The following is a 107,480-nucleotide window of genomic DNA, read 5'->3' as shown; positions in this document are numbered from 1 at the left end:
TATAAAGGCAGGGATATTCTTTCTATTTGCAGATAATCTTTATCTGCTCGAATAAATGTTTAATACAGTTAAATTAAGGACAATTAACTTTTTTAGATCAGTTTTTGAGTGTATTTGTTTTAAGTTAATGTTTTGTTTTTTGAAACTTTAGTGGGGTTTTTTAATATATTGCTGTCATTATTATTATTATTCAATGTTTTTTATTAATAGCTATGTTTAGTGATTTGTTCATGTGGTTTACACTTCAGGGCCTCCATAAAAAAGTTTTAAGGCATATTCTAATGCTCTCTGAAAGTTAGACATTGCCTCATATACCGGTAGTTAAGATTTCTGAACAGATTGCACTACTAACAGGTAGAACTACATAAAACATTCCTAGATAAATCAACAGTTTATGGGAAGGGAAATCAGTCATATATTTCTGCAGGAATTTCTGGACAGCAAATTCACCAAATGCCCTTAAAATCAATCTGGATCTATTTTTGGTTATTCTGAGTTTTTCAGAAAAGTTGGCATAGTTGAAAGTGTCAGAACATCGTCTATTGGACTCCTCTGTGCAAAGAAGCTCATCTTCTCGCTCTGGAAAAAGACTTTAAAAGCCCTGCATCTCGGAGAGGACTCTGAATCAGTGGTGAACTGGAAGAGGTTGAAATAACATGGAGCCACACAGTGAACAGTAATCCTGCTTCACTCAGGTATCAATGCTTAGAGGGGTTGGTTAGTGGGAGGGATAATATTGATTTAATAGTTATTCATTAAGTGATGTTTTTTTATTTAATCTGTTCATTTGTCTTATGTTTATTCCTGAAATGAGGAGAGTTGCTCTTTAATCACAAATGTTGTATTATTGTACTTTGGCCTTTCAATAAAAAACATTTTAAGACAGAAGAAAGTGTGAAAACAGGTAAAACAGGTAATTCTCAAACCTGATGCACTAGAAGCAGAACAGTCTCACTGAAAACATTCAGCTTCATGTTGTGCTTTTTTAAGAAAATCTAAGATTCATCCTCAATGATCCAATAGTTTCAGTTCTTCCACAGGGGATCTAATTAATGAAAACAAAACAGTCACAACTTCTAAATCACCTCCTCTTATTCTTTAACATTTAAGTGACAACAGAAAGGATCCAAAGTAAAACACCCAAATGATACAAAGAAGCAAAAACACAAATTCAATCAGAGGTTTTCAGAGCCGTTTATCAACTTTTCCCTCATTTCACCACAGTATATATTTTTAGATTACCGTAATTGAAAAAGAATAATGATTTAGTATTAAATATTGACAGGTTCATTATAGTAGGAGATTTTAACATTCATGTTAAAATTGAAGCTGAAAGCTTAAATGCAGCCTATTAACGTCATCATATGGTGCGTTCACACAAAATGGTATTCAAATGCCCAAAGCAAACAATTTTTATAGCCCCAATTACACTATCCTTTTGAAACTGTGCCAAAATTGGTCCGAGTATGGTAACCATGAAAAATGTTGAGTGTAAATGGCACGCACAACTGAACCGGATCGTGCCAGACTCAACCGAACCGTATTAAACTGGTTCTAGTTCAACAGTAGTTCAGTTGTGGCTCTGTTCTAAGATAACAAAGAGCACATGAGCAGACTGTATCTCCTATTTACAGTCAGCTTCCAGTAGATGGCGGTAGGTGGAGGGTCCTCAGCAGAATGATGGCTGGAAACTGAGTCCTCAGCAGATTGCTAGGTGGAGGCTGGCTCCTCAGCAGATTGATAAGTCGAGGCTGGTTTGCTGGTTTTGATAATATCTAACTATCCTTTTTTAAAGGTAAATACTCATTCCACTAGCAGATTATCTTGTTAGCTCATATTAGTATGGCAATATCTTCACAAATTGCATCAGTGAATTGAAAGCCTGGTTCACCAACAACTTCCTTCAATTAAACAGTAGTAAAACTGAGGTGCTCCTCATTGGCACCAAATCAACTCTTTCCAAAACTGACAGCTTCCAATTTACTATTGATAGTTCCTCCATCTCCCCATCCCCCCAAGTTAAGAGTCTGGGTGTCATCCTCGATAGCACACTATCTTTCCAATCCCATATAAATAACATTACCCGGTCTACCTATTTCCACTTAAGAAACATCAACCGCCTCTGTCCCTCCCTCACCCCACACACTACTGCCATACTTGTGCACCTCCCGATTAGATTACTGCAACTACCTCCTCTTTGTACTTCCTCAGAAATCACTCCACAAACTACAACTGGTCCAGAACTCAGCTGCTCGCATCATAACAACAACTCCCCCTATCGAACGGTCCTCCGACAGCTGCACTGGCTCCCCGTACAGTTCCGCATTCACTATAAAATTATCATGGTGACATTCAAAGCACTTCACCACCTTGCCCCCCCCCCCCCCCCATATCTGTCAGGCCTCCTGCATGTTCCCACCCCCTCCCATGCCCTTAGATCCTCATCTGCTTTACACCTGTCTGTCCCTTCCGCCCGTCTCACCACCATGGGGAGCAGAGCATTCAGCCGCTCTGCCCCCCAACTCTGGAACTCTCTACCACCCCAACTTAGAAACACGGACTCAATTCTCCATTTTAAAATCCAACTCAAAACCCATCTGTTTAAGATTGCGTATTCTCTTTAAATATCAATTTCATTGTCACAGCCTCTGTATTTTTTAAATGTTTTTATTTTGATTCTGACACTGTTTTATACTTTGACACCTTGAGTGTCCAGAAAGGTGCCTTTTTAAATAAAATGTATTATTATTTTTATTAGTAGCAAATGCATTCATATAAGAAATCTTTACTCATTTTATACCAGTTTTTGCAATTGTCAGACAGGTTGCTTTGATTTTTTTATTCTTTAATTTATTTAGTTTGGTTCTGCATTACTGATAATTAGGTCTATGTGTGGCTAATAAAACTGACTTTTTTTGTGGAGAGGGGACTTAGTGTAGGTTCCCATGGCAATGTGCTAAACCATATATATACTGAAGTCTTCTGGCTCTTCTATTTGCAATGCCAATGTGCTAATGAGCCAGACAGAATATTTTGGGGATTTGTGATTTGCCTTCGACATTGTGCAATATGGTGGATCATAAACTTAAAAGTGGTTCACTGTGCTCCCTGTTGCACAACATAATTACGAAAGAATGTGAAATTTGTCTGCTTGACTCTTTCTGCATTGTACGCTTAATTGCTGTTCACTAGTGAGAGTCAACAAGGCATACATTTAAGTTTGAATCCAGAATACTGTCATGTTTTAGGTCTACTTATTTCTTTTTTTTTATGTAGTCGGTGCAAATTTTCCATATTTCCCTATATGAAAATATAGATTCCAAGTTTTCATGTACTATTAGTCTATATAAAGGTGCGGTTATAGGTGTGTATTCATTCTTGAGCGGATTGACTAATGAAAGGGACAGGCCTTGACTGGAATAGTTAAACAAGTGGGTGTGTCCATGCAGGATGGTAAACTTTGTCCAAACCTGTTCACATTGTCTGCTTCTTCAAGCTTACATACCTCCAGACAGGATACTGCAGCGTTCTCAGTGTTTTTCTTTACAAAAACTTGTTTCTATCTATATTGGAAAATAACTTTTAAAATGGCAGAAAAGACTGTGAGTGTTTACATGGCCAGTGTGAGCGGTTCCCTGGAGGTACAGTATGACTTTATTTCCTCTTGTATTTTGCAGCTACATGCAGAAAATACAGCGAAGCAAAGCATTTTGGTCAATGTATTATGTAAGTGTGGACCGCGGCCGGAGAGTCAGACGTATTTCTAGAAAAAAATAATCACGTTGATTAATAAAAAACGTTTTTCTTGCAGATGAAGAAAAGTCAAGACAGAATATTTTCTGTTCTCTCTTCAAAGAAGATCCCCTTCAAAGCTGTGGATATTACCCAAGACTCTGAATACAAAGATTTAATGAGGAAAATCGCTGGCAATCCTACAGCACTTCCCCCACAAATATGCAATGGGGAGCAATACTGTGGAGTAAGTTTAATTCCTCTTGAAACAGTGATACGAATGAGAAAAAAAATTAGATTCAACTCCTAGGATTAATAAACAGCTATATTTAACATGAAGAGTTTATTACACATGCTCGTACCTAAGACCGCCTTGCAGTAGAGTAGGGCGATGACACATTGATTAAATAATTATGTTTTATACAAACCACATTTTTGTGGATCCACAGACACTGCTGAGATTCTTAGCAATAATCTCCAAAAAAGGAAACAATTCCCTTTTTAAAGATCTAAAATTGTGTTTGCCATATTTTTTTTACTCCTCCCTTGTTCAACACACCTACATCAAATATCTGAATTATTGCCTGTAGAATGTAAGTTAGTTCTTAAGACTCCTCCTAATGACCTAATGTACATAAGACATATATAACTTGTGGGAAACAGGCCAATAAGGTGTTTGAGAACCCTAATATTGCATGATACTGTAGCTCTGACTGCTAACTGTTGCTTTCCAACTAAACTTACTGGATCTACCGGTATTTAACTACAACTAGTCCCAAGTATTTAGCTCCATCCACTTCATATAAATTTACATTTCAGGAGCAAGATGATTCCATCTACCCTGTTTTATTAAGGGGATTTTTGGATTTTGGATTTTATGATTATGATCAATGTTAGTCTTATCAGACTTGTTTTGTTATGCATTTAAGAAAACTCCAAGAAAGGGCATGCAATCTGATGTTTTAATAAGTTTAATAAACAACAAAAATGTCCATAGAATAACTAAATCCACAGAAGTCATGAATAGTGCTTACTTCAATGACATGCCCTTGGTGGGCTTCTCCTTCGGTCGCCCGCATTACCACAGTGCAGTTTGTGAAAACATGATTGTTAAAGATTGTAATGTAGCACTTGTGCATGACTTATAGACCTATACACAGTGAAAAGTAGTGTCAGTAATAGGAAAAATTGAAAATGCATTAATGAACTAAATCTAAGAGAGAATTGATAATAGAATGTGAAGCATGTAGGACTAATTGAAATTGTACAACTAACATACAGAGCATACATAGATAAGGAGGAAGCTAAAAAAAATGACTGAGCTCTGTTAGAATTGTTTCCGAGTTGCAAAACACAGAAACAGGTTTGACAAGGCAAACAGAAAAGACATCAAACCCCAGCGGGCAACAAAAATAAAACAGGACCTCCCAGTCAGAACAGATCTCAACTAATATGTGTAAACTCAAATGTGCAAAACCTATTTAGTTATTTGTTTGTTTATTTATTATCAATCAAAATAGGTAGATAAGACTCTTCAGCAGTACAAACTCCTGGGGCTTCAATTTTTTTTTTTTTTTACCACACTATCATAAGGCTCAAACCCAATTGTTTTAATATCATGTTGGGGGACTGTTGGCCTAGTAGGTTAGAGCAATTGAAAGGTTCCAAGGTTGAGAAGGTTGCAAGTACCCGGTTCGATCCACACAGCCTCTAGTCTGTGTTCCTGAGCAAGATCCTTAACCCCACACTGCTCCCTGAGCGCCCAAAATGGGAGCCCACTGTTCCCCAAGGGGATAGGTTAAATGCAGAGAGTGAATTTCTAAAATGTAAGATCAATAAAGTTCAATTTTTTTTATGTTAACCACACTTTTTTCTTGTTTTTCAGGACTTTGATGCATTCGAGAACGCAATTGAGTTGAATCAACTTGAGCAGTTCCTCAAGCTTTAAAAGAAATACCAAGGAGCAATGTGGGAGATCTGAAAATACCATTGTTGAGCTAATTGCACAGTTATAAAGGAATATAATGTTGAATGCATATGTGCTTGTGATGTGTTATTAATATTACTTAAATACTACCAAGTAATGTTTCCGTCAAATGTGAGGAATAAGTGGGTTTTTTGGTGTAACAGTACATTTTTAAAGTTTGTAGAACTGAAATAAAATGTCTTTAAACTTTTCAATGTATATCTTATGCTCACTTATTTCTGTAGTTGTATTTTTTTTATAGTTTTCTTACTACAGCCCACACTGTTTTATTTAACATTAAAAAGCCAATTTTAAAGACTATCTATCTATCTATCTATCTATCTATCTATCTATCTATCTATCTATCTATCTATCTATCTATCTATCTATCTATCTATCTATCTATCTATCTATCTATCTATCTATCTATCTATCTATCTATCTATCTATCTATCTATCTATCTATCTATCTATCTATCACGCTCCACTCCTCTCCCTACATCATGCGGCAATGATGTGTGTTAATGTCTTCAGTAATCATCATGTTCAAGATCAAAGTGGCATACGGGCTGTTTTTTTGTGTTTTATTTCCTTTTTTGTTTCTACCCTTCAAATAGCCTTCTCTGTGAACATTCAACACTATAACTATACCAAAATGTATTTCAAACAGCATAAATTCTAGGTTGAAGCATATAGATTGATTTAGGAAACATTCTATAGGCCTGTATTGGATGAATCCATGAGATAGGAAAATTCATGAATCTTGTAATTTAACAAATGCATATATATGGACACATAACTAGATGTCAAAACGCGACTTTTAAGACGGGTTTAAGGATTGAGAGAAAATATATGAACTGTTAAATTATGTTCAAATGCTAAAAGGAGGAAAGATCAATGTTGAAGAGCCCAGCCACAGGAAGCGGATCACAAAACGAAGTCGAAATTCCCATCTCCGCCTTCTCGGTATTAAAGCAATGTCGCAGCCTTATGACGTCCTCTTTACCCGCTACCCCAGAGGAGGAAAGGGTGCGTTTCTACAGTTGCCGACACAATCCACGCAAATAATCAAGCATCCTAAGTTATTCTTTTGCCTCGCATACTTTTTTATGATGATTAATAACTCTAAGATCATGTGTCTTTTATATTGCAGAACTTTAAGTTCGCCATCCATCGAAAATCTACAATGGCCGAGGAAGGGTAAGCATGACGCTTGTTGCAGCTATAGCTACATTAGCAGTGCGGTGGGAGATAAAAAAAAATACCATGCTGGACTAAAAAAAGAAATTAATGAACTTAAAAGTGATCCGTAGAGCTATGGTAAAAGCTGCGTTTAAGGTGGTACGTTTAAAAACACGATAAAGGACTAGGGAAGCTGAGATTAGGTATACGTTTAAAATTAAATTCAAGTCTGATTAGATCTTTACCTACATATAGGAAGGAATTTTTCGTACAAGCTTGGGGAAGGGTTTTTTTAACCTGCTAAACTTGCTTCTCATTTAAAAAAAAAAAAATAATAATTATCTCCGTATAAACACGCATCATAAATTGGAGGAACTTAGAAAGGTGGTCGTTCGGTTATTTTTAGTAAATGGTTTACTTTGCTAGCGCATAGCAGTAGGGGTCCTTGGCTGTTATTCTGGTTAATGGATTGTTGGGATGCAGTGTTTCCAATTTTTTTTTAGGTTAAGGGGTTTTTAATTTGTAAATTGAAAGGTATACATGTCTCTTACATGAGGCGACAGCAATTATTTGTTTACTAAATCCTTTTCGCTCTATAGTTGTGACAAAATACTGATCTTATGTTGTGTCAAGTTTCTATTTGTGAGCTGAAAGAAAAACACTGGAAATGTTTGTGCCATTCCACCATAACTGGTCACACATCTTTAGAGGAGGCCATATTAAGTCAATGAGATGTAACTCCTGTTTAATCATATCCTTCCCTGTAAAAAGTCTTGTAAATGTATCAAAGTTATACCACTCAGTATCTTTCTACCCCTGTATGCTTCATTTGGAACACCAAACTGATGTTCAGTGTAACTTAGTGACTAGAAGTTGCTTCATGAATCCTATGAGGAGAAATGGAATATTTCTAAAAGGGAAATTAAAATGAAAAGTATTCAATAGGATGCCATAACATAAACAAACAACATAAACTCCCCACTGCTTTCTTGTTTTGAGCTCTGCATAAATGATGATTCACTTCTTTGTCGGATACCCCTTCACTCTACAATGAGTGAGATCCTCCTTCTGATGAGCCAGAAGCTCAGCAATGCACTGCTCTTTCAACCTTTGAGGATAAAATGTTAATCTTTGAAATACCTTCTTGTTTGATAGCACTGCTGCCGGAGGTGTGATGGATGTCAACACCGCTCTCCCTGAAGTGCTTAAGACCGCACTCATCCACGATGGCCTTGCACGTGGTATCCGTGAGGCTGCAAAGGCCCTGGACAAGTATGTTTGTTACACCTCAACATTGCATTCATGAATCACTGTATAGAAATTACTTATTACCAATGTCCTAATGATGGGTAAGGCAGGGAAGTTGAAGGTGGACAGAAAATAATAGATTCCGCTTTTGGTTCTTTTAGTAAAAATCCTCAGGAAAAATGCTCTGATTGCCAAGAATGAAAATGTATCCAATATTTTTATTTGATATCCCAGTCAGAATAATTAATGAATGAAATGCAAGTGATTGAATCATTCTGAAGTAGGATTATTTAATTGATCAACTATTAATTGATGTGGGCATTTTCTTTCAAGCCTGGTATCAAAGGGATCTTTTCATAACATGATGGGCAGAAAATAACTTTTATAATAATCTGACTTAAAAATATATATATTTACGATTTATCGCACCACCTGTCTAAAATGACTAAACAAATGTAATTAAACTTATAAGATGTATTGTAACATTTATAGAGCTGGATAATATAGCCGAAGCATGATACTTCTCTTAATTTAGGTCAATATGATATAATTTCAATATTGATTTGTAAAAAATAAAGCCTCAAGTGCTGCTAAAACTGCCGTTTAAAAACACTCTGGTAAAAGTTAAAGTATCAACTTGACCTCTTTAAGTAAAAGTGAAAAAGTATGTGCTCCAAAAACTATTTAAAGTATAAAGTAACCTTAAAATAAATAAAAAAAATCGGCCAGATGCCACTATGAATTAAAAGCTTAATTTTTTCGACAATTTATAAAATTCTTTGATATAGGGCCAAGGATTAGAGACGTCATGTTGGTCTCAGTCTCCCGATACGCTCTTGCCTGTGTTCGACCTTTCAGACATTTCAACATCTTTTCCTGAATCCAACATTGTAGCATGGCATAGACAATTCACGTTAGCAGTTTGAAGAACACCTGCTTGCTTCTGATGATTTCCATTGGCTAACCAGAGTGTTTGCGTTATGACTCATCTAATTACACTAGTTTTCACTAGATGTGGATGCCGTACATGACGTGAAATAAATATTTATAAACATTAATCCGAAGCAAAGAGTAACAAGTAGCATTTGTATTAAAAGTACAGATACTTGTGTGAAAATGTAATGAGTGGAAGTCAGAAGTAGGAAGGAGTAAAGTATAGATTCCTAAAAAGTGCACTTAAGTACAGTAACTAAGTATTTGTACTTTGTTACTTGACACCTGTGAGTGTATCATCTGGGATGTAATATCCCACTGCCTCCTATTTATTGTGCTGTACAATAAGGCAGTCTCAGAAAACCAGGCTTGTATAAATATAAAAGTCAGGATTGGGTTTCTCAGAGCCTGAACAGCATTATTCTGACCATTAGATATCCAAAGGGTCTTTATTTCCAAAGTGTTTTTATTTGCTGAGATGTTAAACGAGTGGTGTTGATTTACAGATTAGCAATGTGACCTGTGCTGCTGTATCGATGATATTTAGGCTCCCTCTACTGAACACTGTGAGGAGATCGCCTCTGTTACACAAATTATGTCTGAGATACTGTCCAGCACACTGACTGTAGTTGGTCTTTTAACTTTTAAACTTATCTTTGCAAGATTTGCCTGCATGATAGTGTGTATATTAGGAAATATCAGTTAGAAAATTAGTCTATATTCAGACTGAGGAATAAAAATGGCTGATGTTCAGAATTAAGGGTATTTGCTCAAATACTTTCTTGGATATCTCCTGATGTTGTTGTGCTGATTTAAATTCAATCTGATTTACTTAAACAAATTAGATCCTGGGTGTTTAGCTCTGCAGGGTTTGGCTCCTCTTTCTCAATCAGTGGAATCTGGTGGTGCAGTTCAGGAGTCGTCTTCCAAAAGTGTTAGAAGTGCATAGAAGGAAAAAATAACTGCAATTTTTGGTGAATTTTATTTTATACATGAGTTAATTTTATTTTCTGCAGGCGTCAGGCCCATCTCTGCGTCCTGGCTGCCAACTGTGACGAGCCCATGTACGTCAAGCTGGTAGAGGCCCTCTGCGCCGAGCATCAGATCAACCTGATCAAGGTTGGAGTTGAGTTTGCATTTGGAGTCTTAGCTGTTGGTGTTTCAATGCTGAGCTCTGTTGCTGTTTTAAAAAGTTGTGAAATGTACTGCTGTATCAGTGATGACAAACTGGCTCCCTCTACTGAACTCTGTGAGGAAATGGCCTCTGTTACCCAATTGTGTCTGAGATACAATTCAGTATAAAATGTATATAGTTGCCTCATTACTACGTATTAAAGCTCGACTAAATTAATTAATTTTGCAGGTTGATGACAACAAAAAGCTCGGCGAGTGGGTCGGTCTGTGCAAGATCGATCGCGAAGGAAAACCCCGTAAGGTGGTGGGCTGCAGCTGTGTTGTTGTCAAGGTAAAATTTGGCTGTCTAGATGAGTCATTGTTTTTGGCTTTCACTTGTTGAGATGGAAGCATAAAGATTTGGCTCGTACGGCCAGGCAAGTCCAGGTGTTGTGCATTGTGCCACGCAGCTGTCTAATTCCTGGCTAGATAACAGCCACAGTACGAGCCTCATCATCCAACTGTGATATCTGGGGTCCCTGGAAATGGCTACATGCATTAATGCAGTAGTATTTTCTGTCAAGTGACTTCAAGAAGAAGTTCTGAAGACTTCAAAGAATGACTTAAACTTGAAAAGTAGACACTTCTAAATGTAGTCCAAGTTTTGCTAAATCACTAAGGTTTATCCTGATGTCTGCCTACAGCTGTTTGAGCTCCTTCAGTGCATCATGCAGACTAATCTTGTTTTCTTTGCAGGATTATGGCAAAGAGTCTCAAGCCAAGGATGTCATTGAGGAATACTTTAAAGCTAAGAAATGAGATGTTAATAAAACGTGGAAATTAATTTTGCCTCGTGTGTTTGTTTTTTTTTTGTGATTTGAGCTCTGATTTTGAAATCCTGGTCATCTTCTACATGCTGTGTTCATGTCCATTTAATGTCATATGCTTTGATCAATGACCAAATTGCAAAATGTTCTACAATATGCTGGGAAAGCGCTCAGTAATTTGTAATACTGTTTTATATCCTAACTGGAGAAAGACCTTCAGATGCATGACTTAAAAAAAAATAAAAAAAAAATAAAGCCACAGGTAAAGATCAAATCCTTACAATTTAATTTGACAAAACCCATAACATCCATTGTTCTGAAATTTATTGGAAATAATTTACAGAAGTTTTTACCACAGATAGCAATTTATTACAAGTTTTCTGCCAGGAAGAAAACCTTAGAAAAACATGTACCCCAGTATACATGACAGAATCTACAGAAGTTTCTTAGGATTATTAGTTTGGAGGCGACCATCCATTCCATGTGAGGCAGCGTCCTTTATGCCAGAGCGCTGATCAAAGGCAGGTTTTCAACCAAAACATCCCGGAAAGTTCATCCTTGGGTTCTCTATCAAGATGCATAAACCACTTTTCAAATAAAGAGCCAGAGCAGGAGGGCTTCCTTTTCAATTATCCCTTACCCCCACCAACTTAAGACTGTTAAGAGTTCATCAATCCAGACGTTCAAAATAAAAAGGGATCAAACCATTGCAGTCTAACGTTTGTTCTTAAATAGTTGTACAAAAGAGGGCTGCTTGTTTTCGTCAACATTTCATGAGTTCATATTGCTGTGGTGGTTACAGGTATTCGAACTCCAATGCTTGGTGTAATGCCAGCAGGTCAGAGTGACTTGATATCCTCCAGAAAGGCATGTTGTGCTGTAAAACAGACATAAGGGTTAAAACCAGAAGCTGTTGCTCTGCAGCTTACCACCACCACTACAGTGCACTATGTACAGCAGCTGGAACTGAAGACTATGCTAAAGCACCACAAACAAAACATGCAGCACTAACAATTAGTGGGGAATGTGCTCATCACCTTCTGCTCTGGGAGTTAACTCAAACCACATTCAACAGGTATCGATATTCAGAAAAGTTGCACATGAGATTTATTAAAACTAATACAAGTGATAAAGGTATGTCCTTTTTTATAGAGCAGTTCATGAAATTCTAACTGCTTTGTGACATTAAGATCTTGATAGCCAGTCTGCACAACTAGACTAAACTACATTGATGACAAATGTACTAAAAAGCATTTATATACATTTTTAATTCGTATTTGCTAATAAAATGTCAATTTACAACTTTATATAAATGTCTTATATTGTTAATGACAAATCATACTAAGCTGTGTTCTCAAGTTCAGTGAAATCCACCAAAAAGTGTTTTTTTAATGGTATTTAATAAATCTATATGCATAGCTCTACATGAAAGTATGCTCAGATTCATTTTTTTCAACCTGAAGCAATTAAGTTGTAAGTAAATCTTTCCTGCACACAACTTCAGGTGATCAGCTGGTTTGTATTTTCGACATTCTCAGAATGTTTTTAAAATCTTCAAATTGCTATTTCATGTGGAAAACAGCAAAACTAGCTACCTGTTATTTGTGTCAGCACACAGAAACTTGGACGTTTATTTTTATTTTATTTTTTTCTGGCTCACAAAAAAGAAAGGGACAAGAACATTTCCCCATCTTAAAAACAAAAATCCCAATTCCAAGCATCAAAAATAAAAACCCCAACTGGAAAGTATTCAGAACGAAATTCTCTGTCCAACTATGGTAAAGAAAAACTTTTTTAAAAGCTGCATTTCCCTTTTGTATTCAACTGTAGCAGAAATTAGAAAAAGGAGTGACATCACCGGATCAAAAGCAGCATATAGCTCTAAACACATTCAAAGCTTGGCTGTTGAGTACACTTTGGCAGGCTGTCACTTAAACTGAGCAGAAACATGCTCCAGATGCTGGTTTAAAAAAAAAAAACATCTGTAGTGCGCATAAGCCTTTAAAAAACCATATTAAAATACCAGTTTCACACTACAAGCATGATATAAATGGCTAAATTTTAAAGAATGAACATTAATTTCTACTGATTCAGTAGAAAATTTTATTCCCAGTCCTAAACAGTTATTTCAAAATATTTGATAACTAATTGTGTCAAATAGATCCCACTCTGCTGAGAAAAACAGAGAAGCTGATATTTGATTTATTCCATCGTATTAAATTCACCTCACATCTGGTAATAACTAAATACTGGATTTGACTTTTAATTTTAAGATCGAAAATCTGGGAGTTCTGCTAATATTTTATTGCTAACTCCTGTCATCAACACATGGCACTATAAATTATTTCCTTCAAACACAAAGGGAACATAATGACGAAATAAATTTTATTAACAGCTAATAGTTTTCTTTCACTTTGATGAAATATACTCCTTGGTAAATCGCACTGTGATGTGCTTGTTTTTTTGAGCTTGAAAGATCTGACTTACAATCTTGTCATGGCTTTCCAACTGTAGTTTTAAAATTAGGTCTAAATGAAATATATCTAGCTTTTACAGTATGACTGTGTTTTGCATAGAAATTTTTTCCATCTAGTAATCAAGGAAAAGCTAAAACCCTTCTGCCATTTTAGTCTAAGTACACAGAGCAAGAGAAAATCTCACCCTCAAGTTTTTTAAAGTCTAAACTTTTGTAAACTGATATATAGATTCTGTTCCCTTGCCAACTTTTTTTAGATTGAATTGCCAAAGCATACTCAATTTTTCAAGCTTTATTCTTCAGTATTCATTGTAATGGTTGCAGCGAAGTTATCCCAGCACACTGTAAAAAAAAAAGAAGCCAGTAGTCCAGAGAAAGTCAAAGACCAACACAAAAACTGCTGCAGCAAAGAAAGGCAGTTGTTGTCCACTCAGAGCTCACGCTGTGCAGACTTGGGCGGATTGGAGGGATGTCACAGTAAGGTTGTGGGTCCGTTACCTTTTTGGCTGCCTGTTCCTCTTCTACACCGTCCCCAATAACAACATACACTACTTTCCTGCCAAACCTTTGCATTATGCGCTCAAAGCAACTCTCTTTTCCTGCAAAAAAGAAATGAACAGGGGGGAAGGAAGGAGGGTAACATGGTCAGAGGGCTCAAAGCTCGGAAGCTGTTTGATTACCTGGCTGGCGGCATGCTCTTCATCCTTCCCATCGCCAATCACAACATATGTAATGTTAGTGCCAAAGCGGGAGACTATACGCTCAAAACAGCTCTCTTTGCCTGGAGACAAACACACGGCTTTCACAGATTTATCACTTTTTTTAGATGGATATAAAACACAGGAGGGATGCATAAAAATTATTTCCTGATAAAAGATGCAAAGGATTCTTTAACGCCTCCATAGCATTCAATCAAGTGTATTAAGTTACACTTAATATGTGCAAATAAACGATAAGAATGATATTGCCTTCTTTGCGCAGCTTATCTTTTACAGTCGTATTGTTACATCCCTGCTGCTTTTTTAACTACATGCATTTCTATTCTTTTTACATCTACCTTTTTTAAATTAGCAGTGAAGCCTAAGAGCTTAATCTAAAGGTTTGTGTTTTTAAAAATATGTGCAAAACTTGACAGTGCATGCAGAACTGCTCTGCTTTTGTCATGAGTGAAGCAGCAAGTCCAATCAGTTTGCCTTACTTAATATGCAGAAGAACATAAGATGATTATCTGAACACCCAAAAGAATGGGAGGAAAATATGCAAATATAATCATTTTGCATCTGCATGTTGCTTTAACAAGAATGGAACTGATTGCAGTTGCTGTTTTTGCATCTATATTTAGCACATTTCACAAGCAGGTGCAGAAGTGATGAAGAAATGCCTGGTCTTTTCAGAGAGAAGGGGCATAGGTGCAACGATAGACAATGAAAGTAAATAATCTGTGCATCTAAAACAGTCAGAAATAAACTTGGAAAAGATATCGTCGACTCAACAATGCCATGTTTGAATTGTGGATGACCTAGGGGGCTAACTGGGAACCAGACACAAATAAAAACCACTATCTATTGAAAATGGTAGCGCTAACACTGCACTATGTCTGGATTGATCAATCCCGTGCATCCATGCAGTTAGTGTTGTGCTGTCCACAGGTACCAATACATTCTAGAGGCCAGGGGGCCTTTCGGGTGTTCATAACCTTGTATGTGTCCATGCATACCTTCACGATCATCAGATCAATTGGAAAACTAGTTTGCACTAATTATCTTTGGAAATAGATACAATTTATAAAAAGAACTGCAGCTCTGCTGTGAATATGAAGGTGCTGCTTATCCACAAAGAAATGGGCCTTTCTCTGTATCAATTAATGGTAAAATCATTCATTGAAAACCAAAGAACAATGCATATTTAATCATTGCTAACCCTTTATAGTGAGCTCAGGGAAAACTTCAGGGAAAACTTCAAGACTAGAGTTTCAATGAAATCCAGGACAAGACCTTATTACCTTTGTAACATAAAAAAACATATATTTGTATGGCAAAAATGTATGTCAATGTGATAACAAGTAATGCCCACTTGCCCTAATATAATAAGAAAAATAACAAAAGTTCAGAAGAATAATGAAAAAGTGCAGATAAAAAAACTAAGTGAAATAAATTTTTTTTGTGACATCATAACCTTAGAGCTTTAATCCTGATACAGTAACATTTAACTTTTTTAACTTAGCTTATTAACTTCACTTTTTAACTTTTCAATTAGCTTGTTTACTTTTTCACTTAGTTTTTTACCTGTCAATCAAGGGCTCATCTAATTGGCCTAAAATAACTTATAGAGCCATGTAGCAGTATCTTAGCTTAATGGCTGGATATGAATTTTGTGCCTCTGGACCTCACTGAGGGATGGGAGGACTCATTTATTTGGAGTATGCAAGTGATTAAAAATAGTAACTTGTCCTATAAAGGATTAAGAAGCAGTGATTGAGCAGTCTTGGTCAAGTTTTAGGAGCAGATACAAGGCCTCTCTGTTGTATGAAAGAGAAGTTGCAGGAAAACAAGGCTGTTACTTTGTTAACAAACAAACAAAACTATTTCAGCAATGTAAGATTTAGTTTAAATGAATCTTAGTTTTAGTAAGTCTGACTCGCTTCTGGTCAGGGTTGGACTCCGCCAAGGTTGCCCTTTGTCACCGATTCTGTTCATAACTTTTATGGACATCTATGGTCATGAGCTTTGGGTCCTAACTGAAAGAATGAGATCCCTGATAGAAGCGGCTGAAATGAGTTTTCTCCGTAGTGTGTCTGGGCTCTTCCTTAGAGATATGGTGCGGAGCTCAGTCATCCGGGGAGGCTGCTGCTCCTCCACATCGAGAGGAGCCAGTTGAGGTGGCTCGGGCATTTGATTTGGATGCCTCCTGGACGTCTCCCTGGTGAGGTGTTTCAGGCACGTCCCACCAGGAGGAGGCCTGGGGGAAGACCCAGGACCCGCTGGTGGGACTATGTTTCTTGGCTGGCCTTGGAGTGACTTGGGATTCCCCCGGAGGAGCTGGCCCAAGTGGCTGGGGAGAGGGACGTCTGGGCCTCCCTACTGAAGCTGCTACCCCCGCGACCCGACCCCAGATAAGTGGGAGAAGATGGATGGATGGATGGATGGATGGATGGATGGATGGATGGATGGATGGATGGATGGATGGATGGATGGATGGATGGATGGATGGATGGATGGATGGATGGATGGATGGATGGATGGATTAATCTTAGTTTTTTGCAACATGTTTGTTCTGACTGGAAGCAATTCATGTTTTAAAATTGTATATCAAGTATCCTGATTTCAATCTTGCAGAAAATATGCTGGGTTATCGAAAAGAAATAGCAGAAGAAATGTTCAAAATACTTGGTCAGCATTTGGACACTCCATATTTTCATGTGAATAAAAATAGATAAATTATTTTTTGTAGTTTTGTTTATTCATCTCTTCAGGGTCACCAGCCCCAAAATCATATTCAAAAATCTTCCTGTTTGGAGAAATCAATATAAAAAATGAAACACTGCCCAGGGTATGAATGATTTTAGCCACATAAGACAATCCAATTGTTATTTTCTGAAGAGATTGGCTCTGGGGTTTTAGAAATGCCAACGTTTCCAATTCAACTTTCTATGAAAGACAGAAGCCGAAAGCTTGCAAGAATTAGTCAGAGCCACATTGCTGTGCTCCATACAACCTTTCTGTTATCTACTAAAAATCTTGCTCTTTTCCTTTCCTTCTTACTTTTCAAACTAAAAGAGACTTGAAGTACCTTTTCTAAATCTTGATCACTCAGTAATAGTGCCAATTATCGATGTCTTTTACTGGATAGGACCCCACCTATTTGCAGGTGTCATTGCTGTACATTAAGTCAAGCCAATAAAAAAAAACCTTTTTTAAAGCTGAAATTTTACATCATGGGACTCTTATGTCTTAATTGCTTTTAAAAAATGGCCCAAATTAAAGCTTAGGGGAAAAAAACCATAGAAAATTGTACGCTGGGCAAAATACTACAAAATTTAGGCTCTGAATTAGTTAAAAATGATGTCATTTACGCCTTAAAATAAAGGAAAACATTAGAGATTTTCTATATTTATGCCTAAGATTCTGACATTCAACAATTATTATGTTTGTGTCTTACCTATTTTTGTTGCACTGTAAATGTTTTCAATGGGGAAAACAGATCCAAGACTATACAGAAGAACTTTAGCCAGCGCCGGTATGAGCTGTGTTGTTGTTACCAACACATTTACACAGTTATTCCTGAAGGCGAGATGGACAAAAAAGACAAACAAACAAAAAAAGCACTTTATGTATAGCTTGACTTGAAAATGAAGTAATATGATTATTATTTTTTAAATAATTAAATTTTCTATCTCTTTGGCTCAGATGCAATCTATTGATCATCCTCAGAGAAGAAAAAAACGAGGCTTTACAGAAAGTGAGTGACAGAGTGAGTTGGGAAATAAGTGGGAACCTTGAGCTGATGATGGACAGGGACTTGAGTGCGTGGGTGAGCCAGGAATCAGTCAGAGCCTCCACTTCTGCTCTGAGCTGCAACCAGGCATCTCTTTTAGCAGGGCCAAGCAGACCTTTAACACAGAACAAATTAAGTCAAGAGCTTTTAAAAAATGTTTAAGATCTAAAAGTCCTTAAAAAAATGTCTGAAAACCAATGTCCTGATTTTATTATCAAAATTTAAAATACAATTTTTATGCAGGCTAACGCCACTGCACGAAAATGTGCATACAACGATGCAATGAGAATCTTTTTAGGGATATCCAGAAGGGGAAGCGTTAGCCACATGTTTGTATCTGTGGAGGCTTCACTTTTAAACCTTTAAAACCAATTGTATCATATTTGATACAGGAGGTTTTGAGACTTCTGCATCATCAGTGTGATCTTGTTGATCTTAAAAACGCTGACTTACACAATCAGACACATGTAGTGAACAGAAAACGTATATAATATTCTACAGAAATGCCCAATGAATCAAAATTGATGCAAATAAATGATTTAATTGTATATATTCTTTTCTTTCATTTTACAGATAGTTCAATAAAAAGTCTAAATAAAAAAAATGGATGTTGCTGTCAATTATTTCATGGTCCAGGATTTAAATGGTTAGAGCACTGTAAAGAAGATTGTTCACTTCTGATGACCTTATAACTTTTACACTCATCCATTAGTAAATAGGTCTTGTAACTCATCCAGTCTTTGTCTTTTATTGGAATATATATGTAAAATTTGCTGATAAATATATATTGTCATTAATAAAGCTTAGCAAAGGTGTCAATCAATAAAGGTACAGGCTCAAATAAATAATTTTCCTTGTAATTGTGCTCAAAGTTCATCTTTATAAATGTTTTGCCCCATCAAACTATGTTTAGAAGTTTACATCTGACCACATGTTCACAATCAACATAAATGTCCTTATCTGAGCATGACATTTAAACGTTTCTATTTCCACGACTGCACTTTCTAACCATTGATACTACAAGGATTTGGTTAGACACAAGGCTTAACTAGAATTGGATTTCTAGTTAAAGAAATGCTCAATTTAATGGAGCCTAGGCGGAACTGAAGAAACTGATTGCTCTCCTACATCCACCTGCGACACAGCCAATCAGCTTTGAGCCACACCTCCACGAAAGCCAATCAGCATCCAAAGTTCATCTTAAAAGGCCTCCGATCCACCTGCCTTCTCCTGTGCGCAGGTGGCGGATGCGCTGTGACTTTAATCAGGTGACACCGTTTCAACCCACCTCCAGCCCCTCCTCCATCGTAGCTAAAACTTCATCAGTGTGTCATTCCTCCCGGACTCTTACTGCTTTCCATGTCTCATCTCAACTGGTCCGGCAGAAGACCACCTTGTTGAGCCTGGTTCTGCCAAAGGTTTCTTCCCAACAGGGAGTTTTTCCTCTCCACTGTCGCTTCATGCTTGCTCACCATGGACAGGTTCTCTCAACCTGTGTTTTCCAAGCTGGACTTCCATCTTCCAGGTCCCTAAGTAAAGCTCCAGTGGACAGCTTACGCAGTCTTCTCATAAAGCTCAGCATACCGTGTCGCTAACCACCGTTTACAGAGAGACCAACTTCATCTATCTCTACCCCACCAACAGTTTCAGGCCTGGAGGTGAAACAGCCCTATTCTTTGCTCCTGTTCATACATATCTATCAAAATGAAGTGCTATGTTTCCTGCCGAGGTCTAAACGCCGAAGACCAAGTAATTGTACCAATAAATTTCTCCTAATTTTCTTTTCTCTGAGTGAAATTTTCAGATTGAAATACAGGCTTATAAATATAAAGGCTTTAACAAACAAAAACATTCTAGTTTTTCCACAAGTGGTGCTAGAGTTCACTAGACAAGATCGGAGCCCACTACATTTTGTTTGGCAATTATTTTTTATTTTGTATTTATTTATTTCTTTTAACCAGCCTCAAAAGATTTTTTTAACATGATTATTTAAACAAACTGTTTAAAAATTCTTTAGATAAGACTTTTCTCTGCCATTGTCTAAAGAAGACCTTAGCTCTCGGCCTTTAAATTAAAGAAAAGTGGTTTACAGGTGCTGGTCATAAAATTAGAATATCATGAAAAAGTAGATTGATTTCAGTAATTCCATTTAAAAAGTGAAACTTGTATATTATATTCATACATTACATACAAACTCATATATTTCGGATGTTTATTTTGTTTAATTTTGATGATTACAAATGACAACAAATGAAAATCTCAAATTCATCATATCAGAAAATTAGAATATTGTGAAAAGGTTCAAAATTGATGGCCCCTGGTGCCACACTCTAATCAGCTAATTAACTCAAACCACCTGCAAAAGCCTTTAAATGGTCTTTCAGTCTAGTTCTATAGGCTACACAATCATGGGGAAGACTGCTGACTTGACAGTTGTCCAAAAGACGACCATCGACACCTTGCACAAGGAGGGCAAGACACAAAAGGTCATCGCTAAAGAGGCTGGCTGTTCACAGAGCTCAGTGTCCAAGCACATTAATAGAGAGGCGAAGGGAAGGAAAAGATGTGGTCGAAAAAAGTGTACAAGCAAGAGAGATAACCGCACCCTGGAGAGGATTGTGAAACAAAACCCATTCAAAAATGTGGGGGAGATTCACAAAGAGTGGACTGCAGCTGGAGTGAGTGCTTCAAGAACCACCACACACAGACGTATGAAAGACATGGGTTTCTGCTGTCGCATTCCTTGTGTCAAGCCACTCTTGAACCACAGACAGCGTCAGAAGCGTCTTGCCTGGGCTAAAGAGAAACAGGACTGGACTGCTGGTGAGTGGTCCAAAGTCATGTTCTCTGATGAAAGTAAATTTTGCATTTCCTTTGGAAATCAAGGTCCCAGAGTCTGGAGGAAAAGAAGAGAGGCACTTCATCCACGTTGCTTGAAGTCCAGTGTAAAGTTTCCACAGTCAGTGATGGTTTGGGGTGCCATGTCATCTGCTGGTGTTGGTCCATTGTGTTTTCTGAGGTCCAGGGTCAACGCAGCCACATACCAGGAAGTTTTAGAGCACTTCATGCTTCCTGCAGCTGACCAACTTTTTGGAGATGCAGATTTCATTTTCCAACAGGACTTGGCACCTGCACACAGTGCCAAAGCTACCAGTACCTGGTTGAAGGACCATGGTATCCCTGTTCTTAATTGGCCAGCAAACTCTCCTGACCTTAACCCCATAGAAAATCTATGGGATATTGTGAAGAAGAAGATGCAATACACCAGACCCAACAATTCAGAAGAGCTAAAAGCCACTATTAGAGCAACCTGGGCTATCATAACACCTGAGCAGTGCCACAGACTGATCGACTCCATGCCACGCCGCATTGCTGCAGTAATACAGGCCAAAGGAGGCCCAACTAAATACTGAGTGCTGTACATGCTCATACTTTTCATGTTCATACATTTCAGTTGGCCAACATTTCTATAAATCCTTTGTTTTTATTGGTCTTCAGTAATATTCTAATTTTCTGATATGATGAATTTGAGATTTTCATTTGTTGTCATTTGTAATCATCAAAATTAAACAAAATAAACATCTGAAATATATGAGTTTGTATGTAATGTATGAATATAATATACAAGTTTCACTTTTTAAATGGAATTACTGAAATCAATCTACTTTTTCATGATATTCTAATTTTATGACCAGCACCTGTATGTAAATCAGGGAAAACATGGCCACCAATCCTGCCAGAATACCAGCGTTCAAAGTGAAAGTCCAAAGGATGATACTCCTGCTCCAAAATTCCAAACCTTTAAGCTCTGGTCAAATGTGCAGGCAACCAACCATTGTTATAGTTTGGGAATGTTTGGCTGCCGGTGGCACTTGTGTTTTCCACACAGAGGGTAAAAATTTAATGAGGAGGACTTTCTTCAAGTACTGCACTTCAAATTAACAGCAAGATGATTAAACTAGGACCCAGTTGAGTGTTTTGACATGATGGTTCCCAAACACTACTGTTAACTAATGTGGAATGCATAAAGCAGGCCAACATTAACTTTTGAAATGGCATTCCAAAAAGCCCTGGAGAAATCCATGATGGATTGAAGGTTATTAGGCCAGTTTCTGTTTAAAACAAAACAAAACTGCTCTAAATAATATCATAGACTAAAACATTTATGTCAATTGTGAGTACATGTAAAGTTGGGAACAAAACTGTGCTTTGATAGTTACTTTTCTACTCCTTTCATTTATTTTATCTCACCTTACATTTCCCTATAGCTAAAAAAAACTAGACCCATTTTGAACACTGTCTCCTTTTAACTGGCAACCAAGAGATTCCAGATTAGCTGGCTTACCCCCTACATTGTTTTTGTATGTGCTATACAACTCTTTGACCCGTCGGTAGCGGAAGGCCAGCTTCCTCATCCAGTCGACCCCACCACGGACCCCCGTAGCCAGGCACAGGTTGGCGCTGGTTGCAGCTGCATGGAAGCCATCAGTTGCAAAACTGTAAGTACTGTCAATAATAATGATATGTTTTATTTAAAAACTCTGTTCTGTTAGAAAGAAACGTAATTATCATGAGTCGTCATGAAATGTTATTGGTATGAAAGCAGTTCAAAACAACTCTTACAGTACAGTACATTACGGATAAAGGATAAATAATCACCTTAAGTCTTGGCCGTTGTCATCTGATGACACATCATCAATATGTACCTGATCACATTCCTGCATTCCCAAATAAAGACATACATTGGACAGTTATACCACTTTAGAATGGTAATATTCAAAATATTTAATGTATTTTACTGACATTCTTATTATAGAGCAACATAAGCAGTAAATCACTGTAAAAGTTAGATAGACTGGACCTCTATAAGCTGTCTGCTCTAGAAATATGGCATTATTAGAGAAGGTTTATACGAGACAGAGAGACTTAATTTCATAGCTTCCCTTTAGCAAAATACGAAACATGAAACAATCCCCAAAATGCTGTCACTGCAGAGCAAAATGTTCTGCCTGTGAAATATAGTGGTGGAAGCATCATGCTGTGGGGACCTCTTCAAAAGACTTGAGAATGAGGTTTAGGTTAACCTTTCAACAGGATTTCAAAGTCATAGCTAGAATTAGCTGCAGATATTATTTTTTTTCGTATTTTGAACCAATCCAGATCTAGATCAAATTAAGAATATGGGGCAACATTTGAAAATTACTCTTCATAGACGCTGCCAATCTGTTCTGATTGAGCTTGAGCTATATAGCAAAGAAGAATGGGTAACACTTTCCGATTCAACAAACCTTTTAGATTCTCATTCCCAAAAATGCAAAAAATATCATTTCCTTTACACCTCATAATTACATTCAAATTTGTGTTGCTTTTTTTTTTTTTTAGATTATATCCCACTAAAGCACATGGAAGTTCGAGGTTGATTGTTAAAAATGTGGAAGAAATTCAAGTAGTATTGTTTGTTGTTCAGAACCCTGTAGATATATGTGAACAAGGTCAAACCCATAGGGTGTTATTTTTTTTTTTTTACCACTAGAGGGCAGTAGTAGTGCATTAATAGATAAACAAAAAAACCTGATGTTGGTATGTATACTAAAACTCTAGGCTGCTTGTCTTCTTAATGTTATGTGTTTTATTTATTGATTACCTCCAGGTCATTAAAGAATAAGTGTGTGTCAGCCAAGTTGAAGATCATCTCTTCCATCCTCAGGCCCAGTGTTACTGCCATTGGAGGGTCCTAGAAGAACAAAAATTACAATAAAATTATAATTATAAACCATTTTAATCCACTGAAATTGAGTTAAATGAGCTTAGGGTTAGTCTAGCTAGAAGAAATATCTTGCAATCAACACATTTCGCCAATTTCCCTATACACCCATATTAATGGAATGTACCAACCCTAGTGGAGTTGGTATATTCTGCTCATCACAGCAAGACACTGTCAGACAAGCAGCACTTGCCCTGTCCCATCAACATTCCTGAAACTTGCGAGGAGGGGTAGGGTCAGTATGAAGTGTGTTGTCCCCTCCTGTGCGTACTGCAGAGAGTCGGTACCCTCGGAGGCAGATGCTTCAGTTTATTTGGTATGGGAATCGTTTGCGTGTCTGTGTGTGTGTGTTTGGGAGAACACAGCCCTCCCTGCCAGCCAGGGGCTCAGCTGCAAAAACCATCATGTGTGATGGGTCACAGAGGGTCGACAGCTTTCTGCACAATTCGCTGACACAATCAGACGACTAGAATAGAAAGAAACTAGCAGGAGGGTGAGTCAAAGTCAAAAACGGGGACTCATGCACTTTGATTTTTGAGCATACGAAAATGTAAAAAAAGAATAAAAGTTTATAGATTACTAATTTTCCTGTCAGTTAACTATTGGAATAGAAGATGACTTAGCAAACACTTTGGGTTCTCGGTTAAGAATCTGTCCATTTTTCTTTTTTGTTAAATTGATTAATAATCGGATATCTTAAAGAAGATTTTTTTAACCAAATTAAACCAGGTGAAATAAAAATGTGTCCATTTGAGTTCTGGATAGAGCATATTGACGGATGAAAACGGTTTTTTTTTTTATCTGAAATACACAATATCAATATATATTTTTACAATTTTGGTATAACCATTGCTCTTAAGTGGGTTTCTCTCTGAGCTAAAGGCATATTTTAAAGTCTCTAGACTCCATTAATTATTCATCTATTACTAAATTAGTTGACGATTTTAATAATTGATTAATAGAGATAAATCCAATTAATTGTTGCACCCCTACACTGGAAAAACGAAAAAGTTAGTTCAACTCAAAATTTCAAGGCAACCGGCTGCACAGAATTTTTGAATTGAAGGCATCAACTTAATTTTTTAAGTTTTGTAGAACTACACTTATTAAGTTGTGTCAGCTAAGTTTTTCAAGTTCTGCTAACTAAGTTTTTTAAATTCAAGTTACTGGAAATTTCAAGTCTGTAAAAACTTATTATTTTAAGTTCAGATTACCATCCCCTGTAATAACTTACATTTTTGAGTTTAAATCCCCCCACCCATCAGTGGATGATGGGTGGGGGGATTTATCATCATCCACTGACAGTAAACCATCCATCCATTTTCTTACACACTTGTCCCAAGTGGGGCAGGGTACACCCTGGACAGGTCGCCAGACACACAGTACTAACAACCATTCATGCACACACTCACACCTAAGGTGAATTTGCCATGTTTTTGGACTGCCATGTTTTTGGACTGCAGGAGGAAGCCAGAGTACCCACACATGCTCCGGGAGAACATGCAAACTCCATGCATAAAGGCTGATGCAAACTTTAGAAGGGAGCTCCTGGGAAAATCCATGGAAACCCTGTAGCAGCCGGTTGCCATGACAAATTTGAAATGAGCATGCACAGATAAGTTGACCTCGCTCGGACTGGGTGTCAACTACAACTTCTAAGTAAACTCAACTTAATTTATAGAATAAGATGAACTTTTCATCAGAAACTTATGAAAGTGAGTTCAACTGGCTCAAAACAGACAGTTCAAGTTCCAACTGGCAATTTTATTGTCAGTGAATGCAAAAATCTTAGTAAGGTGAACAATTTTGAGTTGTCATTTTTACAGTGTAATATCTAAGGAAATTTTGGAGGTAATCAAAGCTGCTGCAAGTTTCTTATGGCTTTTTGCATTCATAATCGAGAATCCAAAAAGTTAATAAAACAAATCAAAATACATCAAGGAAATCTCATTTCCAGATTGTAGATCTAAAGCTAAAACCTCTCTTAATTGTTTCTCCACAATAAGTACGGCAGAATCCAAGCTGGATAAACCTCCAAATCCACATGTTTCCATGTCTCACCCACACACACACGCCACTTCACAACTCATCAGGACATCTCCCATACCCATTAAATCCAATTTTTTAACATTAAAAGGGAGGGGGGAAAAAAAACAGAACACCCTGCTCTAATAGGAAACACTCCAGTGCCCACAAACTGTATCTGTAAAAACTCTGCAGAGCCACAGTTCTCTGCAAATCTAGCTTCAAACGGTGCCAGTGCTCTGCCATTTTTTTTCTACCTCCAGCACTATCAGGATGGGACAGGTTTGATATTTGTGCACACAGGAACAACGTTGCCCAGTAAATACATGTAGCCCTGGCCACTGAGCATAACCCAAGATCCGAGCCAGGAGCTATTAAAATAAAGGGAAGTATAAACAGTGTGTGATAAAATGAGACCACCAAAAAAGTTTAGAGGATATTGGAATAAGCATTACTCAGAGTAAGAAATTAGCACATCATTTTCATTGGTTGTGATTAAACTAATGAACATATTGACAGTTATTAATAGCTCTGTTTAAAGACCTATTTTTCTGTGTATGTGATCATAAATTGACCAGAACATTCCCGGAGCAGTTAATGTAACATAAGCAATCTACTGAGAGAAATAAAGGCACATAGAGGGTTCGTTCTGTTATTTTTGAGTACATTTGGTGTAATCTTGGAGTTGAATTTTCCGTCAAACTACTTCCAAGGCTAAGCAGGACCAGGTGCTTACTTAGCACTAGTTCTGTTTCCACTTCCAAGAAAAGCAGTCCTATCTTAGCGTTTACTTCTGAGATACAAAATGAGCTTCAGAATGAATTTAAAAGCAATTAAAAGTTTGCGTCACCAGTGGAATAACAAACTACACAGATACATGCACCTCGGCATATTAGAGCTGCATTCACAATCAAGGTTTTCAACTGAATTATACAAAATTCAACTCTATATAAACAGGGTCTGTCCAGCTGTTAAATAAATCCTGATTAAAACATGAAAAACTTGTTTATAAATCTAAATCAGCTAATAAATTAGACTGTTGATAATAAAACTACTACTGTGAAATAAGACATGTTGTTTATGTTTACACTTTAGATTAGATTAGATTAGATGAGCTTTATTGATCTCACAGCGGAGAAATTCACTGGTCACATATTGGCATAGTAATTAAAGAAGGTGCAAACAAGGAGGAAAAAGGTGCATTAAAAACAAACAATATATATACAGTATATCAAGGTATATACAGTATATCAAGATAAATAAGGATTAAGGTGCAAGTGTACATGTATCACACACAATGAAACACAAAATAAAAATAATAAATAAAAAAAATACAAGGGAGGAACACAGAGATTTGAGGTGTCATATTTAACACTTAAAACATTTAAAACTCAAATGTTATTGTGTTTTGTTAGTATTTTAATCAGTATAAATAAAACGTATCCCTTAAATGTAAAGTTGAAGAAACCTTAGGAAGTGGATAAGAATATGAAAACGTGGAACATATAGATTGAAAATATTTTTTTTATTTTTAGAGCCATATACAGCTGATATGTCCACACAAATCTTTTTCATCCTCTAAAAATATTTTTTCTAATTCTGCCTAGTATTTAGCTTCACCCTACTATTAACCCTGACCCCCTTGTGTCCGCTAAAGTAAAGCATTGCCACAGCATGATGCTGCTGCCTCCATGGAGATATTATCATGGTGGCCTAGTATTATTTTTTTTTAAACCTACATTCGACCAAGAAATAAAAATCTGGCATCATCTGACCAGAGTTTCTTTTATTAAAACTCTCATGAATACAAGACAACAGAATACAACAGTGGAAGTACTTTATGCAGAATACGAAATGTTTTATTGTTTCGTTGTTATAACTTCAATTTGCTCTGTCAAATCAGGGCTTAACCGGTTAAATGACTTGAATAATTATTTAGAAGATACAATAATACCAAGTTGTGGAAGCTGTGTCCTACCTTGCCATATTTCTGTGCATAGGATCCTGTGAGCAGAGAATGGAAGACAATGATCGTCTCATCTAGATCCCACACAAACACTCTCTGCAGAACCAAAGGGATGAGACGAGAAATTATTTAAAAGAATATTCAAACCTGTGCTTACATACTTTATCGTAAAAGAATTCAACCCTGCTCTTTTTCCTCTGATTGTACCGTGAGCAGGTTGGATACAAATCAAAAGGAACACTATATTTCCATTGAGGTTCCAATGTATTATTTAGTCAGTATTTCACGTATTCTGTAAGAGTATGTTTTCTTTTTTTTAATAACTCCCTTACCTCTAGGTCGCTGTCAGGGGGAGGAGAAGGGTTGTTTTTGCGGCCCCTGCCGCGAGACTTGGACCCCCCACTCCGACAGGCTCTGTCGTCCAGCTCTTTGATAGGTGTGGAGGGGCTCTGCACTGTATCAAAGTCCCCTGAGAATGAATACAGACAGAAAATGTGTTTTAAATGATTCACATTAGGACATTTCCTAAAATTGGCCTCAAACTACACAAGCAATTAAGATATGTCTAGTGCATATAGTAAAATAATAGAGCCGATTTCACAAGTTAGTTCTAAATCAGACTTGTTCCTCCTGCAGACATGATCATAGATATAATAATTCAATGTAATTGGAATGGCAGATAACTTAAACGGCAACAGGAAACAAAAAAAAAGTCAATATTTTTTATAGATCTAGGATAAAAGAAACATATGGAGAATTAGAAAATTTCACAAAACTTGTGTGTGATTTGATTTGTCTTGCATGTATACTGCATGTGCATCTGCACACAACGGCGCACACACATTCTTCCACACGAGCACGCCCTCCCAGTGCCATATGCTCCCACCGCTGCTCGGTAACTAGAACCAGACCTTAAGCTTCGGCTCTCATATTGTTATGTCTCAATCAGAGGAAAGGGAGAGTGAGAGAGTGGGGGTGGATAACAAAGACACTCACTGCTGTGATGGACAACAGCAAAAAACCAACAGATACGAACTGGAGGGGGAGTGTGGGGTTGGGAAATTCGAGGAAAGGAAAAATGTCGGCAACAGTAAGAATGGTAAACTTTCCTAATTCAGGGTTCCTGAATGATGGCCAAAACAAACCAAAGTAAAACAGAAGAAAAATAAGCTGAAAATAAGGTTTAGTTCTTTTGCACTTAGGGATATATTTGTTCTTCTTTTCCTTAAATTTTAGGAAAAATGCAAATACTAACAAATGTGGGAAATAGATCATTGATCATATCTGCCTTAAAAAAGGCTTAAAGACAATTCCACCTCTCACAATTGGCTAATGCAACAACATCTAAGATAGCTGGACTCTAAAGTTATGACCTGGGCTTTATGAGTAAAACATATGTTTATCTTTATTAAGCGGCACTTGCTCTTATTGGGAGGACTTAAAAAATGTAATTTTTATTCAGTGCTATTATTTTCACTGGTTCTCGCAATGCAGCTCCGGTCCATTGTGAGGTTTCTCTGGGCCTTATCTCGAGTCCTTTTCTCTTCATGTTGTAAATGCTGCTTCTTTATTGTATTTTGAGAAAAAAACATAATACTCTATTTTGGTATTGTTGGCATTTTGGTAATCTAAACATAATTGATTTTCATAGACTTTCTTTTTTCAACTAATGAACATTGAAACCACCACTTAAATGTTTTTTTTTTACAAGCTACATGGTCATAGGCTGAAAGTTCTTTGGATTTTGGAAACAATTTCTTTTCACTAGTTGTTTCTGTTTGGCTCACATTCTTTTAAAATTCTGGATGTGGAGCTTGACAGCTCCAAAAGGTAAATAAACATTAGTTTTGTTGCGAACTACACAGTGGAGCACTTGGTAGCATTGGAAGAAGTGATGCATGCTTTTTTTATACTCAGTATTTTTGTGCCTGGATCTGTCAGGTTTCTGTTATGTTTTTCTTTTGAGTATCCAGTTTTGCTCTGCTGCTTGTTTTCTAGTTTTAGTGGGTTAATTCTTAGTTTATTAAGTTCTTTGATTCTTTTCTCAGCTACTGTCTTAGTCTTGGTTCTGTTATATTTTCTTTTTAGTGTTCAGTCTTGCTTTACTCCTTGTTTTCTAGTGTTAGTGGTTTTATTTTTATTTTGCTGTGTTCTTTGTTTTTTTTCCAGTTACTGTCCTATAGGGTTCTATGTTTTCTTTTGAGTGTTTAGTTTTCTTTTCTCCATGTCTTATAGTCCTAGTAATTTCATTATTATTTTGTTGTTGCTGATCCTGTCATCGCTGTTGTCGTCTCATCTTCTCTCCCTGGCTCCTTGTGCGTGTTTTCCCTTGATGTCTCCATGGTTCTGGTCTGTGTTACATTTTTAGTTGGATTTTTGGATTCCTTCCTTTATAAACTATTTTCATCATTAAAACTACAAGAATTCACCTCAGCCTCTCTGCCTCTGCATTTGGGTCCTCTAAACCACAACTAAAACGTGACAGGATCAGTCATGTTTTTTAATGACTTAAAGCAGATTAAAGGAGTGATGGACATTTTATCACACAATTTTAATTCCCTTTAGCTACTTTGTTTAAAGGTATAGTGGGGGATGTTCTTTATCCAGGTGGATAATTGAAATAAGTGGTCCTCCTAATTTTCAATCATTCTGGTGATCCATCCTACATGCTCATCCCCATTTCATTTACTGGTGGTGAGTCCGACATATTGGAATAATTGCAAATCTTTTGGAAAGCAAGCTTGTGAGAGTGATGCAAACAACAACTTTTAAACAGAGTGTGCATGTGGAGAAATGGGCTTGTGCATACTCTTGCACAGATTTAATAGGAGTACAGGGTTTTGCATGTGCTTTTTTTTTTTAAGTGGAGAGGGCGAGTCTTTTCAAAAATATTCGAATATCCTCCACTATACCTTTAATTTCAGAAACACAATCAGTTTTTTTGGATTCTCCATGATTCAGACTGAGATATAAATCAGGCTTCTGCAGTATCTGCCCCAAGATTATGACTTCTTTATCAATTTATGTAAACACGGACCAGTAAAATTAAAAGTTTATACCTTTAACTCCCCAATTTTACTACCTCCTTACTCTAGTCATGCATTAGACTTTTTTTATATGTATTATACTTGTTTGCGCTATTGTTTTGCCTTTGTTTTACTGCCTCTTAATTTTACGAATGTAGCTCCATTGTAAAGCCCTTTGGTTAAACTTAGATGTATTGTGGTTATTACAAACCTGGATGAATCTCAGCAGCCTGTCCTGTCATGGCAGGAGCAGGATCTTGCAGCTGGTAGGCTGCCGAGGAACCCGTGCCATCCACGCTGTTGGAGGTCATATACGATCCGTAAGTGGAGGGAGAATAATACTGCGCATACTGGTTTTGGCCAAACGTCGTATATGAGGGATAATCCTGAAGATCATAACATTAGATGTGAGCACATAAAGAGCTGACAAAACAAATAAAAGAAGCAACATGTTTCAGTTTCCAGAAAAATGGTGCAGAGAGACTTCTGAGGGTAGATTTTACAAGCGTTCTCTCTCATTTCTCTAATCCTCTAATTCCTTCCAGACTTTATTTTATATCTCAGGGACAAACTGAGCCTTGTACTCCTCCCTTTAAAGGACCAAGTGGAGATGGGCACTTTAATGACTCAGCTCTCTAAACCTGTCAGTAAATCCTTCTCTGAATGTCTTTATAAAATGCAGCATTCCACATAAATGCTCATAAACATTGTTGCACAGCTGGTGTGTAGTCAAACAAAGAGTTGTACACAACTCTGCACCCATATTCTACAGGGTGGACAGATTTAATTGTTTTCTGCCAGACTTTAGTCCCTTCTTTTGGTCTTGTGCTCTTTAAAAAAGGTTTCTCCTTATATGATTGGATATTTAGTTAGCTTAAATGTATATTCCTATCATAATGACAACATTATAACTAGTCATAATGAACAATTTATTAACTTTCTGTTAAAGAGAGTTTTCATCCTTAAGTCGTCCACTGAGTATAGACATTAAAACAGAACACAGCTTAATGATATTTCCACTCCATTTCACCCACATTGGCCCAACGCTCGCTTTCTTTATATGAAAAACCACATCTTTCAAAGACAGAAATGAAAATCCCCCTTATAAACATTTAACTGCTCCAGTGCAATTTATCATATGGACATTGATAAATATTCTAAGACAAACAATGCTTTCACTGAGGCTATTTGTCAACTGATTTTGCAATTTTTCTTAATGTCTTTATTCTTTATTAAACAAAATCAACGACATTCTTTTGGGGATGTGATCGCGAAATGATTAAGTCTTTTAGATATTCTGCAACCTAAACAAAGTAAAATACTTTTGCTTTAGTATAAATAATATAAAAAATTACTTCTTATTGACCATGAGAAAATAACCACTTCTGTAAAATAATAGCTGATGTGCTTGTGTTATTATGTAATACCTGCTGTGTGGCAGTATAGTTGGCAGGGTTGGATACAGAGTTGTTGGTGGCATAGAGGCCTGAGGAAGGAGTGAAACTGGACCCTTTGAAAAAACAAAATGCAAGAACAGAAAATGTAGAACTGAAACCTTTAAGGAAAGGGCAATATTCCTCTGGGTAGGAGTGTCAGTGAACAGACCTGGCATCTGATAGGGTGAGTAGGCAGTCTGTCCGGGCTGAGGTGTGGTGAAGCCTGGGCTGTAGCTGAGGCCAGTCTGCAGTGGAGACTGACTCTGGGTGAGGCTGCTCTCCGTCTTTATCCCAGGAAGCATCACACCCAGATCTGTGAGAAAGAGAACAAAATCACAAAATGACATTAGCGATTATTTTAATATTTGTCCCATGCAATGAGATTCACAGCAGCTTATGCTCATTTTGCACTGTTGGAAACAGTAGAGAGATTAATGCTAGTGGAAGTATAAAACATCAGCATAAGTTGGACTTTATTTCCAGCAAAATTCAAACCTCAAGATTAATTGGTTATAGTGTTTGACTTTAATGCACGCGAACTTGTTGTGGATCCTGATTTTGTCAGGAAGGTCACATGGCATAAAAACTTTCAATGCCCTGAATACGGGGGCAGCTAAAAGGACACACGCAGTTTTAGCAAGACTAAAATTCCTGATCTGCTGGCCTTTCAGCAAAGACTTTGTTGCCTATTAATTTAGGAGCCAAAAAAAAACATCACTTAAAAAAAGATTTCAAATAATCCTTCAACGCTATGTTTCTTCTTTCCCACAAAAAAATCATGACATGTTGTTTTTTTTTTTAAAAAGAGCAGAAAATGCTTTAAATCCCACAGAGGGAAAAAATACAATAACCATTTCTTTCTTTTTCATACAGAATCTTAGTGTTTGTGTTCAAAAATGGGATTAAAGAGTAAAATAGTCTGATACATTTTTTAGCATGATAAGTTAATAGTAGCATAATTTACAAGTGTAAGAATAACTAACAGTATTCATGTTTATAGTTGATAATAACAAGTGTTATTTCAGTGTTAAAGTCCCATGACCAAAATACCAAGCCTCTTTTTCCAGTCGTGCTAAACTATTTCATGCAACATTGTCCACAAAAGGACAAAGTTTCCAGATTTATTTTTTCTTTGCTTAAAGGTATATTGAAGGATTTTTGCAAATTTTTTAAAAGACCCGTCCTCTCCACTTTAAAAAAAGATGCACATGCACAACCCTGTGCCGGCTCCTGAGAGGAAATGCTTCTTAAACGTGTGTGAGAGTCCATTTCTCCTTGTGCATGCTAAGTTTAAAAGTTGCTTACTGCATTGCTCATACAAGCTTACTTCCCAAAAGAAAGTGTGCATTTATTCCACTATGTCAGACTCACCACCTGTAAGTGAGAATAGGGACGAGCACATAAGACTGCCTTAGCTAAACGTATCACCAGAATGATTGACAATTAGGAGGACCACTTATTTTGATGATCTACCCGGAAAAAGAACATCCTCCACTATACCAAGCTCAGTCAAATTGAAGAATATATGTAAACACTCTTTCCCACAGATTCTGATTTACATTAACAGATGGATAGGCTTTGATTTTACTTAAGCTTAATAGCTGTCTTTGGAAAGAAGAGGGACAGACCAATGGGGTCAAGCACACCTTCCTGTATCTGAAAAGGGTATTGCTTTCTTCGAGTCTATAAGAATATCCAGACTCTTTATAAATCCCTCACCTGCGCTCACACCTTTCAGAGATTCCTTACTGCTACAGCAGAGGTTTCCAGACTCCACCCAGTTTACTTGTTAAATCAATCTTTTAAAATGCTCTGTTTGTCTGACTAAAGGAAACTTTTTACATAATAAAGATTACAAGTAGTGTTGCACCGATACCGATACCAGTATCGGGCGGGGCCCCGATCCAGAACTAAAATGGTGGTACCGGCTAGTACCGACAAATAGGGCACCAATACCATTTTGAGAACCAAAAGTTTCTTCAACTATTGTCACCCATTCCAGATAGGCAATAAAAAGTTCTACTGGATTCACTGGATTCAAAGGTAGGCAGTGGCTTGACAAAGCCATGATGGCAATTATTGTACATCCAAGTAGTATGCAGTTCTTTATATAAACACACACATCAATTTCAAACAGATGGTATCGGTATCGGCCGATACTGCACAGCCAGGTATCGGGTATCATTATTGGGGCCAAAAAATGGCACAGGCGCTCACTAATTACAAGAAAGACAAAGTCAGTCTTTCAACTCAAGTGCAAAAACTAATCAATGACTCTCATAAAATGAAAACTAGATTAAATGTGCACAAAAATACTTAAAAAAACCTGAAGATCAAAAACGGCTAAGTTGGTATCCTGACCACAATTAAAAGAGAAAAATAACCAACAAGCAGGCAAAAGCTGAATGCTGAAAATGAAAAGAACTGCATGATTATTAAAGATGGATGTATCTGAGTTTTAGTGTATGTTTGCTAATACCATAGGTGGAAAGTCCATAGGCCTGTCCTGTCTGTGAGTAAGCAGTATAAACAGTGGACTGCTGCATGCTGCTGAACTGAGGCTGGCCAGCGTATGTTGGCATAGCAGGACCTGGTGGTGTGGAGAGGATGTGAGGATAGGGCCTGGAGAAAAAATAAGCAGAGGTTATGGACGACTCTTATGCATAAAAATGTTTTTAGTTTGGTGTTTAAAAAGCAAACAAAACTTACTTTGACGGGTAGAGGGAAGGAGAGTACTGATGAGCTGAACGGGGGCTGTATCCGCTGCTGGTTATTACTGAAAACAAAAATAAACCGAAACAAATACATTTGAAACTGGTGTTTAATTTTGCATTTATTAAAATCCCTCACATAAATTAAGGCCTCTAGCTTATTAAAAACACAATATTGAAGCACTTTAAAAGAAGAAAGTTTTCCTTTGCAGAGAGAGTCCATGAAAAAACCCTAACAGTGGGCCTCACAATGAAACACAATGTCTTTTTGTGGTCATTGAGATATCAGAGCTCTGTACTGACAAACACCCCGCTGCTTCTAAGCACTCTCCCAAATGCTTTGTGTATCCATGTGTGGGTTTGCAATGTTAAGAAAAACACAGGGCTATTAGTGATTCCACAAAACAAAAAAAGGAAAGTAAAAATGTCTCTCATCCTTGTGCCAGCCTTTGATGATGCAATCCAAGGACAGTCAAGAGTTCAGTGGATTAAAGCTTTCAGCAGGGATCCCACTGAGCTAAAATGAATGATGAGGATGTTTGTGGGAGACAATAGTTTTCCGTGTGTTAAAGTGAAATACTTGAAATGCTTTACCTGAGCTGGCATACGTGTCCAATGCCGTGTCGCCTGTGGTGGTGACCGTATCACTGCTGTTTAAAGGCTCTGTTTTTACTTAAAGGAAAGGAGAACGGGGTGGGTTACAGATTGGCATTTGAAATGGTTCATAGAAATAAAAAAAAAACATCAATCATTCTCAGTAAAAAAGCAAAACAAAAAAAGAGTTGTATATCACCATGCGATTCTGCAATGCCATTGTGTGTAAAAATAAAGATGTATGCAGGGTTCCCCTTTTTAATCTATTCAGAGTTCACCGTTGAGGGTATCAAGTTAAAATAACTACCTCCAAAATGAGCACCTTAATGTACCCTTCTTCCTGTTTTTCATTTAGGTTCCTGAAAATGATGAATACCATGAAATTTGATAATTACGTTTAAAACACAATTATGTACAGAAAACCACCTGGCAAATTTCCCCTCACATCTACTGACTTCCCTTGGAAATCCAGGAAATCTGATCCCCTGACCGGTGGGAAGCTCTGCAATACTATGTTTGAAGACCACACACGCTGTAATAAATTCAGCGTTGGCATGTCAAACACAAACAACACAGCACAGCAAACAACAGCCAATCAGACCAGTTCCTGGCAGAAAATCATTCTGAGCCACACAGAGCAATCCTCTTTATTTTCAATGTAATGCTCTATGAGCTTCACACACATGCTCCTCTGTACCATAGTCCTTGGAACCCGAGGCAGGGGGCGGGCTGCTGCAGCCCAGCAGCCAATCAGCCGTGTTTAGAATGGTCATGCTTTCACCTGCAGGAGTGCAAGGCGGGAAAATTGTGAAGATATGATGGTGTTAAAACCGGATGCAGGTCCAGCATTATTAATCTAAAATAACATCTTACTTTAAAAAGCAAAATATAGTTTTTAAATCAATAAAAATAACATTTGGAAAATGTAATTTTTTTTTTTTTTTTTGCTATCATGGTTTTGATGACGTCTTTGTAAAAAAACACATTTTTAGTAACGTATTTCCAGAATAGATTCTATACTTTATTGATTAATTAATCCTTTTCTATATCAGTTGTATTAATCTGTACAACATAGAAATAAAAAGGCTTTTTTTTTTTCAAATGATCATGATATCGAGAACCATCTGGCTCTATGTGAAAAGGCAACAGCCTCCCTCCTCATTTAATGTTAACTGCACCTCTGATAACAGCTGTAGTTTTGAAGTGCCCACACTGAAGAATTTACTGAAATCAATGAACCCATATGATGTATTATGAGCTTAAACATGCAGATCAGACTTGAACACAATCAAAATTTATTGATTTAAAACCTTCTCAAAAGGGTCATAACTCCTCATTGCTGGCGACAGGGAGTGGGAGTTGCAGCTATCTCCCCCTAATGCCCTGGATCTGTTCTACATATTTTGTTGAAAAATGCATACCCGTTAAACTGTGGTTTGTTTATGTGCAATTTTTATTATGCATGCTGCTGAAGAAGTACTATCAACTGGCGACAGGAAAGCGGGACAAAATAAAATGCTTTGTTTACTTGCCTGACAATGAGTCAAAAAATAGAAAGTCTAAAAATGTATTTTGACACACATGGCACTCTGACTGCACAACAGGCAGGCTGGCAGCACTGCGCGGCAGCCGGCCTCGGCCGTTACTCCAACAGGACTACATGGAAGACAGTCCATTTCAAATGAGCTGTGGGGCCAAATAGATGTACAGAGGACGCTGCAAAACGCAGGCTTAAGTTAGCACTTAAACCTGAATGCTGACCTGACCTAGAACTAGTTGCTTATAAGTTATAGATATTCACTTATATTTATCAAGAACCAAAAGAGTTGGGGGTTTACTCTAAAAAGCATCATAATCAGGTTCATTATGAGGAGGGAGAGCAGGGGGAGTTTTATCTGAGCTAAAAAAAACAAACAAACAAGAATTTAAATGAGCTAAACTCATTAGGAACCACATTTTTTTTCATTCCTGCAGTTAATCCAATTCTACATGTTGACAGAAAAAAAAAAGTAAAAAAAAAAAAAAAAAAAAAAAAAACATCAACTGGCATATGCCATATTTCTCTTGCATTATTTCTGTTCTAATTCTAATCATAAAGCTCTGTGTTGTTTTAAGTTGCAGTATAAAAAACATTGCAGTTGTCTGATAATGTACTATTAATTAATGAGCTATTATGTTTATGAACACTATGTGTTACATCTAATGCTATGCAAATTAAAGGGACACAGTTTCACCCAAAATAAAACAGTTTTACCATTTTATGCATACAGTATTTAATAACTGAATTATTAATACTAATAACAGGACAAAAGATGAGGATCAAACAAAGATTGAAGATAATGCTCTATGTTATATTTTCCACTTTGTTTGGGATTCTTGTTTGACAGTTTATGGATCATCAAGATAATTGAATAAGGATTTAGTCAAATGCATTGTAAAATATTTACCCTCTATAGCCCGGGATCAGTAAATATTTATCACTACTATTTGCAGAGTCAAAACAAAAGCTGCTGCAGTTAAGGGTCGGCATAACTTACTATTAGGTTTTATTTGTTCTCTTATGGTCTGTTTGGTCTGGATAGTTTTTGTTTTACCTTTATGAATAAAATCACAATTTTAAAGCTGCATTTATATTTATACAGGCTATTTACATAATGACCTGAAACATTTAAGTGACAGAATAAAAAGCAGAACCAGGCAGAATATTTAAGGGGAAAACATCTTTTCACAGCATTGTCTAATAGTCAACTCAGGAGGTTTCTTTCTATATTAAATTCTTTTGGTGGTAAATCTGGATCATGTTGAGGCTAAATACAAGATGAAACCATTTCAATGGGTTGCTGGGTCATAGCAGATCGTACTGTTTTTTCAGTTTAACAAATAATTAGCTGAATACAAAAAAAGTCAACATGAAGTAAGAGTTCAAGGTTTAAAAAATAAGCTTTATGATGCACTTTCGCTGCTTCGATCTACAAGCATGTGCTTAGAAATGCATCCTATACACAAAGAAACCAGCCACAGCATGTGATCACCAATCTAGAACAGCAGGCCTCTTGACCCTCTTTATACAGTACATACGGTATATGCTCACTTCTTTGAACATGATTAAAACTCATCAGCAACCATATGAGAACTCCATTTAATTCCGGTCAACCTCATTAATCCCCTCTGGGAGCATTAGAACCCAGTGGACCAGCTGTAATGAAGACGAATGAGTTGCTGTGGAGATGGCCCGTGGGCCTCAGTGTTGGCTGATGTCAGGTGAAGGGAATGCTGGTTATGTAGTTTGTTTTGGCTGCCTGCGTGTAGTCCTGACTCTGTCTGCTTTGACTATTAACTGTGAGCTCATCAGAAATGACTTGAGGGTGTCTGAATTTGGTGTTAGTCCACCATGGCCACTACAATCGGTGTGGCAATGTCTCTCTTGTCACATGAATATTACCAAGCTTTTTTTCTGTTATCATTGACTCATTATAATTTTTTCATTTCAACTGAGCAACTAATTTTCTTCAATAAAAACTTAACATCCAGTGTTATTACATTTTACTGCCTTGTCCCACTTATAGGAAACCTGCAGAAAAGAGGGATATCAAATGGTGAAAAATAGAAAAAAATCAATTATAAAGTTTTGATGGAGGAAAAAAAGAAGAAAAGTGCAAAAGCTGGTGTTGACATCTAAGACAGCAGTGATGCTTTAATGTTCTTGTAGAGGAAATAGTTTCCAGTAGGAATTTGGGCTTGCACTTAAAACCCAAAATACACACACATGCATTTTTCCAACTGGTTAGCGGAGGAAAGCAGAAGAGCTTTACTAAAGGTTTAAAGGGATTCTGTTGTGGTTTACTTGAGCACAAATGCTCATCACTCTGAACACATCATCCTCATTGCAAAATATGGTGGAGGCAGCAACATGTGGGAAAGTTTTTTTTTTTTCAGGGATAGAAGAGCTGGTCAGATTTGAAGGAAATCTAGTAGGATGTAGCTACAGAAAAATCCTGCAGAAATACTTTCAAACTTAAAAGTTGGTCACTCATCATTTAGTATGTCTGTGCTTGAGGGCTGTTATAAAAAGGAAGGTTCAAAACTGATTTTTTTTTCTCTCAATATGTTAAAAAAATGGAGGAGTATCAGAACTGAAAAGGTTATTTGATTTAGTATTAACTCAGGCAGGAAACATTCAAACTGCATTTTTAGATTTTCATTCAGAATAATAAAAAGAAAACTCCATCTACTACATATAAGCTTTACTTTTTGCTGGCCTATTTCATAGTATTCCATTGAAATAAATAGGAGTCTGGGGTTATAATCTGACAGAGCGACCATTAGATGGCTTAAATAAACCTTTCTATCATAGTCACAAGTGGTGAACATCTTTTGCCTGCTCACCTCCTGTTCCATTAGTGGTGATAGACGGACTGCCAAGGTTGTTCTTGTCCAGTTTGGAGCCTGTTGAGTCTCCGGTTCCCACGCGGTTATGAGGACTGGCTAGGTCCTGCATTTCCATAGACCTTACAAAGGAGAGCATGGAGGACATGAAGCAATAAGATAGACCGCAATTCATGAATTAAACAGAAATCAACAGAAAAACATTCTCCCAGCTGGAAGACCAATGTCTTTCATTTAATATTTAAGACTCCCAGTGAGCAGGTTCAGTCACATTCAGTATATTCACGCTGGGTCATAAACCTCATGCAGCTCAGTGACAGTCAGCTTAGCCGAGCATGTGTTCAGAGGCGTTAGACAGTGGGCCTGCTGACTATTTTATGGACTGGGATGTGTGTGTGTATGTGTGTGAATGTGTGTATACACATATGAGCTACAATACAAACCCACAGCTCTCCGTGCTCTTTTACAATGCGCTCTACATGCATGACTGGGTTGAATCAGCACACAAGGTGGTGATGTTAAACTAAAAGTCTGAGAGTGAGTGTATGGGCAGTTAGAGGGCGAACAGATGAAACATCCACTGGGGTCCTTACAATATTCATTGTACCGTATATTCCGAACTATAAAGCAAACCTCACTATAAGTCGCACCCATAATTTATTTTTAAAGAAATGGAAACATATATATACAAGCCCCACCAGGCCATATCAGCTGCCACTATCTACTGAACCGTCCCCCACCAAACCTGTAGGGGGGCTCTACACATAACCCCTAGAATAGGGACAAAAAAGAATGCCCGCTCCCATTAGCTTGTTGGATTGCGGAAGCAAGAGCTTCTTATGAAAGACGGTGCTTCATCAGCTCTTTATTTCAACTCTGCAGGAGTTGCAGAAAATTAAATGGTTTGACAGGTTTGAAGCGGCAAATAATTGTCAAAATAGGTAAATTCAGGACATTTGTGTCCTATTGCGCCTGCTGCTAATATGCCTGTGCTAAATGAAAATGAACCCCTTCTTCTATGATCTCCATAGAGATCCCCCTGGCCGTTAGGAAAAATCAACAGAAAAGCAGCACCTTCATATAAGGCTCATTATTCAGTGTGGGAAAAAAGTATCGACTAATGGTCTGTAAAGAACGGTATATCTAGACGTTAGATTAAGATTACGTTTTAAAATGGGAAAACACATTGACACAAACACTTTGAGGATACGCTGGGGGAGTGAACGCTGGCACGACTTGCTGCCGCTGCTCGCCGGTATTTTTGTATTCGTTGCTCACTGCCTTCGCTCACCGGTAACTTTTAAACTTTTTTACTTTCTAACGGACAGTCTAATTGTTTTTACTGGGATTGTTTTTACTGGGAATACGACCACGATTCGTCAGCACTACAGGACTGTGTGAGTCCCAACTAGGCTACTACCAGTAGCTCACCTGTCCTGCCTCGTTTTCAGCCTCACCTGGCGTTTTTAATAATGTGGACCGGCAGGACATACACCCTGCTTGTCTGTATCTGGATATTCCTACTGCCCGCTCACCTGCAAGTGGCGGGTTTGCTGCAGTATTCACCCGCTGACCTGCTCCGGCTCCGCTGTCACTCCCTTGGACCTGCGCCCGAGGCTCTCCACCTTCACCCGGACACCACCTTCCAGCCACGTCGGAGATACATCCACCGAGGTTCCCGTCGGATTGTCCACCGCAACGGTTCAACAGCAATAAAATCCATCTGGTCCAGCTCCCGACGGTGGATTCGTCGCCCTCCATGCTCCACCAGCCGGGCTGTCGACCACAGCGTGTTAGCCCGCCTAGCTCGGTCGGCTAGCACCACCACCAGCTGCGACAACAACGCACTCAACTTTGCTCTGCTCAACATCCGTTCACTGACAAGCAAGGGACATCTCATTCAGGATCTCATCACTGACCGTAAACTGGACTTTCTCTGCTTAACCGAGACCTGGCAACAGCCCCAAGATTACTCTCAGCTCAACGATTCCACTCCTAGTGGGTTTGTTTACGTCTCTCAACCCCGTGGTTCCGGTCGCGGAGGAGGTCTCGCGATAATTCATCGCGAGAATTGGAAAGTCTCGCCGGTATCAGCTCCAGTTTCAAGCACGTTTGAATCCACAGTCTGCAAGCTATCTGGTCCAACTCCAACCATCATTGCTGCTGTCTACCGCCCCCCAAAACCGAATAGTGCCTTTTTAACTGAGTTTGCTGATTTTCTCACCCACCTATCCTCTCTCTCACCAAACTTAATTCTGCTGGGTGATTTCAATATCCACATGGACAACACCAATTCGCCTCTTACCAAAGACTTTCTTCTTCTTCTTATGGGGTTTTATGGCGGTTGGCAGACTTGTGAATTGTGCATTACCGCCACCAACTGATATGGAGTAAAGCAAGAAAACAGAAAACGATTCACCCCCCCCCCCCCCCCCCCCCCAAAAAAAAAAAAAAAAAAAAAAAAAAAAAAAAAAAAAAAAAAAAAAAAAAAAACCTGTGTAACTTAAACCAACATAATACTAAATCACATTTGCCCATATAATTTTTAATTTACTCTAGGTCATCTTAACTCTGCCAGTTTCTGATGGTCCCATCGGTCCTCCCATCATACTTCCAACCATCTCCCAGTTCAAATCTTTAATGTCCAGATATTTTTCTGCAGCCTTCACTATTATTTTGATTTTTTCCGTTTTTTTTTGTTGTCTGTGCAGTACAATTAATTACTTCTACCATGAAAAGAACAAAATTTGTCTTTTTAACAATAAGTGAGTCTTCATCAATTTTTTGATTCTCTAGAGGTTTGGAATTTGCCGTGTGTTGAACTGTAGGTTTGGGTTTTTCTGACTGAGATGGGATCCTTTTTGCAGCTTCAGCGTAGGTTATTCCGAGCTCAAATTTCATTTTTTTAATTTCCTCAGACCTTTTGCTTGCTTCACAGCCGCGATAGGCAGCAGTATGTTCTCCACCACAATTACAGCATTTTATTTTAGCTTCTTTTCCACATTTTCCGTACTCATGTTCTCCTGCACACCTTCCACACCTCTGTTTCCCTTTACAAACTGCTGCAATGTGACCGAATTTTTGGCATTTGAAACATCTCAATGGTGGAGGATTGTAGATTTTGACATTATAGCTTATGTAACCGATGAATACTTTGCTTGGTAATTGCTCTTCCTCAAATTTAATTAGCACTGATAAACTGTCAGATCTTTCTCCGTTTCTTGTTGTTTTTAACCGTTTTACTTCTTTTACTTTTGCACCGCTTATGTTTTCCAGAATCTCTTTTTCAGAAATTTTTAGAGGAACTCCTCCAATGACTCCCCTGCTGATCTTTTTGTTCTCCATTAGGCTGCACTGAACTCTTACCAAAGACTTTACTTCCTGCCTAGAGAGTTTTGGATGTCAGCAATACACCACTACCCCCACACACACCAAAGGACATATTCTGGATTTAATCTGTTGCTCTGGTGTCATCCCCCACAACATAACATCTGATGAACTCCCCATAAGTGACCATTTTCTCCTCTCATTTGCAGTTAATCTTACTCTCTCAGTCTCTAAAACATCCCGCCTCATATCCTTCCGGAACATAAAGAAAATTGATCCCTCCACCCTTATTTCAAGTATCCACTCATCCTGCCTCCTTGACTTCAATAATCTACTAACCCCTGATGATCTGGTTTTTCATTACAACACTGGTCTCCATAATATTCTTGACTCACTTGCTCCTCTAAAAAATAGATTTGTTTCTTTCTCTGTCTCCTCCCCCTGGTACACCCCAAATCTCAGAAACATGAAAACCAAAGGACGGCAACTTGAAAGACTTTACAGAAAAACTGGTCTTACTATACACAAAGAAATGTACAATAATCACATTATGCACTATAAGGACTCCATTGCCAGCACCAAATCACAGTACTACTCCAACTTAATCACTGCCAATCAACAGAGCTCTAAGTCACTTTTCTCTATACTTAACAATACCATCAAACCCCAGGACCCTTTCCCCCTGCACCTTTACACAACCTCCTTCTGCAATGACATCATGTCATACTTCACAGAAAAAATCAAGAACATTCACCAGAACCTTGGATCAACGGCTCATCTCAACAACTCAGCAGATCTCCCCCCACCTACACATTTATTCTCCTCCTTCCATCCTCCCACTGTCTCGGAAATCACAGAGCTCATCCAGAAATCCAAATCATCCACCTGTCAATTGGACCCCCTCCCAACACAACTTGTCAAAACCTGCCTTCCCTCTCTGGCTCCCCTCATCTCTGCTATCATCCACTCCTCCCTCACCACTGGAACTGTCCCTACACCTCTCAAAACTGCTGCCATCACCCCGATTGTAAAAAAACCTGGTGCCGACCCCACCAACTTCAACAACCTCCGTCCTATCTCCAATTTACCCTTCATCTCCAAAATTCTTGAAAAAAACAGTTGCCTCCCAACTCCATTCTCACCTATGTGCCAACAGCCTGTATGAAGAATTTCAGTCTGGTTTCCGGCCACTCCATAGCACTGAAACAGCACTCATCAAAATCACCAATGACCTCCTCATGGCATCTGATTCTGGACTACTCACCATCCTCATCCTCCTCGACCTGAGTGCAGCCTTCGACACCATCTGTCACACCACCCTCCTCAGTAGGCTTTCTTCCATTGGCATCACGAGCACTCCGTTGGACTGGTTTATTTCTTATTTTTCTGATCGCACTCAGTTCATTCAACTGAAGACCCTCAAATCCACCCCCTCCCCCGTCACCTCAGGTGTGCCCCAGGGCTCTGTTCTGGGGCCTCTGCTCTTCATCATCTACCTCCTTCCCCTTGGCAATATCTTCCGTAAATTCAACATCCACTTCCATTGCTATGCTGATGACACCCAGCTCTACCTCACCACGCAGCCATCGTCCTCTCTTCCGCCCACCTCCCTCAGAAATTGCATCTGTGAATTAAAGGCCTGGTTCACCAACAACTTCCTTCAATTAAACAGTAGTAAAACCGAGGTTCTCCTCATTGGTACCAAATCAACTCTTTCCAAAACCGACAGTTTCCAAGTCACTATTGATAGCTCCTCCATCTCCCCCTCCCCCCAGGTTAAGAGTCTGGGTGTCATCCTCGATAGCACACTATCTTTCCAATCCCATATAAATAACATTACCCGGTCTGCCTACTTCCACTTAAGAAACATCAACCGCCTCCGTCCCTCCCTTACCCCACACACTACTGCCATACTTGTGCACAGCCTTGTCACCTCCCGACTAGATTACTGCAACTCCCTCCTCTTTGGACTTCCTCAGAAATCACTCCACAAACTACAACTGGTCCAGAACTCAGCTGCTCGCATCATAACAAGAACTCCCTCTATCCACCACATCACTCCGGTCCTCCGACAGCTCCACTGGCTCCCCATACAGTTCCGCATTCAATATAAAATTATCATGATGACTTTCAAGGCACTTCACCATCTTGCCCCCCCATATCTGTCAGACCTCCTGCATGTTCCCACCCCCTCCCGTGCTCTTAGATCCTCATCTGCTTTGCACCTGTCTGTCCCCTCCGCCCGTCTCACCACCATGGGGAGCAGAGCATTCAGCCGCTCTGCCCCCCGCCTCTGGAACTCTCTACCACCCCAACTTCGAAATACGGACTCAATTCTCCATTTTAAAATACAACTCAAAACCCATCTGTTCAAGATTGCTTATTCTCTTTAAAAATATCAATTTCACTGTCACAGCCTCTGTATTTTTAAATGTTTTTAAATGTTTTTATAATTATAATTTTTATTTTTTCTGACACTTTTTATGTTTTGTACGGTGACCTTGAGTGTCCAGAAAGGCGCCTTTTTAAATAAAATGTATTATTATTATTATTATAGTCAATACAAAAATCTATTTTTTCAAATGATGATGCACATTGTAACTACTAACTTATTTTTATGGATAGTCATGCAGTGAAACTTCAAGCAGCAGTTGGAGAACATCTTTGAGACAAGATGGTTCTCATATGTTTGTTCAAGTGCTCTAAACTACTGCACCTGTAAAATTTTGTCTCCTTCCGTTAGGAGATAAAACATAAACCAAACAAATGCAAAGATGGAAAAAAAAAAACACACACACACTGAAGTAAGGTCCTGCTGGTTAAAGTGAACATCCTAGTGCAGCGGTCAAATAGCATCTCCACACATAACTATTAACCAAAGTCAAGATAAATAACAATTCTGCCTGAGTTGTGTGAAGATGATTTGCAAAGAGGAATCATGCATAGGAAAAAAAATGTAAACCTTATATTACTTTAGCAAGTAAGTTATTATGTTCTCTTGCACTTTTGGTCTATAAGTACTGTATGTCTTCCAAATATGTAAAAAGGTTAATATTCTCTCTGGGTGTTCAAAATGCTTCTTCCATCCTTACTTTGGTCTTTCAACAGCAGGAAATGATTCCCTCTCCCTTCCTTGCTCATTTTCTTCCTCTCCCTGTTTTGCTCCTCTTAAGAGGCAGTGGCAGGAATTGGTGTTTCATAAACTCTTCTCTGTTTTTTACATTACATCTGGTCTTTGACTAAAATGAGCAAAATTCTAGTAAACTGTACCCCTCGGTGAAGTCAAAGACACATAGCAGATTCACGGATGGAGAAAAAGATTATATTAATTCCAGCTTAACTGGATTTTTTTCCATTTTGGTTAAAGAAAAGCCTCAAAGTTAAGATTTCTCTTTCCCAGCCAGCTATAGTGTTAAAAAAAAAACATCACTGGCCGTTAAAAGTATTGATATATCTTAAACATTTGGTCATGTAACAATGACAAACTGCTACATGCTAGTAATGACTAACCAACACAATGCAGCCGATAAGTGTGATGTGGAAGGAAAAGGATACATGGTGCATTTTCTTAAAGAAAAATATATAAATTTAGCCCCAATGAACCATTGCTTTGTAGAATGACAAAAAATCTGATTCAGTAATATGATTAAAAGCTGTTACTCTGTGCAGTAATAGAAATATCTCTATTAAATAGTTGAAATATCTAATTCACTGTGTTGTCTTTTTAAATTCAGCAGCCTATCTAGCCTATGGAAAAACCTTCATACAAAGAAAACTTTTTTTAAAAAGAAAATGTCCACTTTTTAATTATTCATTAGTTGATTGATAAGATCAATTCATTTTAGATTGATTCATTAATTGGAAACATGTTCTTTATGCATGTGCAGCCCATGTCATTTTCGTTTCAGCTAACAGTAATGGGTATATATTTCTTTTGTATCTGGTGTGTTGGTGGTTTTCAGAAACTGAAGCCTTTGGCAAGTACCTATGACCTCACCATTGCACCATGAGCAGAGAAAGAGGACACAAAAAACATGCAATATAAACAACACACAGGCAGAAATGATCATACCTGGTGTCTGAAGGGTCTGGAACATGAGATTCACGGTGTGATTTCTTCACCTGCGGAGAGACCAGAGGACGGTAAATTTCTTTCAAAACACCAAGCCTTGAACACACAAAAGCAAAGCATGACACAATAACGGCTCACAAGAACCAGTGTTAAGTTTCCAATAAAAACAAGCCCCATAAACTGGTGTTAATGAGTCAGACACATTGTACCAGGATTATAAACCTATGTGACTAAGACATTTCCATAAGCATAAATATGTATTATCAAAAACTAAACTTTTAGGATTATTTTCATTTTCATTTTTATTTTATTGGGATTGTTACAGCTATCAAAGTAAATGAAGAATAATAATTAAAAAAAACTTTTTTCCTCACAAACTCATGAGAAAAACAGCTAAAGTAAATATATTGTCATCTACAATTTTCTGGCAATGCAGTGTTATCCCTCCCCAATCTGTTGCTGTTACACATTTTGCTCAACAAGAAACTGAGATCTTCTATGTTTTGATGTCACTGAATATTACCAATTCCTATTCATTGAAGGCCAAGGACTTTTTTTTCCTTTTTTGTATATTTAGACATTAACAAACATTTCTCTAGTGTTTGGCAGACTGCATGACTCGGGTTTAACTTATTTGGCATCCTTGTATGAGTTTCTCAGAATTGCTTTTATCACTTTGGCTCGTTCTTTTGGACAGAACTGGTGAAAATAAGTAGTTTGTAGATTGTCCTGTTCAAACACACCTTCTCAGCTCTGCCCACATTTTTTCCATAGGGCTAAAATCAGAACTTTGCAACGACTATTCCAAAAACATGGATTTTTACTTTTAGGCTAACTAGCATTTGGTATGGAGGGTATAATGGGTGGACATTCCCGAGGTGTATATGCTTTACAAGATGTGAATGTCTTAAAATGAGGGATAGAAAATGTTTACCCAAAGATGAGCTGGTAGCATCACTATTCTTTTCACAATTATTTTGGGGCTTGTTTCTTTTGATTTTTCCCAAATAGAAATAACAACCAAGACCAAATTTCCAATCAGTGCGTTTATGGTACTCCTTTAATATACATTCATAATCGTTCTCAATTCAACTAAGCTGCATATGGATGTCTGACTTTAAAACACTAATAGTAATTTTAGAGAACATTTTCCACATTATTCTAGCATTCAATCAGACCTAAAACTAGTAAGGTTAGGTCTAGTTAATTTCAGAAAAACAGAAAGAAAAGTGTCCTTTTTATAAATCTAAAAAAAAATTCTTCAACAATCTATATATCATGTTTTAGCAGTAAGAAAGATTGTAGTTTTTTCTGTTTAAATAAAAGCAGTGTTCAATTGCTCCTTAAAGTGTATGAATTCTCCAACACTAAACTAAACACATGATATAATGAAGAACCACTATCATCTTGTGTCTATATTAACAATCATGAACTCCTGATTAATAATGACCTGCTGTCCATAGCAGTAGCTACCTCCATTTTCAAAGTGCTAACTACAGTCTAAGTGACAGATATTAACTCTCCCTTGTTCACCTGTGACCCTATCTCCACTCTGAGCTTGATCACGCCTCTCAACCCCATGCAAGAGTTTAAAGGTCCCAGCAGGGTCATGTTAGGTCGCAGTGTTAAATATGTCAATGCAGAAATTGAACTCAGACTTGACTTTGGGGGGTACATGTGACATTTGGTCATGTCAATCAATGTGTGCAGGTACTATTGGGGGGTGAATATAGAAAAACATACTTCAGTTTACCCTACAGCATACACTCCCCACACACAGGCTCACTTTAAGCACGCCTTTGTGTGAGGCTATGTCGGGCCAGACAGCAGACCAGTGGTTCTCTATTAAAATTCCTCTCTCTTATTTGGATCAGGAACTAATTAGACGAGTAAATGCAGGGTGGAGCGAGGGCCAATGTGTACCAGCTGCTCTATAATCACTGTGTCAACACACTATCAAGGTGTAGGAGCACGCGCAGGCTGCCAAGCGCACATTTTCGCATAGGGCACAATGCACTCCTAGGAAAATTCAACCAGGCAGCATAAATTCAAGTAATTTCCAAATTATCGCAATCATAGGTAAGTACTCTGAAAAAGAGCAAAGTGGACGTTAAACTCAGGCTTTCTGGAAAATGGGACATGTCTGTGTGTTTATGTGGAGAGGATGCCTTTGTCCTGTTATGGTTCTGATTAGAGAATCCTGCTGAGAGTGAATAAGAAGGCACACTTAGCCATTTAAGACAGAGGTCAAAGGTCATTCAGTCTTTTCGTATGGATCACTTTACACACACACACACACACCCATACGCACCACTTTCATGTCACGTTTTATGCTTTACTGAAATTCAACAAGGCTGTCACTCATAGCATCAACTGGGATGGCCGTGAGAAACTACAGTCCACATGTAAAACACATGCAGGGCCCGGACACACATGCACACATAACACACGCACACAAAGGAAAACACATACTGTAATGCATATGCTTGGCTTGGTTTCTGCCTCAACAGGATCTATGAAAACACAAGCACACGCAGGCTTTGATCCCGGAAAGCTTTTAGGACGCAGGCTTTCCCTCAGTGTCCGAGTCTCTCGCCTTCCTCAGCATAACAAGCCTTTTTATTTCTGACTCCTACACACATGTATCTCATATGTAAAAATACCACATGTTCATTTCATATGACTTCAGGCTTTAATCAAATATGGTGGGCATAAGAAATCATCTTTAACATTACTGGATTTTCTGCTGTTCATAAAGTCAAAGTCATTGAAAAAGACAGTTCAAAAGATGTTAAATAACAGCTAATACAACTGAAATATTAAACATCTCTTATTAATACACATCTATCACATCTAGCAGCATTAGTTCTGTAAGAACCAGCGCTTTATTTCTAACATTAGAAACAAAGATCCCCTGAGTTCACTTTTCGGGGGCCACAATGTCTGAATAAACCATTTGTGTCACCTGAGCCACCCAAAAAGATGACCTTTGACCTGGTTGACCGGGTGACCGGTCTTGAACACTACCTGGTCGGTGAAAGAACTCCCCATGGGATGTATCCATCTAGCACAGGTAATTAGCACTATAAAGGTTCATTTGAGCAAACAATACGATGTTCTTTCTAATAATATGTCACTTTACTTTAGAACTATGCAGACCAGAAATGTGTCAGGCAGATATATATGCTATTAAGGATTTTCGCTGAGCTCCATTACATTTAGTTAATTATTTTATTTCTTAAAAAGCTCAATAAAGTTGCTGAAAATCAACATCAAATGGATACTTAAGGACTGTCTGTGGCAAACGGTTTTTTCCTCTTATGCAGGACAAAGAGAAAGAAAAAGAATCGCTGAGCTGGTGGTTTCCGCTAAGAACAGTATTTTTATTATTATTATTATTATTATTATTATCATTATTATTATCATTATTATTATTATTATTAGTAGTAGTATATTATTATTATTATACGTACAATGTTTGTTTAAAAATAATGTACTTTTTTGTGGCAAATATTTCTTATAAAGAGTGACTGTATAGGAGAAGGGGAAATTAAAATATATTAATGAATTATTAGAAAATGCAGCAACATATAAATAAATAAATAAATACATATAAAATAAATACATATAGATAAAATAAATAAATATACATAAATCTACTAACTTTTCTGGTACTGAATTTTTTTCATTTTCTCCACAAATAATTTCTATTTAGGTAAACAGCAAACTTCTAACAGTGAGATATTTCGCGATTCACTTTGCTGTATAACAGCAGCTTGTGTTATCTTTGAATATGAAAATAAATATCTTCTCAGGCTTGTAGATGCATTCTTACCTCAGACTGTAATCAGGCCAGTTAACAGTCCCACACTTCCACAGCGCATAACAGAGCTCTGCGATCCGGCAGCTCCCCCTTAAGACACAGACCCGCTGCCCTCTTACCCACAAATGGAGACGCACACACACTCCCTGAGTGCCTCTTTTCTCCTTCTACCTGCTTCACACTTTGTACTCCAGGATTTGCACAACACTACAATTTTTATCCTTCTTCTCTTTTGGGATTTTCTTTTTCCCTTTTTTTGGAACAGAAAAGAAACCCTGCATGTAAACTATGTCCTCTCTGCTGCTGCTGCTGAGGTCAATCCATGCACAGCTGCTGTCTTCCCGACTCCAGTAATGGGGAACATTTCACTCGTCTTGTTTCTCTCCTCCTCTGCCTCCACCCCCTCTTTTTCTCCTCTCCTCCTCCTCTTTTTTTTTCTCAGCTGTCACTCATTACAAACTCACCCAAGCTTACAATTAGAGCTTAAGAACATTTTAAATGTTAATCATTTTGTATTTCCAGTCTAATTTTGGGTGAGTCTTTGATCTGAAATCAATATGTCCATAAAAAATATAGTAAACAAATGTATCAATGAAGACAATGTATGAGTATACAGATCAATGCCTTGCAGTAGAAAATACAAACATGACCATAAACTTCACACCTTTCAATTGACCATTCCTCCTCCCCCATATCCCCTCCACACATACTTAGACACCCGCACCACACAGGGGCCCACATGTACACCTGAACACACTGTCAGCCCGTGTTAACTGGAACCACTCGGCTACACACATGTGTCTTGGGTTAAATAGAGATCAGCAGGAAGGCTGGATGGGAGCGGACACTTACATTCATCAAACCTCCAAGTTACATCGGTCTGAAGATGGCACTCTTTCACTTTGATCGTCAAGACAGTTTTAAAGTCTGGTACTGAGCCCAAGACAAGCCAGGCTAACTTTTACACCATTTTATTCACCTTTTGAAAGTAACACTATTATTATATTAATAAACTTTTCAAACAAATAAATATGATGTAAATGAGTAGCTTATTCATTTCACCTTAAAAATCGGGTTAGATACATTCTTGTCATTTCTAATTTGAGGTGATACAACAATTTTGTAGTTTTATGGCCGGTAAATGGTTTAAATAAAGGTGAAAATGCAAAAACATACTGAAATACTATTTTACTGAATTTTACTTTATAAGAAAACGCTATACTTTCTTCATAATATACCTTTATATCGTTGAAGTTATAACAGGGATTTCTCATAAAGGCTTAGAGGCAGCTTCCTGCTGCTCAAGACTGGAGGGGAGAGCAGGCTCAACAGCTGATTAATGCACAACATACTCATATTTAATGTAGTTTAATGACTACATTTATGAAGTTTAACAAATCATATTTTACCTATAATTTTACAAAATTAAGCCTCTTAAGTATTCAATGAGAAATCACAACTGGTGCAAAGATACACTAATACAGACATTTTTTGTAGAAATTCGTGGCCTTTTTTTCAGCGAAGTAATTCATTTCAATCAATTTTATGATAATCTGCTTTTTCGACACACTGAGATTCATTTGCAGTCTGTAAAAAAACTACAGCTGATATACGATCCTGCATGCTTTTGCAAATGTTAATTCCCGTCATACATTGCAACAACTTATTTTTGTAAATAGACAAGTAACACTAGCGCAACCGTATTTGGGAGAAAAAAGGGCTGCAATATTTACACAGATATGAAGACCAAATTGAAATTGGCCTCTGTCTTCAACAGGGAACCAACCACCTAGATTGGTCACCGAGATGCAGCCAAACACCCAAGCATTTGCCGGCCAGCCTTGATTAATAGACTGTCTTCAGAAGGTGTGTACACATTAAAGCAAAAGGGTGCAGCTCCTGCACATGTGAGTGTGTGTCTGAGGGCTGAACGTTTGACAGTGCATGTAAAGGACTAGATGTCAGGACAGATTAGGGTGCTGCCGAAGTGCTTGACAACTCAAGCACTTTATTATTAGCCAGGCAAGACCCCATTTGGAGGGGGGCTGTCCGAAAACATCCCCGGCGAAATATTTTCACAGCAAGTGGAGAAGGGAGGAGAGAAGGTGTCCTCAAACATGCCTAATGAAATATACAGCTATACTTAAAATAAAGACCAAAAGAAAGAGAAAACAAAACACCAGTGATTAGATTAGATTAGATTAGATTAGATTAGATAATAGTGCAGGGAGATTAACAGAAAATGTGCAGACAGTATCCTGCAGCAGGTACAGTAAATACCGTTGTTCAACTTTGCTTTTTGTTGACTTTAGAAGTACCCTAAAAAGTTGTATAGGAGTGAGATGATCTGGCCTTGAAAATGACATCCAATCAGTTGATTTTCCCATTGAATATGTTTCTTATTCAATGGTAGACATTTTTCAGAAATCAGTATTTGACCTCACTTAGCTTACATTAACTCCACATACCTGTTGCTTGTGTGCCGTCTGTGATACAGCTTGCTACATGCCCTGTGGTATTTAAAGGAAAATTCCGGTTTTTAACACTTTTAGCCCATTTTCTGTAGTGTCCAGGATGAAATCGAATGATCGACACCAAAATTTTGACAATTGGTCCTGTCTCTGCTATTTGGCTCATGCAGAATCCCCCCCTGGCTGCTTCAGAATGGCTTCCATAGTGCATGTCCGATAATGTCCTTAAAACAACCTTAAACGTTCTTTTTTTAAAATATGCTACTCACCGGGTCGTCAGCGCTGTTCAATGACGTCCCAAAAAAAGATTTGTAAAGAACAAATGTTCCTGTAGTGTTTTATTTAGCATTTTGTAAATCCCATTGAGTTCTGTTGGAATAGTCAATATCCCTCCGCCACCGGAAACGGAAATGGGGCCTGTTTACGCTTAGTTGTAGTCTTTTCGCAAGGCCCAAGTGTTTCTGCTTCACTCTGTGTACTCCGACGTCGAGGTGCTAACGTCTCTGTTAAACACTTTAAAAAACTCTGAAAATGGAATACGAAAGGTGGATTCTTGAGGAGGACATATTGGACTTTGAGTTTGACGGTAGAGGATACCGTCGCCAACTAGTGGTCTGGAGTGTGCAACGCTTCAGATTCGAACGGGAAGCGGAAGTTTATAAGCGGTTGTGATGTATCGGAAAAAATAGTTCTGGGATTTACAAAATGCTAAATAAAACAAGACAGGAACGGTTTTTCTTCACGAAACTTTTTTTGGAACGTCACTGAACAGCGCTGACGACCCGGTGAGTAGCATATTTTAAAAAAAGAACGTTTAAGGTTGTTTTAAGGACATTATCGGATATGCACTATGGAAGCCATTCTGAAGCAGCCAGGGGGGGATTCTGCATGAGCCAAATAGCAGAGACAGGACCGATTGTCAAAATTTTGGTGTCGATCATTCGATTTCATCCTGGACACTACAGAAAATGGGCTAAAAGTGTTAAAAACCGGAATTTTCCTTTAAGTATTTTTCACTTAAACTTATCACAACATTCTTTTTGTGTTGTACACATGATTTGATATTTGATCTCATGAATCTAGGCAATATTTTTTCCTCACAAAGATGGTCATGTCATATTGGTATTAGTTTTAACAAATTCGGTTGCCTGTTTGGTAACCTAGCACCTCTCAGTGCGGGCGGATCAATTATACATAGACCACCTTCAAGATCGGTCTTAATTTCTTTTTATGACAGTTTAGCAAATTTCTATGAGTCATGAAAATCATCTTTCTGAAAGTGTTGTTCACCCAATGGATGAATGATCAATGAGTCATATCAAAAGAGAAACAGGCTAGTGTTAGCCTAACACTCCAGAACACAACACCGCATAAGAATAGTAGGTGCAAATAATAATGGAAGCAAAATATTAATTACGTGAAAACTGCACCTTTTTGATGAGTCATTAATTTCCTCAGAAAAAAATTATCACAAGCATCAGAATTTTGGGGGAAGTATTGTCATAATATTATTGTAGCTTTCTTCTGTTGGGAGCTGGAGAAAATACCACTTTTCTCCAGCAGAGTCCGCCGTGGATCCTCTGAGGGAGCCTCCTGCACAGGTGCAGCTCATCAAGACCATCAGAGGATCCACTACTTAAGCTGCCTTCAGACCTTACCTCAATGCCGCAGTGTTGTTCCAGTTGGTCAGCGCTAAAGCCTTGATCTCAGTGATTTTTCCATGTCCTTAATCCCGAGTCAGATCCTAACGTTTGTCTCTGTGCCTCTAGGTGACTCGTGCTTCCTCCGTGAAAGCTCTGGAAGAGCTAACCTGCCGAGCCGACCCTCCGAGCCAAACCCTGAAGATTCTCAGTCTACCTCTAAGCAGCTCTGGGCAAGAGCTAGGAAACCCAAGCCAAGGTCTGTTCTAATAAGACGTGAGACGCTGAAGCAGCTAACGGACTCTGCTAACACATCCTTCTCCAGAACCAACAGTGACTCTCCCAAGGAGAACCTCAAGAACCCTCAAGGTACTATCAGAGCACCATTGGAAACCAAAACCCCGTCAACAGTCCTTAACTGTGTTGTCTCTCACGCAGACTCCGGTGAAACCAGATTCCAGGCCCAAACCAGTCATCTGCATATTACGTGCTTGTGCAAATAAACTTGTTAAACTTTTCATCTTGTGTCCGTCAGTGGTGTTCTGCATCTTTGGGTCTCCATTAGAGAACCGATCATGACATCTTCATCCGCAAAAAAAGATGTTAGGATTGAAATATTGAAGGGCGAACAAATTTAGGCACAGCAATTATTTTATATGAGTAAATTGAATAATTTTTGTGAGGGAATGTTTAAACATTCAGATTTTTTTTTTTTTTTTTTGTTAGTTTTCTTTGTTGAACTGCATAACATTTATCCATTCAGTTTAAAGCTTGATTCTATTAAAGATAACTTTTACTGTAAAAATTTAGGGGAAAAAAAAATATTGTATTTGGAAAATATGTTTAGTTTCTTAAAAGATGATGCAAGGCGATTTGTTGTCTCAACATTTTGCGCTACATTCACAAAGATAAATTGATAAAAATGCGGTGCTGAATCTTTAAACCTTTAAAAAAAACACACACACACACAGCCTTTAAACCATAACAATCCCCCTCCTCCCATCCACACACATTCATTTAGCTGTCCCATGCTCAAAGCTTTCTGCTGTCCCCATTTGTATGAGTGGTTATCAGAGTGGTAACTTTATCCCCTTCCTTTCATGTAAAATACATTGTGCTGAGCCTCCTCCCTCACACCGACCCCCCCTCCTCCATTCCTCCTACACCCTGCCTCCAGTTCCCCCACCCTGGGAGGTGTAAATCTATCCGTCTCTTTATACCTCCAAAAATGCTCTCTTTTCAGGTGTAGTAGGAAGCTATAAAGAAAAAAAAAGAAGTCAGAGAGTGAAAGGGAAGAACAAGGTGAGTCTGTGGATATGGGGGGAAAGAGGAGGAGGTATTCGGGTGAAATAGGTAAAGGTTGGTTTCTTTCTGTTCCTTTCTGGCTGCCTCTCTTTACTTTTCTACGCATACGTTATGTTGCTACCAACTGTTGTGAGGAACAGCATCAGAGCCATATGCACTTCACTTCCCTTAAATGTGAAAGAGTTTAAACAAATTGATGCTCCATTAAACAAGCCAGTGATCAAATCACACCAGTTCTGCTGGCCCTGTCAGCGACTAAGATGGATAAATTCAACAAAAAAAAAAAATCAAAACTTCAACTGAAAATGACAGCGTTGCATATACATTCATGCTTACATGTGGATTGACTGATAATACATCACTTTTGTGATAGATTCAAAACTTCCACTATAAAAAACTTCTGAATGCTCTATGTTGGTTAATATTATTTGTTTAATTACATTTAAAAAGCTTAGTTTGTGCGTGTATCATCCCAAGTCCTTTAGTTCTGATACAAAAAATTCTAAATATTTACATCAGAATTCGCTGGTCAGACCTTGAGGAAAACTGGATATCCATACGCAATGAGGAAAACCTTGGTGAATAATTTTTATACAACATTTATTAGTTAAGGCTTCATTATGCAATATATAATTGATCTTAAAACTGATATAAGATATGTTTTAATAGAAATCCTTAAGGTGATGAGTTATGGGTATTTATTTTCTAGTTGAGGAAATCTACGGATAAAACTTGGTGCTACAATGAGTAGAAAGGATTCGACACTCATTCAGCTATATCATTAACCAAATGTTTTCACAGAGATTAAAAGACAATACCATGAACTAAAACACAGTGTGATTTTGGCAACTTGGTGTTGGCTTAGAATTATATAAATTAGGTAAATAATTATGAATCATAAATATTCACCAACACCCTAACATAACTTATATATATACTTTACATGTATATACAAATTGAACATGTAAAGTCTTAATTACTACCTTTTTTAGTAATTTGTAAAAAGTACACATTTGAAAATAGTCCTTAATAGCAATTCATTTTAAAGGCAAAGCTGGTAAAGTTAGACGCCAGGCAGAATTAAGACATGGAAAAAGGGTCACTCCCTATAGTACACCCTGCTTTGGTGGTCTTCATACCTGCTGCTCAATTTGGCTCCTCATTGTCTCAGGGAGTGAGGGGATCACAGGGACGATTTAATGCCGCTTTACTCAATGGAGACAAATGAAAAACCACTGATGGATTTCTATGTGTGCATCTGTGTGTGTGTGGGAGGCATTGGTTCTGCACTGTTAGTTGTGCGTTTGGCCTCGACTGCTCCAGCGCAGTTAATCTGAGCAGGGTAATTAAAAAAACAACTGGGAGAAACCTAAACCAGTCCATGGCTGACCATGCAGACACATATGCACCCATATTAGCCATTACTTTAATCAGTTTAATATAAAATGTATGTCAGTACTATATTTATATCTGACAGTGAAATAGACACATAGCTAACAGTTTGATAAACCTCAGAGTGGAGTTTTATTGGTGCCACGCGGCAAACATTTCTGAATGGTTGATGATTCCAAGCAATATGTTTAATTCTTTTCAGTTTAAACTCCTTTAGAGTTTATTATGTTAACTTTGAGAGTTAAAATAACCTAGATTTATTTTTAGGGGTTTGGACCACATGTTAGTACATTGAAAATGTTCTGAGGCAAATAATAAGAACAACCTCAGGCCCCCCTGGAATGTGGATAATTAACTCTGTTTAGGAATAACTTGTGCAGTGTTTTAATTACACATGCACCAACTTAATCCAAATAGCTGGGCTATGGATTTCCTGCGATACCCAATACTGATCCAATACTATCGTTAAATGAACAAACCTTACATAAAGGCATCAGGCTTTAGTTAAAAATAGTTGAGAAAAAGATAACAAATTCACACAGAAAAACATTTACTTAATATTAGTTATTAACAATTGAAGTCTTCACAAGCAGAAAAAGAAATGAATGATACTTTCATGTAAAGTATACTGCAAACAGATATTTTGGATGGCAAACCAAAACTTGCGTAAACAGAACACAACCTAACCTTGCGCTGCAAGCTGGATTGTTCCGAGATCTGAGTTTTTAGTCTCACAACAAATCCATCTTGAAAGACTCCCGATAATACCTCCATCTCGTAACCACCAGCGGGTCGGACCAATGACATGTCAGCAGTGTTTTTTAGGGCGGGACATGTAGGAATAAATCAGGAAAATCAGAAGGATCTTGCTGAGGCATTAAAAACGGTGCTACGCTGCAGTATTTATCTGTCGATTCCGCAATTGACTCTGTTTTCCCTAAAATAGCTACAAGATCTTGTTTTAAAAAAGGAGCAAATAGAAGTAGTTTGTGCATTTGTAGATGGGAAAGATGTCTGTACTTTTCTTCGACAGGATTTGAAAAAAAGATTGATCTATCATCTTACTTCGCTAGTTGTGAAAACACTCAAAAAGCTGCAGATTAACTGAAGACGATTCGGTGCCATGGTTGGCTGAAAGCGTATTATTGAAGGCGGGTTTTTGTTGGCACGTCACTCAATCAGCTCGAAGTATTGCACTAAGCGTGCCTCCTTTTCACGGACAGACTGAACGGCAGCCATCCCAGCTTGATAACGTAGAACTCAACTCAGTTCTACACATATCAATCTGGCCACTGCCAGGTTAGTTTTAACGCCCCATCTTAATGTTCAACATATTAAGACAAAGTTGGGTTGACAAATTCTCCACTCATTTTGTATTACATGTCTGTAGTTAAAATCTCACTGTATTATTTTGGTGCATGCAGTTGATTTTATGCCGTCCAGATAGGAAGGCTGGATAAGCGTCATTCATCTCAAATCCAATCCAACTAATACATATCTAATAATATCAACACAATAACTTTTTATAGTTTCAAATTAGCTCATGAAGCTCCATTTTGTATAGATTTGAGAAGGACTTTAGGTACTGTAAGTTTAAATGTAAATAAACTGAAGCACTGGAGGTTGTGTTGGTCTGATATATTCTTCCCTGTCAGCATTTCTCCACATTCTAAACCTAAATAGAAAAGGGATTTATTTAGTGAAATTAGTCACCTAGCACTACAACTTTTACCACTTCATGTCTTTATGACACCTAATAAAATGTGTTTTTGGTGGGGATGAGGTTTAAATCTACTGGACTGTAAAAACCTAATGTAAGGAGCCTACACAAGTGTACGAAAGCAGTAACAACCACTGTTTTATGCTGAAAGAAACTGACGAAACAAAACTGTGTTCAGTGCATCCAATCCTACCTCTATGAATTAAAATGGAATATGTATGTGTTATATACAGCCATGAAAGCAAAAATGAGCTAATTCACAAGCTAAAACAGATGCTCTGTCTCTAAAAGAGACTGACTGGAATGGCCATAACTCTAAGAGTGTCTTTGTGCACTAGTGTGTCCGTAAAAGCCCGACTGCAACAGCAGCATCAATAATTAAAACTAATCTCATTAGCCCTCAGATTCCTTTCAGACGCTTTTAATTAAATGATGAATGGACTCCCAGATGCCTGTTAAATAATGCTGCACGTGACATCACAGTGGGTGTGCATGAGAGGTACGACATAAGGTAGATATCCGTCAGAAAAGATCCAAAGGAGAGAGAATGGTATGGCTTCACAGACACACAGACCATCTGCTGTTAGATTTAATATGCAGCCCTTTATTAGAAGTTACTGCTGCCCTCTGGGCCACAGAGATGGAAGCTAAGTTAAATGTCTTAGAAGTCACAAGCTGTTCTGGCATACCACACTTTGAAAGACTTCATATCATATTCCTAATGAAATCACCCACAATCTGATATGTTGATGTGGAGAAAAGGCGGGAAAAGAGGTTTCCAAAATGTGACAGTGAGGAGCTCAGGGGTCTTGGAAAGAGGCTGAAAGAGTAAAAGATAAAATATGGAATGAGAGCAACAGGTAAACCAGAGGACAGGTATAGTGCAAAGCGCCTCAGGCTCCAGACATCATGGATATGGCCATCGGAACAGCCATAATCCCTCTTGTTTCTCATCCCTCCCCTGCTCCCCGAACGCCACCTCCCCACCCTCGCTCTCGGGCTGGTGCTGTATCGGATTGCTGAACTCACAATGGGCCTGAATCATCGCTGCAGCCAGAGAGACCCAGCAAGAGACAAAGTGGCAGGGAGGCTGGCGGCGAAAGAAAGGGTGGGACAGACAGACAAAAGGAAACAGGGATGGATCAGAGTGACAAACTGCTATATGGGTCCAATCCAGACCAGGTCAAATCAACCAAGAGTGACAGTTGCACAGTTTCTCAGCAAAAAAAACGTTTAACTCGAGGTTTATATTGCTGTTTACAATATGACTTTCTATATGAGTTTAGGTCTCTAATCAAGGATTTGGAATTTTTTCTCAACGTGGGCAAACCTTGGACATCCCCATGGTTAGATATCATACAGTTCAGCCTACAATGAATCATACCCTGGTGCAGGTTTAAAATACTCTTAATTGTTGCTGCCATAGTCCGGACTTAAATCCAACTTTAATCTGCAATCAGAGTTTATCATCAAATATAAACCCTCATAGTGTATGTGAAGAAAATGTCAATTTAAAACTCACTAATTCTTGACATGTCATTTTAAACAAGATGTAAATAAAAACAATGTGTTATTACTAAATTGATACTTCTTTAACATGGTTTTATTACTAGTCATGAGATGCATGTCTCGATTAAAGCCAAACATCTTCTTAGTGCAATGGAGATAATTTTCAATCAAGCTATCCCTGGGGTTTAATATATTTTTGTTTAAACTGTAGAGGAGGGTGAAGCTCATTCATGGTTAGGCAGAGATGTTCACATGTTATATTTTTCCAAGTATAGATTAAGGTGAAAATTTTTCACTTTAAGTAAAAGTAATGTCTGAAAATCAAACCACCTTATGGTCTGAGTGGGGCTTATTATGTTTTTAGTATTTTAAAAACTCTTTGTAGTGGTTTGATGAGGTAGTATCTATATTGACTGCGTGATGTGTAATCAATCATTTGTAGACCACTGCGTCTAACTATAAAACACCATTGCTTAAGGTACAAATAAAAAAAATACTTACAACTTAAACATTTGACAATAGCCTTCAGATAAACAGTTGTGTTTATTGTTGAATAAAGGGAAAAAAGGAGAATCCTCAATATGTGACCACAAAGATAAAATCATCGGATGATGAAACATGGAACAATAGACGTTTTGTTGATAAAAGGAAGCAAATATGTGGAAAAAGAGGGAAATGAACAATACTTCAAGAGAAAATCCCGCTTAAAACAGAGACCCAGGTCACATCCCATCTGGCTACGACGCCCCTCTCTGCTACCTCTCTGGTTCTGAACGGCTCTGAGAGTAATTTAATCTCCCAGCAAAGCAGCAGAGGAAGTTCTCGCGGCAGGCAGGGCATGCAGGTTCCTCCATAACCAAAGCACAACTGTTGCAATTTCATTTCCTTTCCAGCAAAATGAGGAAATACTCTTGTTTTTATTACACCAACTGCAGATTAGCATTAAGCAGGAACTTGTGCACTATTCCCATGTGATCTTATTTAGTCAAACGTATTCATACGCTTTTTAAAATGTTTTATAATCTTGCAATTTTTGCACAGAAAAAGTTAAAATTCTCAACTATCTCTTTAAAAACGGAGTTTATGATGTTTAGTTTCTGCTTTGGCACAGAAAAATTAGAGCATGTGGCAAAAAAGTTGTTTTTGTTAAAAACTCTTTTGAGCAATCAATAACGTGAGGAATCCTGGCTAGGAAGGCTTTGCCCTGATTGACATCTATTAAAGAAGATTGGCCAAAGCCTGATGCTCCCTTCACTCAGAGGACCTCAGCCGTCCCACACCAAAGAAAGTGTATGTGCAAAACAGAGAAAGAAACACCTACACATGCTCTCACACAGCAGACCCTCAAAACACTTATCATGCGGTTTCCTGTCTGGTATTGTTTTTTAAGCAAGCCAAGGCTGCCTCTGCTCTGGGTTTCTAGATGGATTCTCCAGTCTGTTTTGGGGGTTTTGCTCTGTGACAGTATAACTGGCTCACAGGTATGTCTGTAACCTGTTGAACTCACACCTAGATGTCTTTCCCTGGCCAGAATACAAACTCAGCCCTCATGAGGTATGTGACTGATCATTTACCTCAGCTGGATGAGTTTAGGGAAAATATTTTTTAGTTTGTTTACACATCCCATGTCAGACTAATGTCCTTTACTTTCAATAAAAGTAGAGATTTTATATAATATTGAATTACTTGGTTAAGTTATTCCAATTTCTTTAAAAAAAAAAAAGTTCATCCAATTTCTTACATTAAGCACTCTATATTTTTCATTTCAGTTGTTTAGAAGTGGAATTGTGGTTAAGAAATTAAGAAAAAAGGAGAAAAAAATTAGGAAAAATAAATAAAATAGGTTGTTTTTATTTGTTTGATCACCTCCAGTCAGCTCAGAATACTTAGGATGTGTCCGAAAGTTCGCCCTAACCCCTAAATCCCTCAGTCGCTATATAGAGCAGGGACTATATTGTGGACTCTATAATATTAATGATAATTGAACTTTATTGATCTCACACTGGAGAAATTCACCTCTGCATTTAACCAATCCCCTTTGGTAGCAGAGGGCTGCTACAATGCGGCGCCTGGGGAGCAGTGTTAGTCGCGGCTGATAGGCGGCTGATAGGTAATAGAAGTACAGGTAGGCGACAGCGGACTGCTAGGACAACAAATCCCATGATGCTTTGCAAGGAGAGCTCTCCTTGCAAAGCATCATGGGATATACCTGCTCCTCTAGTGACCATGGATGATCATTACTTTTCAAGGTGCATTGTGGGAAATTTCAAGTTCACCACTTTTTCATCCACAAGACGTTTGGACACTCATATAAAATTGCATAATCACTATATAGTGCACTATATAGTGATTAGGGTGGATATTTGGACACAGCCTCAGTCTTTTAACCAACCCATAAAGAGACAGCACATTACTACAGCTTGAATTTTGTTCCCTTGGCTACTAGTACATTATTTCAGTTTATTTTATTACTGTAATTATAACAAAATATGTTGTAAAATCTTTCTGAATTTCTTACCCTATACTATTTTTTAAATAATCGTCTACAAGTTGTTTTCTTTTACCATTAGCCAGTAAGACCTGTATAAAAATTGCCTTTCTTTTAAATAACACAAATAGTGAATATTTCTTGTCCTGTTTCAGGAGACGACTCTCACAGCAGCACCCAGCTGTCAGCTGAACATTAATCTTATAGGAATCACTGACACTGAAATGAAACTGAAGTGGACTACGGTGCCACAGCCTGGATGCCAACCCACTAGCGGGATGCCATGAAGTAGCTATTACACTCCACACCTCTGGGATCTGTCCACATGCCTTGTTGCAGGGCAGTTTTTGAGACGGCATGCCAGGGCGATCTTAGCTATCGGATTTGGTCATGCTCATGCTGACCTGCTGCTGCTGCTGCTGCATGTACGTTTTGTGTCAGTGTGTCTGTATGGGGTTGTAGGGGTGAAAGAGGGGTGCAACCTGACCCCCTTTCCTTCTCCTACTGGTCTGTCTGTCTCACATACTCTTACATAGAATAGGACAGCTGCCACAGTGCCTCTCGCAGCGCACCAGAGGAAGAAAAAAAAAAGCATCAAGAGGTTATTTAATCTTTTCTAAAGGAGTCAGTATCTTTTAAATTGACCCCAAAAGGAATTCAGAAATATTATAAAGTTTGTGCCATTTTTTTATTTTTGCATCATCACACCAAATATTTCATTCAGGGTTATGTATTGAATTAAACAAAATGCACACAACTCAAAAACATAAGCTTACAATCTCCTGCAGCATCCCTCTAAATAACATCCTTTCTCTAAATCTGAGGAAACATGTGGCAACAGGTGGAGAGAGACACTTAAACAAGCTAAAAGTAGCATTAAAGAGCTAAACGCTGCTGGTTCTGCCCCCAAGCCCCTGCAATTCTTCCCCCAAGGACCCCAGATGGCAAGCAGATCCGGCAGGCAGGCGGCCAGAGAGGACGCCTGACCATAACACAGATGACGTGCGATGGATGTGGTTGGAGAAGGGCGGAGCAGAGGAAGAGACGAACGGGGTACTTTAAAGGGTAGAAAAAGCGGAGCGGGACTATCAGGTGTCAGTGGACAACTCCCCAAAAACGGTGTATGTGAGGTCCTCTGTGTTTTCTTTGTCACCCTAGACACGCCTATTTCAATGAAGCAGAGTGGGAAAGAACTAGTCACTTGCAGTTTAATTTTTCAAAAGCTGAAGCAAGCATGGAAATAAAATAAAGCTATTGCAAGGAACTGCTATTTATTTATTTAGTATATTTACTACATTATTGTGTTTTAGGTTATTTTATGAATACATAGTGTAAGAATGCATGGATTCTTGTCCTGTGTATTCCTTGGTTACTGTGATGAATTAAAGTTACAGTCACTGAGACCGCATAGATGTGCAGTGATAGAAGGAGCAGTCCCCAAATGATTGCAGGGGTGACAAGCAGATTCAGCTTAAATAAAATAAGTCTACTGATCAAGTTAATGCAATGTCCCATGAGCTAAATGAAGTGTCACAAAAATAAGGTTGCTCTCCCTTTTAGTGCAAAACAACTTTGAGTATGAATGAGGCAAAAACCAAAACAAAAAGACTAAAACTACAACTTCTACTACAAAATAAAGGTCAACCACTGGATAAAATAAAATAAAGCTGTTTAATTGAAACTCAAGGAATACCCAGAACCTGAAGGACTAGACATTGACTACAGGGGTCCCAGGAATGTTAGATATGTCCTGAAATGAAAGTGTAAAACTGGGCCAATCATATTTCAAATGACGGGCTATCAGAAATTATTTCGTGCAACACATATAAACTGTTCAAACCTTGCCCGAAGCTACATTTAGTTTTATAAAAGACATACCATTAAGGATATTTAGTTTGCTTTCCAGCTGGATTTAATGCTGCCCTTTAGAAATCTAAAAAAAATCTACAAATAAATACATATTTTTTGCAGAAAATTAATAATAAAGAGGTTTCTTTAGGTAATCTCTCATTATTCCTTGCCTTACCTTGATTTTTAAGGTTTATTTCTGGGGACTGATCTCAAAGGATGAGGCACGGTCCTTTCTAACTTGTTAAGATCAACATCTGGGCCTAAATGAAATAGAATGTTGCTTTTTTGTGTTTTGAAAAGGTATTAAGATTATTTGACTACTAATTTACAGTCAACAAAGTAAATTTTGTTGCAATTTTTGAAATTACACCATTGTCACCTGAATTACAAACAATCCTCCTTTGAAGAATCGAGATCAGGGGCCACCAACCTTTTTAAAGCCGACAGCACATGATGGGTACTGAGTCACAGGAAGAGCTACCAATACTGACCTATAACCTATCAGCGTTAATCTAGGTTTCATACATAGTAAATAGTTTTTATTGTTTCTTTATTACTATTTTTTTTAAATATTGACAATTTCAAATCTTTATAAATACTTAAAAATGGGGAGCAACTGAATAAAATAACATTTCATACTTAGCCCATTGGTGAGTTGTTCTGTTTTCAGACGGAAGCTGAGGGCCACCCATGTAGCTCTCGAGGGCCCCGCCTTGGTGACCCCTGATCTAGATGCTATCAAAATGAGCCAGAAATTGAATTTATATGAGACTCTGTGGGTGTGGGTGATTAAAATCGCTGTCCTTGCTCTGCGATCTTATTACCAACCTGAACAATTAATCAATGTCTTTGAGCTGCAGCTCAGATTCACATTATAAATGATATCACAGTCCTATTTAAAGCAGGTGAGTTAATGGGGGGGGGGGGGGGGGGGGGGGGATATAGACATCAATATTTTATATCTGAATACCAGTGAGTCAAGATTCTTTCTTTCTTTCTTTCTTTCTTTCTTTCTTTCTTTCTTTCTTTCTTTCTTTCTTTCTTTCTTTCTTTCTTTCTTTCTTTCTTTCTTTCTTTCTTTCTTTCTTTCTTTCTTTCTTTCTTCCTTCCTTCTTTCCTTCCTTCGTGTGCATGTACTGTATGCGTGACGGACATATGCTCCACTGGGGTTAACCCGTAACCCAACCCAGAGTGAGTCTGACGAGACACACACAGAGGAAAAAAGTAGGGGAAAAACACCATACTTCATGCGCTCTGTCCCACTTCACAGCATTATTACTGTTGAGGCTGGCAGGTTGGAGGGAGAGAGAGAGAGAACGAGGCTTGATGGAGGAGGAGGAGAAGGAGATGAAATTACACCTGTTCTGGTGGCTGACTAACGACTTTGAAATGTGAGTGGCCTTCGTTCGTCGCCAAAATCATTTTCCCAACAATACAGCCTGATCTTTAAACAAGCAGAACTAGGACGCTGCATCGACTATGCGCGTCAGTTCAAGTGAATCTAGGTGCCTCCTTGTATTTTCTGAATACCTCTTTTACATCATTTATTTTCATTAGATTATTTTTTACTTTTAAGGACATTTTATCAAAGAGAAAAACTATTTGTTTTTGTTGATTTAAACTGCTACCAGTTACCATCTGAATATTCTCGATGGATAATCGATCCATTAAGAAGTAATTTGATAATGTGGGGGCCTAAACATTAAAAAGCTTCAAAGTGATTTAAACATTAGAGTTGCGATTTTAATGTAATCTCAAGGCACTTTACGGTTCACTAGATCATAAAGACTCTTTGAGTAAAGTATTAAGATCAGCTGTTTCCAAGGGCTTATATTATGTCTTTATATTGCTGCATGATTTATGTATCCATGCATTAAGAATGCTGCTTATTCTATTTTATTCATTAAAAAATCCCCCATCAATTCTACACTTTTTACTTTTATTTCACTTCTACATGTAAAAAAAAGAGATTATTTCAGTAATTGAAAAATATTTTTTATTTCTTGCTGACCAAAGCAAAGTTAAAAAGTAATAGAGGGACTTTTAAATCCAAATAGCCTACGTATTGGACCATGATTATTTGGTAGCATCACTCTTTTAGGCAAGAAAAAACCTTTTTCTCTCTCTAGTGAGAAAAAATGTAGTAAAAAAATAATGTCATCTTTTTATATATTTTTATAATTGCCAGACGCCTTGTTTTGGTTCGGTTGATCAGAACCTTGTTTTTGACTCGATCGCAACTAAGCGATGAGCAGAGCTGTCTGCATCAGTTAAGAGAAATGAGATACAGAAAAAAAACTAAATTTTAGGCCAGCTAAGTGAACAGGAAGCCTGATGAGGTTGTCATTCAGTTGTAACCAATGTCTACTTCTCTGCTACCTTTATCCATTAAAGATTCCTTGATAGATCTTTGCTTATTTTAATTTTTTTGCCCAGAGCTTGGATGCACTGTGCTTCACCAGTCCCTGTCTATTACAGTGTTTCACAATTCAAAATCCAAAGTGAAAAGCCTGCAAAAATTCAGTACCAATAGAGGCCGACAGCAACGCTGTTAGGGTGGAAGCTGACTTTCTATGCAACCAAAAGAACAAAAGTTTTCTTTAACTAAATCTTCCCCTGAAATAAAATTACTTAAATTTAATTTCTTTAAAACAAAGTACAGTTCAACCCAGATTTTTTTTCTTGATTACAATAGTTTCCCAATTCCCTTATAAATGTTTTCAATTGAAGTAAAATAAACTTTTGTTTAAATTACTGTATGGCTAAAGGTTTGCAAGCTTTTTTCATTCTTAATTGATTATGAATGTACATGAATATAAAATAATGAATATATATATATATGAACCATAGTTTTATTTGCATCTTGAAAATGTTGTGGGGTGATTTGACGTATCAGCTTCAATTTAGCTGAAGTTGCAAAAATTCTTACTGCCACCATATGGTTACTGGACTTGTACCACATCTGTTGTGGGTTAGTGCATACATGGAGACACACACGAATGGACACATACAGTATCATGCACCATACCACACAGCTGTGTGGCTGATGCGAGGTAAACTCAGTCACCCACAGACCTGCTTGCATACAGTAGCCTTTAACTCACCATCTGTTCGCTGAGGTCCTGTGAGCCCTCCATGGCTTTTCTGGCTATGATCTGCCACCCGCTTGAAAAACAAGAGAGACAAGAACAATTTAAATGGTTTAGGTAACATGATACAATCAAGTTTTACTTTTATCCACTTGTGGCCAGTGTAATGAGACAATTAACCTAAATAGCTGCTGTTTTTCTGAGGACATTGATGTTTTTCTCCTCAGAATCAGTTGCCATGGAGTTCCTATCTACGTATATGGCCTAAACTTACTGCCTCTACTGAACTCTAGAGGAATTGCACTTCTCCAATCTGACAGATCAGTCTGGTCTAGGGATCTGGAGATTGGTGTTGGTCTTCACACTTATCAGATCTGAGCCAGCACACAGCAATGTGAAATCATTTTGTGATTGAAACATTCAATACCAGGGACCTTTGATCTAGTTTTTGAACATTTAAGTCCAACATTTATTTTATAGTGCCCTGTGCTGGCTGACACATGAGTCTGATAACCAACACTGATTCCCCTACCAGTCTGACTGGTTAGTGCCAAGTGTAAGGTTTGGAGGAAGCAGACGGAGCTTAGAAGTTATTTTTTCACACCCTGGGCTTGGCTCCTTAGTTCCGGTGAAAGGAACTCTTCCTGTTTCAGAAAACCAAAATATTGAATCTTCCCACATTGTTAAATTTGATAATTTTTGGGAACACTTTAGAGTTGGCCTTTTACTCCTCAAAGCTCACTGTAGACCAGTACACAAACCAAGGTCCATATAGACATGGATGAGAGCCCTGACCTCAACTGACAGTTGATCCAACTTAATGTTTTAAGTTTATGCCTTGAAATTAAGTTGGACAAACAATTCAATTACTTGTAACCAACTGAAGCAGTTGGTGCTGCATTTCATTTTAGAGTGATGTGAACAGAGTTTCCAGAAGCGTTGAGGCTGTTAAAACTTCAAAGAGTTTGTTTGTCATCTGTCAGTAGGATCCTATGTTTGCATATGTTCAGATTTATATGTTTGAGCAACAGAAGACAAAAGTAGGGAAGCGCCCATGTTAACTTCAGCATATCATCTTTGGCTGAGGGTGAAGTGGAGCGATAATTGCAGAAGTAAATATCAACAATGAAAACAGAGAAGCGTAAATGATATGGCTGCACGGCTGGTCCCTGGAACACAGTGACAGGCTATGGCACCCGAAAGTGAATGACCCTGTTAATACTAGACGGGGCAGAATAGTGAAGCAAAGGAGGGTGGTGGCAGATTATCGACAACTTAAGGTGAGAGACGATGCTCGAATCATTCCATTTTACCCCTTGTAGCTCTGTTTCTGCTGAGGCATAAAAAGTGACACTGCAACAAAAGGGCAGTTGATAACAATAATAGACAACAATGCCAACATCCCAGGAAGAAGAGAACAGAACGCTTTGTCTCCGGGTTATTGTGCAAAGGGCGTCAGAAAAGTTGGACAACTGAACAAAAGAGCTGGCTGAAAAGACTCACACTCTCACACACAAAGAGTCCTTTCGTGTCATTAGACCTGTGCTTCCCAGTAATTCAGTAGGGACTACCTGTAAACTGCTTATGGGTTAAGTTCTCCATGAAAACTTATATTTAATCTATTAGCAAGAATAATTTACAAAGCCTCAAAAAAGTTTTCAAGCCCTTTGAATATTTCCCTTTTGTAAATGTTAGAACTTATTTTTTAGGGGTTTATTTCATGTTTTAATGCAAAACAAAATAGAGCATAATTATGAAGAAGAGGTAAAAATATACAGCCAAAAGCTCCATATGAGCTCCATATGTAACTAGTGTTACACAGCACCACTGAAGACAACACTTCACATCTTCTCCCGTCTTGGATAATGTCAAACAACTCCAACAGAGGATCATAAAGAAACAGCATGTTATAGAATTAGTATGCATATTATTATTCCCAAATGCTGAAAAGAGGAATAACCGGATAAAAGACAAGAGACAGCAGAAGAAATGCTGAATATTGGTCTGTGGTAAAAGCAGCAGTTAAACTGCACTGCTTCCCCGGATTATTTCTGATACTCCTCAAGATTTGTCGTTAATCTTACATGACAAAATATTTTGGCTAAGAAACTGGACGGGCCATTCTATAGCTGCTCTACTGTGATCCTCGTTTCTAATGGTGTTTGTTCACAAGTGTTTTCTCACAAACATCTGAGGCCCTCACAGAAGTGCTAGATTTATGCAGAGATTCAATTACACATGAGTGGAGTCTATAGTATACTAATAATATGATTCCCAAAGGCAGTTAGTAGTGTTTTTCAATCATATGCAATATTTTTATCCTGAGGAAAATCATTGACGTTTTTCTTGCAAAGTAATAAAATGAGAAAAACTACAGCGGGTATGATTACTTTCTTTCTACACAGGTATTGTAAAAACACATAATATATTGTGAAAGAGTAAATGTTTTTGTTCATGTGTGTATGTGTGTTGCCTTATTACCAGAAGGTGGATAAAGTTTCCAGTTACCCTTCAACACTGCAACATCTGAAATAGCAGCTTAATAAAAGCTTGGTTTAAAATATGAGTTACTGACAGTGAGCAACATTAAATTAGACCTGTGCATGCGGTTTACGTGCACGTGGGTATGTGCACTTGCTCGATCCTTTATACTAACTGGCATCCTTTTAATTTTTCATTGAGCTCAGCTCCTCCCGGCCTGAAACCGAAGACAATAATGCGTCTCTCAGGTGAATTGATTTGTGCCAGTGCCTCTAGCTACCCCTCCATCTCTCTCTCTCTATCTCTCATGTATATTGCTCTTTCTCATTGTCATTCTTTCCCTTTATCACCTTTCTGGAGGACACAATCAGTTCTTTTCTTTTTGTATATTCACTCCTTCTGACGTCCTTTCTTGTTTTGGAACATAGGCAGTGGATTGCAAAGTAGACTTGTAAAAAAAGAGCGCTGACTGTGGTTTTATGAGAGACATTTTGTTTGGTTTTTAAATTTCAAAGTGATGAAATATCTATTCACTAAAAGACATCTGCAAAAATAAACGTGTCCCTTCTGACTACCAATTCTGATCAGCTCATTTTACACAACAACTACATTTTCCTAAATTCATGGCCAGCCCAAAACCTAGGCAAACTGGGCAGCTGCAGAGAGCTCTCTGTACTTCCTGTTCTCCTAACTTTTAATTAAAATCTAATTTCTAACTTTTAGTAATGCTCATAAAAAAAGCCTACTTTAAACATTGTCATAAATTATCAATATACATACGGTCACAAAGGCCACATATTGTGCACATTGGCTCTGCAAATTAACCACTAAATAAATAACATTCCCCCCCAAAGAAAAAAAAAAATCTGTAAGAATACTAATCTAACTGATCTAATTTTCTTGACTCAGCAGAGTTTAGATTGCATTGTTGTAATCTAGACATGACTATGAAACCAACCAGGTGGAGGAACAGCCTTGTCTTTATAGTAAATAACTGCAATGTATTTATTGAAGAGCACACACTCAACAATTTGATCAAAAAGAGAAACTCATTGCGTAATAAGAAAGTTGAATAAATTGTTGGTTGGCAAACCAGATCTAGCCTAAGCCTGACTTCAGAGGCTTCAACCACCATGTAACCTCTGATTACTGTTATTAGATTCATGGCTTTTCTTTTTAATTTATATATTTTTATATTTCAACAGTTGGAAAAATCTTGTGCTGTTAGCTAATTAAACCAAATAAACTGACTGTATAAACTAAGATTGGTTCTCTGAACTCAGGTGATTAAATAGAGAGAAAAGAAAATAAGCTGGTAATTCTTTTTTCCTCTTCGAGGTTCTTTTTATTATAAAAAAGAAAAGAAAAAAAAGCCTTTGCACAATTATTTATTCATCTATCAATATATCACTGAAATGTTTTCCAATGACAAAAGCGGATGCATTCTTTTTTTCAGTGTACAAGTTAAATGATTTATTGAGCTTTCATCAATTGGATTAAAGGGGCCTCAAGCAAAGTCTGCTCAGGGGCCCCAGAAAATCTTGATCTGGCTCTGCCACCCGGCGGTTACCTGATTCTAAGCAGGGGATCAATAAACCCGCTATTTCCTTTATTGTCCCAGCAGAGAGAATTATATTCCTTACTATGGCTATTGACAGCGACATATAAGAGACACGCATGAGATGGAGGAGGGGTGAAGGGTTAGAAAGTGCAGCACGCGGCCTAATTTCACGCTCTGAAAGCCAAAGGGAGGACGATGCTGAACAAACCCCATAAAGGCAGCTTTGCAGACAGACAGCAACGCTGCGTATTCATTTCAGCTTGTACCCTATCAACTCCACCTTTACGCACCTATAAAAAACAATAACCAGGTTTTCATAACACTTTATTAACGTCTCATAAGAGACATTTTTTTCCTTAGATAAGCAATATTCTGTAACTTTTTTTTTACATATGTGTAGCCCATTCATCCACTTTTAATAATAGGCTACTACAGATAAAAATTAACCAAAAATACACGATATGTTTTATTTTTATTTTTTAAATAAACTTTCCTCCCTAGTTTACCCTGCATGACGCATCGGCATGAATGATACTTAATTGATTAATGGGGGTGTGATAAAAAAAAAGGAAAAAAGAAAGAAAACACCGACCTTGATCAACAGAAATTATGTCTTTATTTGATTGTTTTTTTGTGTGTGTTTTCTTATGAGTTAAATTACACTTGTCATTTTAATTATTGGTATGTTTAATGAAAACTATGGAAATTTAAAGCTCCGCTGTTATTAGACAGAAAAGTAGATTAAGAGACATAAAAAAATATAGACAATGTGCTTGTATCTGTATTTACAGAATCTGGATCCTTCATAAAAAAAACTGTAAGGTGAATACAGAAATACAAGACGTGCGCAAATGCTGGCCTAAAAAAAACTGTTAACCCAAATGGCTTTAAAACACTTGCTTCAGATGATTTATTTATTTATTTTATAACTATTATTATACTTAAAAAAACACCAGTGGTTTTATTCAATTTAATTTAATTTATTAAAAACACTTATCTAAAATTGTAAATGCATTGATTGCTCTAAATAATAATTACAGAAATAGGCAAAATTAAACAATAAAAAAACAAAAAAACAAAACAAGGTTATTGATGATGTGCATGATTTTTATCCTTTAAGTTCCTATGTTCTTTTACGCACCAAATACCATCAGTGCTGTTTTGAGGTTTTAACGCGCCTTGGTTAAGTGTGAGTCCTCAGTGTGAAATCTAACCCCCACGCACGGATTACGGCGCAATATGGCCCCTATCAGATTTTGCGTCGGCGTGTACCTAACTCGTCATGTTGTTAGAGGCAGGCTAATAGCCAGGGGCCATTCAAGCCCTGAGAGCCGGAGTCGTGCTGGTATAAGATTCCCATTTCCTACATATCAAATATAAACACAAACTCCACGTGGGATGAAAGAGAGATGGAGAGAAATGGAAAGGAGGGAAAAGGCCACGGGATGCGGAGCGAGCGGGAGTAGAAGAATGAAGTGTCTCCCACAAACTGGATAAAAAATTAGAATAAAGAAATAATCTAGTCGTTAAATCAAGGCTGAGCTAAACTGAATTCTCTACTGTGTTAAAAAATAACTAAAGAAAAACTTTTTTAAATCTCTGAATGACTTTCACGCGTCATGCTGCTATAAAACAAACCAGAACCCCTTGATTGAGAAGAAAAACATCAACACTTAAAGTGCAGAAGAATGTTTGGAAATGACCTGAAACAAATGTGTTTTAAACAGTTTTTAACATTGCTTACTATTATAGAAGCTGGAAGCTATTATAAAAGATGGAATAAAAATAAATAGATAAAAAAGCAATTTAATATTAAATACTTATTTTGTTTGAGAAACTTTAAAAATAGTCAGCAGAACTGTCAGATCTTGATTTACAGCTCACACATAATTTTTTTGACATGTTTTAAAAATGACAGAAGTGCAAAACACATAAAGGCCTACATCTATAAGACAGTCAAAATTATATCAGTAAACAAACATACCTGCGTTAAAAGTGTTCCAGCACAGAATGAATTCCCAGATTATTCTCTCACAGCTCGGAGGCTCTCATAACAAACGGGATGCGCTCGCAGCAGCTCTCCCTGCTGTTTGCAGGCTGTCACTGACTGGATCAAAGCTCCCAGTCAAAGCTGGCCATTAAGACTCCAGCACTAAGACAGAAAAAAAAGTATTTCAGACTAATCTAAACACGTGGAAAACCCCTGACTCGGTTTCTTAACTTCTTTTTCGGTGGTAAGTTCGCTTCCAAGGGGAAAAAACATTATTTTCAGTCGGCGTCCAAGTTTGCGCACCAGGCGCGTTTAGGGGATACTGGACATTTAGGAGCTGCGCATGCGTCCAGGAGTAGTGGGGTTCAGTTTGGGAGAAGGGAGGGGGCGTGCACTGGGGGGACTTCTTATTAATAGTTTAGTCCAAATGACGTGCTCAAAGTTTTAAATATCCTATCTGAGCGAAAACAAATTGCACCCCCTGTCCAGCTTCCCTCACTCTTAACATAGCGGTCATTTTATTCATTTAAATCACTTTTGAAATGAAATTCAATAAATTAAAAGTCAGAACTTGGGTCTTTATTTTTGTATGTATGTATAAATGTGACAGTTATACGTGCTTTATAATTTTATATACCGGTAAGTACTCTACTATGGGAGGGAATTCATAAAAAAAAAAACATTGAAGATGGGGAAGAAAATAAAACGAGAGATAAATAAGGAAGAAATTGCATTTTCCATATAAAATGTATGTTAAAGAGACACTGGAAAAATCTGGAGCTGTTTTCCCTGAAGAAATAAACAATTATACAAAACAAATCCATAGAAGTTATTAAAACTATACAAGAAAATAACAAAGATCATCACATGTTGTCTGATAGCATAGATGTTTCACAAAAGCCAAATAAAGCTTGTTGTGGAGGGCTTATTGAGAAAAAAAAGAACTTAAGGGTTTGTTATAAATTATGATCAATATTTTAGTTTTTTTTGTCTTAACAAGCCTACATATATTTGAGACCACATTTCCGAATCATCTCCTGAATAAATGCGTTGTTGTTATGAAGGACCCTCTGAATTTTACATACTTACATTCTCTGTTCATACAATCATGTAGAAAAATTAGGATCCTACTAAAGACAATGTTGTTGTTTTTTTTTTTAAACAAAATTATATTTAATATCAATTTAAACAAGAGTAGAGAATAAAGTACCTTAATATAAATTACAATAAAAATGATTTTGTAACATAAAACAAAACAGTGTGATAAGACACTGGAATAGCAGTATGTTTTATTTCTGCTCAGCATTTTAAAGGAGTTTGTTTTCTTTAACCACTGACATATAGTTCAGTGTCTCCCTTATTGTTGAAAGAGTTATAACTATGGTAAGATAAAAAGACTCACCTGAAGCATTCAGAGAGAAGGCGTTAAAATGTATAGCCTATATAGCCTAACTTTAAACTTGAGAGCCTAACATTGTGGTAATGGATTCAAAGATTCATAGCCACAAGATGCAAATAGAAGTCTTTAAATATATCCTATAGCCAGTAGAGAACCAACAGGCTCCTGCTACTGTTAACATAAATATCAAACAGAGAATGCAAAAGTTTACCTTTCATTGAAGGTGTACACAAAGGAAGTTTTGCTTTTTGAAAGGATGAGTCTTATATAAAATATTTTGGCCAGAAGACAACGTGACATTTTGTGAATAAAAAAAACAATATTCCAGCTAAATTACCTCATACCAACTTTGGAGCATGGGGGTGAAAGTGTCATGGTTTGAAGATATTTCTGCTTGTTATACTGCTAAAGCAAAACCCAACACGCTTATCAGCATAGAATCTAGTATAGATTCTGCAATGTCTCAGTGGGTGTATGAGGGAAATGTTTGTTTTTTTTAAAAAAGGACCAGAACCAGAACCCAAAGCAATAAAATGTCAGAAAAAAAATCCAGAAAGGAAATCTTCCAAAGGCAATTTAAGAATCAAGAAATGGATCAAGTTGCACTTTGTACTGTGGAGGTAGTCGAAGTATCTTGACTCAGTTCTTTAAATTAAGTCATCTAAAAAATTCTGAGTCATCCCATGATGTGATATTTACGTGTTTTTGTAATGAACTAAGACAGTACAATCTGAATACATGGCATGTAAAAGCGACTTCTATGGCCAAACATAGCTTTAAAACTTGAGAGACAAAAAAAAAAACCTAGATTAAATGATCAAATCTTGAGATCAAAAAGTCTAAGTAGAAAAAAAGTATTCTTGTCAATAACTTTCAGACCTTGGCTATTATAATGTAAGTCATAGTAACACTATATTTTCATATGCAGAAGTCATTGATTGTTTTGCTTGTCTGTACCTGTTCTTCCTATCATCTTTCATAATCACCACATTAGTGGTTCCTGCTTGAAGTTACAGTACAGAGATACATTCATTTTATATGTGTTCACCTTTTGGGAACCACATGTTCATTTAGAAATTGTCTTAGAACATTATGCAGACTCTTACCCCTGAGGAGACTAAGTTGATAACCTCTGGGTAATTACATCTAAAGCTGAAACATAAAACAGTTGGAGAAACCAGCTGTTATTACTCAGCTTGCAAAATTTAAAGTACAATGTCGGTTTATCTGAAGTTTCTATGTGGCCAATGGATACTTGAAAACACCCAAATCCATTGGCCATTGTTCAGATATTGATCCATTTCTTTTTTTTAAATATATAACAAAATAAATATAAACTGGTGATAATCTGATTTAGGATTAGTTTTTAATCCAAATGTTTTACCTTTTTTTTGCTATTTATATAAGATGTAAGTATGTAATCATTAATGGATGGAAAATCACTGATGCATGAAATAACAACTAAAAATACATTTTTTATGTGAAGGTTTTTTTTTTGGTAAAGATTATTTATGGAGTATTTAGATATGTTTTCTTTGAATTTTAAAGCATTTAAAAACGTTTTCTCTGGTCAAAACCAGGATTTATTAGGACTGACAAATGAACAAGAAAGGAACAACCTAACTTAACACAATCTCAAATTTGTTTTTAATATAAACCCAAATTCAACATAGAAGAGAATAACCTTCCAGTAGTTGCAAGTTGCTTATTTGTTGTTGTTGTGACTTAGGTTTGGAATCACTGATACCCCTTTCCCACTGGTAAAAAAAAAAAACATTTTAACCCAGGAGCAATTGGCTTTTAGTGACAGAGGGAACAGCTCACTGACGCGTGTCTACCCGGGTCAAATGGTTCGACAAGCGACTCCCATTAAAATGACCTCGGCTCTGATCGGCATACTTTGGGAACACCAGAGACAGGCTGACCCGCTACATTATGTGACACCATTGAGCACAACATACAGACATCAACACACAGCGGCAGTTGGTTCTGATCTAACAAGCCAAAACAACTCTGTTTATGATTCGGAAGGACAAAAGAGTGAAATAATAAAGAATACTGTCTACACCCTGGCTCCCGTACATGCTGCTCTCCATTATTTACTTCCCTGATTTCCAGCGCACTGTTGACATCATTAACGCTGACCCAGTGTGATGCCTCACACACGCAGAGACAGTGGCCACGCAGCTTGCCAGCAGGGGTTCAGACTTGGCTTTTCGGTCAAAATGGGAAAAGAGCCAAATGCCGATTGTTAGCTGTCAACAGGTTTTTGAAAAACCTGTATTTTCAGTGGTAAAGCGGCTTCAGTGACCTTAGACCAGTGCTCACAGATTAATAGACCAGGGTTCGTATCCGGACCCACCTGCTGGCTAATCCAGACCCAACCTGATTTAAAACATTTATAAATTACCATATGTTGTCCGATGAAATTAAGTAACTTCATTTGCGCTGCTTCTCCTGTTAATATGGTAAAGCACTCCGGAGCTTCTGGAGGTCTGGGATACAAATCAGCCAATAAGCTGTGTCAGTCTGGTTCACTTCTGCGAGCCACTTTTAGACACAGCAGGCAAACCTGTGGCAAGCCGGGTGAGGGGAAAGAGAAAGCAGAGAAAGCGTGGACTGCCGGAAGAATTGCGGTGAACTAGTGAAAAAAGTGAAATAGTGTGCTCAAAGATGACCTTGCACATTTTGAGTATGTTTGGATCAACCTGCTGCTGTGAAGCAGGATTTTCCCCATGAACAGAATCAAACATAAATATGGATCCAGGCTCACAAATGAGCACCTGTGCTTGAGAATGGCTTTGTTGTGTTCAAACCCAAGTTTAAAGCCTTGCAGGGCAGCCTAAAGCCCACCGCTCTCATTAAGCAATAAAAAAGAAAAGGTGTTTTATAAAATATATGAATCAGGAAATTTTCTATACACCAAACTGAATGATTGCTGTTCTCTACTTCAAAAGCAATTTAGATTTTAAAATGGGAAAATGTTCTAGTTTTTTATTTAAATTTTTTTAAATTCAATGTATGCATGGATGCATAAAAACCTAATTTTATTTCAGTGTTAAATTCTGTTTAAAGTAACGGATTATAATTAAAAATGTCTCCGGACCTTTACTGGTTGATGATTTTCTTTATTCGGACCTGCTGATTTTTAATTGGTTACCCCTGCTCTAGACCTTAATACTCCGACTGTTGGGAGCTGGAGAAGTTCCACCTTCCTCCATCAGAGTCCGCCGTGGATCCTCCTGAGCTGAGCTGCCTGCACATCTGTGACTGATCATCTCATCAGGAGGACCACAGTATTTAAGCTGTCTTCAGAGCTTGCCTCAACGCCGCAGTGTTTAATCAGTTTGGTTAGCACCTTAGCCTAGAACCTCCTGAGAACTTTGCTATCTCTGAGTCCAGTTTGGATTCTAACCTTTTGTCTCTGCTTCCAGGTTACCTGTTTTTCTCCTGTGAAGCTCTGGAAGAGCTTAACCTGCCGAGCCTGCCCTCCGAGCCAAACCTGAAGACTCTCTTCTGGATTTCCAAGCAGCTCTGGATTTAGAGCTGGAAACTCAAACCAAGGTCAACACCCTCACTAGAAGTAAGACGCTGAAACAGTTATCGGACTCTGCTGAACCAAACCATCTCCGGACCCAACAGTTCCTCTCCCAAAGTCTCTTCTACGCATCTCAAGGTAAACCAGAAACTCTCAAGATCAATTCCAACCAAGCCAACGCTAACTGAACTGTCTCCCTCACAGACTCCAGTGAACCAGTCCCCAGGCCTGAACCAGCAAACTGTACATTTACTACGTGCTTGTGTAACAATAAACTTGTTAATCTTTTCCCTGGGTCCGTTGTGTTCTGCATCTTGGGCCTCTCAGTAAACCCATCATGACACCGACCACCTTATTTGATAGTAGGTGTATGTGTAATTGATTTTAAGTGACCTAAAGATAATTATAGTAGGTTGCATCAATAAGCCTACCTCTTAGATTAATCTCTAAGATCATTAGTGGCCTCCATCTGATGACCCCTAAAAAAAATCTTGTGAAGAGAAATCTGTTGGCCGAGTGGTTTTGTATCTGATTCTTCTCCAAGAAGAATAAGGTTCAGCCTGCTGAAGCAACAGCAGATTCCTCCTCCAGGCCTGAAAGCAGCCATTCATTGATTGACACACTCTGGGCGAATAAATTGAAACCTCAAGCTGTGACGAGCCCAAAATAGCAGGAAGCTGATGGTGACCCGCAGTCACTAGTGCCTCATGTCAGCAAGCCTAAAAAACTTGGCAGGACATTCTGAACGGAGAAGCCACTTACAGGTGTTGTACATTTCTCTAACATGTTTTTGAAAGTGCGAGCTGATATACGTTGATGCTTTGACCACATTAGTGCAGCAGCAGGTTAATTTCCTTGTTCATAAAGAAGCTCTAATGTTTGATGGGTTTTATAAAAAAGAGATGCAGCTATTTTTTTTTTAACCTGCTGTTCTTCAGAGGTTGTAACAGAGGTCTGTATGTTTGGACAGAACAAGAACCAAAATGATCAGTGGCGTAAGGGCATAAAATCTGTTTGCCAAGTCACTGAGCTCCTTGCTTTTGCCAGGCAGAGGGGGGTGGGTGGGAGAAAATACCGTTCAACTGGCTGGTATTTATAGATATGTGAAGAACTTGTGCACAGGCTTGGTCGAGGTGCTGACGACGTAAAACAAGAGGACGATTCCAAAAGTCGAGTGTCAGGGCACACAGATAAAAATACCCAGTGAAAGATGGGCCTGGTCATTAGTGGAGCAGTGTGGCATGTGACATGGCAGCATTTCAGATGTGATTTATGATTATTACTACTGTTAATCTATACCTTACCTCTTCCTGTGCCTGCAATATGAAATGAGTTTGCCAGATGTTATTGTGGACAGGGGTTTATGTCAGAAAAATTTTGGACTTCAGATCTTACCAGAGTGCAAAATTCAACAATAGATTAATCAGGAAGGAGGTGCAATGTGTAAACCATCACAGGCTTTGGTGATAATGAGCTCGCTACAGGTCTTTGCCCTCTCTAACAACCAGAGCAAGCTGCCAAAAAGAGAAACAAAGGAGACGTTTAACGCATCGTAAACTCAAATAATGGTCTGCTGCAAAGGCGCTGCTCCAGTAACTTTAAAACCAAGACATGACACTGAATAAAGAGGTGGAAAAACAAGGTCCTTTGGCATGTAGACATTGCCACATGTCCTTTATTAATTCATTTAAGTCTCCCTTATTTTTTAACAGGTGGCACAAACATTGAAAAAAACAAAGACTCAGAAGGATGTACTTTTTTCTTTATTCACTTATTTGGCATACTGTCTGCTTATAGTCTTTCAGAAAAGCATTCAAACTCCTTCAACTTTTGAAATGTTGTAAAATTACAACCTCAAACTTTAGTGTAATTATTATTACATTTTCTCCAAAAATCAGTCCTGATTGACCTCGGCACATAAAGAATGACCCAAACAAGTCATAACAAGACCATTTCAATATTTTTCACTCTATATGATGGATTCATATTCATATTAGACTGAGAACTTTAATGAATTTCTGTTAAGTTTACAGCTTCCAGTAGGTAGATCTCTTGCAGCTTTGCAGATTTGGAGAAAAAAAAATCCTTAACTATTCTTTGAGGAAGCAGCTGAAGCTCATCTAAAGTGGAAGGGGAATATTTGTCTTTCCATTAATTATCAGCTCTGACTTTGACTAGGCCATGCTTAATCACGATTAAGCTTTGATCTAAACCATTCTTTAATACTGTGGCTTTGACTTTCTTTATTAATAAGGTGTTTTAGAATCTAATGGTTTTGACTTCATTAAATGTAGGAATCTTAGTGTAAAAAGGCCTGAATAGAAATACATGTATAGTTTACCCATTTAGACTTGAGTTTGTAACAAGCTGGACATTTATTCATCTCCTTTGTTCTGCTTCACAATTACAGTGTACTATGTGTTGATCTTTTACACAAAATCTCTGTAAATACATTGAGGTTTTAGGTTGTAACAGGACAAAATGTAATGAGGTACAGAGTAAACAGATTTCAAAGCTTTGTGTGTGGAGAACCATGAGATTTCCCGGATGGTTTTTGTTAAGTGGAAAAATGTTTTCTGTGTGTTTCTTAAAAAGCCTGCAGAGGGATATATATCACACTTTTTGTTGAATCTGTTCCCAGTCTATTGTCCCTACAGGCAGGTGATGGAGCAGATGTCTTACTTATTGAGATTGTGATCAAGTGAGTGTGAGAGCAGCTTAGAGGGAAAGTGAAAAGCACAGAAAATTGTGAGCGATGCTGTCCAACTTTGTGCGGAAGCCTGTGAGTCTGTATGTGAGAGAGGGGTGGGGTGGGATATCAGGGCTGCAGAATTAGTTTACCATCAGCTGCGTTAAGGCTTTTGCGCTCCGTCTGGATCCCAGCTCAGGACTGCCTCCAGCTCTCCTCCAGCTGTCTTCTCCTAATTGTGGTCCAGGACTGTTTTACTACAGCAGAATGAATGTGGCCACAATCAGAAATCTGGGCTTTATGTTCACTGAATGTTTTATAGTTATGGATTCAGTGTTTAAGCAATGAAACAGTCACACGAAACAACTGTCCCTGCCATGCTATTCCCAGCTGTAATAATTACATCAAGCTGAAAGAGGAAAGAAAAAAGAAAAGTTTTGAAACTGAGCTCACATGGTGACAGTTACAGATAACCTGTTGCTCTGACAGCCAACCTTTGCACTAAAATACTAATGATACTTTAAAGAAAAATTATCTTGAAAAGCACTGTTTTTATTACCAAGAAGATCAAAACTTAATTATAAAGTACATTTTATTTGAGAAAAATATCACAATATGTAGAGATTTGACTCACATACTGTGCATGGATTGGCCATATGATTTCATGGTAAAACATTTAGCCTTTGATAGCCTTTGCTACAAAAGTCAAATCACTTGTGAATTTCACTGTTGAGAACCAAGTATGAGGGAGCTGTACTTTAATGGGGAAAATATACCCCAGAAAGAGATTTGGCTTGAGATGTGACAATGAAAGAAGATAAAAGGTCTGTCTGCTTGCATATTTCAACCTTTAAGTAATGTTTGAGGCACATGTTGCTTTTTACTGCAAAAGCTGTGTTATTTAACTGCCTTTGTATACTCCGCGACACACCAACATTTACATTACTACGGCAAGCAAAGTTCATTCTTACTGCGCCATGTATTTGCTGGGTGCTTGAAAGACACAGAAAAATTGGAAAAGATAACAGAATCAATGATAATAAATAATAAATGTAACCACAATATATAAAGCATTTAAAAGGAAAAAAAATAATGATTGAACATTGAAAAAGTAACTGCTAAATTATTATTTAAACTTTTTGTCCTGTGCAATGTTCTCAGTCCTGGTACAGTATATGGGACTTAATCTTTTCTGCACATTTCAGATTTTTGGAGGAGTTGATTTCAGAGCTGCAGGACTGTAGACACTAGAGTATGCCTCTCGGTGTTTGGTTCTGGTCCTGGTAACACTGACTAAGAAGTCTTATGTAACTAATGGGGGGTAACATGGTTCTAGACCTTAAAGTCCAGCAACAAAATATTAAACTCTATACTTTTACACAAAGGTAGACAGATAGTGAAGCTCTCTTGGATAACGTCAGAAATAACACCCAACAAGGTAAAATATTTAGGATCAACAACACAGATAACAAAGTTTATTGCAGCCTGATCAAAAATAAAATAATGATTGAAGGAGTGATAATTGCAGTTAAAACAAAAGTATCTGAAGTAATTCATGAAAAGGTGAGAGGAGCAAAAGTCAGAGTGAAGTCAGTGAAGATGTTTCAAATGTCAGCCATATGGTCATAAAACTGCAATATTGAAAGGTGGACAGGTTCAGGTGGTAAACATGAATATGGAAAATCCAAAAGAGGCACTCAGAGCAAATTTTGTAATCATGGAGAAGAATATATTGGTGCTTCTCAATGGTATGAAGTTACTAAAAGGGCAGAAGAACTTCAAATAGGACAGTTTTTGTCTTTTTATTATGCCCTTAACCAGCCTCCAGTTCAGTTGGTGGCAGTAATGAATCATAGTTAGTTTGCAGCCTGCCAAAAAACTCAAACAAGAAGAGGAAGTAGAAGAAAAAAAAAACATCTCCTCCCACCCACTTGGAAAAATAGCAGGAAGTCAACAACAAACTTGAATATCTGGGTTCTGTACTTTACTACTTGAAGGATAATCCATTAACTCGGGCAGTTGTAAGTGTAGCTGGTAAGTCGTGTGAGTTTTATTTAAAATAGTTTACTTTCAACTCTAAGAGCCTCGTTAGAGTGACTGAAGTGAATGTAAAAGTAAAAGATTCTGCCTGAGCAAATCAACAAACTAAAGAAGAAAAGAAACCAAGAAAATGGCTTCAAACATCCCGCAGTCTGAGGCAGACTGCACCTGCCCTGTGTGCTGTGATATATTTGATGACCCTGTTTTGCTGCTGTGCGGTCACAGCTTCTGTCAGCATTGTCTTAAGGAGTGGTGGAGAAAGAGCAAACAGAGGACATGTCCGGTTTGTAAAGAAATATTTCAAATGACTAAGCCACCAAGAAATCTGGCTTTAAAAAACCTGTCCGAGTCCTTGAGACAGGAGAAGAACAAGCAGGCTGGGTCCAAGGAGTTTTGTTCCCTGCACGGTGAGAAGTTTAAATTATTCTGTCAGGATCACCAACAACCGATCTGTGTGGTTTGTCGGGATGCAAAAGCACACAAAAAACACAACTGCATTCCCATTACTGAAGCAGCAGAGGAGTGCAGAGTAAGTAGATATTTAAAAAAGAAAAAAATATCAGTACATGCTTTTATTGGTTGTGAAACATCCAGTGGTTATCATATGTCAACACGTGTTATTTTCTCCAGGCTAAAGTCCAGCTCAATCTGCTTAATCTAAAAACTAAGTGTGGAACTTTTGAGAGGAAAAAACAGCAGTGGGATAAAATGGCCAATCACATCCAGGTAAGATGAAATTTTTAAAAATATAACAGTACAAGAAAAACATCGATGCAACAAAATCATATTCTTCTTTTCTTCTTAATATACTCCTCAGCTCCAGGCTCAGCGGACAGAGAAGACCATCAGAGGAGAGTTCGAGAAACTTTACCGGTTCTTACGAGCGGAGGAGGCTGGCCGGATAGATGCATGTCGGAAAGAAGCAAAGGTTAAGAGTGACGCAATGAACCTAAGGCTTGTAAACCTAAATGAAGAGATTTCTGACCTCATGGAAAAAATCAAAACCCTTGAAGATGAGATGAAATTAGACGACCTCTCATTTATGCTGGTAACTGACAAATAACACGGTTATACCTTCTTAGAATTTTTTTATTTTTTTTAACTAAATCAAATGTTAATTTGCTGTCCTATTGTTTGGTTTTCTTCCAACAGAATGTGAAAGCAACAATGCTAAGGTAAGTTTCAAGGACTTCTCTAATTATGACCAATTGTGGTATTTTGGTTTCAGATTATTGCAAAAGAAGTTGTAGCCCAAAGAACATTTTTCTGAACAATAAAGGAAGTTACTTTTTCAGTGAAACACAAGTTCAACCAGAGAACTAGAGCATTCTTCCATCTGCTTCATCTTAAGGTGATATCCCAGTTTCTCAATGATAAGGCGCATGCAATGACATTATAAAAGTACCCACTGGATCTCTTCAATAAAACCACTGAGTTAAATTGTGACCATAAACAAATACTGAGATAATGGAGAAAGAAAGTACAGGGATCAGAATCAGATAAACTTTTTGCCAGGTTGTGTTTTACACATATGATAGATTTGCTTTGGTTAAAAGATGCTACAAATAGACTACACGCAATTGACCTTAATTGATTTGTAAAATAGACCACAGTGGCAGATATTTAAATACAGTTACAACAATACGAAACAAGATTAAATACTACACGTCTGGTCATTGTTTTATTTCCAATGGGAAAAAGTTAGCAGGGGACTTTGGCGTTTTTCCTGAGACTCCCTGCAGGTAGGAAGCTGTTTTTAAGGAAAGAAGGTTCGATCTTGATGGACCACAGCCTCCTGGTAGAGGAGCATTATTTCTTGTTTCCAGGGAAGATGGGTCTTTCCTGCTCTGAGTCATTTCGGCATACTGTTTCTGGAGAGGAGAAAGATTGTAAGCAATGATCCTCCCTGAAGTGGTGAATGATACACTACGACCTGCCTTTATTCCTGTTGGTGGTAGCAGTGTACCAGATGGAGGACAGCCTCAACGATGGCAGAGTAGGAGTGCACAACCATCGTCTTTGGCTGGCTGAGCTTCTCCAGCTTCTGCAGGATCTCATGAATGGAGAGTTGTGCAAGATGACCGGGGAGGGTGGGATTGTGCTATTCTAAAGCTCAAGACTGTTCTGGCTGCAGCAGGCAAAATGATGAAAAATTTCCCCCTATAGGCATGATTAGCTCTTGGTTGTCTAATGCGCAACAATCCAGTCAAAAATCCCAAAAAAGTAAATCCCTCCAAGATATCTTGTGACAGCTATACCTTTTTTCATTTGGCCTTTGTTTTCAAATATCTGTTTATGACAGCTGAATGAAAAATCTTTTTTTTTTCACAAAACATTTAACTCACACATAAAAAACACTTTTTGCACTCTCTAGCACTCTATATATCTTTAAATACCACAGAGCTTTTAGTTTAAAAATAAAGCCGGCATATATAAACAAGTTGAGTTACAGTACAAGCAACTACATCAGCAATATCCACACAGTTCCCTCTGAAAGAGTAATGATGGACACACTTTAACAAGTTCTTGGCCATGAAAATTCTTCAAATTTAAATGATGTGTCTCATCTTCTAAATGTTCTCCTCAGAAATTGTTTCTGGATCTGTTTTAAGTTTTAAAATCCAGCGGCTGACTAGTCGCACAAACCATATGTCGTAATTATATTACATTCTTCTGCCTCAAAGCTGTTACGCTTTGAAATAACTCTACCAAGGTTTGTAAACAAATCAAGGACGTCCCAGGGTAAGGAGGATTTCCATCCTTCTCAATGCAACACTCCTTTCATAAAGTCCAAAGATGCCCCAAGGATTCCCATATTCTATTTCCCACCTCAAAGATTTTTTGTCACTGATTGCTGTAGTTTGATAAAAAAAAAAAATATTTGTAAAAGGAAATCAAATGCATGTATAAACAGTCAAACCGATACTTTAAGGTTAAAGATTTCTGTGTTTCTTTCTTTAAAATGTGAGTATTTATAATCTTTTACTTCTCTGTGAATTCTTCACAATTTCAGATCTCTGTGTACACTGCCAGAACCAGAGACTCCAGCTGGAGCACTAATTGATGAGACTAAACACATAAGCAATCTGCAGTATTCAGTTTGGGAAAAAATGGCAGATATCATACTATACAGTAAGTAAACTATTTTAAAATGGTGTATCTTTTAAATTTGTAAATGTTTTTCCTATCAAAATATGTCTTACAGGGTTATTAATATGTTTTTTTTTGTTCCATGCATCTGTTTCTCAAGCTCCTGTTACTCTGGATCCCAACACCTGCAGCAGCCATATAACTGTATTGGATAACCTTACTAAACTGGTAGAAAATTCTAATTTTGACTCAATTCCTGATAATCCTGAAAGGCTACGCTGGGTAGACATTCTTGGTGCTCAAGGTTTTAACTCTGGTAAACATAGCTGGGATGTGGAAGTGGATGGTCTGTGGACTGTAGGTGTGGCTACTAAAACAGAATTTGCTGGTTATCGAAAATCATGGGCAATTTATATATGCCCTTGTACCGATGTCCTACGTAACCTTACTCTAGGGGATTACATCACAGAAATCAATGTAGATCCATATCCTAAAAAAATCAGGGTGTACTTTGATTATAACAAAGGAATATCATTTTTTGACCTTGATCGAAAAAAGATGGTGTATGCCATAGAATACACTTTCACAGAAACAGTCTATCCATACTTTCGTGGAAATGTTAAAATTCTACCAACTAAATTATCAGTCCGTATAGAGCCTCGTTGATCATCATTCTAGAAGCATTTTAAATCAAGCTTTCTGAATTTTGACCTTCTTGACAAAACTTTCATTAACATGTATTTTGCTTTTTTTCTTTATGGTAGTAAATTAGCATTGTTCTTATTTTGTATCAAGTTGACAAGCAGTCCATGTTATTATGTTTCCCCACTAAACATGATCTACATGGGCTTGTTAAGATAAATCCCTGGAATTCCAATGAGTTTGCCAGGTGGATTGAGGAATTTTGAAATGTGTGTCCAGAATCCTGCCACTGTTATTTTTGCCAATGGCCATATTGCACTATTGTAATTTGTAAACTATAATTGCATTATGTCTACATATTTTCACTGTAAAACATTTTTTTTCCCTGTATAACCAAGGTAAGATAGGAAATGTATTCAACTTGAAAAAAAAAAATGTATAACAACATTTTCAGGTTTCTCTTGATCAATGCTAAAGACCTCCATTTACTTTATGGATTAAAAGTATTACTGTCCAAACAGTTACCTAATATTCTTTTTTTTTTCTTTTTTTTTTTTTTTTTGTGAAATGCAATAATGTGGTGTTGTTAGAAAATTAGTACAATGAAATCTACTCCTTTTAACATTTTCTGATTTGTTGATTTTTTTTTTTTTTGTATTATTTTTGTTTATTCACACTTTGCTTTCCATATGAATGTAGAATGTGTACTGTTTTGGAGCATTTGGACCACAAGCCAGCCTATTTTATTCATCGACAAAGGTTTATTATAGTATTTCTGTGAGCAGTTTTCACATGATCTGTCTTACATTTAGATGTTTCATTGTGTAATTATGAATCCTGGTAAGAATCCAATATTGGTTTTTGATATGATGTCTTTGAAATAAAAGTTTTAGCTTTACATGTAGGTAAATTAATGTGCATAGTTATTTTTAAATAATTATGTAAAGTGAAGTCTATCCAATTTTATGTAGTGTTTTTTGTTAAAAATGTTACAAGGTTGACCATTACTTAAATTAAAATAGAAAACTTTCAAGAAAATCTGAAATTATACAGCAGAATATGAGATCAATATGCATGTTAAGTGTTTAGGATATGTGTAAAGAATTTAGAGGGATTTAGATACTTTAGTTTTTGCTTAGTTATCATTTAATCCATTCACCTGGCAAGGAGAAAGGAAAAAGCCAAATTATGGTGATAAAAAGACAGATTGAATATACCAAGGAAAGGAGGGAATCAGACAGATATAAGACTGACTAAAAGCCACTTCATTTTAATTCCTGTTGCACAAAGCAGCAGAAACCTGCATGCAATAGCTTAAAATGAAGTAACTGTCCATGCTTTAACATTTCCCTACTAAAGCAACCACAACAGTTGCATGAAAAGTGGAGAATTGTGGGTTTAACTCACAGTCCATATTTCAAGATTCTAACAATGCCTCTGATTACAAAATATGTCCAAGATTGACCCAAATCAGAGCAGTCAGGGTTTTGTATGGAGATAAATGAGCACATGCATGTAAATGCACATGTGCACTTCCATACAGCCGCTTTACCATCTGTTCCTTGTTTCCAGGACCCTTCTGATCACATTTTAACTTATATTTTTGCGGCCTGGATATCTTCAGAGTAGCTGTAGGTACACGGCACTGTCGTTTGTTTCCGTCTTCAAGGGCTTTTTTGTTTTGATTGGCTCTTATGCTGTATTCGGCGGCAATCACTAAAGAATTTGAGCAGCAAGGATGCTTAGCAATCATTGCTATGAAATCCAAAATGATCAGACACACATACACACACACTGGTCTGATTACTACTTTATCTGGTGATTATAATGCTATAGATGTAGGTTGAACCTGCAAGTAAAACTCTGAGAGATATTCTTTGGGTAAATGTTTTACATTTTATAAGAAAAACAATTTTTTTTATAATTTCAAATTAAATATTCTGTGCAGGTTTTTTTCCCGGCTTCAATATTCATCTTATTTTACATATCCACTAAAATGCTTACTTACACACACACTCTTGCAGAGGTTACCCTCCATGTTAAAGTGCTGTGATAAAGTGCTGTCTGCTGTTCTTTCACTCTTGAAGTCCCCTGAGAGTAGATCAATACTAGCTTAGCATTAAGTTACAGCTAATGTCTTCATGTTTTTAACCAGGCGATGTGTGGGTGGGCTCCATGAGCCTCTGTGTGTGTGTGTGTCTGTTTGTCCCTGACATGACCCAAGTTATAATTATCATTAAATGTCAATGAAGGCAATAGGAAGAGTTTGGCTCTATATTAAAGCCATAAATTACAACTCCTCCTCCTGAAGTGTAAGAAAGGCTTAATTCAAATCTCTTTAATGTCAGTTATCAGATGACCTTGAGTGTTTATACCTCTATTTTTGATTTTTACATTCACAGTAGTACAACTGTGTAATTTTGAATAAATAAGGCCACTTTACATTACATTAGCTAAATTACATTGTAATGAGGCAGAGAATAACTCTGAAAAAGAGACCCAAATGATCTTAGATCCTCTACTGTATTTAGCAGTAGACATATTTTCCCCACATTTGATGTGGTTTGATTCACTTCTTGTTTTATTCATGATCCATCTGGAGATTTTATCTGAGAAAAATTAAATCAATTTATGTGGCTCCCTTTCTCGGTGTTAACTGCAATGTGTGAAAACAAGAAAAAAAAATGTTTTCTAATATTGTATATGCTATGCCAGTTAAACTTTTTATAATATTCTGATTGTAGACAAGTGCAAGGTAAGCCCATTAGCCTTTTCCTCTGGTTATTTCCTGATTTATAACTGGCTCTACTTTAATGCTATTTTTTCAGTCTTTGTTATTTGAGAGGGTGGTAAAGAAATTGGCCTCTGTAAAGTTTCATATTTATGACCCTGAAAAACAAGAGCGCAGACTGCTATATAACTGTTTAAAGACTGCCTGATAAATTAAAAAAGTCAGGTTAAAATAAAAAATTTTTTTTAGCTCTCTTTTATAGAAATTGCTTTGTGAATAAAGTACAGCATTATAAATTGTAAAAAAGAAAAAAAGATTTATTCATTTTGTTTTTCAACACTGTACAATTAGCTGAAAATTAAGGGTATATTTTTTCTTTTTATGTGACATTGCTCCAGTGAAAAATAGGTTTCTTTGTTCGGTGTGTTTTTCAAAGGAAAGATGAATTGAAATTTGTAAACTGACCGTATTTTACAGAAGATAAATTTGTCATGCATAGGTAAATATTAGGGCAATTACCTTGACAGGAATTGTCTCTAAATACCTAGTACAGATATGTCTAGTACTGATTGCCCTCAGTAAATGGTTGGTAACAAAGCCATTTCAGTGCATACATGCAGAGGCTTTCTCCCAGGATTGCAGTTTCCTTCCAAAGTTTAGCAAATGTAAAGGTTAACTGGTAATTCCAGTTTTAATTTTGGTGGTCAGACAAGTTTTCATGACTGTTTGTCTTTTGTTCCTGTTTGTTTGCATAGAAATAGAGCACGAAATGAGACGCCTAGCAGCTATGAAGTTGTGGAATACATACATTTGGGAAAATTAATTGCCTCCTTTATTTGTTGATACATTTTCAATATCAAAACAGTTTTAATTTAAACATTTCAGTATATATTTTTGAAAAGTTATTTAAAAGCGGCAGAAGTAGAAGGTTCTAACAAATGCTATTTTAGTCTAAAACTTGTTAACTACCAATCGCCCCTCCGTCCGTTTATCCATCCATCCATCCATCCATCCATCCATCCATCCATCCATCCATCCATCCATCCATCCATCCATCCATCCATCCATCCATCCATCCATCCATCACATAAAAAAATTAACTTTGATCTAGTTTTATAAATCAGAAAACCTGTCAGCCCACCTTTCCCTTTCTTACTGTCACTTGCAGCTTCCCCTTATTTTGCCACCCAAATCAATCTCTCCCTCCGTCTTTGTAATGCACTCTTTCATCTGCTCTCCTATTTCTCCCCATCTCTATGCTACCCGTTCTGCTTCACCATGAGGTCTCTTGGCTCCTTTGTAGGCCCTCCACATTTTTGGGCGTAATGTGATCCTCTTATCCCTCCCCGGGGTGGTCCACTCCTCCCATTCAAATAACAAGCTCTGGCTAAATGTAACCAATGATAGGAGGGGAGACATGAAGTTAGATTTGATAATGGGTTAAAAGGAAAACAGGGATTTTCTTTTCTATTTGTATACTTAAAAGTGATATTCAATTTTTGAATGTGTATTAATTACATCATTATTGTGAAGATCTTTTTCCTAAAAAAAATATAAACCTGTCCTTTTTTTCTTAGCATGTTAACCCTTACTTTTAATTCTTTAACAGAATGCAGACTAAGTTGATGGCTGCTTTTTTGTGTTGCTGTTGGGTTTTCCAAGAGAGTATGAGACATCATTATTGAGCAAATGGCTTAATGAAGGGCATCATTTCACATTTACAAAACATAAAACAGCAAATCATAGAGACTTGTACTAAACTGTATTTTACATTTAACCCTTTAGTTATATTTGCACTTAGAATATATAGGGTGATGTTTCATCACTAGTATTGCTATAATTTAAAGGGATTTTGATAAACAAAATGAAACACCCTATTGAAATAAATCATAATTTAATTAACATATTTTCTTTTTTGTCTAAAACCTGACAGCTGCCTTTTTACAAAAGTCATAAGACACATTAAGAGTTGATCTGACCCACTAGTTTATTATTCACTTGCAATGTTGGCCAGACTGTAAGGATTACAGTATATGATTCTGATAAAAATGAAGAAGAAAAAAAACTCTGATATTACTAAAGAGAAAAATTATAATGATGTTTTGTCTGATAAAGTTTATATTAACACCCAAAACCCCTCACACCAGAATAGTTGTAGAAAACTGTTAAAATGATGGTGATTTGAACGATCAAGCACTGATATCATCATTTTACCGATGTAAAGGACCATGATGAACCACTGAGGTAGTCTCTATCTTTCTCAAAATGGCTAGCAACAACAACAAAGCAACCAGAGATTTTTGGTGGTTTTAAACAAAGATGGCAGGTCTGCTTTTGCAGTTTTGACTCGATATCTGTATGTACGCTTTAGATTCAGCTTTGTTTGGAAAATGTCATCATTATTGTTTTTAAACCTTTATTCAACCAGGAAAGTCACCACTGAGATTCACAATGTATTTTTCACTGTTGTTTAAGTATCAGCAGTTAAGTCTCTGGTATTAAACAATAGGGGGGGGGACATTAATTACTGTTTTTTAGTTTTTAGTTAATGTATTAGGGTGGTGCGATCGCGGTGGGTGTTGCGGCCGGTCGCCGGGGCTTGGTGCCGGGGGGCGGGGCGTGTTTCGGTGCTCTGTGGGGCTGGGGCATTTCGGTCGGCGCCGTGGGGGGGCTGGTGTTCGGTGCCCGGCCCTACTTCGGGGTGGCCGGCTGCCGGCGGGGCCCGCGGACTCGTCCCCGCGGCTCCCCGGGGCGCCGGCATGGCGGTGGCTGGGGGGCTTCTTCGTGGCTGTCTCTCCTCCTGCCTTGGTGGGGGTCTGATTTCCGGGGCTGGCCCCGCCTTGGTGCCTTCGCTTCTGGGGTCCCCTTGGGCGCTTGGGGCTTCAGGTCTCCCGGCGCTGGACTCAGTGCTCTGGGGGGTGTGCCTCTCCGGCTCTCCACAACCACTATTGAGCATTTTTTCTATGGTTAAAACTTTACATGCACAAGTTCACCCTCACAAACAACTACAGGTGCTAGGCTTCAGGTACTTGGAGATTCACTTCCAAACAGAAACCCCACATTCATATCTTCAGGTAACACAGAGTACATGTCAGACTTAATAATATTACCTTAGCGATAGTTTCAAGGTGTTTGCTTTATTGTATATCTCGTACCATGTCTTTTGGTTGTGCTGTTCTTTTTTTTTTTTTTTTTTCCATCTCATTACAGGTGTTGAAGCAGACTGAAAATGTTTTGTCATTGTCTCCTTCCTATCTCCTCTTTCTTTCATCTTTTGTCCTTTTTTTTCTTTTTCTTTTTCCTTCTTCTTCTTCTGTTTTTCTGCTCTACTTACATTGCAGTGTCCATATGAACTGTAAAACTCCCTGCATAATTATAATAAAGCAATTTATATACATGAAACAAGTGGAGCAGTATGGCAATTGCGATACCGCTACACTTGTGAAAGTGAAATCTGTTGGGCTCCTTTTGGCATCAAGACAATTATTCTTATTGCCACCTTGCCAGACAGGACACTGTTAAAAAAAAAAAAAAAAAAAAAAAGGAAAATGTCATCATTATTGTTTTTAAACCTTTATTCAACCAGGAAAGTCACCACTGAGATTCACAATGTATTTTTCACTGTTGTTTAAGTATCAGCAGTTAAGTCTCTGGTATTAAACAATAGGGGGGGGGACATTAATTACTGTTCTTTTTTAGTTTTTAGTTAATGTATTAGGTATTCAACTATTCACCTGAGTTAAATAAACGGAGATAGATGGGTTTTACACAGTCTGCATTTTATTTTTATCTTTGCAAAGAGAGAACAACATAATCATCATACGGCCCTTATTGCACAGTAATCAGCCCTGTTCTGATCTGGGAGCCTTTGTTCCCCCTTACTTACAATAATGGAAAGTAGTCAAAGTCAAAACAAATAACAAAAACTTTGGTTAAACAGTAATATGTTATGATTAAACCTTGAGAAAGAATCTAGTTTGTTATCAGAAGAAGTTATGTCTGTCTACAAACACACTCATGCAGGGGAATTGTGTGGCCTTGCAGGTGAAACAGGTTCGTTGAAACCTTTTATAGTGAGTAAATAGCATTAATCAATATATGAAATGAGAGAAACTAAATTTTCCAACCAGAGTTAACAAAGTCAAAAACAGTTTGACCATGCCTGAAAAAAATCCCAGTACTTTTCCTAAATGATTTGTTATTATATCAGACTTTTTTGACATCGATGCATTTTCTTTTATTATAATTATTTTTCTTTCTCATTAGGCTTCTTTCTTTTCATATTTCTATTTTGTGATTTAAAATCTTATTGTGCTATTTGATCACGAATGGAGAACTTTTCTATCAGGTAGGATCAAACTGATCAAGTTACTGGTTCATTACAACGCTAAGCCGGATACATGTTAGGCAAAACTACTAGTGTTTGTGAGCTTTCACAATTTAGGGAAAGTTAAAGTTTTGATAAGCTGAAACTGGAGTATGGGAAATTAAACTCACCTTTAAATATTTTCCATCAAATATAATATGCAGATAACGTTCTATTTTGATTAAAAGACAAAAACAAAATTTAGCAAAAGAGTGGGGAGGTGAGGGGAACACTCTGGAGTGGTCCATCAAAAGAGCACTCAAGGTAAATGGATATTAACACCCTTAGATCCCTGATCACTCTAATAATAACCTTTTTTATATTGTGGAAGGAAACTGAATTACCAAAAAACCCACAATTCCACAAATACAAAGTCTCAAATACCTTCAAACAGGAGGCTTTGTTGCCGTGAGGAACGGTGCTAACCACAGCTCCACGTTGAATCTCTGTTATTACACACATAAAGTATCTCAACTATTTTATAAACAGACTCCTGACAAGACTGTCGGAAAATAGGGTTTATGGTGTAATGATGTTGAATCAACGGTAATGTGTCAGGCAATAAAACCAAATCAGTTTAAAGATGTTGAAATGTTCCAAAATAGCTAAAGGAAACCAGAGATGGTTAATAGGTCTTTAGGGTTTCATCACCATGAACGAAAAGTTCCACATTACTGAGTCATTTGATCCATTGTTAATATAAACACAGTAATTACCAAGCATCAATTTTACAGTGGATTTGGCATGATGGTATGGGTTCTAGAACAACGCTCAGTCTTCTTGGAACAAATATGGCTTTTGATTTGTATAATTTAGCTGACAAATATAACTTCACAAATAATATAAAATAACAGGAATAAAAAAATTAATATACAGTGGATTAGTTATTTTTTTATTTTATGTTATAATGTTTTATTTATTTATTTTTTTTTTTTTACATTGGCCAATCAATGTTCTGATCTCAAAATGAAAAAAATCTGAAAAAAAGCACCACTTTCTGCATGTTATTTATTATTTTGACAAAAAAAAAAGAGGGCTTTTTTTTTCAGGTCCTGGGTTCAAATCCTTGAACGAATCATTTGGATCGATTTCAATGGAGCTTGCATGCTCTCCCAGTACATTTGCGAGTTCTCTTTGTTTCTGGTTTCCACAGATCCCAAGAAACATGACTGTTAGCCTTTCAGTTCTCCATATTGTCCTGACAGGTTTCCTATGTGTGTCTTGTGTTGCCCTGTTATGGACTGGTGGCTTCTTCAGGAAACACCCTACCTATGGTTCAATGATGAGATGAGATAGGCACCAGCCCCCCTTCCCATGACACAAAAACAAGGGGGTAAAGACAAAAGAGGGATTTTCTACATGCAATCATATCAATGATGAGTTTAGTTTCAGAAGCATTGTTTTTTATTGTCTTAGCCGAATTACTAAGAGAGATTTTGACTGCAGCTGACTGCTAACTGTGTATTTTAAGTATTTCTCTAGTAATCGCATCTGCAACACCAGCTTAAAGGGATTCGACTAGCTTTAGATGGACAAACAGATTTTGACTGACTCAACAGACATTACCCTTAAAATAATGCTTTGAATGTAACTTCAGAGTTTTTTCATTCCTCACTCTTTTTCATAATCGCTTATCTTCAAGTGGTCCTATAAGCAGCCTTCTGCAGGTTGGAGGCCCCAAGGGAGCTTCAGCTTAGCTCTATCTGCCAACTGTTGTGTTGAATAGAAGGTAGCGTTACACATGCACACTCATACAAACCAAACTGCTGGTTCACATAATGAAATGCACAAGCTCATTCAGCTACACATGGACATGCTTGATAGTGAAAGCACCATGCATATGGTCACTGATATCAACTAAGCTCTCTTTTTTTTCTTAAAAATGGAAAGGATTTTGAGGTTGAAGGAAAGAAAAAAACTATAAACCAAGAAAGCATCCGATTCCAAACTTACTATTATAAGATCTTTGAAATCAGGCTCACTCACATTTGTGCATAAAAGAAAAAAGCTTTAGATTGGAGGTATGCACCCAAAAGACTGCACTACACAAAGTAGAGTAAAGTACTTTGCTCCTACATTCAAACATCATTTTTAAATAAAAATAATTTTTCTTCTCACATGTCCCTTTGCAGAAGGCAAAGGCATTTGTTTTTTTGTGTGTAAGTCTGCATGCTTGACCTATAAAGCTGTTGTTACTGGCTGCAGAAATGGAGTAAAGCTCCAGTTTGGCTTTAAGCTGTAAACCTCAGTCTTATACACACACACAAAGTGGTCTGTCTAAGTGTATGGAGGGAATGCTGTGGTCACACCTGGGAATGCTCTTTCAGCGAACCTGCCCAACCATTTCTCCATCCCCATCATTTCTAATGATTTGAGAAGAAAAGAAAAGAAAATACATCTACCCATTTTTTGTTTCAGCTTTTAAGTGGGTCTGAGCTAAAGTAGGATTACAATAGTTAGACTTATCATTTACAATTACAATTTCCTTTAACATGCCTAAAGATGCATGTAGCAAAGCTTTTTTAGTTAATTATTGCTTCTATTTAAGATTTTTCAGGAATAATAAATTTTTCAAAGGATCTAAGACAAACAATGGACGGAAAGATTTTTTTTGCAATAAAAAAAAGACAGAAAATTATCTTTTACTGTGTAATTTGTTACTTGGTTGTTTTCACCCAATTCCTTCTTTTGGTCCTCATCCTCCACTGTGCATATCATATATTTAAGGGGTATGATTACACTGTATATCTATGCTCATACAGCAGTGCTCCTATGTGTTGAGTTTTACCTAAGATAGAGGTATATTTATCAATTAGACGTTTTAACGTCTTAATAGCTAATATAAAAACTCAAATATGCCATAATACTTTGCTGGTGTGTTTGTCTTATTTGTTAAACAAATGTGTTCCTTTAATAGTTTTAGTTTTCATTCAGAATTAATAAAATATTTTTAATATATCCAACTGAATGTTTATCTTAGGAATATAATCTCAGGACATATTTGTAATGTTTGACAAGGAATGTCCCAAAAAACAGAAGTGTTCAATTTTCGCCATCCTTCGAGCCAGCCAGTCATTCATCCACTTAAAGTCGTATGGAAGAGGCTGTTCCAACCATTGCATTTCCGAATTCTCCCGGGTGGTGCCCGACTTTACAAGACTGAATAAAGAGTACGTGATTGGTCGTTTGTCAAGAAGGCGGGATTGTTGTGGCGGAAGGTTTGGTGGATGATAATGAATGTGTGAGTCACTAACCTGGTCTTATTGTTAACTCCGAGCTCAGAGGGTGAGGTTGGTTCCAGCCGATCGGCTGCCAGAGGTCAGGATCAGGCAATCAGAACATACAAGAATGCTAGAGAACTTTTCACGTACCGCTCAAAAAGAATTTGCCACTGATGACTGGTCTGAATTCTGGTTAATTAGAGACTAAAGCAGGTGAATCACAGGGGTGGTAATGAGAAGTGGGCAGAGCAAAGCAGATGAGCGAAATGAGTAATCAAACCAGACATCAGTGCCAAGATCATGAAACAAAATAAGCTGTTCCAGCATAGGGGGACCCTCCAAATCATTAAGACCCCATTCTTAAAATGTGTGACCATTACTCTAGTCTTTAAGTTAAACTTTGTTTCTTGTCCTCCATATAAAAATGAAGTGGCCTTTCAAATTTGATAGGCCCTTCCCAACTGTAGGATAGTACCATGGTGTCCGTTATACAGTTGAGATTAGTCTTTTGTTGTGGTCAGCCATGTTATATGAATCTGAGCCTTAGTCTTCCCACCCTGAGACCATTATCCAATGGGGATCCTACCATCTACAGACAACATTGCCCTCAGAATCATGGGGGTACAAAAACCACCAATCAGGTTATAGAGGCATTGTGCTGGAGGCTAGATATGACAAATACTTGAAAATGGTATTCCTCCTGATACTGAGCTACATGCAGTTGCATGCAGTTCTCAGTACCAGGTGACATTACGTAATCCACTAGCTCATCAGCATAATGTTCAAAAGGCAAACATAAAAATTAGCTTTTTAAACACCAAACTAGCAGATGTTTTTTTTTTTTTTTTTTTTTTACAATTATCTCTTTCATCAAAATAACAATATAATTATGAACTATCTAGCTGAACAGAATGGATTTTTTTTCCACACGGTTTTCATTCCAATTGGTCCTTCTTTTTCAATCAATATTACCCTAAACATGCTGAAGTCTCAACTGTGAGACGTCATTTAGAAAACCGTCATAAAAGCTTAACTTAAAACCTCAAACAAAATGCACAAACATTTAGATATTGTTAAGTTAGGGCTACCATTCATCTTATCGAAACAAAGTTTTTTAATCTCTTCTTTTTCTACTAGTTGTGGACCAAATTAAGCGAGGATAGTTTGTATTCACAATCCTGCTTGTTTTTTTAAAAAAAATAAGTCATTTCTTTATTCACATTCTTAACAATTCATCCATTTAAGGTATAACACCCACAGTTAGACAGTCAAATAGTAAGCTGGTGCCGTCATTTGGATATTCTCACAGTGTTAATGTTAATTCTGATTTGATTAGAACTCGTGATTTTAAGCCCAAGTTAATAGACTTAGGCTGACTCTAATCCTAGTTTAATGAAGGGAGCTTTAGTAGATTGCTTGTCTTTTTAGTCATCCTGGATTTTTGCCCATCACAGGCTAAACAATAAGATCACCAACCAGTTTATCTGATTGGTCAATACATATTTTTATATTTTAAATGTACAAAAAGAAAACTCCACTGAACTTATGTTCTTGAAAGGAATTTAGTGCATTTTTTATATCACCTACTGAATCAGTCTGACTTTTATTCATTTGTGGTAACAGTACAAGCATGTTAGTGTGTGTGTGTGTGTGTGTGTGTGTGTGTGTGTGTGTGTGTGTGTGTGTGTGTGTGTGTGTGTGTGTGTGTGTGTGTGTGTGCGTGTGGGGCATGAGGGGCGTGTGTGCGTGTGTGTGAGTTGGTTTGCTGGGGTACGTGGGTTGCTCACTGACTCCCCATCCCTATGTAACTGGAGCCCTCCCTTCCCTGTCAAAAATAAAAATCATTTGTCCATTGCATGAGTGTGTCCATTAAAAATGCATGGTGAAGGGAGCTAGGGGCCACTGGGGAAGAAAGCTGATACTCGACACTCTCCGGAAGGGCATCAGAGTATACCACAGTGGACGAATGGCATCTAGAGAAAAAGTACAGAAAGAGGAAGGAGGTCGATGATAAAGGCAAGAGGTGAGTAGTTGAGTGTTGTGTTATTCCTGCAACAACCAGCTCAATCCTGACATGCTGACGTAAGACTAAGCAACTACAGTCTAGATGAAATTGTGTCTTATTTCCTTTTGCTGTCAATCACGATTTTTTTGTGGAAATTGCTGAACGTATTAAAAATTTGTCAGTGTGTGCGAAGTACAGAAAGCTCCATCATTTATCAGTTCAGAAAGTTTTCATTTCCTTTTCTGCTCTCTCAATAGATGCTGCTTTATGATCCTTTGACACACCTTTCAGAGTCTCTAGGACACTATAAAATCAAGCAGCATAACAGTTATACAGGATTTAAAACAACACAGAAAAATAGCTGGGTTTTGAGTTTATACCTAAACAATGAAAGGTCGTCACTCTATGTTGGAGGTAGAGAATTACAGAGTTTTCAAGCATCTGGTAGAAAACTCTGAACCCCGTGTTGTCCAGACAGGCAGGACGGATGGTTGGGAAGGGATTTTTAAAACAAATATTAAAGATAAAAGTTTTGTAAAAGTCGATGCAGGAAGTTTCAAGGCATTGGAGAAGAATTGATCCATAGTGGGGAAAAGTGAAGGATGAAGGTGTTTCATGTTGCATAAATATATATTTTTTTGTATATGATTTCTGAAGTAAGGCATTGCAAACAGTAGCACTTCAGAGACATTTCAAATATTGGAAGTGGTCAAAGATAAGCATCTTTGGAACCATATCTAATTAAGCTGGCTGATATTGGCCTGGTTTCGCTAGGGTTAAGAACAGAGGACCCAGTGTTTTAAAGCAGACAGACAGTTTGATACCTCAAAAAGCATTTAAGAGTAACACATCTGCAGTGAACAGCTAGGGCGTCTGAGGCAGGAACCTCTGCAGGAAGAGAACACAGGTTAGTGACCACGTCAATCTGATCGAGGATGATAATGAACGTGTAAGTCACTAACCTGGTCTTATTGTTCAGTCCGTGCCAAGAGCATGAGGTTGGTTCCAGTCAGTTGGCTGCCAACAAGATGTGGAGAATGCTGCCCAAAGAGTCCCAGACATTGAAGCTCCAGAGGCCGGAGAACTGGCAGAAGATTAGATCCAAGCAGACAAAGGAAGGCAGGACAATCCACAGGGCGAAGCCAAAGCCAGCGTCGAGGAGGCACTCACAAATACATATCAGCAAATAATGACCAATAGTCTGTGATTGCTGTAAAGCTCAGCCAATTCAAAATGTCCATATGTCCCCCATCCAAATACAATCTTTATTGAAAAGCTGGTAATGAACAACAGTAAGATCTGTCCCAAATCAATTTCTTTCTTCTTCTTCTCTGTACTTTGCATAGTTAAATATTTGATCTGATTCAATTTTTTTTTCACCCTTTTGATTCAGTGGATCTGTTACTGGCTTTATTTTGGCCATTTGTCTGGCCTATCAGTATACTGCTGAAGATCAGATTAAGAGCGTCTTACTGGCTGACCTTTGTGGGAACATAATAAGTCATCAGCTGGGGACAAAAAGTCAGAAACGTTTCACCCAATACTTTCCTGCAGCCTGGTTGAGTATACAAATACCCCGTTTACACTACCCTTAAAAAACTGAGCCGAGACCGGTCCGAGCTCAGTAACTGAGATAACTTGTCGTGTGTGAACGGAAACAACCTGAACTGAACCGAGATAGACATAACCGGACCGCGCTAACTGCAGACCAGTTCCCGAGGTGGGTTCGGCTTGGTTTTTTCCTGGCTCGGTTCTCTGATAACAAGAGCGCATGAGCAGAACGCGTCATCGCCGACTGGCTGAACATGCCGATTCACACTCCATTCCCAAAAGCCGACTTTCTCAAGTACATCCGCGCAAGGTTGCCGTCTTCGCCTGACCCACCGCAAACACGGAAGTACAGCAATAATAATCAAGCATAACTTTCTGAATGTGACGGGCGCCGCCATTTTGATTTGCTTGATTCCCTCCTCCTTCGTCTTCTTCTTCTTGGGTTTTACGGCGGTTGACAAACAGCGTTTGGTGCATTACCGCCACCAGCTGCTTGAGTCCCTCCTTCAATCCTAGCAGTAATACCGCACATCGTCACTAGGAGGCGAGGAGTCAAGGAGTCGAGATAACCGAGATAAGTGTGACGTGTGAACGGTCGTCAAAACTGAGCTTGGCCTGGTTACCGATCCAAGCTCGGACCGGTCTCGGCCTGGATCGGTTTTTCAAGGGTAGTGTAAATGGGGCTTTAAGGTTTTCATGGTATATGGTATTGCAGTTTGGTACTTAACCATTCATGGAAGTTGTGAGGACATGTAGGTGGCTCTAATCAAAAAACCGAACCTGTCTTGTGGGACTTTCAATAGATCAGACAATAAAACAGTCATGATTCTCCAAGGCATGCCTTCTGTGAGTGGCTTCCTCACCATTTTGCCTCTTTGCCATTCATACTTCCACACAAGCAAACATCTTCAACAGTCCTGCTATACACGCTGCTATCCTAACAATTGTAGTGATATTATCCATATAACCCTTTACTAGTTGTAGATATTTGACCTGATGGTAGTTTCACTTCTATCACCTTCCTTTCTATTATCATGAGGATTCCAAAGGTCCCAGAAACATGATTGAAGATAATCAGCATCCCAGGGTAATATCTTCCTCCAGCTGTTGCCAGCTTATTGTGATGATGAAAGCAATACATCTGAAGGTCTCCAAAATGTTTTGCTAGCAGAACCCTAATATAGGCAGGAATGTAGAAGCTATTGAAGGCCTGATAAAAAAGGATACATTGCACAGACTCACCAGGTTAGGTCTACCAATGTCTCTTTTCACCCTCTAGATTTTCTCCCAGATGACTGCAGAGTGCTCTACACAACCTGAGAGGCTTGGCCCTGCCTTCTGCCAGCTGGTTAGAAAGTATCCCTCGCTTGCATATTTACTATATCTACTAGATTAATCTTTCAACATAATGGCTGTGTGTGTGTTTTTGAACATATGAGACTGGGTGTATGTTGATGAATGATTTTTCCTGTGTCAGACCTGTTCACTGCTTTCTTAAACTAATAAAAAAAAAATCAAATTTATGGATTTTGCAGATATATTAAACCTGAATTCTACTATCTTATTTTAACATTGTTGCTTCTCATCCATCAAATTCTGATTTTAGTCAGACCGTCTTTATTTCTCTTCAAGAATACCTTTTTTTGTTTTTTTTTTCACCTCCATATGCTGCCTATATAGCTGTAGCTCTACAATCTGGTTTGCAGAAAAACCTTCTGCAAAATCAGACATTTATATATCTACAACCATAATAATCCCCTCTTTCAACCAAATAACCCTGCTAAAGAAACACATTTGGTCGTGTTTCAATAGGGTGGTCGTATCTGGAGCTAATTAAAAGGGGACCCTCGAAATTTCCCTTACACCCAGCATGAGGAAGACCTCAGACTGAAGGAATATTTTCCTTATTGCCAACTTTACTTTTTGCAAAATTCCAGCGGATAGTAATGGAATCCATGTGTGCAGCAATCTGTTGCCGTTTTGTTGTTGTAACCAATGGGGAATCAAAATTTGGTGAATTATTATTTTTTGTCCTCTGTTTGGGTTTTTCTGCATCCCTTGAAATGATGTTTGTGGTTAATTACGAGGCGACTTTGTTTTTATTATTTTTGTATATAATGATATATAAGGGATTCAAGTTTATAGTAAGACAGAAGAATCAGTTGCTGAAATATACATTCTCAAAAACATCTTCTCATAAACACAGTTTTTAGATACGTCCTACACAGGGACGTGGCTAGACCTATTTTAGGGTGGCTGAAGTCATCCCTTCGTTGGTATTAGCCACCCCATAATTATTTTGCGATTTTTATTGTTATTTTTTTATTTATTGATTTTTTTTCCATATAACCCCAAACAATTGCAGTAAAGCACTGAAAACGAGCCACCAAGAAGGCAAGTTAATCTGAAGATAAGTTCCTGTTAGTTTATTTACAAACACAATTATTTATACAATTATTAATATCGTTAGGATATTCATTTCCTTCATTGGCTCCGCGTCCAGCGTCACGTCACGTGGTACACGGCCATCAACTGGACCATAGCAGCTGTGCAGTGCAGCAACAGCGCGCCCTTTGAATCTCCACACAGTCATCGAGCTTGATTAGGAAAGTTATGGTTGCGTGCAGATACATACGGTGAGTTTGCCATTTGATGTCAGCGGTTTACATTTTCTTCACTTTACCTGGAGTGAGGAAAGAGACAATATAGGCCTAATAGCTTGTCTGATTCAGTAGGAATTACGTTACCATGGTGAACAAAGTCAGTGGTGTGGGAAAACACGATGTTGTTGTAGCCTACTAGCATCATTATAATAGTTTTGTCACAGGAGCAGTGATGGGCAGTAGCGCCGCTACATGTAGCGAAGCTATTAGTTTAACTACATTTTCAAGTAGCTTGACCGTAGCGTCGCTGCTTTATTTATCAAGTAACTTTCCTGTAGCGACGTTATTGTTTTGATCAAGTAGCGACGTAGCGTCCACAAACGCTACAAAATCCAGGGCAAAACTAAGAAATGAAACCAGGTTTTCTATTTCTAAACAACAATCAGCCACAAAACTACTGTAAATAGCAGTTTCAGCTGACGCTTTATAAGTGGCGTAGTAGCACAGGCACACTCCGTAGGGTTAAACAAGCGCACCTTTTCCGAGGCTGTCGTTCTATTGGCTGGAAAGGTTGCTAGGCAACGATCCAACTGCAGTCTGAGAGAGCAAAACAAATCCGCAAGCAGAGCGTAACTGAGACCCGTGCAGAGCGGAGATGGAGGCAAGCGAGAGGAAAAAATATCTGTGATAATATAGAAAATATCTGTTTAAATCTGAGAGAAGAAACAAAGATTTTTGAGAGAAGAGAAAATATTTGAGAGAGAGCGCATGTTTTGAGTGTGAGCATTATAAGTTTTGAGTGCAAGAAGATGAAATTCTTTTCTCTAATTGAAGTTATGTGCTCTTGCATTATGGCAGGATAATTCTCCCATATCTATGTGCCACCAGTTTGATAGGGCGACACTGTGTGATATGGTAGTGCTTCCTTGGGTTGACTATAGTTCTAAGTTGTACGTTTCATATACTGTTGATTTTGTGTTTTCATTAATACATTGTACTTAAAAATACTTCCTTTATTTGCATTAAAACTTTGTCAGACTGATGTGAAAAAGTCTCAAGGATATCCTTCTTTGCAATGATGCTATTGCCTATTGCCTACTGTCCATTTATGCAACTTGTATTTTGTGGTTAAACTTTAGATTAAGCAGAAATCTATCAAAGATAATGCTGCATTTATTGTTAAGTTCCTCACATATATGTGTTTCTCTCTGTGCCAGGTGTAGAGAAAGACATGCCAAAGTCCAGGTCACACACACACACCAAGCACACACACAGAAACAGGGTTATTGCAAAGCAGACAGGGGTTCCTGACAGGTTGTGGGTGCAGGGGAGATGGGGAAAGATGAATGGCCAGGTTAAGGGTTTATGAAGATGTTGGGAGTTTGTTGGTTAGACAACTGTCTTCTGTAGAAGGTTTCCATTATGATGAGTGGCGAACCACTTGCCTTCTTCCATTTATGCAGTAATGCATGGCACCTACCATTTACTCTTTGTAATTTAGCACATTTTAACTGGTGTAGTTTAGTTGGTGAAGTAGCATTAGTGAGGGAAGTGTTTCCCAGGTATGTTGCTCTTAAAATAATGAATTTATAGACAGCGCCTTAGAAAGTGCACTGAAAAAATTTCGGCGCGCGCTATGCGCGCGCAATATCTTACCTAGGGGCTAAGCCACCCATGTCTCTCAAACCTAGTGACGGCCCTGGTCCTACAGTCACATCTATGTTCTACCTCTTGCAAGTACTTCAATTACACATACTTGCAAAACGAGGCAGTGAAGATTACCTATAGCTTTCTTTAAACTTCTTGACTCAACAGTGGAACCTTGTGTTCTACCCCCCCAATCCCCCAATGCACTGACCCATCGTCCTCCCTCTGGATTTAAGAAAACTCTTCTTAAACAAGGCATGAATAGCCACTTGTTAAACAAACTTATGATGGCACTTAGGTATTACGGTTTTATTTAGGCTTTGGTTGAAGGGAAAATAATAAGAGAAGCAGACACCTTTATTCTCTGCTGCTTTTAGGTAAACACTAGTAAACGTTGCTAAAGAGAGCCTTTGGAATCAGGCTTTAATTTGTTTTTTCCTAATAGTGATTGACCTGAATCCCCAAAACTAACACATGAGTAATTCAAGCACATACAGAGCCATGCCATGCCGCAGAATAGGCCGCATGCTGCACGCACACAGGTAATTGTGCCCACCTGGGAAAACATAATTTAGTCAGGCGCCCCTTCCTTCCACTAACACTACTCCTATACCAAGGATATGTGTGTGTGTGTGTGTGTGTGTGTGTGTGTGTGTGTGTGTGCGTGTGTGTGTGTGCATGACTGCATATGTGTCTAAGCATGACCTCCTTTAGCTTTTCCTTGCTCTTTGATCCTAGAATGTATTTTGCTTTCATAATTCCTCGAGCCCTAATTCATCCAATTACTCTACAGGATTTCATAAAGCAGCAATTCAATATTTCGGTATGCATTCCAAGGTTATTGTTAGATATTCACTCAGTTTTTTGTCTGTCAAAGCTGAAGAACATTGCAGGAAACACATTTTTAGTGTGATTTTTTATTTTCACAATTATGACTTTATGATAAGTTAGATGCATTTATATTTACGTTAAAAAAATGCCTTAGTAATATGGATTATTTGTTTTTCAGTTAAATTGTTATTTATCTTTTTTAACATTTGAAACTCAGATTTTATTTGTCTATACAGAGTCTTTGAAAAAACATCTGAGGTGCTTGCAGTTTTTCTAAAATGTTTGCACACAAACTCTAGCTCTTAGGCACAGTGACCGCTTACTCATGCACCAAGGATTAAACCAGTTTTGCTGGCCTACATGCTTAATTCCTGCTCTTCTCTCTAGATGTGGTTCTAAAACGCACTTATTTTTCAAAACTACACAGAACTGTAATGAATTTAGCTCAGTTTTCAGGAGGAAAATGTGTTTTCACAAGAAACACACTGTTAATTTAAATTCTAAAAGCAGTCCCCTGACTTATCACATG

General features: G+C 37.8%; 4 protein-coding genes and 3 non-coding genes across 14 annotated transcripts; 6 read left to right on the top strand and 1 right to left on the bottom strand.

Moving 5' to 3' along the window:
• Positions 1 to 3,428: 3,428 nt before the first annotated feature.
• zgc:153284 (uncharacterized protein LOC751696 homolog) lies at positions 3,429 to 5,913 on the top strand. Its single transcript, XM_038292640.1, has 3 exons — positions 3,429 to 3,641; positions 3,812 to 3,979; positions 5,618 to 5,913. The coding sequence occupies exons 1-3, from the start codon at positions 3,444 to 3,446 to the stop codon at positions 5,678 to 5,680; spliced, it is 429 nt and encodes a 142-aa protein (XP_038148568.1). The 5' UTR covers positions 3,429 to 3,443; the 3' UTR covers positions 5,681 to 5,913.
• Positions 5,914 to 6,618: 705 nt separating this feature from the next.
• Positions 6,619 to 11,018, top strand: rps12 (ribosomal protein S12). Its single transcript, XM_038292638.1, has 6 exons — positions 6,619 to 6,727; positions 6,852 to 6,898; positions 8,036 to 8,152; positions 10,078 to 10,180; positions 10,425 to 10,526; positions 10,931 to 11,018. Exons 1-6 carry the CDS (start codon positions 6,689 to 6,691, stop codon positions 10,991 to 10,993), a joined length of 471 nt encoding a protein of 156 aa, XP_038148566.1. The 5' UTR covers positions 6,619 to 6,688; the 3' UTR covers positions 10,994 to 11,018.
• LOC119788383 lies at positions 7,884 to 7,957 on the top strand. Its single transcript, XR_005281453.1, has one exon. It is a non-coding gene; the product is annotated as a small nucleolar RNA SNORD101 (small nucleolar RNA).
• LOC119788385 lies at positions 9,591 to 9,670 on the top strand. The gene has a single exon (XR_005281455.1). It is a non-coding gene; the product is annotated as a small nucleolar RNA SNORD100 (small nucleolar RNA).
• On the top strand, positions 10,271 to 10,352 carry LOC119788384. The gene has a single exon (XR_005281454.1). It is a non-coding gene; the product is annotated as a small nucleolar RNA SNORD100 (small nucleolar RNA).
• Positions 11,019 to 11,264: 246 nt separating the features above from the next.
• eya4 (EYA transcriptional coactivator and phosphatase 4) lies at positions 11,265 to 74,951 on the bottom strand. 8 transcript variants are annotated; one of them, XR_005281448.1, is made up of 21 exons: positions 74,593 to 74,945; positions 68,582 to 68,642; positions 47,279 to 47,328; positions 39,880 to 40,001; positions 36,191 to 36,274; positions 35,494 to 35,571; positions 34,898 to 34,964; positions 34,668 to 34,810; positions 32,358 to 32,501; positions 32,180 to 32,262; positions 30,964 to 31,138; positions 28,059 to 28,195; positions 27,739 to 27,822; positions 23,616 to 23,705; positions 22,631 to 22,689; positions 22,317 to 22,477; positions 17,972 to 18,086; positions 17,636 to 17,757; positions 14,158 to 14,258; positions 13,976 to 14,076; positions 11,265 to 11,878 (listed from the first exon to the last, which is right to left on the bottom strand). XR_005281448.1 is itself a non-coding variant. In XM_038292630.1 (20 exons), exons 2-20 carry the CDS (start codon positions 68,612 to 68,614, stop codon positions 11,798 to 11,800), a joined length of 1,929 nt encoding a protein of 642 aa, XP_038148558.1. In that variant the 5' UTR covers positions 68,615 to 68,642; positions 74,593 to 74,951; the 3' UTR covers positions 11,265 to 11,797. The 8 variants fall into 8 exon arrangements, 7 of the variants coding, with proteins under 7 accessions (XP_038148558.1, XP_038148559.1, XP_038148565.1 ...); XM_038292630.1 differs by lacking the exon at positions 14,158 to 14,258 and having other exon boundaries at positions 74,593 to 74,951; XM_038292631.1 differs by lacking the exon at positions 13,976 to 14,076.
• A 5,293-nt stretch (positions 74,952 to 80,244) lies between these two features.
• LOC119788379 (tripartite motif-containing protein 35-like) lies at positions 80,245 to 87,404 on the top strand. The gene is made up of 6 exons (XM_038292692.1): positions 80,245 to 80,299; positions 84,346 to 84,793; positions 84,895 to 84,990; positions 85,082 to 85,312; positions 85,417 to 85,439; positions 87,278 to 87,404. Exons 2-6 carry the CDS (start codon positions 84,395 to 84,397, stop codon positions 87,402 to 87,404), a joined length of 876 nt encoding a protein of 291 aa, XP_038148620.1. The 5' UTR covers positions 80,245 to 80,299; positions 84,346 to 84,394.
• Positions 87,405 to 107,480: the final 20,076 nt, after the last annotated feature.

Source organism: Cyprinodon tularosa, unplaced genomic scaffold (genome assembly GCF_016077235.1).
Source record: "Cyprinodon tularosa strain WSP-4 unplaced genomic scaffold, ASM1607723v1 ctg315, whole genome shotgun sequence".
NCBI lineage: Eukaryota > Metazoa > Chordata > Actinopteri > Cyprinodontiformes > Cyprinodontidae > Cyprinodon > Cyprinodon tularosa.
This window is presented reverse-complemented; position numbering and strand designations above follow the sequence as displayed.

Excerpts from the sequence above, each read along its gene's own strand:
- eya4 (XM_038292630.1), bottom strand. The coding sequence starts at position 68,614 with ATGGAGGGCTCACAGGACCTCAGCGAACAGATG. Across the intron at positions 18,087-22,316 it reads ATACAAAAACAATGTAGGGG|GTCTGCTTGGCCCTGCTAAA; the intron begins GTAAGCCAGCTA and ends TCTGTGTTAAAG. Across the intron at positions 17,758-17,971 it reads CTGTCCATCATCAGCTCAAG|GAATAACTGTGTAAATGTGT; the intron begins GTTCCCACTTAT and ends TCTCGCCTTCAG.
- LOC119788379 (XM_038292692.1), top strand. The coding sequence starts at position 84,395 with ATGGCTTCAAACATCCCGCAGTCTGAGGCAGACTGCACCTGCCCTGTG. Across the intron at positions 84,794-84,894 it reads AAGCAGCAGAGGAGTGCAGA|GCTAAAGTCCAGCTCAATCT; the intron begins GTAAGTAGATAT and ends TATTTTCTCCAG. Across the intron at positions 85,440-87,277 it reads GTGAAAGCAACAATGCTAAG|ATCTCTGTGTACACTGCCAG; the intron begins GTAAGTTTCAAG and ends TCACAATTTCAG.
- zgc:153284 (XM_038292640.1), top strand. The coding sequence starts at position 3,444 with ATGCAGGATGGTAAACTTTGTCCAAACCTGTTCACATTGTCTGCTTCT. Across the intron at positions 3,642-3,811 it reads GTGTGAGCGGTTCCCTGGAG|ATGAAGAAAAGTCAAGACAG; the intron begins GTACAGTATGAC and ends TTTTTCTTGCAG. Across the intron at positions 3,980-5,617 it reads ATGGGGAGCAATACTGTGGA|GACTTTGATGCATTCGAGAA; the intron begins GTAAGTTTAATT and ends CTTGTTTTTCAG.
- rps12 (XM_038292638.1), top strand. The coding sequence starts at position 6,689 with ATGACGTCCTCTTTACCCGCTACCCCAGAGGAGGAAAGG. Across the intron at positions 6,899-8,035 it reads TCTACAATGGCCGAGGAAGG|CACTGCTGCCGGAGGTGTGA; the intron begins GTAAGCATGACG and ends CTTGTTTGATAG. Across the intron at positions 8,153-10,077 it reads GCTGCAAAGGCCCTGGACAA|GCGTCAGGCCCATCTCTGCG; the intron begins GTATGTTTGTTA and ends TATTTTCTGCAG.